The following is a 144,179-nucleotide window of genomic DNA, read 5'->3' as shown; positions in this document are numbered from 1 at the left end:
CAATATATTTGGGAAGAATATTTAAAAAATATATTTCAAATATATTTTTCTTCCACGAGGATAGTACACTTCAACCTTCTCCCCGCTGCCGCTCCCCCCTGCCATATTTGCTGCAAATTTCCAGCTGTCAAAATTACATCATTGAATTGCTTTGTATCTACAGCAGCTGTAAGTCTAGGTTCACACCAGTGCAGCTGCAATTTTTTCAAATTTTCCGTGCAATTGTGTTGCGTTTTTTATATTACTGCATTTTTTTTGGGGGGGGGGGGCAACGAGACTGGATGCTGGTTGTTAAGGAGCCAGCACCCCCGTAGTCCTAACAACCAATGGCTCATTCCTAATATCAGCTAGGGATTAAAAAAAGGATTCGAACAGAAAAATCTGAATCCCTGGCTGACAGTAAGGAGTTACTGGTTGCTAGGATGCTGGCGGGAGCCAGCTCCTTAACAACCTGCAAAACACTGCACAAAACGTGACAAAACTCATGTATATGCATTTTACATACAGTTTTGGTGCGCTTCCATTGAAGTCTATGGGGTCAAAAATCGCACTGCAGCCACACCAAAGTAGCACCGGACCCTTTCCCAAAATCACACTGCACGCTGCATTAACGAGAACAGGCCCCATGGAGAATAGTGTGATTTTCATCATCACTCAATTCTGTGTAACTCATCAAAAATCGCAGGTCCAGTTCACATATCACAAGCGTTCTCACTGGCAATTTTCACGTGATTTCACGTGTGGCAAATACGGCAGCCCACTCAATTCAACGCACGTTTGTCACCCAAGAGAAGCTCCAGCTCCTTATGGGGTGGTAAGCTTTGTGCGATTTTTTTTTTATAAACTCGCATTTTGCAGCGATCGCCACAATTCTGTCATGCCACGATCGTGGCAAAATCGCATCGCATTTGGGGTGCCATAAAAGAACAGCGGCACCAAATACACATTGCGCGTTCTGCTCTGATTTGTAATCGCGGGTAGAATCACAGCAATTCTGCCCGCAATTTCAAATCGCAAGATCTGAAAGGGGCCTAATAGCAGCTTCTGTCGCAAAATGGACCGTCTAACAAGGTGAATTGAAACATTGTTCAGACACAGGATAGAGAGAGATGCAAAGTGATCTTGTTATTTTTGTAATTACACCCCAGTCACACCAAACCCGACTTACAGTGAAGTCGCACGGTCGCAAAGTCGCATGACATGCTGATTTCAGGTGCGATTTGCAAGACATCTGATACAGATATCTATAGAAATCGCACCAAAAGTAGCGCATGCGCTACTGTAGAAATCAGTGCGGCTCCGACCAAGTCAGAAACTGCACCGATATGACCGCTGTAACTGCGGACAATAGGGTGCGACTTGGCATGCAATTTGCAAGTTGCATGGCATGGAAATCGCATGCCAAGTCGCATCCAGTGTGACAGAAGACTTATTCTGTTGCATTTATCTACAGTACAAAGGAGAGAGTTCCATCTACAGATGATGTCAGCTAAAACAATTTAAAAATTTGGACAATTAAAAAAATGAAAACCACAATTAACTCCTCCTTCCTCTTCTCCTCTTATTTTATTATTTTCCCGTATAGTATTTCTTATTATTTATTATATCATATTATTTTCCTGTATAGTATTTCTTATTATTTATTATATCATATTATTTTCCTACATAGTATTTCTTATTATTTATTATATTATTTTCCTACATAGTATTTCTTATTATTTATTATATTATTTTCCTACATAGTATTTCTTATTATTTATTATATCATATTATTTTCCTGTATAGTATTTCTTATTATTTATTATATCATATTATTTTCCTGTATAGTATTTCTTATTATTTATTATATCATATTATTTTCCTGTATAGTATTTCTTATTATTTCTTATATCATATTATTTTCCTGTATAGTATTTCTTATTATTTATTATGTCATATTATTTTCCGGTATAGCATTTCTTATTATTTATTATATCATATTATTTTCCTGTATAGTATTTCTTATTATTTATTATATCATATTATTTTCCTGTATAGTATTTCTTATTATTTATTATATCATATTATTTTCCTGTATAGTATTTCTTATTATTTATTATATCATATTATTTTCCTGTATAGTATTTCTTATTATTTATTATATCATATTATTTTCCTGTATAGTTTTTCGTATTATTTATTATATCATATTATTTTCCTGTATAGTATTTCTTATTATTTATTATATCATATTATTTTCCTGTATAGTTTTTCGTATTATTTATTATATCATATTATTTTCCTGTATAGTATTTCTTATTATTTATTATATCATATTATTTTCCTGTATAGTATTTCTTATTATTTATTATATCATATTATTTTCCTGTATAGTATTTCTTATTATTTATTATATCATATTATTTTCCTACATAGTATTTCTTATTATTTATTATATTATTTTCCTATACAGTATTTCTTATTATTTATTATATCATATTATTTTCCTACATGGTATTTCTTATTATTTATTATATCATATTATTTTCCTGTATAGTATTTCTTATTATTTATTATATCATATTATTTTCCGGTATAGTATTTCTTATTATTTATTATATCATATTATTTTCCTGTATAGTATTTCTTATTATTTATTATATCATATTATTTTCCTGTATAGTATTTCTTATTATTTATTATATCATATTATTTTCCTGTATAGTATTTCTTATTATTTATTATATCATATTAATTTATAGCTATTTTTTTTATTCTCTTTTTCTTTACCATTATTATTTTTGTTGTTTTGTTTTTATTCGTCATGTTTGTTCATTTTTTTTTTGCTGTTGCAGTAACCGCTTCCTGACCACCCTATAGCAGAAATACTGCTACAGGGCGGCATGGGTGCGCAAAATCACAAATATATATAAGTGATTGGCGCTCCCGTGGTTTTCACGCCCCTCCCACATAGCTTCAGATTACCAGTCAGTACACCAGTCATCACATTTAACCCCTTGATTGCCAGGAAGACGCTCATACACAATAAACCTCCATTGCTAGTATAGTGTCTGAACGGGTCAATATCTTTGATCAGATCAGCACTATACCAGCGTTCACATTAGTATAGCGTCCCCAAAAATGCATTGTTAGCGGGGTCAGCCCCGGCACCTGCGTTTAGCCCCTACGCTTACCCCCCCCCTTCTCCCCCAGCAAGTGCAGTGTCAGTGGGTCACTGTCACTTGATACATTACACACAAAACCGCAGTGTTTGCAGAATCAGGCCTGATCTCTGTTAGCACTTGCTGGTAAGTGAGTTGCACTAGATACCTATATATTTAGTGGCCAAAATGTCCAACCAAAGGTACACTAGTGAAGAGGCCTACAGGATTCTGAGCATGTCAGGTGAGAGCGAAGGGGAAGACTCACTGACACAATCCGCCTCAGAATACGAACCTGTAGACAGCAGCGGTACTTTGACAGATAGTTCAGATGATGGAGAAGAGGTCCCTACTAGGGTCAGGTGTACCCGGCCCCATTCCCAGGTTGATGAGATGTTACAATCACATGATGACTCTCATATGCAGCAGAGTACCAGTACTAGTGCTGCGCTAGCTTTTGGTGAACTGGCGAGCACCAGTGGCCTAGTACATCCTGGTCTTTCACATACCAGCGCTGCAGTATCACTTGGTGATGTGGTGAGTCCCATAAGTGCAGTACAAGCTGGTGCGGTGGCGAGCACAAATATTGTCCCACAACCACCAAGAATTCGCACACAGGCCCGTAGAGCCCCTAGTGTCCTTCCGGATGTGCTTGCAAATCCAATTGGCAGCCCACAAATTCTGCAGCACCCATACTTCCCCCATCCACTGCCCAACCCGGAATTCAGGTGGAAACAGCAAATTTAACTACTCCCCTGAGCTGTTTTTCACAGAAGATCTGTATGCATTGATTGTGGATCAAAGCAATTTATATGTGCAACAATTTATCAACCCAAATTCAAACCTTGCCAGACCATTCGTATGGAAACTCATTACGGTTTCCGAATTTACATTTTTCTTTGGCTTAACCCTCAACATGGGCATTACTAAAAGAAATGAATTGCGGTTGTATTGGTCCGCAGACCCGATTCATCATATGCCCGTGTTCTCTGCTGCCATGGCCAGGCATAGATATGAGAGTATAATGTGTTTTATGCATTTCAGCGACAATACACTCTGTCATCCTCGGGGTGACCCTGAATTTGACCGGCTCCACAAAATTCAGCCCCTCGCAAATCACCTTAACCTAAAATTTGCAGATGTCTATACTCCCCAACAAAAAATCTGCGTTGATGAGTCCCTCATTAATTTTTCTGGCTGCCTTGCATTCATACAATTTCTCCCCAGCAAGCGTGCCAGATATGGGGTCAAGATGTAGAAGACCTGTGAGAGGACAGCAGGCTATACTTATAAGTTTTATGAGGGAAAAGTCACGTGGAGCCCCCTGGATGCCCAGACTACATGGGGAGCAGTGGCAAGATAGTTTGGGACTTGGTGTCATCATTTCTCCATATGGGGTACCACTTATATGTGGACAATTTTTATTCAAGCGTGCCACTATTTAGACATTTATTCAATCTTGGAACTGGCGCATGTGGCAGCGTGCGGCCTAATGTGTGCCCACCATTAGAAGTGAGTGGATGCAGGGCGGTATATTCTAATGGTGGGCATACCACACACTTTTTCTGGCAGAGATTTCTTCTCTTTTTTTCATTCAGTCCACAGGTTGCATACAAAAAAAAAAGAACATAGTATCTATACCCAACAAGGACCAGCGACGTACTGGTACATCACTGGATTTGAATGGTTATACCAGGATGATGCCTACAGCTGCAAGCATCATCCTGTTATTTTTTTTCAGCCGGCGATCGGCTTTCATGTAAAAGCAATCCTAGTGGATAATTAGCTGCAGAATTGCTTTAACAAGCAGCGGGATATGATGCCCCCCTCCCCTGCTGCCTTCCACGGCCTTCTCGGGCAGTCCCGTGCCATCAGGGAAACCTGAGAATGCAGCCGGTGTTTCTGCCAGCTGACCATAGAGCTGATTGGAGACCAGAGTGGTGCCAATCATCTCTATAGTCTAAGAAATTGGAAGCTACAAGCATTTCATCACTTCAGTTTCGCAGGATATAAACAGCGCCATTTGTAAATTGGGAAAGCATCTGATCACACCGATCCTGGTGAGATTAGATAATGTAAGGGCAGAGGAGATATCTAGAGTCTGATAGACCCCAGATTTCTCAAAAAAGAATATATGACAATGCCCATTGAAGTTATAGGGGATATTTGCATTCCCTGTTACAGCATTAAAAGTGATAAAAAAAAAAAATGAAAGGGACAATGTAAAAATAATAAAAAAAAATATAAATAACTAAAAAAAAAAAAAAAAAAAGCACTCTTGTCCCCTCCCCCCCCCCCCACGTGCGCACACCTGTGTGCGTGAGCGTTGACCCTGTCCTGCTATGTAAACAGCGGTTGCACCGTACATGTGAGGTTTCGCCACGAGCGTCAGATCAAGAGCAGTAATTCTAACACTAGACCTCCTCTGTAAATCTAAGATGGTAGCTTGCAAAGGCCTTTAAAACATTGCCTATGGATATAAAAAACGTATGCAGTTTGTTGCCATTGCACGGGGCATGCGCAGTTTTAAATCAGGTCATATTTTGTATCTATTTACTCGGCATACCATCATCTTTTATATTTTACCAAATAATTGGCCACTATATTGTGTTTTTGTGCATTAAAAGTAAAAAAAAGTGTATTTTTTTTTCTAAATTTGCTTTTGAAAAATCGCTGCGCGAGTACTATGTGACCTAAAGAATTGTAGCATCCACCATTTTATTCACTAGAGTGTCTGCTTTAAAAAAATCTATAATGTTTGGGGGTTTAAATTAATTTCCTAGCAAAAAATACTGATTTTTTTCATGTGAACAAAAAGTGTCAGAAAAGACTTGGTCTTTAGGTGGTTGGAAGAGTGAGTATAAAATAAAGTGCAGCGCTAAAATAAATGATATCCTATAAGACACAAATGTGTTGTATATAAATGTCATATGTAAAACACCTCTATATGAGTATTAAAATTGAGTCCAAAGTTAAATATCATGTGATGACTGTTATCCCAGTATGAAATCTGGTCCGGTATCCAGGTGAAAAAGAATGGAAAGATTGCCCACTCACCAGAAGCGCAATCCTAATGCGCATATAGAGATCTCAAATGACCGGAGGTCCCGTGCAGGTACTGCCTGGTACTAGGATGTCCCTCAGGAGGTCCCTCTGTATGGTTATGGCTATGCCGGTCTGGATTATGGCTTCCTCCTTTGGCCTGGACGGATCACCTGGAATCCTGGACTGGGGTGTAAAAGCTCAGTATAGGAGGAGGTCACTACCCAGTGTGGAGGGTCCGATCTCCCGCACAGTCCCCGGACACTGACCCCAGGAGCTCACACTCCACAGCGCTCTCCTCTCTGCCTGCTGCTGCAGGGACAAGCTTGAGATCGGACCCTTCACACTGGGAAGTGACCTCCTCCTATACTGAGCTTTTACACCCCAGTCCAGGATTCCAGGTGATCCGTCCAGGCCAAAGGATGGAGTCATAGACCAGACCGGCATACCCATAACCATACAGAGGGACCTCCTGAGGGACATCCTAGTATCAGGCAGTACCTGCAAGGGACCTCCGGTCATTTGAGATCTCTATATGCGCATTAAGATTGCGCTTCTGGTGAGTGGGCAATCTTTCTGTTCTATTCACCTGGATACCGGACCAGATTTCATACTGGGATAACAGTCATCACATGATATTTAACTTTGGACTCAATTTTAATACTCACATAGAGTTGTTTTACATATGACATTTATATACAACACATTTGTGTCTCATAGGATATCATTTATTTTAGCGCTGCACTTTATTTTATACTTACTTGTCATAGAAAGGTTTTGTGGTTCCTTTTGGTGCATATAGCTGCTTCCATGTGCGCTCGCTAGGTCTTGACTATTTTGGTTAGAAGAGTGAGTGATGTGTGCCATAAACTTCTAATGCTGGGCATAAAATGCCCCTACCCCCCAAAAACGACCCCTGTTTGGAAAGTAGACACCCCAAGCAATCTTTTTTCTTTTTTTACACACAATTGTCAATTAAATAATTTATTGCTCACACATGCCATGGGTATATGTGGAATTACTCCCCAAAATACATTCTGCTACTTCTCCCGAGTATGGGGGTACCACATGTGAGAGACGTTTTGGCAATCTAGCCAAGTACAGGACCCCAAAATCCAATAAGCACCTTCAGGCTTTTTAAAGGGATTTATTTCCTCATTACACTTCCTACCTATTATAGTTTCGGAGGCCCTGAAATGCCAGGATAGCACCAAACCCCCCCAAATGACCACTTTTTGGAAAGTAGACACCCCAAGGAATATGATAAGATGCATAGTGAGTATTTTGCAGATCTCATTTGTTGCCACAAGTTTTTGGAAAATTAGGAAAAAAACAAAAACATTTTTTTCTTTTCTTTTTTTATATTTCAAAACCTTGTGAGAAAAAAATGAGATCTGCAAAATACTCACCATGCCTCTTTTTAAATTCCTTCGGGTGTCTACTTTCCAAAAAGGGGTCATATGGGGGGGTTGGTGTTATCCTGGCATTTCAGGGCCTCCGAAACTGTGATAGGTAGTGAGGAAGTGAAAGGAGGAAGTTACGGACCTTCAGGCTTTCAAAGTGGTCATTGGATTTCAGGCTCCTGTATGTGGCTAGGCTCCCAAAAAGTCTCACACATGTGGTATCCTCATACTCAGTAGAAGTAACAGAATGTATTTTGGGGAGTAATTCCACATATACCCATGGCTTGTGTGAGCAATATATCATTTAAATGACAACTATGTGTAAAAAAAAAAAAATGTTTTTGTCATTTTTCAGAAACTTGTGGAAAAAAAATAAATCTTCCATGGACTCAATATGCCTCTCAGCAGATAGCTTAGGGTGTCTATTTTCCGAAAAGGGGTAATTTGGGGGTGTTTGTACTGTCCTGGTATTTTAGCACCTCAAGAAATGATGAGCATTCAGGAAGTAAAAGCTGTGTAAATTCCATTATCTATACCATAGTTTGTAGACGCTATAACTTCACACAAAGCAATCAATACAGAAGCGTCCCTAGGGTTGGTATCACCCGGTGTGGGCCGCACTGCCCGCACCTGCCTCAGGACGCCACTGAATCAATATACACTTATTGGGATTTAGTAACCAAAAACGTAGCAGAATACATTTTGGTAAAATTTTAGTTTTTTTTATATTTTTTATGACCGAAATGAGAAAATATAGTTTTTTTTAAAAAAAAAACACTTATCAAAGTAGAAAAAGTATATTTTTTAGTTATAAAAACAAAAGAATTTTTGCAAGACATTATGACCAAAAGAAAAAAAAAAAAACAATACATATATTATTTTGTTATCTTAAGAAATGACAATTTTTTTCTGAATAAAGTCTCATAGCAAAAACGTAAAAATGATAAAATTAAAAATAGCAGAAAATGGTAACAATTGTAAATCATTCTCTGGTCGATACCTTGTTGTGACACAATTAAATTCTATCACAAGAAGGTAAAAAAATTATTTTTTCAGAGATATGCTACCAAATTCTTCAGGAGGTAGCACCCTTGCGTATTTTTTTTTTCTTTTTTTTTTGTTATTTTAAGAAATGACAATTTTGTTTCAGAATAAAGTCTCATAGTAAAAACGATAAAAATAAAAATAGCAGAAAATGGTAACAACGTAAAAATTCTCTGGCTGATACCTTGTTGTGACACAATTAAATTCTATCGCAAGAAGGTAAAAAAAAATTTTTTTTCAGAGATATGCTACCGAATTCTGCAGGAGGTAGCACCCTTATGTCTTTTTTTTTCCTTTTTTTTTTTTTTGTTATTTTAAGAAATGACATTTTTGTTTCTGAATAAAGTTTCATAGCAAAAAAAAATTTTCTGAATAAAGTCTCATAGCAAAAATGTAAAAATGATAAAAAAAAATAGCAGAAAATGGTAACAATGTAAAAAATTCTCTGGCCGATACCTTGTTGTGACACAATTAAATTCTATCACAAGAAGGTAAAAAATGATTTTTCAGAGACGTGCTAACAAATTCTTCAGGAGGTAGCACCCTTATGTCTTTTTTTTTGTTATTTTGTTATCTCATCCACCAGAATGCGACAAGCAACTGCTTGCCATATTAATGTTTATTAATACAAATCTTCTATAGACTGGAGAGTAGGTGAGGGCGCTCGCTTGTCTCTTCCGCTCTCTCGGCTCTCCTTTCCCACACGGAGGAGAGGATTCTGGGGCGGAGGAGAACGGCGCTGGGAGCGAGCACAGTGTGCTGACGATAACAGGCCCTGACACCTCTAGGACAAATCGCACTCCCCCCCCCATCCGGGCCGGGTCACATGACTGTATATATAATAAGATCCTGCGGTGTGCCACCCCTCCCTGTACACGGGGCCCTGGCAGTAGTGGGGGGGTTACATGTACACATGCTGAAACGATCATGCCATCGGGGGTTGCTCTGACATTCTGGCATCACTGGCAGATCTTAGCTGTAACATATGGGCCCGGGGGGGTTGGCGGGGCCCCCACTCTGCTTATCCCAGAGACTGACCATGTATGCAGAGGTGCAAGCCTATATCCCAGGGACAATTCTGTGTCCCTGGAAATTTGAACCGATGCTAAGAAAAAGTTCCCAAAATAGACTCCACACAGGGGCGGACTGACCATTTGGGAACTCAGACACTGCCCGAGGGCCCCGGGGTCAGTAGGGGGCCCCATGAGATGCCCCTGGTACCGTTTTCATAGGCTTTTTTGGGTGTGGGTGAGGACACAGGGGCTCCATGATCCCCTATTGTCCAGGGGCCCCATGAGTTGTCAGTCCATCCCTGAATCCACATATTATTCAATGTCAAATAAATAAATAATATATGTCAAAAAGTTATGCAAGGAGCTTTATCCTATTATCAATTTCCGGGAACACAGCACAGGGATGGTGGGAACCCCTCATAATGGGCACAGTGGGTGTACAGACCAGGAAACTCAGCACAGGGAGGGTGGGAACCCCTCATAATGGGCACAGCTGGCATACAGACCCGGGAACACAGCACAGGGATGGTGGGAACCCCTCATAATTAGCACAGCGGGTGTACAGACCCAGGAACACAGCACAGGGATGGTGGGAACCCCTCATAATGGGCACTGTGTGTGTACAGACCCGGGAACACAGCACAGGGATGGTGGGAACCCCTCATAATGGGCACAGCGGGTGTACAGACCAGGGAACTCAGCACAGAGATGGTGGGAACCCCTCATAATGGGCACAGCGGGTGTACAGACAAGGGAACTCAGCACAGAGATGGTGGGAACCTCTCATAATAGGCACAGCGAGCATACAGACCAGGGAACACAGCACAGGGATGGTGGGAACCCCTCATAATTAGCACAGCAGGTGTACAGACCCGGGAACACAGCACAGGGATGGTGGGAACCCCTCATAATGGGCACAGCGGGTGTACAGACCAGGGAACTCAGCACAGGGATGGTGGGAACCCCTCATAATGGGCACAGCGGGTGTACAGACCCGGGAACTCAGCACAGGGATGGTGGGAACCTCTCATAATGGGCACAGCGAGTGTACAGACCCGGGAACTCAGCACAGGGATGGTGGGAACCCCTCATGATGGGCACAGCGGGTGTACAGACCCGGGAACTCAGCACAGGGATGGTGGGAACCCCTCATAATAGGCATTGCAGGCGTACAGACCCGGGAACTCAGCAGAGGGATGGTGGGAACCCCTCATAATGGGCACTCCGGGTGTACAGACCCGGGAACACAGCACAGGGACGGTGGGAACCCCTCATAATGGGCAGATAGGGTACAGATATAGCTTACAGAACGTAACGCTGGCCACCTACAGTCACACTGACAACTGATAAATACCCAACACCATAGAAACAATGAAAGTTGCTGCTCCCAGTAGTCCCCGTCACACACACCAACAACAGGGAGCACGTCCGGCTCAAATCCGTCACTTAAAAGTAGGAAAAGGTCCAGACAGGCCGCACTACCAACACCGGCCACTATGTTATATATTATATCTGCCTGGAGGTCATCTATAAAGTGTTACTAAACCCCCAACAGTACAATCAGTCTGTAGATGCAGGAAAGCATGCTTGTTATACTCACTGTGGAACCTAAGGGGTTACTCCTCTGCAATGTGTAAAAATGCTGTTTGATCCTGTCTTCTCTGATCCTCCCCTTCTTCCAGCGTCCCCCTCTTATCTCTTGATAGGACATATTGGGTGGAGTCACTCTGCACATGCACAGTTTGGTGTGTATTGCTAGAGGTTTTTTTTGTTTTTTTTGAGAGGATGTATGTGATCAGCACAGGGCCAATCAGCACGGTCCAGACAGAGGTCAGGGGTTCTGCATCCTCCTAAACCAAAATGAAAACTCCTCCTACAAGCTTTAACCAGTGCTCTGCTGGACACTGATAGAAGTCACAAGACTTCTCTAACTGCTGATGAGAAAAGGTATTTAGCAGTTTATATTTACTAAAATAATTGCATTTCCATGTTGTGTGTGCTGTGGGAGACCAGATATAGTGACTGCAGGGTCCGGGGAGACCGGATATAGTGAATGCAGGGTCTGGGGAGACAAGATATAGTGAATGCAGGGTCCGGGGAGACCAGATATAGTGACTGCAGGGTCTGGGGAGACCAGATATAGTGAATGCAGGGTCCGGGGAGAGCAGATATAGTGAATGCAGGGTCCGGGGAGACCAGATATAGTGAATGCGGGGTCCGGGGAGACCGGATATAGTGAATGCAGGGTCCAGGGAGACCGAATGTAGTGAATGCAGGGTCCGGGGAGAGCAGATATAGTGAATGCAGGGTCCGGGGAGAGCAGATATAGTGAATGTAGGGTCCTGGGAGACCAGATATAGTGAATGCAGGGTCCGGGGAGAGCAGATATAGTGAATGCGGGGTCCGGGGAGACCAGATATAGTGAATGCAGGGTCCGGGTAGAGCAGATATAGTGAATGTAGGGTCCTGGGAGACCAGATATAGTGAATGCAGGGTCCGGGGAGACCAGATATAGTGAATGCAGGGTCCGGGGAGACCAGATATATTGAATGCAGGGTCCGGGGAGACCAGATATAGTGAATGCAGGGTCCGGGGAGACCAGATATAGTGAATGCAGGGTCCGGGGAGAGCGGATATAGTGAATGCAGGGTCCGGGGAGACCGGATATAGTGAATGCAGGGTCCAGGGAGAGCGGATATAGTGAATGCAGGGTCCGGGGAGACCGGATATAGTGAATGCAGGGTCCGGGGAGACCGGATATAGTGAATGCAGGGTCCGGGGAGACCAGATATAATGAATGCAGGGTCCGGGGAGAGCGGATATAGTGAATGCAGGGTCCGGGGAGACCAGATATAGTGAATGCAGGGTCCAGGGAGAGCGGATATAGTGAATGCAGGGTCCGGGGAGACCGGATATAGTGAATGCAGGGTCCGGGGAGAGCGGATATAGTGAATGCAGGGTCCGGGGAGACCGGATATAGTGAATGCAGGGTCCAGGGAGACCGGATATAATGAATGCGGGGTCCGGGGAGACCGGATATAGTGAATGCGGGGTCCAGGGAGAGCGGATATAGTGAATGCAGGCTACTGGGAGACCGGATATAGTGAATGCAGGGTCCAGGGAGACCAGATATAGTGAATGCAGGGTCCGGGGAGAGCGGATATAGTGAATGCAGGGTCTGGGGAGACCAGATCTAGTGAATGCAGGGTCCTGGGAGAGCAGATATGGTGAATGCAGGGTCCTGGGAGAGCGGATATAGTGAATGCAGACAGGGCCATGGATAGGGGGTACCACCAGTCCTCCTGTATTGGGCCCATGCCAGCAGGGGGGCCCAGGCATCTGGTTGAATTGGATGTGGGCAGAGAAAGTGATCGGCACAGTGGAGGTACTTTAACCAATCCCCTGTAGGGCTCTCTCTGCGGCAGCTGAAAGCCGGCATCTTCTCCTCTCCATTCCACTGGCTTTTAGCTGCTGCAAAGAGAGCCATACAGAGGATCGGTTCCAGTCTTGTCCCCCCATCATCTTCCCTGTGTTTCCTCCCTCCTCTCCTTCAGCAGCTACTAGGGACACCTGATGTAAAGGGGGACTCTATTGGGGCACCTGATGTAAAAGGGGACTCTATTGGGGACACCTGATGTAAAGGGGGACTCTACTGGGGACACCTGATGTAAAAGGGGACTCTACTAGGGACACCTGATGTAAAGGGAGACTCTATTGGAGACTATTGGAGACACCTGATGTAAAAGAGGACTCTATTGAGTACACCTGATGTAAAGGGGGACTCTATTGGAGACACCTGATATAAAAGGGGATTCTATTGGGGACACCTGATGTAAAGGGGGACTCTACTGGGAACACCTAATGTAAAAGGGGACCCTACTGGGAACACCTGATGTAAAGGGGGACTCTATTGGAAACACCTGATGTAAAGGGGGACTCTACTGGGGACACCTGACATAAAAGGGGACTCTACTAGGGACACCTGATGTAAAGGGGGACTCTACTGGGGACTCCTGATATAAAGGGGGACTCTACTGCGGACACCTGATGTAAAGGGGACTCTATTGGGGACACCTGATCTAAAGGGGGACTCTATTGGAGACACCAGATGTAAAGAGGGACTCTACTGGGGACACCTGATGTAAAAGGGGACTCTACTAGGGACACCTGAACTAAAAGATGACTCTACTGGGAACACCTGATGTAAAGGGGGACTCTACTGGGGACTCCTGATGTAAATGGGGACTCTATTGGGGACACCTGATGTAAAAGGGGACTCTACTAGGGATACCTAATCTAAAGGGGGACTCTATTGGGGACACCTGATATAAAGGGGGAGTCTATTGGAGACACCTGATGTAAAGGGGGACTCTATTGGGGACACCTGATATAAAGGGGGAGTCTATTGGAGACACCTGATGTAAAAGGGGGACTCTATTGGAGACACCTGATGTAAAGTGGGAGTCTACTGTGGACACCTGATGTAAAGGGGGACTCTATTGAAGACACCTGATGTAAAGGGGGACACTACTAGGGACACCTGAGGTAAAGGAGGACTCTATTTGGGACACCTGATGTAAAGGGGGAGTCTATTGGAGACACCTGATGTAAATGGGGACTTTACTGGGGACACCTGATGTAAAGGGGGACTCTATTGGGGACACCTAATGTAAAGGGGGACACTACTAGGGACACCTGAGGTAAAGGGGGACTCTATTGGGGACACCTGATGTAAAGGGGGAGTCTATTGGAGACACCTGATGTAAATGGGGACTCTACTGGGGACACCTGATGTAAAGGGGGACTCTATTGGGGACACCTGATGTAAAGGGGGACACTACTAGGGACACCTAAAGTAAAGGGGGACTCTATTGGGGACACCTAATGTAAAAGGATCTCTATTGGGCACACCAGATGTAAATTTCAGCCAATAACATTCAGATAAAAAAAAACAATCAAATGTCCCTGGATGCACTGCTGTCTCTGAAGACAACCCTAAACATCTGATCTCAGAGGGAAAATGGAAAATAAATAATCTAATGCCTCACTTGACAACCACTCTTTTTCACAGTGGGGTGGCGTGGTCAGCTATTCACATCAGTTCAATGCTTCATACATAAATGTTTCCACAACAGACCAATCTTACACATACACAATTGCTTTCACTCACCTGTATCTCATACCGCTTGGTATTTTAGAACTTTCATGGCCTTGTGTTTGGCAGTCACGCGCGGTGTGCAGGGGCGGACAACCAGCTGTTCCATTTTCTCCTCGCCTCTTCAACTCCACACGGGGCTTTAACTTTTTGGAAACATTGAAGCCATACAGTTCATCCACGCTGAACCTGCTGGTCCTTGCAATGCTCCCCCGAGGAGGGTGAGAAAACATGGCCGAAACTAGAGGGCCAAGGAAAGGGTTTATCACAGAGGAGAAAGCTTCAACATGTAGACTTTGGAAGTAAAGAGGAAAGGGGGTCAATGTTGGTGAAGGAGGACTGACGTACCAGTGAGGACCTCCAAGGTAAAAAATTATGGAGGACAGAAGAAAACTAGAAAGGCTAAAAACCTGGAATTGCTATGGAGAAGAGTTAGGGGAGGTTGGTGGTAGAAGCGAGAAGAACATGCTTGGGCAAGTCAGCGCTGGGACAAAGGCTGGAAAGTTAGTAGGTTAAAAAAGGTGAAAGTTAATAACACAATTTTTTTATTAAAGGAGATGAAGACATACAAGGTTCATGAAGGATCAAAGCAGATGGAGAGGAGAAATGCAGAGCGGGGGGGGGGGGATTTGGAAGATGGAAAAGAGGTAACAAGACAACTGAATACACATGAGCAGGTGATCAATGTTAGATAGGATCACGTATGATGGGACAGAGTTAGGAGGTCATGAAAAAATTGAGAGAACATGGGAAACCAGGTGAGGGGAGGGAATGGGTTTTAAAGGCAAAAAGAGAGTTTTTGAACAACTAGAATTGCTTAGGAGTTAAGGAGAGGTTAGTGGTTGGGGTGAGAAGAACGTGCTTGGATAGGTCAATGTTGGAACGCTTAATATGTTAAAAAAAAAAAAAAATTAAAAAAAAAGTTTTTGTATAAAAGAGAAGAGATGAAGATATACAAAGTTTTTGAAGAGTCCAAGTAGATGACAAAAAGTGATGGAGAGGAGAAATGCTGGGGGTTTCAATTTTGGGAAGATAGATGAGGTAGACAGGTAATCAAACACACATGAGCAGGTGATCAATGTTAAATATGAACAAGTCTGATGGGAAAGAGTTAAGAGGTCATGAAAAAAAAAGTGAGAGCACAGGTGAGGACATGGGATGCCAAACGTTAAGACGGCTGCAAAGGAAAATATGGAAGATAAAGGTTTTGGAACCATTAAAAGATGTATTATCTAGAGATGGTGAAGGAAAAATCACTAGTATTGTTTACAGGAAAAGCATTAACAGCAAAGATTTTGAATGAGATTTTTGAAGAATCTCTAGGGAGGTGATAATGTTGAATATGGATTTTCAAGTTATGTAAGACATAGGTGTTAAAGAGAGTTCCAAAAAGGGATGAGGAAGCAAAGAAGGAGGTAGAAGAAAGAATAAGAGGGGTTAATATAGTTATAGAAGCATTTAAAGTATGGGTAACATTTATGAAGAGTACAGAGCAGGAAATATGGAGGTGTACAGGAAAGATCAAGGAACAATAATATAAGACAAGAAAAGGTTTAGAAGGTACTGTTTCTGGAGGACCAGAAAAAGGTGTGGGGTCAACCACCATGGAAGGAAACGTTTAATGTCAGGGATTTTAGAAGGTACAGAAAAGGTGATGGATATTGGAATGCAGGAAAAAAAAAGAGTGGATAATATCGTTAAAGAAGAAAATATTTAAGGTATGGTTAATGTTTGTGAAGGATACAGAAGAGGAAAGAGATGGAAGGGCAAAAAGGAAGATCGAGAAATAATCCAACAAACCCAAGACAAGAGCAAAATCAGGTGTGTGGTAAACTACCACAGAAGGAAAGGTTTGATGGCATGAAATTTAGCAGGTATAGAAGAGATGATGGGCAGAGGAAGGTTTATAAAGAAAAAGAAAGAGGGGATAATAAAATAATAATATAAAATATTTAATGTATGGGTATTGTTTGTGAAAGATACAAAAGAGGAAAAAGATGCAGGTGGACAGAGAAGATGAAAGAGCAATACTGTAAGACAAGAAAAGATTTAGAGGGTACTTTTTCTGGAGAACCAGGATCAGGTGTCGGTTACACTACCATGAAAGGAAAGATTTAATGGCATTAATTTGTTAAGATACAGAAAAAGGTGGAGAAAAGAGGAAGATAGTCGAAAAAAGAAGAAGAGGGGATAATATAGTTAAAGAAGAAAATATTTAAGGTTTGTGAGGGGTACAGAAAAGGTAATAAATGGAGGGAGACATGGAAAAGACCAAGGAACAATACAATAGACCCAAGACAAGAAAAGATTTAGAAGGTACTTTTTCTGGAGGACCAGGATCAGGTGTTGGGTACACTACCATGAAAGGAAAGATTTAATGGCATTAATTTGATAAGATACAGAAATAGGTGGAAAACAGAGGAAGATAGTTGAAAAAAGAAGAAGAGGGGATAATATAGTTAAAGAAGAAAATATTTAAGGTTTGTGAGGGGTACAGAAAAGGTAAGAAATGGAGGGAGACATGGAAAAGACCAAGGAACAATAGAATAGACCCAAGACAAGAAAAGATTTAGAAGGTACTGTTTCTGGAGGACCAAAATCAGGTGTGGGGGAAACTACGACAGAAATAAAGGTCTGATGGAATGAATTTTAGAAGGTACAGAAGAGGTGATGGACAGACGAAGGTAGGTAAAGAAAAAGGAAGTCAGGATAAAATAGTTAAAGTAGAAAATATATAAAGTATGGATAGACAAGGCAAGACAAGATTTAGAAGGTACAGAAGAGATGATGGACAGACGACGATAGTTGAAGAAACAGGAAATCAGGATAAAATATATAAAGTATGGGTAGACGAGGCAAAACAAGGTTTAGAAGGTACAGAAGAGATGATGGACAGACGACGATAGTTGAAGAAACAGGAAGTCAGGATAAAATATTTAAAGTATGGGTAGACAAGGCAAGACAAGATTTAGAAGGTACAGAAGAGATGATGGACAGACGAAGGTAGGTAAAGAAACAGGAAATCAGGATAAAATAGTTAAGGTATGGGTAGACAAGGCAAGAAAAGATTTAGAAGGTACAGCTTCTGGAGGACCAGAGTTAGATGTAGAGTACACTACCATGGAAGGAAAGGCTTGATGGCATGAATTTTATGAGATACAGAAGAGGTGATGGATAGAAGAAGGTAGGCAAAAAGACAAAGAGGGGATAATTCTAAAATACATGGAATACCGGCAGAAGGTAAACAAGGAGAACTCCTCAACAACTGTGATCTAAACATGAAAGAAAACATTTCACAATTCTGATTTTGGAGGTTACATAAAATGCTTTTAGAAAATTAGGAACAGGTAAACGAGAAAGACAAAAAGTAACAAGCATGTTCTGATAAGGAAGTACAAAGTTTAATTATACTGGTCTTGGAAGATACAAAAGACGAGAGGGTCAAGTGATGGAGAGGTTGGCAGGGACAACTTTCAGGACAGGTTGGGAAGGAAACAAAAGGTGAAAAGATAAAAGGTAGGTCAGAAATAACTGCCTATCAATAATATATTGATGAAAAAAAAATTGCAGTAGAGGAAGGAACTTGGGGTGGACATGTAAAGCTGAAATAAAAGAAGGTCCCAGCTCTTCTAGTTTGCCTTTCTTTGTCTGATCTCCTTTGTGGCTCCGGCAGCCTCTTTCCTTCTTGTGTCCCTGAGCAGAAAGAGCCTGTGATCCTCTGCACCTCTCCCCTTTACAAATGCCCTCATCCCCCTACGTATCCTAGAGGTAGAGCCTGATAGACACCTGTAGAGATCCTTGGTCTCCTGAGTCACTTGTCCATCTCAGTCACCGTCACTGCTTCACCCCCCACCTTCCTCCCTCCGCTCCCTTGCCCTGGCCTCCAGATTAGCAAAACGATTAGCAGTTCATATCCAGCCAGACAGATGGTATGCAGGCCATCGCGTCTCCTCTTCCCTGCCAGAGCCCTGCAGAGCATCTCCTTGCTCATCCTCTGCCAGGGACATATAGGGCATCATGTCATTGTGTCCTAGCCCTTGGCAGAGACTCTTGAGCTTCCCTCCCTGGCAGAACAGAATGTGTGTGTCTCCCCGTGAAACATCTCCTGGCAAAGGAGCAACCTGTGTCCGGCTACCTAGATCACACGGGCGCAACTGTCACTTTAAATAGCCGAGGAATGTACAATAAAAGGGACGCTCCTAGCTTTTTTGTTTTATTATTTTATTATTATTATACAGGATTTATATAGTGCCAACCAGAGGCGGACTGACAACTCATGGGGCCCCCGGGCAATAGGGGATCATGGGGCCCCTGTGTCCTTGCCCAAACTCAAAAAAGCCTATGAAAAAGGTACCAGGGGCATCTCATGGGGCCCCCTACTGACCCTGGGCCCTTGGGCAGTGCCCGAGTTTCCAAATGGTCAGTCCGCCCCTGGTGTCAACAGTTTGCTCAGCGCTTTACAATATAACGGGAGACAATACAGCAACAATACAGTTCAATAAAAGAGGCATAGGAGGGCCTGATCCTGGGAGCTTACAATCAGTTCAATACAAGAGAGTTAGGAGCAGGGGCAGACTGACAACTGATGGGGCCCCCGGGCAATAGGGGATCATGGGGCCCCTGTGTCCTCACCCACACTCAAACCACAGTCAAAAAAGCCTATGAAATGTACCAGGGGCATCTCATGGGGCCCCCTACTGGGCCTGGGCAGCAGGGGGAAACATATGGTGCACAAGGAAGGTGATGTGGGGTAGTTTCTGGAACCGATCCCCTGTATGGCTCTCTCTGCAGCAGCTGAAAGCCAATGGGAGGGAGAGAAGAAGACGTCAGCTGCTGCAGAAAGAGCCATACAGGGGATCGGTTCCAGTAATCGAACCTCCGCTGCTCTGATCAACCTTCCTGCATACATCTGATTCACCCAGCTGCCTGGGCCCTCCCGCTGGCCTGGGCCCCCTACAGGAGGACTGGTTGTACCCCCTTATCCATGGCCCTGGTAATACATAAGGCTTCTTTCACACTTGCAGCAGTATTTACTGCCTGCCTGAAAAGGGATATATGATGGATTGCTTTTCAGAGGATGTAAAGGAAGGTTTACAGGCATTTTTTCCACAGCCGAACGATGATTTTGCACTGTGGGATACTCTTGCTCATGGAGCTCTTAAATCATGTGTAAACCCAATCACCAAAATCTCAAATAAGTCTCAGGATTTATTTATTACAGGCACTTATATAGCGCCATCAATTTACGCAGCACTTTACATATATATTGTACATTCACATCAGTCCCTAACCCTCAAGGGGCGTACAATCTAAGGTCCCTAACCCTCAAGGGGTGTACAATCTAAGGTCCCTAACCCTCAAGGGGTGTATAATCTAAGGTCCCTAACCCTCAAGGGGTGTACAATCTAAGGTCCCTAACCCTCAAGGGGTGTACAATCTAAGGTCCCTAACCCTCAAGGGGCGTACAATCTAAGGTCCCTAACCCTTAAGGGGCGTAGAATCTACGGTCCCTAACCCTTAAGGGGCGTAGAATCTAAGGTCCCTAACCCTCAAGGGGCGTACAATCTAAGGTCCCTAACCCTCAAGGGGCGTACAATCTAAGGTCCCTAACCCTCAAGGGGAGTACAATCTAAGGTCCCTAACCCTCAAGGGGAGTACAATCTAAGGTCCCTAACCCTCAAGGGGTGTACAATCTAAGGTCCCTACCCCTCAAGGGGGGTACAATCTAAGGTCCCTAACCCTCAAGGGGTGTACAATCTAAGGTCCCTAACCCTCAAGGGGCGTACAATCTAAGGTCCCTAACCCTCAAGGGGGGTACAATCTAAGGTCCCTAACTCACATTCATACACAAAGGACAATCTAGATAGGAGGAGCCAATTCACCTACCAGCATGTCTTTGGAGTGTTGGAGGAAACTGGAGTACCCGGAGGAAACCCACGCATACACACTCCAATCAGGTGGTGTGGATTTGAACCCATGACTCTAGTGCTGCCTGGTGGAAGTGCTAACCATTTAGCCGCTGTGCTGTGGATATACCATCACAATAAAAAAATGACATGTGTTTTTCACAAAATGCATAGTATGTTGTTAGCGCATTTGTAATGCATTGATTGTAATATAAAAACCTTGTATTTTTATACAGAGGCACAAAAGATGCAGCAAGTGGGATTTTTATTTAAGATGCTATGCACTGCCCACAAACACAACACATGAGTGTAAAATGATTCAAATGTTATAAGAGTAACTAATATTCATGTGTGTTCATCACATTGTGATTCTGCGCTGTAGCTCACATGGAAAGCAATGGTGTACCGGCTCTTATTATGTATTTCTAACGCAAGCAAAATCCTCTCTTGTATTAGGAGAGGTATAGACTCCAGAGAGAGAGATTTCATTCCCCCCCCCTCCCCCCGGTACAAATCATTAGTAACACCCAGGGGCGGACTGACAACTCATGGGGCCCCCGGGCAATAGGGGATCATGGGGCCCCTGTGTCCTTGCCCACACTCAAAAAAACCTATGAAAAAGGTACCAGGGGCATCTCATGGGGCCCCTACTGACCCCGGGCCCTCGGGCAGTGCCTGAGTTTCCAAATGCTCAGTCCGCCCCTGGTAAAACCTTATCTGGAATATGCAGTTCAGTTTTGGGCACCAATTCACAAAAAGAACATTGGGGAACTGGAGAAAGTACAGAGAAGGGCAACCAAACTGATATGAGGCATGGAGGAGATCAGCTATGAGGAAAGATTAGAGGAACTGAATTTATTCTCTCTTGAGAAGAGGAGATTAAGGGGGGATATGATCTCCATGTATAATACATAAGGGGGGATATGATCACCATGTATAATACATAAGGGGGGATATGATCTCCATGTATAATACATAAGGGGTATATGATCTCCATGTATAATACATAAGGGGGGATATGATCTCCATGTATAATACATAAGGGGATATGATCTCCATGTATAATACATAAGGGGGGATATGATCACCATGTATAATACATAAGGGGGGGATATGATCACCATGTATAATACATAAGGGGGGATATGATCTCCATGTATAATACATAAGGGGATATGATCTCCATGTATAATACATAAGGGGGGGATATGATCTCCATGTATAATACATAAGGGGGGATATGATCTCTATGTATAATACATAAGGGGGGATATGATCACCATGTATAATACATAAGGGGGATATGATCACCATGTATAATACATAAGGGGGGATATGATCACCATGTATAATACATAAGGGGGGATATGATCTCCATGTATAATACATAAGGGGGGATATGATCTCCATGTATAATACATAAGGGGGGATATGATCTCCATGTATAATACATAAGGGGGGATATGATCTCCATGTATAATACATAAGGGGGGATATGATCTCTATGTATAATACATAAGGGGGGATATGATCACCATGTATAATACATAAGGGGGGATATGATCTCCATGTATAATACATAAGGGGGGATATGATCACCATGTATAATACATAAGGGGGGATATGATCTCCATGTATAATACATAAGAGGGGGGATATGATCTCCATGTATAATACATAAGAGGGGGGATATGATCACCATGTATAATACATAAGGGGGATATGATCTCCATGTATAATACATAAGGGGGGATATGATCACCATGTATAATACATAAGAGGGGGGATATGATCACCATGTATAATACATAAGGGGGGATATGATCTCCATGTATAATACATAAGGGGGGATATGATCACCATGTATAATACATAAGAGGGGGGATATGATCACCATGTATAATACATAAGGGGGGATATGATCTCCATGTATAATACATAAGGGGGGGATATGATCTCCATGTATAATACATAAGGGGGATATGATCTCCATGTATAATACATAAGCGGGGGATATGATCTCCATGTATAATACATACGGGGGGGGGGATATGATCTCCATGTATAATACATAAGGGGGGGATATGATCTCCATGTATAATACATAAGGGGGGGATATGATCTCCATGTATAATACATAAGGGGGGATATGATCTCCATGTATAATACATAAGGGGGGATATGATCTCCATGTATAATACATAAGGGGGGGTATGATCTCCATGTATAATACATAAGGGGGATATGATCTCCATGTATAATACATAAGCGGGGGATATGATCTCCATGTATAATACATAAGGGGGGGATATGATCTCCATGTATAATACATAAGGGGGGGATATGATCTCCATGTATAATACATAAGGGGGGGATATGATCTCCATGTATAATACATAAGGGGGGATATGATCACCATGTATAATACATAAGGGGGGATATGATCTCCATGTATAATACATAAGGGGGGATATGATCACCATGTATAATACATAAGGGGGGATATGATCTCCATGTATAATACATAAGAGGGGGGATATGATCTCCATGTATAATACATAAGAGGGGGGATATGATCACCATGTATAATACATAAGGGGGATATGATCTCCATGTATAATACATAAGGGGGGATATGATCACCATGTATAATACATAAGAGGGGGGATATGATCACCATGTATAATACATAAGGGGGGATATGATCTCCATGTATAATACATAAGGGGGGATATGATCTCCATGTATAATACATAAGGGGGATATGATCTCCATGTATAATACATAAGCGGGGGATATGATCTCCATGTATAATACATAAGGGGGGGGGATATGATCTCCATGTATAATACATAAGGGGGGGATATGATCTCCATGTATAATACATAAGGGGGGATATGATCTCCATGTATAATACATAAGGGGGGATATGATCACCATGTATAATACATAAGGGAGATATGATCTCCATGTATTATACATAAGGGGGGATATGATCTCCATGTATAATACATAAGGGGGATATGATTTCCATGTATAATACATAAGGGGGGATATGATCTCCATGTATAATACATAAGGGGGGATATGATCTCCATGTATAATACATAAGGGGGGATATGATCTCCATGTATATTACATATGTATTAGCCAAATAACGGAACGTCCAATGACACCAAGGGGGATGGCAAAAGTCAAACCAAACAGTAGCAGCAGCAGTCCATCATATTACCAAAACAAAACATAGAGGAAAAACCCCTACCGAGAAGTATCAGGGAGAGAACAAGAAAGAAAAGAAGACTGGAAGAGTCACAGATCCAGGGCCAGCACAGGCAATGACTACAAGAGGCCATAGCTAGGAAGACTGGAAGAGTCACAGATCCAGGGCCAGCACAGGCAATGACTACAAGAGGCCATAGCTAGGAAGACTGGAAGAGTCACAGATCCAGGGCCAGCACAAGCAATGACTACAAGAAGCCATGGCTAGTAGGAGGCAGGGACGGCAGGGAATAATGTATCCAAGGTTCCCAAACCTTAAGGAATCTCGGATGAGAATCTTGAAGAACGCTAGACATCTGTTCATGGATCATCATAGCATTCTTCCGAGGCTTCACCCCCTGGAAGACAACCAAAGGGGTTCTCCAAGCCTGAGCTATAGCACGTCTGACTGAAATGAATAGGTAGGATGACAATTTCTGCTGAGACCTAGACAGACCCAAAATTGGGCAATGCAGGAGGGCCACCCTTGCATCCTTACGGACCGTAATATGAAATATTGTTTGCAGCAAACCAAAAACCCTAGACCAGAAGCCTATCAATTGCGGGCACGACCACCAAATGTGCAAGACGTCCCCATGTAGACCACAGTTCAGTAAACACCTATCTCCACCAATTGGATTAAACTCAGCAGTCCGAGCCGGGACCCAGTAACACCGCAGGAGAAATTTGTAGGCTGTCTGAAGAGTGACAGTATTGAAGGAACATTTCTCCACCATTTTCCAGGCCTTATGCCAATCCTCCCCCGCAATCGAGAAACCTCAAACTTTAGGGCAGGGGTGTCAAACTGGCGGCCCTCCAACTGTTGCCAAACTACAAGTCCCACGAGGCATTGCAAGATTGACAGTTACACGCAAGACTACCAAAGGCAGTGGCATGATGGGACTTGTAGTTTGGCAACAGCTGGAGGGCCGCCAGTTTGACACCCCTGCCCTAAAGTTTGAGGGACATCTGGATTGGTCTTCATTTAGAAAGTTTGGGGAATTCTGGGCATCACAACACAATTTTCCCTTCAAAAAGTATTGTTGACCCCGACGTGATTTGAACACGCAACCTTCTGATCTGGAGTCAGACGCGCTACCGTTGCGCCACGAGGTCTTTGATAGTCAAAGCTTCTAGCTCCACATAGTTGAATGTTAAACTGGCCATGTATTATTATCCTTATGAAAATTATCTTTCGTGCATTAAATGTCTTGGCAAATGCTGTTTGAAAGTTCTTAAAAAAAATATTTTTTAACATTCAGATTTGGAGTGAATGGACTTTCCCGAATGAAAACCAGATTCACTGTTAAAATTAGTATGTTTGAGAAAAAGTTTTCATCGTGTTCTTTCGAAACTTCACAGCACTGTGGTCGAAAATAAACGTTGGTTTCTTAACACTAATGATCGAAAATTGAATGAATGTTCTTGAAAGGAAAATTTGGAACGAACTTCTACTAGTCTATGGCCAACTTTTTTTTTCTCATGTTTCGTAGAATAGGTGTCATCCTGCTAAGGAGATAACTCTGTATAGGGAAATGTATAAACATCCTTCAGTGGTTCGGGAGTCAAAACTTCTCTTAATCTCATGTATGGTGTATAAGTAATGGTCAGTGTGTAATGCCTAGGTTGTAGGTTTGATCCCTGTATGATGAAAACATTTACCTAGATCACAGGTGTCAAACCGGCGGCCCTCCAGCTGTTGCCAAACTACAAGTCCCATGAGGCATTGCAAGATTGACAGTTACAGACATGACTCCCAAAGGCAGAGGCATGATGGGACTTGTAGTTTCACAACAGCTGGAGGGCCGCCAGTTTGACACCCCTGCCCTAAAGTTTGAGGGACATCTGGATTGGTCTTCATTTAGAAAGTTTGGGGAATTCTGGGCATCACAACACAATTTTTCCTTCAGTTTGGCAACAGCTGGAGGGCCACCAGTTTGACATCCCTGACCTAGATCAACCTTTTTTTACATGGGGGAACCCTTGAAATAACTTTGCAGGCTCAGTGAACCCCTGCTAAGAATTACTATATCAAAAGTTTGGAGTACATTACTGTGATAGTCACTTAGAACAATGCCCCTTATATTTGCAGTCATTGGGAAGTTCCACCCTTACAGAAAGCTAAAAAGATCATTGTTCATAATGGGAAGTAGGGGTGTAGTTGGGAGTATTGGGGGTCGCCACTGATCATTGTATTCTGTAATTCTTTAGAATGATATTTCTGCTTTCCATAGGTGGATTCACAGTTCCTTTTGACTGGCGTTTACTCCATATCACTTGCTGGAGGCCCTCTTTTCATCCAGACGGAAGAGTTATGTCCCACATGCATTGCACTGGCCATTTGGGAGGTCATTAATATTGTCAACTGGTAAACGCTGTTAAGCCTTTTATTTTTACTGTCTTTCTCAATTTTATGTATGGTCATATATCCATACTGTGTTCTTGGACCTATTCTAGCTTTATTGTAGGAACCTATGCTTTGTCTCCCTGAAGAAGCAGGCTTTGTCCCGTGAAACGCGATGGAATATATCACCAAAGCATCATTTCATTTCTCAAGGCTGGAGCCATCTACCAATATGTAAACTGATACTTATGATGCTACTCTAACATCTTAGGTATCAGCAACAATATGTATTGTAATTAGGCTACCAATTGTAGTTCTGTTCATTTAATACATCTGAATTTGTATGACCCTCCATTTATGTGTCTGACTGTCATGTTCCACCAATATGGTGGCTTCTTAGCTTAATAAAAGACGTTAAATTCTTTTCTATTTTTGGCTTCCCATTTTTTTTATAATTGATATTGTTTCGTATGGTTTGGTTCCTTTAAAAAAGCTTTAGTTTCTTCTTGTTAGGGTTATATTCATTGCATTGTTGATAGCGGTTACTCATCTGAGAGGCAGAAATTGCTTTATTGCTCAAGAAATCCCTAGCAACCTCTTGAGGAACCCTGGTTGAGAAAGGTTGACCTAGATGGTGCTACTTACACTTAGCTAAAAGGATGGGATTGATGTACTTCTGCATGTTAACCACTTCCCGTCTGGCCCATGTACATAAACGGCTGGAGGGGAGCAGTGCAGGAGCGAATTGCCACCTCCGCAACATCGCCAAAATCCGCACGTTCCTAACTCCAGAAACCACTAAACAGCTCATCCACTCCCTCATCATATCACGACTCGACTACTGCAACTCCCTCCTCACTGGCCTGCCTCGCCGCTGGCTATCCCCGCTTCAGTCCATCCTGAATACGGCTGCCAGACTCATTCACCTTTCCAACCGCTCCGTTTCCTCCACCCCCCTCTGCCAATCCCTCCACTGGCTTCCAATTGCGCAACGGATCAAATTCAAAATCCTAACATTGACGTACAAAGCTGTCCACCATACTGCCCCGAACTACATCACTGACCTAATATCCAAGTACCGCCCAGCACACACACTCCGCTCCTCACAAGACCTCCTTCTCTCTAGTTCCCTGGTCTCCTCCTCCCATGCCCGCCTCCAGGACTTCTCCAGGGTGTCACCCATCCTCTGGAACTCCCTGCCCCAACCCATCAGATTATCACCTACTCTCCTCTCCTTTAGGCGCACCCTGAAAACCCATCTCTTCAGGGAAGCCTACCCCACCCCCTGCTAACTTGCCGACCTCCTCCACTCTTCCTACCACTCCATCCCCCACAGCTATCTCCTCCTGTGCCACCATCCCCTCCCTCCTAGATTGTAAGCTTGAAAGAGCAGGGCCCTCGATCCCCTCATGTTTTGCATTGTATTGGTATTGTTCTGTCACATGTTCTGTCCCCCTTTGTAATGTACAGCGCTGAGCGAACTATTGGCGCTCTATAAATACTGTATTATAATAATAATAATAATAATAATTAATAAACGGCGCCTGCATTTTCAGCCTGTGCGCACTCCCTGGGAGCGCGAAGCACCGTGATCCGGTGCCTGCTGTGTCAGCGGAACACCGATCGCTGTACGGGACCTCTGTGCGAGGTCCTGATCATGGAACTTGACTGGCCTGCACAGAGTCCTGACCTCAACTCCATAGAACACCTTTGGGATGAATTAGAGCGGAGACTGTGAGCCAGGCCTCCTCCCCCGACATCAGTGCCTGACTTCACAAATGTGCTTCTGGAAGAATGGTCCAACCTTCCCATAGACACCCTCCTAAACCTTGTGGACGGCCTTCCAAGAAGAGTTGAAGCTGTTATAGCTGCAAAGGGCGGGGCCAACTCAATATTGAACCCTACGGACTAATACTGGGATGCCATTAAAGTTCATGTGCGTGTAAAGGCAGGCGGCCCAATACTTTTGGTTATATAGTGTATATATATATATATTTAACAGGTTCACTTGCCAGAAAGACTTCATTGGTGCATTGGAAGGTCTTTTTGTGGAACATTAGAGAGTCTTCTTCTACAATAAAGTATGCGGGAGTCTGGAAGTCAGTCAAACTGTTAAGGTGTTCCAAGATAAAAGAAATGTATGTTTCTTGTAAATAATAATGTGCTGCTTCTGCAAATTCTTAACTGAATGGTTTAATACTGTATATAAAATGTTTATTTTCCGAAGAGTCACACATGGCCACTGTTCAGGACCAGAGCCTAAAAGCCTCCGGTTTGGTCCATGGGTCAAATCTTTGGAACATCTGTCATGCCTAAAAGGATCTGCACATGGAGCACCCTCTCCTACTTCCTAATCTTTACACTTAGGCAGGCCATAGACGGGCCGTTTATCGGCCGAATTTTCGGGCGATAAACGAAAAATTGGTCACCACCAATTGCTGCCACCAATGTCCATGAAAAAGGGCCGTTTTTTGCGGATTTTCCAGCATGACCGATAAAACTAAATGAGAAGACCCACAAAAAATGGCTGGCGGGCTGGCCCCACTAACAGCGTGAATATCGGTCGATTTTTCGAAAAATTCGGCCGATAAACGACCCATCTATGGCCTGCATTAATTTGTAACTTTTCTCTCCTAAATAAATTTCCAAATCCTTCAACAGAAGATGTTGATCTTCTTATCAGCAGACATCAGGGGTGTGGTGCCTACCGTGCCTGTAGCCTATACAGATCAGGGACAGACTGTCCTGCACAGGGGCGGACTGACCATTCCGAAACCCAGGCACTGCCCAAGTCTGCCCCTGGTCCTGCATCTGCTTTATGATGGATCTGCTGGAATTTTGACAGCTCTGAACCTGGAAGCACTGACCCCCAGTTCACATCTGTGCGGGTGGTGCCGCTGTGGATTTGCACGAAAATCTGTGCAGCCGCACCACCCGCGTAGAGAAATGCGGACCCGCGGGTGGGTGACATTAGTTCTAATGGCACGCCGCCCGCACTGGGAAACGCAACCGTACTGGGAACTGAGGTTCCTGTGCGGTCTGCGTTTTCCAAAGAAGTGCAGGGACTTCTTCCCTGCATGGCACGGGCATGGGAGTCCATTCAAATGAATGTGAAGCGAGGGTTCAGCTGAGCATTACTTGGTGCACTCTCAGCTAAGGTTCGTGAACAGGAGGAGTTCACCAAATCTCCTGGGCTCATAGAACAGCCAGGTGAGTCTGAAACCGGGAAGGAGGGGGGGTGCACACAGTAAGTATGCATGCGCCATGACTATGTAAGTGGAGAATTACTGCAGCAGTCACCTCTATTAAGCGATTGTTGTAGTATTCCGAGGCCCGTGCTGAGAGGCTGCCCTGCTGCATAGTAACCAGAGGGGTCACTCATTCGGCAGGGGTGCCATTTACATACCATCTTGAATTTTTCTCAATAACTGTAAAGTGCTCCGCGATTGGATGTTGTGGAGAGGTGGGGAGGTGATTTCACAATCTCTGCCTCATCCAATCAGAAAATGCTTTGCATTCATTAAAAAATTGCAAGGCATTCTGTGCCTATACTCAGCTGGTGACCAGCCATGGTTACTATGCAGCATTGGAGCTGCTTGGCATGAACGGCGACTACGATGGTGATTCTCCATGGGTATGGCACAAACATACTTACATTGGTCCAAGCTAACTCATATAACTATGATATAAAATTCATACTGCTACATCTTTGGTAGAAAAAAATAATCTGAATAAGTGTATATTAATTAGTTTTTGCCTATGTGTAATGTGTTGACTGTATGCCGTTTTACTAGAGGATGTGAGTTTTTGTCTCCCTGCAAAGCAGGTAAACAAAAACTGTCACATCCATAACTATCAGCAGAGAGATCTGGTGTTGTTTACCAACGATAGGCGGATCCTGGCCATGAATCATTGGCCAGGACTCACTGATTGACATGTCAGGGAGCCAATGACAGCACAGGTAGGCGGGCATGTGTACGCTCCCCTTACCCAGAAAAGCAAAAAAACACTTATATATACACGTGATTTTGCACAGTTGGCCCACACTGTAGCAGTAAGCATGCATACGGAATTATATTAAAAAAAATAAACTAAAAAATAAATATATATATATATATATACATATATATACAGTTGTGTTCTAAATAATAGCAGTCAGACATCACTAACCGGATCAATCACTGTTTTTGGTAGAAATGATATTTCTACATGGCAAATAATTTCCTAGCAGGTGTAGTAGAGTAATAGAAATCCAACAGACCCAACAGTCATGACATGCATGCTGCTGATTCTGTGTCATTGAATCACTCATTGAAAGGGGCGTGTTCAAAATAATAGCAGTGTGGAGTTCTATTAGTGAGGTCATTCATTCTTTGAAAAACAGGTGGCAATTATTGCCCTTATTTAAGGAAGGAAGGCAGCAAATGTTGTACATGCCGGTTACAGTGCATTTCTCTCTGAAATTCTGAGGAAAATGGGTCGTTCCAGACATTGTTCAGAACAGCGTACCTTGATTAAAAAGTTGATTGGAGAGGGGGAAACATATAAAGAATTGCAGAAAATGATCGGCTGCTCAGCTAAAATAATCACAAATGCTTTAAATTGGCAACCAAAACCTGAAAGACGTGGAAGAAAGTTAAAAACTACCATTGGAATGGATAGAAGAATAGCCAAAATGGCGCGGACTCAGCCAACAATCAGCTCCAGGAAGATGAAAGAAGGTGTGACGTTCCCTGTGAGGACTGTTACAATTAGAAGACGACTATGTGAAGCCAAGCTATCTGCAAGAAGCCCCCGCAAAGTCCCACTGTTGGAGAAAAGACGTGCTGAAGAGGTTACAATTTGCCAAAGAGCACATTGACTGGCCTAAAAGAAATGGTGCAACATTTTGTGGACTGAGAAAGTAAGATTGTTCTTTTTGGGTCTAGTGGCCGGAGACAGTTTGTCAGACGACCCCCAAACACTGAATTCAAGCCACAGTACACTGTGAAGACAGTGAAGCATGGTGGTGCAAGCATCATGGTATGGGGATGTTTCTCATACTACGGTGTTGGGCCTATTTATCGCATACCAGGGATCATGGATCAGTTTGAATACATCAGAATACTTGAAGAGGTCATGCTGCCTTATGCTGAAGAGGAAATGCCCTTGAAATGGGTGTTCCAACAAGACAGCAACCCCAAACACACCAGTAAACGTGCAACATCTTGGTTCCAGACCAACAAGATTGACGTTATGGAGTGGCCAGCCCAATCCCCGGATCTTAATCCAATAGAAAACTTGTGGGGTGACATCAAAAATGCCGTTTCTGAGGCAAAACCAAGAAATAGAGAAGAACTGTGGAATGTCGTCCAATCATCCTGGGCTGGAATACCTGATCACAGGGGCCAGAAGTTGGGTGACTCCATGCAACACAGATGTACAGCAGTTCTCAGAAACAGTGCGACTACAACCAAATATTCATGAAGTCATTCAAAGGAAAGCAAAATCTTCAAACATTTCTCAGTTTATATAGTGAATGTTTGAGTTTGTAAAGAAGAATACAAACACTGCGATTTTTTTTAAGTCTAATATTCACTTTTCTTCCATTTTTTAAAGAGGAACAACACAAATTTGATATATTTTTCATCATGTTTTGATTTGGAATAGAATGTGTCGTGTTCCCAATGCATTTGTGTGGATGGAAATAAAAGCTATTAGAAGGATTTTGAGCTTTATTCACTTTTTTCAACACACTGCTATTATTTTGAACACAACTGTATATATATATATATTCTCTTAGATTGTAAGCTCCCAGGATCAGGACCCTCCTAACCCTCTTGTATTGAACTGTATTGTTGCTGTATTGTCTCCCTTATATTGTAAAGTGCTGAGCAAACTGTTGGCGCTATATAAATCCTGTATAATAATAATATATAAATCCTGTATAATAATAACAATATATAAATCCTGTATAATAATAATATATAAATCCTGTATAATAATAGTATATAAATCCTGTATAATAATAATAATATATAAATCCTGTATAATAATAATATATAAATCCTGTATAATAATAATAATATATAAATCCTGTATAATAATAATAATATATAAATCCTGTATAGTAATAATAATAATACTTGGGAGTTCAGCTTCAAACCAAACAAGCCACAGCATTATTTCCTCCGGGTACTCCAGTTTCCTCCAAAGACATGCTGGTAGGTGATTTTAAATCCTGTCTAGATTGTCCCTAGTATATGTATGTATGAATGTGAGTTAGGGACCTTAGATTGTACACCCCTTGAGGGTTAGGGACCTTAGATTGTACGCTCCTTGAGGGTTAGGGACCTTAGATTGTACACCCCTTGAGGGTTAGGGACCTTAGATTGTACGCTCCTTGAGGGTTAGGGACCTTAGATTGTACGCCCCTTGAGGGTTAGGGACCTTAGATTGTACCCCCCTTGAGGGTTAGGGACCTTAGATTGTACACCCCTTGAGGGTTAGGGACCTTAGATTGTACGCCCCTTGAGGGTTAGGGACCTTAGATTGTACCCATTGAATGAAGGTAATTTTTTAGAGGTTACAAAATAAATTACCGTATCACCCAATAGATGGCTTCCATTCAGTAGCCCAAAAAAGGCATGCAGAAAAAAAGGGTTTGTGAAAAGGAATTCACAGAAAAGCGGCTACATTATGAACAGAATGTGATACTCAGAAAAATTTCCAAAAATTATACTTTATTACATATAAATATTTGACATATGGGCAATCGCCCTGGTTTACCATCACCTCAGTATGAGACAATACACACAGACCTAAAACCATATAAAATGACACCAAGACCGGTCTGGATAGATGTGCAGCAAAGACAATGACCGCTAGAGTCTAAAGTCTTTGTAGCACTAGCACATAGGTTAACACTTCCCAAAGGAGGTGTATACAAAAATTATACCATGGGTATACAATGTCCTATGCTATATATATAGAGACATATGTAATAACCATATAGGTTATATCCCATATAGGGGAATTTCCAAAAATTATACCAAGGGTATATAATGTCATATGCATGCAGTACAGCGAGCACAATATGCGTCAAAAGAGAGGTATAACCATAAGCCTATAGTAGGCAATAGATGGATATCACATACAAAATGCAGTACAACCCTATGCCGGCACATGTGGTTGGGGCCCATTTATCTGTAATAAAAGTGACCTTAGATTGTACCCCCCTTGAGGGTTAGGGACCTTAGATTGTACGCCCCTTGAGGGTTAGGGACCTTAGATTGTACCCCCCTTGAGGGTTAGGGACCTTAGATTGTACGCCCCTTGAGGGTTAGGGACCTTAGATTGTACGCCCCTTGAGGGTTAGGGACCTTAGATTGTACGCCCCTTGAGGGTTAGGGACCTTAGATTGTACACCCCTTGAGGGTTAGGGACTGATGTGAATGTACAATATATATGTAAAGTGCTGCGTAAATTGGAGGCACTATATAAGTACCTGAAATAAAATAAATAAATTAAAAGAAATCCAAATTGCAGTCACTGGGTCCCCCCCACAGCACTCTGTAGCCCATCTCTGGAGATCACAGTGCAGCCAGGGAACAGTCAGCTTGATTGACAGCCAGGCAGCTAGCAAGCTCAAAGAAAGGTTAGCCACGTTTTTGCTATCCTGACCACGTTTTACTGAGCTTCCCTTATAAAATCAGATGGGATAAAAGCTGTTCTTTAGCAGCATGACTTTGTGTACAGAAAATGAGGTTGTTGTATTCTTGTTTCTTTGTGTCTGCAGGCAGATTGGTTTCTATAATTGATCAATATGATTGTGTGCACTCCTACTGGCTCCTGCCTTCTCACAGTGACCCATAGAACTCCTGTGCTGTCAGTCTGAGATCTGATCATTCTGTCACCTTGCCTTGGAAAACATATTTCTCTGCAGATTATTACCTCCCCATGGCTTAGATTATATCTCTCTGTAAAATGAATGGGAGGACACAGAGCACCATCGTGTGGTCACTAAGAATATGTGTTAACTGTTAAAATCCCTGAATAGATTTCTGATCCAAAAAGAATCTGTAATTTGTAAGCCAAAAGGGCAGATTATTCTGTCTGTATCACCCTGCAGGAGGAGGACAGACTCATAGCCCCCTTCTGTCTGTATCACCCTGCAGGAGGAGGACAGACTCATAGCCCCCTTCTGTCTGTATCACCCTGCAGGAGGAGGACAGACTCATAGCCCCCTTCTGTCTGTATCGCCCTGCAGGAGGAGGACAGACTCATAGCCCCCTTCTGTCTGTATCGCCCTGCAGGAGGAGGACAGACTCATAGCCCCCTTCTGTCTGTATCGCCCTGCAGGAGGAGGACAGACTCATAGCCCCCTTCTGCCTGCATCACCCTGCAGGAGGAGGACAGACTCATAGCCCCCTTCTGTCTGTATCGCCCTACAGGAGGAGGACAGACTCATAGCCCCCTTCTGTCTGTATCGCCCTACAGGAGGAGGACAGACTCATAGCCCCCTTCTGTCTGTATCGCCCCGCAGGAGGAGGACAGACTCAAAGCCCCCTTCTGTCTGTATCGCCCCACAGGAGGACAGACCCATAGCCCCCTTCTGTCTGTATCACCCTGCAGGAGGAGGACAGACTCATAGCCCCCTTCTGCCTGTATCGCCCTGCAGGAGGAGGACAGACTCATAGCCCCCTTCTGTCTGTATCACCCTGCAGGAGGAGGACAGACTCATAGCCCCCTTCTGTCTGTATCGCCCCGCAGGAGGAGGACAGACTCAAAGCCCCCTTCTGTCTGTATCGCCCCACAGGAGGACAGACTCATAGCCCCCTTCTGTCTGTGTCACCCTGCAGGAGGAGAACAGACTCAGAGCCCCTTCTGTCTGTATCACCCTGCAGGAGGAGGACAGACTCATAGCTCCCTTCTGTCAGTATCACCCTGCAGGAGGAGAACAGACTCAGAGCCCCCTTCTGTCTGTATCACCCTGCAGGAGGAGGACAGACTCATAGCCCCCTTCTGTCTGTGTCGCCCTGCAGTAGGACAGACTCATAGCCCCCCTTCTGTCTGTATCACCCTGCAGGAGGAGGACAGACTCATAGCCTCCTTCTGTCTGTATCACCCCGCAGGAGGAGGACAGACTCATAGCCCCCTTCTGTCTGTATCCCCCTGCAGGAGGAGCACAGTCATGCTGTATCACATACATCCACACAAGTACACAAACATTTCATTTAAATACATTTATTAATATATGCAAAATTAGATTTCTGTATACTGTACACAGCTCTGCCACCTCCCTTCCATGTAATAATTTTTCTGAATCTATAGAATGACAAGAGGGCAGAACAATATGTGGCACAGTATTTCAGTATGCCGGACCCCCCACACGGCCCCTTGTATGCGTTTCAGACAAGACGTACACAGCAACATCGCCAGCGATATCAATACCACCGATCACACTTCCAATAAGTATTGATAAGCTGTTCTGGGGAATATCATGTTGTCAGCAGGTCACAGAGTACATCACCCTCCCCATGAGAAATCTCTGAATATCTGCAGTTGGGATGACAGAGGCTTCAGGAGTTCCGGGCAGACGCAACAAGAAAAGCAACAAACTCTCTTCACAGTGGATGAATTGTGTTGGAATAATAAATCTGATCTGCAGCAATATTTATTTATTTCAGGTACTTATATAACACCATCAATTTACACAGCGCTTTACATATATATTGTACATTCACATCAGTCCCTCACCCTCAAGGGGCGTACAATCTAAGGTCCCTAACCCTCAAGGGGCGTACAATCTAAGGTCCCTAACCCTCAAGGGGCGTACAATCTAAGGTCCCTAACCCTCAAGGGGCGTACAATCTAAGGTCCCTAACCCTCAAGGGGTGTGCAATCTAAGGTCCCTAACCCTCAAGGGGTGTACAATCTAAGGTCCCTAACCCTCAAGGGGCGTACAATCTAAGGTCCCTAACTCACATTCATACATATAGAAAGAAATGCTACAGTGAGAGCTTCAAACTGTCAGCAGCTGAACATTAAAGGAAAACGCACATAAAATCCCAGTATAAATACAGATATATAAAATGCAGCGCCGGGCCTCCACGTGGCACCGGCGGAGTGATGTCACGACGTCCTGGGCTCCAGCTGATGTGTTTCGTGTGCACGCTCTGTCTACCTCAGAATTGCGTGCGCATGAAACGCGTCAGCTGGAGCCCAGGACGTCGTGACATCACGCCGCCGGTGCCACGTGGAGGCCCGGCGGCCATCTTTGATCTTGGAGGCCTTTCAACCTTTACACCCCCGGTGTGATCCTTATACCAGTTCCAGAGAGGGGGAACGTTTCATACATCTCGGCAAGGACACTTCTGGCCTGTTGGATCTCATCTTCACCACACGAGGGCGCTTTATCCTTACATTTTCCAGTTCCTAATCTACACTCTGACCAGAAAGAGAGGGGAATCTTCAGGATAATTATATCTGCGTATTATCTATACGCTTCTGGTTAGTGCGCATTTCTATCATTTGCAGTGGAGAAACAACGAGCACCAATACAGGACTATATTTCTTGTGTGATCTTCTATTTGTAGTTTACTACTGTCACCCATATTTGCTAATATACAGCGCTGCATTTTTATATATCCACATTCATACATACACATACTAGGGACAATTTAGACAGGAGCCAATTAACCTACCAGCATCTTTGGAGTGTGGGAGGAAACCGGAGTACCCGGAAGAAACCCACACAGGCACAGGGAGAACAGGCAAACTCCAGGCAGGTGGTGCCATGATTGGGATTTGAACCAATGAGCCTAGTCCTCCAGACGGAAGTGCTAACCACTTAGCCACTGTGCTGCCCTTTTAACAATTACCCTTGCAGTGGGGCTGCGCCCACGCTCCTTGTTTTTGGCCAGCGTACTGGAAAAAAGCACTTTTACTTTCCTTAGTTCCCTGTTCTCCAGTGGCAGTCTCTTCTTCCTTTGATGCTCCAAGTTGGGGACAGGCCTTCAGCATCCTCACTTACAATGCAGGCCTGCTGGTCCTACATTGCATGTGATAATGGCAGGGGTTTATTTACCACAAGGCACTTGCCTAGGGTGGCATATTTTAGGGGGGCAGCACCTCCCCCCAAAAGAAGGGATGAAAGAAGGGACATGCACACCATGGGAACTAAGTCGGATCTGAGAAAAGCTGAAGGCTGCTTGATGGTGTATGTAGAGCCTGGCTCTCATTTTCGGGGATGTCCGGAGCTGTGAAGTTGAGTCTCTCTGTCACTGGGGGGGGGGGGGGGGGGGTAGTGGTAGTCTCTTCTTCCCTTTGATGCTCCAAGTTGGGGATGGGCCCTCAGCATCCTCACTTACAATGCTGGTCTGCTGGTCCTACATTGCATGTGATAATGGCAGGGGCGTATTTACAAGGCAAACAAGGCACTTGCCTAGGGTGGCATTTTTTAGGGGGCAGCACCTCCCCCAGAAGAAGGGATGGAAAAAGGGACACCATGGGAACCAAGTGGGATCTGAGAGGCTGAAGGCTGCTTGATGGTGTATGTAGAGCCTGGCTCTCCTTTCCAGGAATGTCTGGAGTTGTGAAGATGAGTGTCTCTCTGTCGCTGGGGGAAGGGAGGAGTGGAAGGCTCTCCTGGGTGGGTGGCAGGGGTGTTGTTGATCAGTCAGACTCTCTCCGCAGAAGGGGGACAGGGGGGTGGTGCTGGTTGGTGTCTGTGGGGGCAGACAATTTTTGTGTGCAACTGTTGGAGCACCAAACACACAAAGCTTCGGGGGACTGGACACACAGCAGGAGCAAAGGATAAGGTAAGTACTGGCACCGTAAGTAAAAATGAACACTTAAAGTGGTTGTAAACCCTTCCATATACCCAGTGACGTGACAGCAGATAAACAGGTACAACTTATGTAGGAGGATTTATTATTCTCTGTGTATCACCTTGCCTTCTCTACAGCCATTCAAAGTGCTATATTTATAAAGCTTGTCTGAGAGTTCAGAAAAAAAGGGCAGGGAGCTGAAATTACACTCTGCAGAGCTCCGTGAGGAGAGCTCTGGGAGATGAATGGAGGGAAGAGACCCCCCCCGCCCCCTCCCTCCCTCCACACAGCACAGAGGAACAGAGCTGAGGCTGTCAATCAGTTGGAGATCCCTCCCCTGTCACCATTCTTCTCTTGGTGTCCAGAAAACTTGTCAAAAGTGACTCATGCTGATAGCAGAGGAAGGAAGCAACAGACAGAAGTGACACTTAGTGCTCTGGACGGAGACAAGTACACATCATAGAGGGATATGCTTTGTTCATATTTCACATCTGAGGTTTACAACCACGTTAACCAGGGTTGCACCAATACGAAGCATTTGCAGGCATACTCATCATTGTGCAAACGCTCCAATACCTGAAACTGGGACCTTTGCGGTGGGACTTGAGCCCATACAAAATGAATGAGCTCAAATCGCACTGAAAAGAATTGTTGAGATTCCTGTCCAAATCACATGCAGTCACCCCCGCCGATCCTGTGTGAACCCAACCTTGTCATAGTGCCCGGGTTCACACAGGAGCGGTGCGGGAAACTGCATGCGATTCAGGCAGGAATTGCAACATATTCCTGCTCAAATTGCGATTTTTTGCACGCATACGCATCCTTGTGCAAATACTCCAATACCTGAATCCAAATCACATGCGGTCTCCCCTGCCGATCCTGTGTGAACCCAACCTTGTCATAGTGATTTCAGCCCGGGTACACACAGGAGTGGTGCGGGAAACCGCGTGAGATTCGGGCAGGAATTGCAATGTATTCCTGCACAAATTGCAATTTTTTGCACACATACTCATCCTTGTGCAAATACTCCAATACCTGAAACTGGGACCTTTGCGGTGTAACTTGAGCCCATACAAAATGAATGCGCTCAAATCGCACTGAAAATTGTTGCGATTCCTTTCCAAATCACATGTGGTCTCCCCCGCCGATCCTGTATGAACCCAGGCTTGTCATAGTGCCCGGGTTCACACAGGAGCGGTGCAGGAAACCGCATGCGATTCGGGTAGGAATTGCAACGTATTCCTGTTCACATTGCATGCGATTCTCTGCAGTGTGATTTCAGTCCATTAATTTTGTATGGGCTAAAATCGCACGGCAAAGGTTCCGGTAATCGGTATCGGCAGGTACTCGATCACAATTATCGGTGCATCCCTAACTGCTGCATGGAGCAGGGGATCTCACTGCATTGTTTTTTCATATACCTGGAGTTGCGCTTCAAAGTAAAGGTGTCACCAAAAACAATAAAAATAACACACAAACTTCCTTGAGTACTTGTCTAAACTGCTCTTAGCTTCAGCAAGCCGCAAAATCTCCGGGCCACCATCTTTGATGCTTCATGATCAGAGGTGTCCCTAGGGTTGGTGTCACCCCTCCAGAGAGGAAGGAGCGGTGCAGTTATTGGGGTGATCCCGGATTCCCAGCACCGTGACAGCTGCCCCCGGTGTAGCAGTAAAATGAGGATCCCGTGAAGATGTGGATCCCCTGAAGCAACTGCGCATGTGCCGGTTTCAGGCCGAAGAAGCCGATTGCCAATCTCCAACTTTAGCACACAGTTAACCCCTTAGACCAGGGGTGGGCAACCTGCGGCACTCCAGCTGTTGCAGGACTTCAAGTTCCATCATGCCCTCTGTAAGTCATAGCTGTAACTGTCAATTTTGCAATGACTCATGGGAAATGTAGTTCCACAACAGCTAGAGAGCCGCAGGTTGCCTAATCCTGGCCTAATGCAGGCCATAGACGGGTCGAAAAGCTGCCGATTTCTCGTCCGAAAAAAAAAATTGGCAGATTTTCGCACCATTTGTGGGTTAATTGGTCGGCCGTTTTTTGGGATTTTGGCACATTTTTTTTATCGGTGACGTTGGAAAAACAATCGGCTGATTTTCCCGGCAATGATGGGTAAATTGGCCAATCTTTTTACCAAAAAAAAAAAATGTGCACATGAGCCAAGAAGAAAAAGAAGAGGGAGAAAAAGAAAAAGAAGAGGGAGAAAAAGAAAAAGAAGAAGAGGGAGAAAAAGAAAAAGAAGAAGAGGGAGAAAAAGAAAAAGAAGAAGAGGGAGAAAAAGAAAAAGAAGAAGAGGGAGAAAAAGAAAAAGAAGAAGAGGGAGAAAAAGAAAAAGAAGAAGAGGGAGAAAAAGAAAAAGAAGAAGAGGGAGAAAAAGAAAAAGAAGAAGAGGGAGAAAAAGAAAAAGAAGAAGAGGGAGAAAAAGAAAAAGAAGAAGAGGGAGAAAAAGAAAAAGAAGAAGAGGGAGAAAAAGAAAAAGAAGAAGAGGGAGAAAAAGAAAAAGAAGAAGAGGGAGAAAAAGAAAAAGAAGAAGAGGGAGAAAAAGAAAAAGAAGAAGAGGGAGAAAAAGAAAAAGAAGAAGAGGGAGAAAAAGAAAAAGAAGAAGAGGGAGAAAAAGAAAAAGAAGAAGAGGGAGAAAAAGAAAAAGAAGAAGAGGGAGAAAAAGAAAAAGAAGAAGAGGGAGAAAAAGAAAAAGAAGAAGAGGGAGAAAAAGAAAAAGAAGAAGAGGGAGAAAAAGAAAAAGAAGAAGAGGGAGAAAAAGAAAAAGAAGAAGAGGGAGAAAAAGAAAAAGAAGAAGAGGGAGAAAAAGAAAAAGAAGAAGAGGGAGAAAAAGAAAAAGAAGAAGAGGGAGAAAAAGAAAAAGAAGAGGAAGAAAAAGAAAAAGAGGAGGAAGAAAAAGAAGAAAAAAAAAAGGAAGAAAAAGAAGGAGGAAAAAAAAGAAAAAGAAGGAGGAAAAAAAAGAAAAAGAGGAAGAAAAAAAAAAGGTAGAAAAGAAGAAGAGGAAGAAAAAGAAAAAGAAGAGGAAGAAAAAGAATTCCAGTCCGCTATTATATTTGACATAAAAAAAGTCTTGCGGTTGCAACAATGTATCTGAATAAAACCATCTGTATCCAAAATGGATACATTGTTGCAACCACAATACTTTGTCATGTCAAATATAATAGTGGTGCCCTTGAATCCCTCTTGTATTGAATCTGTATTGTTGCTGTATTGTCTCCCATCATCTTGTAAAGTGCTGAGCAAACGTTCGGCGCTCTATAAATCCTGTATAATAATAATATCAAATCTAATAGCGGAGCTCTCTGCAGGGACAAAAGTAATTAAATGCCGGCCGTAGACGGAACGAAAATCAGCCGATTTTTTTTTACCGTTGATGGTAACGTCGGCCTATTGAACGCCCGATTTTACGTTTTAAAAAAAAAAAAAACGTCCGGTTTTCGACCCGTCTATGGCCTGCATTAGAGGCTGCAAACCACTGAAGCTGATCCCGCGGATCACTACGGGTTGCAAGATCAGTTAACCCCCATATTGGTTGAACCTATACGGGGTTAACTGATCTTTCAACCCGTAGTGATCCGCGGGATCAGCTGTTTGCAGCCTCTAAGGGGTTAACTGTGGCAGCTCTGTGCTAAACTCAGAGATCAGATAAAACCGCCACATTTCTTCGGGGGATACTCATTGTACCGCTACACCGGGGGCAGCTGTCACTGTGACGGGAATCCGGGATCACCCCAATAACTGGCCAGAACCTTCACAGAGCCCAGAAGCTCTGCTGGCATCCTGCTCCTGCACCCCCTGTGATGGTGTCACCCGGTGCGGCCCGCACCCCCCTAGGGACACCGCTGTTCATACTTTCAATGGCCGGCTCACTACTTCTTGCCTCCTGTGCCTTCCTATTGGTCACTGAGGCTGTTCATACCTGTTACCAGGGAGGCAGGGCAGGCAAGAGGGGGCGCAACCGACTCCAATGTGTAGAAGTGGCCATTTAGGGTGCTCAGGATTTCAGGGGGTCAGTGGTACTTTTGTAGAGTGCTCAAGGTGTTGACAGGCATCTCTAAGTACACATGTGATCAGATCACCCTATTCAGTACATAACATCTATATCCTCCATTGGATGTAATAGCTGGAAGGAGCCTTGTCAAGAACAAACATACGGGTGGTATAATGGGAGGAAAAAAGCAAGGACCATTCAGATCCATTGACAGATAAGGAATGACAGTGCCTAAAAAGCCCAATGTGGCATGCTGGGAGTTATAGTTCTTCACAGTCTGACGTGCTGCAGGTTTTCGGACACATCCACGTGCTGCAGATCAGATCCTATGTGTTGAAGGAAGTGGTCAGGAAGAATGAAACGGGGACCGCCGGTCATCCCTAACCAGCACGAGCAGAGAAGTACGGCAGACTGCGGATGAACATGTCTAGTTTGCTCTTGAAAAGTTCGCTTTGGATGGGCTCGTTGAGGGCACACAGGGCATTTTTCACCACGTATTCCACGTAAATCTGCGACAAAGACAAAGAGAAAGCGACGTCATCATGTCTGATGCAGCTGTATACAAATGATTATTCTTTTTAGCCGGTCAGGTTGTGTGACAAGTAAAGAATATATGTAAAGTATACAAAATGTAAAGAATATTCCCATTATTATTATTATGATGTGTTTCACAACTATCACTGTGGTTGCAGCACGCAAGAGACCTGGACCAATGATCCAACACAGGGGGGTTGATGACAAGTGTCATCATATTCTGCTCCTTCAAAACAACCACACTGCCTTTTTCCAGAGCAGCCAGGATTTTTCTTGTGGTTACCTATGGGTTTCCCTTTGTATCCTGAACAATTCTGCTGTCCGTTGTGGCTGCAATCTCTCTTGGTCTACCTGACCTTGGCTTGGTATCAAGATTCACTATATCTGTTCTCCCCGGACCCTGCATTCACTATATCTGGTCTCCCCGGACCCTGCATTCACTATATCTGGTCTCCCCGGACCCTGCATTCACTATATCCGCTCTCCCCGGACCCCGCATTCACTATATCCGCTCTCCCCGGACCCTGCATTCACTATATCTGCTCTCCCCGGACCCTGCATTCACTATATCCGCTCTCCCCGGACCCTGCATTCACTATATCCGCTCTCCCCGGACCCCGCATTCACTATATCCGCTCTCCCCGGACCCTGCATTCACTATATCTGCTCTCCCCGGACCCTGCATTCACTATATCCGCTCTCCCCGGACCCTGCATTCACTATATCTGATCTCCCCGGACCCTGCATTCACTATATCTGGTCTCCCCGGGCCCTGCATTCACTATATCCGGTCTCCCCGGACCCTGCATTCACTATATCTGGTCTCCCCGGACCCTGCAGTCACTATAACCGCTCTCCCCGGACCCCGCATTCCTTATATTCGGTCTCCACGGACCCTGCATTCACTATATCTGCTCTCCCACAGCACACACAACATGAAAATATAATTATTTTAGTAAATATAAACTACTAAATTCCTTTTCTCATCAGCAGTTAGAGCAGTCTTGTGACTTCTATCAGTGTCCAGCAGAGCACTGATTAAAACTTGTAGGAGGAGTTTTCATTTTGCTTTAGGAGGATGCAGAATCCCTGACCTCTGTCTGAGCAGTGCAGATTGGCCTTGTGCTGATCACATGCACTCTCCCAAAAAAAAAACAAAAAAACCTCACTAGCAATACACACCAAACTGAGCATGTGCAGAGTGACTCCATACGATAAGTCTCATCAGGGGACAAGATGGGGACACTGGAAGAAGGGGAGGATCAGAGAAGACAGGATCAGACAGCCTTTTTACACAATGCAGAGGATTAACCCCTTAGGTTCCACAGTGAGTATAACAAGCATGCTTTCCTGCATCTACAGACTGATTGTACTGTTGTGGGTTTAGTAACACTTTAAACTATGTGTAAATCCTCGCCTTGTAAAACAACCCATTCAGTTTAAAACAGAAGTGAAAGCATTTGTGTATAGATATTAAAGACATTATCAACACCTTTTTTTTTTATAAGTGATCACATCCCCCTGTTCATAGAGAGGTGGGAGAGGAGAAACAGCAGTACACTGATCTTCCCAGTGAATGACTGTGCAGGGTGTGTGTGCCAGGACAAGTCTGATCATTGGAGGAGAGCTGGCTAAGTTCCCATCACAGCTAGAGAACTGACCATGCTGTGCTCATGCCTAGTATGGTCATCTTTTAAAAGGAAAGCAGAGGGAATGGCAAGAACATCACGGATTTCACACAAAGGAAGCAATACAAAGATCAGGATTTCATACAAGTACAGCAGGCACATACCAGGAGTAGGAAATGTTGGCTTTACATATTCTTTAGACATTAGTGTTCAGCCACATGAGGAGTCTGGTGCATCGTACGCACACGGGGGGGGTCTGGCGCATCCTACGCACACGGGGGGGGGGGGGGGGGGCTGGCGCATCGTACGCACACGGGGGGGGGGGGGGGCTGGCGCATCGTACGCACACGGGGGGGGGGGCTGGCGCATCCTACGCACACGGGGGGGGGGCTGGCGCATCCTACGCACACGGGGGGGGGGGGTCTGGCGCATCCTACGCACACAGGGGGGGGGGGGGCTGGCGCATCCTACGCACACAGGGGGGGGGGGCTGGCGCATCCTACGCACACAGGGGGGGGGGGGGGGTCTGGCGCATCCTACGCACACAGGGGGGGGTCTGGCGCATCCTACGCACACAGGGGGGGGGTCTGGCGCATCATACGCACACAAGGAGTCTTTTGCCACAATATGCCCCCCCCAAAAAAACCATGCAAGCGGTGGGATTTGAACCCACGCCTCCAGAGAGACTGGAGCCTAAATCCAGCGCCTTAGACCGCTCGGCCACGCTACCTTGCTGAAAAATCTACAAACACTGTGTCCTTCCCAAAGAAGGAATTGATGTAAGTGCAAATATCTAATATTACTTCTCATCCATTTAGGCAAACGAGAAGTCTTGGGATATCCAATGTACACACACAGGGCGGTCTGGCGCATCGTACGCACACGGGGGCGGTCTGGCGCATCGTACGCACACACGGGGCGGTCTGGCGCATCGTACGCACACACGGGGCGGTCTGGCGCATCGTACGCACACACGGGGCGGTCTGGCGCATCGTACGCACACACGGGGCGGTCTGGCGCATCGTACGCACACACGGGGCGGTCTGGCGCATCGTACGCACACACGGGGCGGTCTGGCGCATCGTACGCACACACTGGGCGGTCTGGCGCATCGTACGCACACACTGGGCGGTCTGGCGCATCGTACGCACACAGGGGCGGTCTGGCGCATCGTACGCACACAGGGGCGGTCTGGCGCATCGTACGCACACAGGGGCGGTCTGGCGCATCGTACGCACACAGGGGCGGTCTGGCGCATCGTACGCACACAGGGGCGGTCTGGCGCATCGTACGCACACACGGGGCGGTCTGGCGCATCGTACGCACACACGGGGCGGTCTGGCGCATCGTACGCACACACGGGGCGGTCTGGCGCATCGTACGCACACACGGGGCGGTCTGGCGCATCGTACGCACACACGGGGCGGTCTGGCGCATCGTACGCACACACGGGGCGGTCTGGCGCATCGTACGCACACACGGGGCGGTCTGGCGCATCGTACGCACACACGGGGCGGTCTGGCGCATCGTACGCACACACGGGGCGGTCTGGCGCATCGTACGCACACAGGGGCGGTCTGGCGCATCGTACGCACACAGGGGCGGTCTGGCGCATCGTACGCACACAGGGGCGGTCTGGCGCATCGTACGCACACAGGGGCGGTCTGGCGCATCGTACGCACACAGGGGCGGTCTGGCGCATCGTACGCACACAGGGGCGGTCTGGCGCATCGTACGCACACAGGGGCGGTCTGGCGCATCGTACGCACACAGGGGCGGTCTGGCGCATCGTACGCACACAGGGGCGGTCTGGCGCATCGTACGCACACAGGGGCGGTCTGGCGCATCGTACGCACACAGGGGCGGTCTGGCGCATCGTACGCACACAGGGGCGGTCTGGCGCATCGTACGCACACAGGGGCGGTCTGGCGCATCGTACGCACACAGGGGCGGTCTGGCGCATCGTACGCACACAGGGGCGGTCTGGCGCATCGTACGCACACAGGGGCGGTCTGGCGCATCGTACGCACACAGGGGCGGTCTGGCGCATCGTTTACACATGGAGGGTTTGGTGCATTTTAAGCACACGGAGGGTCTGGTGCATCGTATGCACACAAGGGGGGTCTGGCGCATTGTATACACATGTGCTCTCTGGGGTACACAAATCTGCCCCACAATGTACCACCTATTCAGTGCTATGGTGTGTAGCCGTATGGAGTTCTGTTTGGCACAGAAATCTTGTGAATGAAGGAACGCTGGTCAGGAAGCTTTGACAGGTCACAATAGCCAGAAGAAACCCCACCAAAGCACAAGGAGAACATGCAGATAGTGCAGTGGTTGGAACCAATGACCCCAGTGCTGCAAAAGTATTTTTTGCCACTGTATGGCCCAAAAAGGAAACTGGCAGCGGTGGGATTCGAACCCACGCCTCCAGAGAGACTGGAGCCTAAATCCAGCGCCTTAGACCGCTCGGCCACGCTACCTTGCTGGAAAAGCTACAAGCACTGTGTCCTTCCCAAAGAAAGAATTTATGCTAAGTGCAAACATCTGATATTACATCTCATCTATTTATACGAAGAAGTCTTGGGGCATCCAAAAGCAGTCCCAACCGAGTGGTGGGCAACAGCAAATATGCCTTCAGACACAATACACAACAAAAAAACAGAAAAAACTGGGAACTGCCTGCTGCTCAACAGCCACCCAAAGGGCCAACACCTGAATCAGACACCAGATGAAGCCTGGACCCCCTTCCTGGTTACCAGATGAAGCCTGGACCCCCTTCCTGGTTATCCTGAAAACTTTTTTGCTTGCTAGTGTCCAATCCTCCAGTAGGAGGCAGTAAAATCCGACAGCAGATGACTGCCGGAGTCCCTCAGTGAACAAGAAAGAAATATTAAAGCAGAGCTCCACCCAAAAGGGGAAGTTCTGCTTTGAGACATCCTCCCCCCCCTCCTCTGCCTAACCTGGCATGCAATTTTGGAGAAGGGGGAGGAGGGTAGGGGGAGAGGGAGGAGGAAGGGAGAAGGGGGAGGAAGGGAGAAGAAGAGGTGGAGGAAGGGAGGCACGGTGGAGGGACTGTGGAGGGAGGGGCGGTGGAGGGAGGGGAGGGGGAGGAAGGGAGGGGGAGGGAGGGGAGGGGCAGGAGAGGACGGGAGGGGCAGGGGAGGACGGGAGGGGCAGGGGAGGACGGGAGGGGCAGGGGAGGGGCAGGGGAGGAGGGGCATGGGAGGGCGGGAGGGGCAGGGGTAGGGGCAGGGGAGGGCGGGAGGGGGAGAAGGTGCGGGGGAGTAAAATCCGACAGCAGATTACTGCTGGAGTCTCTCAGTGAGGAAGAAAGGAATATTTAAGTAGAGCTCCACCCAAAAGGGGAAGTTCTGCTTTAAGACATTCTCCCCCCCCACCCCCCCTCCTCTGCCTAACCTGGCATACAATTTTGGAGGAGAGGAGGGGAAGGGGAGGGAGAGGAGGGTGAGGAGGAGGAGAGGAGGGTGAGGAGGAGGAGAGGAGGGTGAGGAGGAGGAGAGGAGGGTGAGGAGGAGGAGAGGAGGGTGAGGAGGAGAAGAGGAGGGTGAGGAGGAGGAGAGGAGGGTGAGGGGGAGGAGAGGAGGGGGAGGAGAGGGAGGAGAGGAGAGGAGGGGGAGAGGAGAGGAGGGGGAGGAGAGGAGGGGGAGAAGGGGAGGGGGAGGAGAGGAGGGGGAGAAGAGGAGGGGGAGAAGAGGAGGGGGAGAAGAGGAGGGGGAGAAGAGGAGGGGGAGGAGAGGAGGGGGAGGAGAGGAGGGGGAGGGGAGGAGAGGAGGGGGAGGAGAGGAGGGGGAGGAGGGGAGGGGGAGGAGAGGAGGGGAGAAGGGGAGGGGGAGAAGGAGCGGATACATAATTTTGACAGGTACCCGCTCCCACATCCATTTGGATCGCCTAGGCGATCAGTGTGGAACTTTTCCTTCCCCCCTCCCTCACCGCCGTCTTCTGGGACACATGGCAGGTGCGGGACCCATTCACAAAGCGCAGCGCAGTGGGCACCCGGCTTTGAAACTGAAAGCCACACAGCCAGCTGGCCACGGATAGGATGATGGCGCCAGGAATCTGGAGGCTAGTGGAGAACTAGCCCAAGGTGAGGACAGCGCTGGATCCTAGGACAGGTAAGTGGTCATTTACTAAAAATCATCAGCTTCAATATTTGTATTCTTTTCTCTACAGACTGAACCTCGGCTTTACCATTCTAATAGAACATACATGCAGAGACAATACATCCCCATAAACACCCGCTGAGAACACCAAACAGTACATTGTAATGGCAAATAGTAGAAAAGGTGAGCACTGGGCAATAATGGGAAGCAGCTTGCACAATAGGCAGGTAACAATCCCCAAAATTGAATATGTAAACAAGTGCAGCGCTAAAGGTACTAAAATGAAACAAAATGCATCACATAAGAGACGTATCATTATATGCCAAAACGGAACAATAAAGTGCATTGTGTAAGAGGGCAGAAAATGATCCAATAATAGACAATATTAATTTTTATTACCCGTAATATTCTGTTATTCATTTACTACTTTTTATTTGTATTGCATATGATATTGCGCAATACTACGGACATTATCACATTACCTATGTTTTTATGAGGCACTTTATAATTTTTATTTATTGAAGTATTTCCTCTTGATTGTTTTTTTACACTTTTATATGATGCGCTTTGCAGTTCCACATTACTCAGTTTTTAATGCATTAATTGTTCTATTTTATCATGTGATTTAAGGATCATTTTCTGCACTCTTACATGATGCGCTTTATTGTTCCATTTTGGCATATATTAATACATCTTTTATGTGATGCACTTTATTGTTTCATTTTAGTACCTTTAGCGCTGCACTTGTTTATACAGTACATTGTAATGACTTGTGCACTTTACCGGTGTGTATTGCAGACCCTTTTTTGTGGATATTTTTTGGCTGCATACAGTGGGGATCGAAAGTTTGGGCACCCCAGCTAAAAATTTGTATTAATGTGCATAACGAAGCCAAGGAAAGATGGAAAAATCTCCAAAAGGCATCAAATTACAGATTAGTCATTCTTATAATTTGTCAACAAAAGTTAGATTTTATTTCCATCATTTACACTTTCAAAATAACAGAAAACAAAAAAATGGCGTCTGCAAAAGTTTGGGCACCCTGCAGAGTTAATATCTTGTACTGCCCCCTTTGGCAAGTATCACAGCTTGTAAACGCTTTTTGTAGCCAGCCAAGAGTCTTTCAGTTCTTGTTTGAGGTATCTTTGCCCATTCTTCCTTACAAAAGTCTTCCAGTTCTTTGAGATTTCTGGGCTGTCTGTCACGCACGGCTCTTTTAAGGTCTATCCATAGATTTTCAATTATGTTGAGGTCAGGAGATTGTGAAGGCCATGGCAAAACCTTCAGTTTACACCTCTTGATGTAATCCCCCGTGGATTTCGAGGTGTGTTTAGGATCATTATCCATTTGTAGAAGCCATCCTCTCTTTAACTTCAGCTTTTTCACAGATGGCATCATGTTACCATCCAAAATTTGCTGAAATTTTATTGAATCCATTTTTCCTTCTACTCGTGAGATGTTCCCTGTGCCACTGGCTGCAACGCAACCCCAAAGCATGATTGATCCAACCCCATGCTTAACAGTTGGACAGAGGTTCTTTTCATTAAATTCTGTGCCTCTTCTTCTCCAAACGTACCTTTGCTCATTCCGGCCAAAAAGTTCAATTTTAACCTCATCGGTCCACAGAACATGTTTCCAAAATGCATCAGGCTTGTCTATATGTTCATTTGCAAAGTTCAAATGATGATTTTTGTGGTGAGGATGTAGAAGAGGGTTTTCTTCTGATGACTCTTCCATGAAGACCATATTTGTACAAATATCTCTTTATAGTGGAATAGTGTACCACAACTCCAGTGTCTGCCAGATCTTTCTGGAGGGATCGTGCAGTCAAACGTGGGTTTTGAATTGTTTTTCTCACAATCCTGCGAGCTGTTCTGTCTGATATTTTTCTTGGTCTTCCAGATCTTGCTTTAACTTCCACTGTTCCTGATGACTGCCATTTCTTAATTACATTCCGAACAGAGGATATTGACATCTGAAAACACTTTGCTATCTTCTTATAGCCTTCTCCAGCTTTGTGAGCGTCAACTATTTTCAGTTTCAGTTTTCTAGACAACTGCTAAGAAGAACCCATGGTGCTGATTGTTGGGGCAAGGTCAGATGAGTCTGGGCATTTAAAACCTTTGAGATTGACATCACCTGGTCTTCCCAGACGATGATTGAGAACAATCCATGACACTGGCAGGTCTCAGCTTTGCAAAGGGGGCAGTGCATGCTATAAATTCTGCAGGGTGCCCAAACTTTTGCAGACGCCATTTTTTGTTTTCTGTTATTTTGAAAGTGTAAATGATGGAAATAAAATCTAACTTTTGTTGACATATAAGAATGTCTAATCTGTAATTTGATGCCTTTTGGAGATTTTTCCATCTTTCCTTGGCTTCTTTATGCACATTAATACAAATTTTTAGCTGGGGTGCCCAAACTTTCGATCCCCACTGTATAAAAGACAAGAATGTTTAATTATTTGCTGTGTTTCTGCATAACCCCTTCCATACCCATTTGGGTATTCTTTATGCCCCCTCAGTAGTTAAAGTGCTCTCACCGTGCTGTAGATCTGGTGCAGGACATCCCGTGCATTGGCTACACTCAGATCTGTGTTCATCACCATCTTTAGACCGCTCGGCGTCTCGTAGTAGTGCAGCTTGTACTTGCTGGTCTGGAAGGAGAGGAAGCCATCTTTCCTGCAGCCAGGAGTTAAGGAAGATCATGCTTCTGTGTGCCCTTCCTTTTCCGGGATGACTCTGGGATGCTAATTTCCCTAACAAACTCCAGCCCTCCCTTGCACAGATGTACAGACCGCTCTCCTGGATTCAATTTGCCTCCTTCACCATCACCGAGCCTTTCCTTCCCAGCTTGACTATCCCTGACCTGTCATTTTTTTTTTAAATTGGATTTCAGTTCTTTCAATCATGGAGGCTCAGCATCACACATGAGTGTTACCGAGGGTGGTCTACATGTACATACAGCCTGCCTAGGAACGCCCACTCTTCCTGACTGACGTCCACCCATCAAGTCATTTTGATATTTGCTTAACCACTTCCAGTCCGGACGCTTTCCCCCCCTTCCAGTCCGGACGCTTTCCCCCCCTTCCAGTCCGGACGCTTTCCCCCCCTTCCAGTCCGGACGCTTTCCCCCCCTTCCAGTCCGGACGCTTTCACCCCCTTCCAGTCCGGACGCTTTCACCCCCTTCCAGTCCGGACGCTTTCACCCCCTTCCAGTCCGGACGCTTTCCCCCCCTTCCAGTCCGGACGCTTTCCCCCCCTTCCAGTCCGGACGCTTTCCCCCCTTCCAGTCCGGACACTTTCCCCCCCTTCCAGTCCGGACACTTTCCCCCCCTTCCAGTCAGGACACTTTCCCCCCCTTCCAGTCAGGACACTTTCCCCCCCTTCCAGTCAGGACACTTTCCCCCCCTTCCAGTCAGGACACTTTCCCCCCCTTCCAGTCAGGACACTTTCCCCCCCTTCCAGTCAGGACACTTTCCCCCCCTTCCAGTCAGGACACTTTCCCCCCCTTCCAGTCAGGACACTTTCCCCCCCTTCCAGTCAGGACACTTTCCCCCCCTTCCAGTCAGGACACTTTCACCCCCTTCCAGTCAGGACACTTTCACCCCCTTCCAGTCAGGACACTTTTACCCCCTTCCAGTCCGGTCACTTTCCCCCCCTTCCTGTCCAGGCCAATTTTCAGCTTTCAGTGCTATCACACTTTGAATGACAATTGCGCGGTCATGCAACACTGTACCCATATGAACTGTTTAGCTTTTCTTTGAGACAGATAAAACTTTATTTTGGTGGTATTTATTCACCGCTGGGATTTTTATTTTTTTGCTATATAAATGAAAATGTCCAACAATTTTGAAAAAAGTTTTTCTTATAAAATTTTGCAAATAAATAATCTTTCTTCATAAATCTTGGCCAAAATTTATTCAGTTATCTTTTAGTAAAAAATAAAATAACCCAAATTAGTTTAGAACTAAAAATTCTAATTTCAAAAATTTTTTTTTACATTTTTATATTTTTTATGATATTTTTTATAAAATACTGTCACCCTAGCAGTACAGTGTCACCATAGTGTCACTGTACTACTTGTGGGGGGTAATGAAGATTTTTTTTTTTTTTACACTGACTGCTTTTACACCCATAAAGGCTGTAAAAGCAATCATTTCTCCTCCTCTCTGGCTGCATTCTTGCAGCCATTGAGAAATACTGTGAGAGCTGTGATTGGTCACAGCTTGTCACATGGTACAAGGCTGTTGTGTATGGCCTTGTACCATGTGACCTCTGTGATCATTCACAGATTTCACACATAGTAAGCAATGATGTCAGAAGTGACATCTTGCTTACTACTAATCATGCGATCAGTGATTGGCCAATCAGTGATCACATGATCGGGTCCTCACACAGATCGGTGTTCTGTTGTGTCCTCCGGGCACCGGATGTCGGTGCCGCGCGCTCCCTGGGAAATGGGGGGTGCCGTTTATGAACGGCAACCTGCCCCTGCACTGCCCCCTTCTGGCCGTTTATATTCAAGGGCCGGACGGGAAGTGGTTACACTCCAGCCCTCCCTTGCACAGATGTACAGACTGCTCTCCTGGACTCAATTTGCCTCCTTCAGCATCACCTAGCCCTTTTCCTTCCCAGCTTGACTATCCCTGGCCTATCAGTGTTACCGGGGGTGGTCTACATGTACACACAGCCCACCTAGGAACGCCCACTCTTCCAGACTGACATCCACCCATCAAGCCATTTTGATATTTGCATAAAGTGATTGTAAACCTTTACATATACCCAGTGAAGTGAATGGCCTCAGGTGATACACAGAGATGGTAAAATCCTCCTACATAAGTTGTACCTGGTTATCTGCAGCTGTCTGTCCTCTACATCCTTTCAAAGTCCAGAATTTTTACAGCTTGTCTGAGCTTTCAGAAAACAGGGGGAGGAGAGCTGAATTTACACTCTGCAGAGCTCAGTAGAGAACTTTGAGGGCTGATTGGAGGGAAGAAACATACCCCCTTTTCACACAGCTCACATGATTTATAAAGCTTGTCTGAGAGTTCAGAAAAAATGAGCGGGGAGCTGAAAATACACGCTTTGAGGAGAGCACTGGGAGCGGATTGGAGGAAAGACCCCCTTCACACAGCTCACAGGAACAGAGCTGAGGCTGTCAATCTGCTGGAGCTCCCTCCCCATCACCTTTCTCTTGGTGTCAGGAAAACTTGTCAGAGGTGATTCATGCTGACAGCAGAGGAACGAAGCAGCAAACAGAAATGACACTTAGTACTGTGGATTGAGACAAGAACGCACTATAGAGGTATATCCTTTGTTCATTTTTACATGTCTCTGGTTTAAACCACTTTAAAGCAGAAATAAACCCTTTAATGGTTTCCTAAAACAGTTAAATTCAAGGCATGCCAGGAATGATAACCGTCACATTTGCTTTTGCCCTCAACCGAACTGTCAAGTTACCAAGTGGCTGGTGTCATAACTGATCACTTGTGCAACATCATGGCACCTGCAGATCAGACACAAGCTAAGATGGCAGCTTCCTTTGCTGTAAAGCATAAGAGGGATTAGTTATGCTTTACCTCATCCCAAGAGCCAGCCCTCTGCTTGCATCAGGGCTGAGGACTCTTCAGAGGAGTACCAAGGCAGGGTGCTGTAATGTTTTCTGGAAGCCATGTACATTGCCCAGCTGACCCCTCCCACCAGCCATGATCTGCCTGCAATACATAGAGATGCACTGATTTTTTTTTTTTTTAACCGCATGCCACCCAGCCACTGTACATATACGGCGGCAGGGCGGCACTCACAGGCAAAACCACGTTTTAAAACGTATGTTTTGTAAACAAATAGGGGGTGCGCGCTAGGTGCGCTGCCGCCCTATTTGTCCTGTGGATCACCGCCGCAGATGTCAGTTGCCGAGTCACAGCCGCTCATTAGCGGCTATGTCCCGGCGATCGGCGGTAAACGGTGACAGAGAGCACAGCTGCAGTAGCTGTGCTTTCTGTCACTTCCTTGTCAGCTCGAGGATGAGCTGATCGAGAAAGAATAGTTTCACTTTCTCAATCAGCCTTGTCCCGCCCAGTACACACCCCGCCCCCTAGTAAAACACTCCCCCTCACTCCTCTTACCCTTCCCTGCTAAATAAAGTTAACCCCTTCCTCCCCATTGCCATTAGTACAGTGTCAGTTTTTTTTTTTTTGCACTGATCACTGTATTAGTGTTTTTGGGGATGTCAGTGACCCCAAGTCAGTACCCCCCAATGTCAGTATGTCCGCCGCAGTCCCGCCATAAGTCGCTGGTCGCTGCCATAAGTCACTGATCGCCGCCATAATTCGCTGATCGCCGCCATTATTAGTATAAAAAAAACCCTAAAAATCCCAGTATCTTTCCCGCCATTTGTAAACGCTATAACTTTCACGTAAACCAATTAATTTGCACGTATTGGGGTTTTTTTTAGCAAAGACATGTTGCAGAATGCATTTTGGCAGAAATTTATGACTAAATTTGATTTTTGCATTTTTTTTTTACTGGACATGTTTTATAGCAAAAAGTCCAAAATATTGTTTTTTTTCCCTCAAAATTGTCAGCCTTTTTTTTTTTTATAGTGCAAAAAATAAAAACCGCACAGGCGATCAAATATCACTGAAAGAAAGCTCAATTTGTGGGGAAAAAAGGATGTAAATTTCATGCATGTACCGTATTGCATGACCGCGCAATTGTCCGTTAAACTAGCGCAGCGCTGTATAGCAGAAAAATGGCGTAAATTGCAGTATCTATACCATAGTTTGTAGACGCTATAACTTCCACACAAAGCAATCGATAGACAATTATTGGGATTTTTTTTACCAAAACCATGTAGCAGAATACATTTTGGCCTAAATTTATAACCAACTTTGAGTTTACTATATATTATTTATAGCTGAAAGTAAAAAATATTGTTTTTCTTCAAAATTTTTGGCGTTTTTTTGTTTATAGCGTGAAAAATAAAAAGCGCACAGGTGATCAAATTACACCGAAAGAAAGCTTTATTTGTGTGAAAAAAAGACGTAAATTTCGTTTGGGTGCAGCATTGCATGACCGCGCAATTATCAGTTGAATTAGTGCAGCGCCAAGTAGCAAAAAGAGGCCTGGTCATTAAGGGGGGTAAATCCTCTGGAGCTCAAGTGGTTAAGTCCGCGAAAAAGCGAAAAAACAAAAAACCCGTAAGTGTTCACAAAAAACGTGCAAGTGCAAAACACCACACAAAAAAGTGCACTTAGGGGTGTGCTTTGTCCTTCCCCCGAAGGGGTTGGACCTCTACCCTGATCCCCCGAGGCACGAAGCTCCTGACGGGGACAAGGTTCCCATTTGGTCCTCCTGGCCAAAAGGCCTGGTGGACCACCGTTCCTTGTGGCCAGCCGAAGCCAGCCACTCAGTACTTGGTCAGGGGGCTCTCCCGAAGAGAAAACCCCCCAGGGACAGGGGAGGAAGGAACCAAAAGGCCACACATCCTCTCCCTAGACTTCAGGGCAGGCCCGAGGACCCACACCCTCCATCCTGTGAGAAAAACACACACATAAGAGAAAAAAAAGTGACAAAACGTGGGAGTGAAATAAATTAAATAAATAGAAAATAAAAAAGTGGTCGTGCCAAATTGTGCACAGACCAGGCCCTGAGGCCTGTAGCAAAAATTGCCCTGAACTTAGCCATAAGGCCCGGTCCTAAGGGCGCTGTGCAGAAAAAGTGGTAAATCAGTGACCATGTGCCATCTTCACACTGTGGGGTCCCACACCCAGGTGCTACTCAGGGCACCCCTGAGGCGACAACTCAGGGGGCACTGGTTTGCGGACTTTCTGCCTTCCCGGCCCCTGGCCAGACCAAGGTAGATCCGCTCAAATCAGGAGGTACTGGGCCCCTCTGACGTTACAAAGGGGAATTACTCCCAGGCCCCAGCTACTACTCGTGGGCTCCCGGTTTCTGTTCCCCCCGTAATAGCCATCAGGAACCCCATCATACCAGCGGGGGTACTATACAACAGTCATCCCCGCAAACCTAGGATGACCGTGGAGCACCCCTACTGGACACTGATAAGAACAGATACTACACTTGATCTTAGCCAACTGGAGCACTCAGAATCCGGTACAGCTGTGCACTGTAGCCAATCAGCTTCTAACTTACACTTGTTCAATTAAGCTTTGACAGTTAAACCTAGAATCTGATTGGTTCCTATTCAGAGCTGCACCAGATTTTTCAGCTTTAGTAAATAACCCCTATTGGGTCTAAATTAAGGTATGTAATGAAAAGGGAAAGCTTTGGTTTAAAAACGTGATTAGCATGTTGATGAGCGGAGAGAAGGAGGTGGAGCTGGGAAGGCAAAATTTAAGCGGATTAAACTTCAGCTATGAAGAGTGAAAAAGCACACACTGCAAATCTTCTGAACAACTTTAGTTAGACAGATGGTAGAGACCAGGGGCGGACTGACAGCTTATGGGGCCCCCGGGCAATAGGGGATCATGGGGCCCCTGTGTTCTTGCCCAAACTCAAAAAAGCCTATGAAAAAGGTACCAGGGGCATCTCATGGGGCCCCCTACTGACCCCGAGCCCTCGGGCTGTGCCCGAGTTTCCAAATGGTCAGTCCGCCCCTGGTAGAGACACTCCACCCTGCTATTTCCCTCTGATACATTTTGCTCCCTTATGTAGTATTGCTGTAGAGTGATGCTTTTTCTGTTTAAACTTTTTATTTTGCTCTACATAAAATAGAAAAGGGTTGGAGCCGCTGTCTGATTCCCTCTTAGGCTCCATGTACACGGGATGTTTGGAAAACACTTCCGACTGCTAAAAAAACGAAAGGTTAAAAAACGTCTGTTTAGCCACGTTTGCATAACGCGTTTATGAGCGTTTGTGTTTAGAAGCAATTTTTAACCTCTTCCATACCGGGCACTTTTACCCCCTTCCTGCCCAGGCCATTTTTCAGATTTCAGCGCTCTCACACTTTGAATGACAATTGCGCTGTCATACAACATTGTACCCAAACTAAAATTTTATCATTTTCTTCACACAACTAGAGCTTTCTTTCGGTGGTATTTAATCACCGCCAGGGTTTTTATTTTTTGCTAAATTAACAAAAAAAGACTGAAAATTTTGAAAAAACAAACACGTTTTTCTTTGTTTCTGTTATAAAAGTTGCAAATAAATAATTGTTCTTCATAAATTTAGGCCGAGATGTATTCTGCTACATGTCTTTGGTGAAAATAACCCAAATTAGGATGTATTATTTAGTTTGTAGGAAAGTTATAGAGTTCACAAACTATGGTATAGATCTGAATACTGATCAATCCTGAAGTACTGACGGCCAATCTAATTTCTTGAGGTCCAAGAATGTCAGAACAGTACAGATATCCCCCAAATGTCAGGAAGGTACAGATATCCCCCAAATGTCAGGACAGTACAGATATCCCCCAAATGTCAGAACAGTACAGATATCCCCCAAATGTCAGGAAGGTACAGATATCCCCCAAATGTCAGGACAGTACAGATATCCCCCAAATGTCAGGACAGTACAGATATCCCCCAAATGTCAGGACGGTACAGATATCCCCCAAATGTCAGGACGGTACAGATATCCCCCAAATGTCAGAACGGTACAGATATCCCCCAAATGTCAGAACGGTACAGATATCCCCCAAATGTCAGGACGGTACAGATATCCCCCAAATGTCAGGACGGTACAGATATCCCCCAAATGTTAGGACGGTACAGATATCCCCCAAATGTCAGAACAGTACAGATATCCCCCAAATGTCAGGACAGTACAGATATCCCCCAAATGTCAGGACACTACAGATATCCCCCAAATGTCAGGACACTACAGATATCCCCCAAATGTCAGGACACTACAGATATCCCCCAAATGTCAGGACACTACAGATATCCCCCAAATGTCAGGACACTACAGATATCCCCCAAATGTCAGGACACTACAGATATCCCCCCAAATAACCCCTTTTTGCAGAGTAGACAGTCCAAAGTACTTCATAAGAGGCATGGCGAGTTTTTTGAAGTTGTATTTTTTTTGGTCATAAATTTTTTGGAAAATGAAAAAAATTATTTTTCACAATTTTTTTTTTTTTTTTTTTTACATATTGTCAGCAGTGCAGTACAGCATCATCATATAACTGGCATGGCAGTGATCAGGGACACTGACTGGTGACAGCATGAAAAAAAATATATATAATTTTTTTAAATTTTTATTATTTTTAATTTACTTTTTTTAAAGATTTTTTTCATATTTCACTATGACCAAAGTAGTACAATGTTACCATAGTAACATTGTACTACTTTGGGGAAGTGATAAGTATTTTTTTTTTTTTTTTTTTACACAATTTGCTTATAGCAAAGAATTATTTTGCTATAAGCAAGCATTTACCTGAATGACATCGATTTATTTTTTGTGCTTAGCTGTGATTTGGCCATGGCTAATCACATGACACAGCTGGGCTGTGATTGGCCCAGCTTGTGCATGTGATCACTGTGACCATTCACAGCTAGACACACTAGTATACAATGGATGGCATGAATGAAGCCATCCATTTTATGCAACTGTCATGTGACCTGCTGTGATTGATCACAACAGGGCCGGTACTCAGATCTGTCATCCGAGGTGTGCCCGAGGTACACGGCCGGAGACAGATCGCGCCGCTGCGCGGCTCTGCAGGTGCGCAAACTGCGCATGTTCGATATGGCGCCCACCCGGAAAGGTGAGGGTTTTTGCCGGCCGCCATTCGGCCATAGGCCGGGAGGGAAATGGTTAAAGATAAGACCTTCCAGGAGACCTTCCAACATGCCCAGAATGCACTGAAAAACAGTTACAAATTAACTATTTCAGACATTTTGAGAGAAATAGAGAGAGCAGAAGCAGAGAGAGCAGTATGTGTTGAGATTAGCTGTGTTTTTTTTTTTTTTGTGGTGTTTGGATGTTCCGGCTCATTTCTGTGCAGAAATTATTGCAGCCGTGTCTAACATATTTTCTTTCATGTGAAACCTCAAAGTGTGATGTACCGGGTCCATTGGAGTACCGGGAAAATGCTTTGCATGCATTTTTCATGATGAAAAAAGGCTCTGGACAGCATCTGGAAATGGAAGAGTTAAAAAAAATTTCCAACCGCAAACGCTTATATACACGGTTAGCTGCGTTTACAAACATTCGGTGTTTGAAACGCTGATAAAATCTACTCCTGAATGCAAGTTTGGTGCGTTCAAAAAAACGACTTTAACCACTTGCCTACCGGGCACTTATACCCCCTTATTTACCAGGCCAATTTTCAGCTTTCAGCGCTGCCGCACTTTGATTGACAATTGCGCGGTCATGCAACATTGTACCCATATGAAATTTTGATCATTTTTTTTCCTCACAAATAGAGTTTTTGTTTGGTGGTATTTAATCGCCACTGGGCGCTTTACTTTTTGCGCTATAAATAAAAAAAGCCCAAAAAATTTGAAAAAAAAAAAAAAAAGTTTCTTTGTTTCTATTATAAAATTTTTCAAACAGGTAATTTTTCTCCTTCACTGATGTGCGTTGATGAGGCAGCACTGATGGGCACTGATAGGCGGCACTGATGGGCACTGATAGGCAGCACTAAAGGGCACTGATAGGCAGTACTAATGAGGTGTCACGGATAGGCGGCACTAATATGCAGCACTGATAGGTGACACTGATGATGGGTACTGATAGACGGCACTGACTGGCATCACTGCTGGGCACTGACTGGCGGCACTGACTGGCACAACTCCTGGGCACTGACTGGTGGCACTGACTGGCATCACTGGTGGGTGGCACTGGTGGGTGGGCACAGGTGGGTGGCACTGGTGGGCACAGGTGGGTGGCACTTCTGGGCACAGGTGGGTGGCACTGCAGAGTGGCACAGGTGGGTGCACTGCTGGGCACAGGTGGGCGGAGCTAGTGGGCGCACTGCTGGGCACAGGTGGGCGGAGCTAGTGGGTGCACTGCTGGGCACAGGTGGGCGGAGCTTGCGGGTGGCACTGCTGGGCACTGATCATCAGGGCACTGATCATCAGTGCCCTGATGATCGGTGCCGATCCCCGCTCTGACAACTGCCGGTTCTCGGCAGTACTTTCCGCTCGATCTGACAGCGTGAGGAAAGTGCAGCCGAGAACCGGCACTTGCATTTTCCTCTGATCAGCGTGTCATTGGACACCGTTGATCACGTGGTAAAAGGCCGCTGTGATTGGCCTTTTACCACAACACGTGATCAGCTGTGTCCGTAGGACACAGCGATCATGGAGATCGCCGGGTGCGCGCCCCCTGGGGCGCGCAGGAGAGCGCGTTCTGGGAGGACGTCATATGACGTCCACCCAGAACTGGCCGGCCGCAGTGCAGCCATCATTCGGCTATCTGCGGTCGGCAGGTAGTTAAACTCAACTGCCTGTAAACGACGAGGTGTACATGGACATATAGGAAAACATTAGGAAGAGTTCAGGGGCTGCTGAAAAAATAAATGCAGAAAATCTCCTAAACGTGAGTTTATCAGCTGCAGTGTACATGGAGCCTTACTACCTATCAGTGAGGATATGAACATACAAGCTGTGAACAGCCTCTGTTTAGGGAGATGGCCCCATAGAAGTCTATGGAAAAACACTGCACAGGCATGACCATTGCCAAAAAGATGGCAGCCACAGGATGTGAGGATTGCAGCAGGTCTAAGCTGTAAGATAGAAGTATGTAGGCATCTTGGACAGTGGACGGCGAGTTACTTTTGATCAGAGGGAGCGCAGCAAAAAGGATAACTGTACTTTATATGAAAGTAGAGTTATCCTTTAAAAAACGTTTATCCACTGTTACCATACTGTGATGGGAGTCACTTTGAATGGGGGGCCCATGGAACTCAGCTCACTTTGGAGAGGTGGGGAGACACTTGTCTCAGCCCCCCATATCCCTATTATGTGTAAGTCACCCTGTGCCTGTTAGGGATACAGGGTGATCTGTCCTAATATTGGGGTGGGGGGTTGTTGATTGTTTAATGCCATGTGGTTGCATCCCATTACGCGTCTTGCATGGGAGCAAACTTTTAAGGGATGTATGTGTTTATGGGTATTGGCTTGGTGGGGGGGGGTCTCCGGCAGCCGGCCCTCCTGATGGGACTGTCTGTTGGTGTGTCTCTTGTTACTAAATGTAGATTGCCCCGCCCTGTGTCATTATGCAGGGAGGGGGTATTGTCCCCTTGAGTGTATATATCTTGTATCTGTGTTCAAATAAACTAGTCTACCTCTGGTTTACTTCAAGACTGGTGTCGTCTAGTCTTGTACGGTCTGCTGTGGTGTCTGTGGTCGGTGTTCAGACGGGGAAGCGGTATCCTAACGGACGTACCCAAGAGCAGACTGGGTCGGATCCGTTACACATACACATAAAAGTAGACAGCAGTGTGCAATGGCCACAGGAGGTGCACAGTAGACCATATGGAAAATGTTGGACTTTCTAAACATCCAGTCCAGAGCCGTCTACTCAACCGTGTTGTCTCTCCAGCAGATTCATCTACAACAAAGATCTTAGTAAAGGATACATGTCCACCGGGCTCATTTTACTGACGAACGAGCGTATGGAAAACAACATGCCGTACATGAGCTTGAACTCCTATAAGACGAAGAGAAAAGATATTAGAGAGGATTCAGTGCAGAGAAGAGGGGAGGATGGGTCCAGGAGATGAGGAGAATAGAAAGAAAACAGAAAGAGAAGGTAGAGAAAGAAAGAACATACAAAAATAGAAAGTGAAAGACAGAGAAAAGACAAACAACAAGAAAAATAAGAAGGGATAGAGAGTGCAAGAGTAGAGGGAGAGTGGGAGGAGAGACAGGCAATAATACAAAAAGAGCAAACACAGAGGAGAAAAGAAGAGTCATGAAGAGAGAACGTGGGAGCAGAGACAAAGGAAAGAGAGAACAAAGGAGAGAGAAGGAAGAGAAGAGCCAGCAAGATACAAAGAGCAGGAGCAGAAAGAAAAGAGCGGGAGCAGATACAGACAGCCAGCAAGAGGCAACAAGGAGACAGTCAGAGTCATAGGGGTTGGTTTACTAAAACTGGAAGGTGCAAAATCTGGTGCAGCTCTGCATAGAAACCAATCAGATTCCAGGTTTTTTTTGGTCAAACCTTAATTTAAAAAGATGAGGTTAGAAGCAGGTTGGCTACCATGCACAGATGCACCAGATATTGCACTCTCCATTTTTAGTAAATAAACCCCATATAGTGAAAAGAAAGATAGCGAATGAAAGCACAGACTGAGAGGAGAGACAGGGATTACCAGAAGAGGGAGAGGAGACAATAAGTGGGAGGAGGACAGACAGAGATGAGCGGGGGCAGGGACAGAGAGCGCGGGGGCAGGGACAGAGAGCGCGGGGGCAGGGACAGAGAGCAAGATCACATACAGGGAGGTAGTGAAGAAGCAAGAAAGACACATAGCATGAAAGGAAAGAGAGCAAGAGCAGACTGAGAGGGGGTACAGAGATTAATAGAATAGGGAGAAGAGACAGAAAGCAGGAGGACAAAGAGGGGAGACAGAGAGATGGAAAAGAAAATAGACAGTAAGCAAAAGGAGAGACAGACAGTGAGAGGAGAGACTGAGACTAAAACGGATAAACAGAGAAAAAAGAGATGCAGAGGGGAGACAGAGAGCAAGGGCAGAGACAGAGGGCGAAGGTGGAAACAGAGCGAGGGCGGAGAGAGAGTGAGGGCAGAGGCAGAGATGATAGGAGACAGAAGAGACAGTGAGGAAGAAGGGACAGAGAGCAGTGACACTGATCGAGAGAAGAGATGGAGATTGATAGGAGAGAGAGGAGAGACAGAGTGATAAGAGAGGAAGGAGAGACAGAGTGAGAGGAGGGACAAAGTGATAGGAGAGGGAAGAGAAAGAGAGAGTGGGAGAAAGACAGATAAGAGACAGCAAAAGACCATGAGTGAGAAAGTGGGAGCAGAGAGCCGGGACAGAGAGTGAGAGGAGAGGGAGAAGAGACAGTAAAAGGGAGGAGGGAGAGGAGAGACAGAGTGATCAGAGAGAAAAAAGAGAGAGTGAGATCAGAGGTAGAGAGTGAAAGGAGGGACAGAGGGCAAGAGCAGAGATTGAGAGAAGAGATGGACATTGATAGAAGAGGGAGGAGAGACAGAGTGAGATAAGGGATAAAGAGGTAGGAGACGGAGGAGATATAGAATCACAGCATAAGAGACAAAAAAAAACAAAGACCCCTATGACTCCACCTCATCTTTGGATATGCCGGCCTGTTTCCGGCGGTTCCACTCGCTGTAGTGAAGACAGATGCCATTCCGGTCAAACACGTACAAGTTGTGAATAGTCATCTGGCAGGGAAGGGGAGTCAGGAGGGAAAAGTGAAGACACATCAGTTAATAAAAATAAGCAAAGCTAAAACCTCCTAGATTGTAAGCTCGAAAGAGCAGGGCCCTCAAACCCCTTGTGTATTGCTTTGTTACCGTATTGTCTCATGTACTGTCCCCCACTATAATGTACAGCGCTGAGCAAACCACCATATAAACACTGTATAATAAAACAATGTAGTAATACTAAGGCATCATGCTGTATTATACACACTGCTCCATCTCTAGATGAATGACGGTAACTGGAAGCTTCCTCCTATCAGGCAGCCATGCGGAGGGATGACATTAGTTTCAGAGGAACATATAGAAAAGATTTTCTGGCCAATAAGTGCAATGGAACACAGCCTTTGGTGTCTGTGCTTTAATGGGGCTTTTGCTTTTAAATGCTGACTAACAGGTTCACTTTAAATGCTGCCGCAATGCTGTTCTCTGGCTATTGCAAGTATCTGATCAATCAGAAAGGTTGGACACCTGTTTTCCGAAGTGGTTCCTCCTGCTGGCTCTTACCACCTGTAATGACATACAAGATGGAGGAGAAACCACTATGTGCATTGGGGGTAGATTTGAATACCTATGGTGGCTGAGGAGCAGCTATGCTGGAACGTTTCAAATATGTACAGTACCTCTTCTAAAGTAACAAGGGTCTCATTTACCTGCCAGCTGTCACCATGGCTTTCCATGCCTCCTACTGCTGGTCACAATGGTATTCCTAGGTCTCATTTCACCATGGCTTACTAGGTCTCATTTTGTTGGTTAACTATCTGTCCCCATGTCTTTTTTTTGCCAGAAGCTATTGTTTCCCATGTCTCGTCGGTTGCCATGGTTTCTCATGTCTCATCAGTTGCTGTGGTTTCCCATATCTTTTCTCGCCAGTCACCATGGTTTCCCAGGTCTCATCTCATCAGTCACTGTAGCATCCTACATCTCGTCTTGCTGGTCTTTACAGTTTCCTTTGTCCTCTCTCACTGGCCACCTTGGTTTCTCATGTCTTTTTGGTTGCCATGGTTTCCTATGTTTTGTCTCACCAGCCACCATGGCTTCATATGTTTCATCTTATTGGTCACCATGGTTTTCATGTCTTGGCCAGCCAGGGATCATGTTTTAGCATGTCTTATTGGTTGCCATGATTTCCAATTTCTCATCTTGTTGGTGACCAAAGTTTCCCATGAATTTTTGGCTGCCATGATTTTCTATGTTCTGTCTCATAGGTCGCTATGGTTTCCAATGTTTTGTCCCATCAGTCACTATGGTTCCCTATATCTCATCTCACAGGTCATCATGGTTGACAATGTCTTGTCTCGCTGGTCGCAAAAGCTTTCCAATGCATCATCTTGTCAGTCACCATCATTTCCCATGCCTCGTCAGTCATGGTTACCTATATCTCATCTCACTGCTTACCATGGTTTCCCGCGTTTCATCTCATTTCACTGGTCATCACATTTCCCCACAACTTTTCAGGTTGCCATGCCTAGTTGGTCACCATGATTTCCAATGTCATGTTTAGTCAGTCACTATGGATTCCAATGTTATGTCTAGTTGGTCACCATGGTTTTCCATGTCATGTCTAGTTGGCAACTATGGTTTCCCTTGTCACGTCTAGTTGGTCATCATGGGGTTTCCCATGTCATGTTTAGTTGGTCATCATGGTTTCCCAGGTCACGTTTAGTTGGTCACCTTGGTTTCCCAGGTCATATCTAGTTGGCCACCATGGTTTCCCATGTCATATCTAGTTGGCCACCATGGTTTCCCATGTCATGTCTAGTTGGCCACCATGGTTTCCCATGTCATGTCTAGTTGGCCACCACGGTTTCCCATGTCATGTCTAGTTGGCCACCACGGTTTCCCATGCAATGTCTAGTTGGTCACCACGGTTTCCCATGCAATGTCTAGTTGGTCACCACGGTTTCCCATGCAATGTCTAGTTGGTCACCACGGTTTCCCATGCAATGTCTAGTTGGTCACCACGGTTTTCCATGCAACGTCTAGTTGGTCACCACGGTTTTCCATGCAACGTCTAGTTGGTCACCACGGTTTTCTATGCAACGTCTAGTTGGTCACCACGGTTTTCTATGCAACGTCTAGTTGGTCACCACGGTTTTCTATGCAACGTCTAGTTGGTCACCACGGTTTTCTATGTCACATCTAGTTGATCACCATGGTTTTCCCATGTCACATCTAGTTGGTCACCACGGTTTTCTATGTCACATCTAGTTGGTCTCCATGGTTTTCCCGTGTCACATCTAGTTGGTCTCCATGGTTTTCCCGTGTCACATCTAGTTGGTCTCCATGGTTTTCCCATGTCACATCTAGTTGGTCTCCATGGTTTTCCCATGTCACATCTAGTTGGTCTCCATGGTTTTCCCATGTATAGTCTCACTGGTCACTATGGTTTCCCCATGTACCATGTTGTAGGTTACTATGATCTCTCTTGTCTGGCTGGTTGCCATGGTTTCCCATATCTATTGTTCATGGTTTCCCTAGGTATCTGTACAGGGTAAGCTGTCCCAAGCAGATCACAGGGGGGGGAGCTGTCTGCTCAATGCATTTCAATGCTTTCTCTTCTTTCATTGATCCCCAATACACTGGGGGGGGGGGGTACAGAGGGAGCGCAAATACAGCACATGCTACATCAGGTCCTAAATAATGCCATTAATGAGTGGCCCCCAGATACAGTGCAGTGGCCTTCAATGATTCCCACACATCAGACATGACACATGGAGCTGAGATGGAAATAAACACACTTCAGGAAATAACACTGACCATGAATGGGGCACACAGCAACTAACAGGAACATTGATATGTCACCAAACACACTACCAGGCAGCTCACCCTCCACACTCTCAGGTCTTCCGTGGACAAGACGCACTCCCACGTGACTCCCTCCACTTCCTGCAACCTATCAGGGAATCGCCAATAGTAAAGATGGCGCTGGGTATCTAGCCTACACCTTCTGCGTCCTATCAGGGAATAGCCAATAGTAAGGAAGGCGCTGGGGGTGTGACTAGCCTACACTTCCCAAACTATCAGGGAATGGCCAATAACAACGATGGCGCTGGGGATGTAACTAACCTACAGGTCCCGAGACCTATCAGGTAATAGCCAATAGTAAAGATGGCCTGAGTTTGTAGCTAGCCTACACCCCCAGAGAGCTATCAGTGAATAGCCAGCAGTAAAGATGGCGCTGGGTGTATTGCTAGCCTACACTTCCCGAGACCTATCAGGGAATAGCCAGCAGTAAAGATGGCGCTGGGTGTATTGTTAGCCTACACCCCCAGAGAGCTATCAGTGAATAGCCAGCAGTAAAGATGGCGCTGGGTGTATTGCTAGCCTACACTTCCCGAGACCTATCAGGGAATAGCCAGCAGTAAAGATGGCGATGAGTGTCTAGCTTCAACAGAACTGATTAGAATAGATGAAAAAAAAAACTCCGGAAGGCTGGAACACGGATTTTATCCTGTCGTCTTCGCTTTATGGTTTTCTAATACCTAGGTATCCCGGTGGGGGAAGGTGAAGGGAGAGCGCAAAAGGTGTACAAAGATGGCGGCGCGGGTTGCCATGGTAAAGTTGTTAGCGGCGGGCGGCTCGTAAAAATGACGTCGAACGGCGGCCCTACAGGCGGGTTTAAAGAAAAAGACGTTGGAGTGTCAAAACTGAGAGGGAAGAGAGAGCTGGGTGAGTGCTGGAGGGTGTACTAATATTGTATATTATATTTCCACAGAGGAGAGAGCTGGGGGTGTACTAATATCATGACATTATATTTCCACAAAGGAGAGAGCAGGAGGTGTACTGATATCGTGATATATTATATTTCCACAGAGGAGAGAGCTGGGGGGTGTACTGATATCGTGATATATTATATTTCCACAGAGGAGAAAGCTGGGGGGTGTACTAATATCATGATATATTTCCATAGAGGTGAGAGCTGGGGGTGTACTAATATCGTGATATATTCTATTTCCACAGAGGAGAGAGCGGGGGGGGTGTACTAATATTGTGATATATTATATTTCCATAGAGGTGAGAGCTGGGGGGTGTACTAATATCGTGATATATTATATTTCCACAGAGGAGAGAGCTGGGGGGTGTACTGATATCGTGATATATTATATTTCCACAAAGGAGAGAGCTGGGGGGTGTACTAATATCGTGATATATTCTATTTCCACAGAGGAGAGAGCTGGGGGTGTACTGATATCGTGATATATTCTATTTCCACAGAGGAGAGAGCTGGGGGGTGTACTAATATCGTGATATATTCTATTTCCACAGAGGAGAGAGCTGGGGGGTGTACTAATATCGTGATATATTATATTTCCACAGAGGAGAGAGCTGGGGGGTGTACTAATATCGTGATATATTATATTTCCACAGAGGAGAGAGCGGGGGGGTGTACTAATATCGTGATATATTCTATTTCCACAGAGGTGAGAACTGGGGGGTGTACTAATATTGTGATATATTATATTTCCACAGAGGTGAGAGCTGGGGGGTGTACTAATATCGTGATATATTATATTTCCACAGAGGTGAGAGCTGGGGGGTGTACTAATATCGTGATATATTATATTTCCACAGAGGAGAGAGCGGGGGGGTGTACTAATTAATATCATGATAAATGTGTTCTGGTGCCCCCCCCTGTCAAAACACAATCGCCCAGCGAGGAGATTGCTGTACTAACATCAGTTGTTTTACGAGGAACGATCGTCCGATGTTCATATAGTGTGCGCACAACTTTTCACGTCTGATTCACACTATGCAAATGAAAATTTCCGAAGGGACAAACTCCAGATTTTTTCCTGTTCGCCAACAGAACTAACCATTTTTTTAACCCCTCATCCTCCAGAATATTCCTCACCCTTCCCGACCAGGCCATCTTTTGTGATACAGCGCTGCGTTACTTTAACTGACAATTGCGCGGTCATGCAACATGCACCCAAATTAAATTTACATCCTTTTTTTCCCACAAATGAAGCTTTCTTTTGGTGGTATTTGATCACCTCTGTGGTTTTAAGTTTTTGCGCTATAAACCAAAAAAGACTGACAATTTTGAAAAAAAAACCCAATATTTTTTACTTTTTGCTATAAAATATGTCCAGTAAAAAAAAAAATAAAATTTCTTCATAAATTTAGGCCAAAATGTATTCTGCTTCGTGTCTTTGCTAAAAAAAAATAATCCAGATACGTGAAATTAATTGGTTTAAGTGACAGTTATAGCATCTACAAACGGCGGTATAGATACTGGAATTTAATTTTTTTTACTTATAGCGGGACTGCGGCAGACATTCTGACACTGGGGAAGGGGGAGCTGACTTGGTGTCAGAATGTCTGCCGCTGACATCCCCAGTGACACAACTACAGTGATCAGTGTTAAAAAAAAAAAAAAAAGAGCAGCAGTGACCCTACTAATGACACTGGGTATGAAGGGGTTAACAATGAGAGGCGATCAAAGGGTTAACTGTGTGTAGGGAGTGTTTTACTAGGGGGCGGTGCTTTACTGTAATCACACTGCTCTCCAAAGCAGTGTGCTGGAGCTGACAGGGAGGAGAACTGTTAGTAAACAAAACAGTCGTCCTCCCCATCGGAGATGCTCAGTAATCACTGGGCTCCAGCGGGTAATCACCGGCCGGGACCCGGTGATTGACAGCCGCGTCCACGGATGGCACCGCGGGTAGGGCACGTGCGTGGCTCGCATGCTTTCCCTACCCGGAAATGCAAAATCTTGTGTGTGTGTGTGTGTGTGTGTGTATATATATGTATGTATATATATATATATATATATATATATATATATATATATATATACACACAGTTGCAAGAAAAAGTATGTGAACCCCTTGGGATTACGTGGAGTTTTGCATGAATTGGGCATAAAATGTGCTCTGAACGTCATCTAAGTCACAACAATAGAAGAACACAGTCTGCTGAACATAATACTACACAAACATTAGATGTTGCCATGGTTTAATTGCACATAACATGTAAACATTCACAGTGCAGGGAGGAAAAACTATGTGAGGCCCTAGCTTAATGACTTCTCCCAGAGCTAATTGGAGCCAGGAGTGAGCCAACCTTGACTCCAATCAGTGTGATGATATTGGATGTGTTGCTGACAGCTGTCCTGCCCTTAAAAAACACACACCTGTTTTGGGTTTACTGGTTTCAAGAAGCACTGTCTGATGTGAACCATGCCTCGCAGAAAAGAGCTCTCAGAAGACCTACGATCGAGAATTGTTGACTTGCATGAAGCTGGAAAGGGTTACAAAAGTATCTCCAAAAGCCTTGATGTTCATGTGTCCACGGTAAGACAGACTGTCTACAAATGGAGAAAGTTTAGCACTGTTGCTACTCTCCCTAGGCGTGGTCATCCTGTAAAAATGACTGCAAGAGCACAGCGCAGAATGCTGCATGAGGTAAAGAAGAATCCCAGAGTGTCAGCTAAAGACCTACAGAAATCTTTGGCACATGCTAACATTTTTGTTGACACATCTACAATAAGGAAAACATTAAACAAGAATGGAGTACATGGGAGGACACCACGGAGGAAGCCATTGCTGTCCAAAAAGAATATTGCAGCACGTTTGAAGTTTGCAAAAGAGCACCTGGATGTTCCACAGCACTACTGGCAAAATATACTGTGGACAGATGAAACCAAGATTGAGTTGTTTGGGAAGAACACACAACACAAAGTGTGGAGGAAAAAAAGGTGCAGCACACCAACATCAAAACCTCATCCCCACTGTAAAACATGGCGGAGGGAGCATCATGGTTTGGGGCTGCTTTGCTGCCTCAGGGCCTGGACGGATTGTTGTCATTGATGGGAAAATGAATTCCAGAGTTTATCAAGACATTTTGCAGGAAAACGTACAACCATCTGTCCGCCAACTGAAGCTCCGCAGAGGATGGGTGATGCAACAGGACAATGACCCAAAGCATACAAGTAATTCAACAAAACAATGGCTGCAACAGCACAGAATACGCCTTCTGGAGTGGCCCAGTCAGAGTCCTGACCTCAACCCGATTGAAATGCTGTGGCATGACCTTAAGAGAGCGATTCACACCAGACATCCCAAGAATATTGCTACACTGAAACAGTTTTGTGAAGAGGAGTGGTCCAAAATTACTCCAGATCATTGTGCAGGTCTGATCTGCAACTACAGGAAACGTTTGGTTGAGGTTATTGCTGCCAAAGGAGGGTCAACCAGTTATTAAGTCCAAAGGTTCACACTGCACTGTGAATGTTTACATGTTATGTGCAATTAAACCATGGCAACATCTAATGTTTGTGTAGTATTATGTTCAGCAGACTGTGTTCTTCTATTGTTGTGACTTAGATGACGTTCAGAGCAGATTTTATGCCCAATTCATGCAAAACTCCATGTAATCCCAAGGGGTTCACATACTTTTTCTTGCAACTGTATGTGTATATATATATATATGTGTGTGTATATATACAGTTGCAAGAAAAAGTATGTGAACCCCTTGGGATTACGTGGAGTTTTGCATGAATTGGGCATAAAATGTGCTCTGAACGTCATCTAAGTCACAACAATAGAAGAACACAGTCTGCTGAACATAATACTGCACAAACATTAGATGTTGCCATGGTTTAATTGCACATAACATGTAAACATTCACAGTGCAGGGAGGAAAAAGTATGTGAGGCCCTAGCTTAATGACTTCTCCCAGAGCTAATTGGAGCCAGGAGTGAGCCAACCTTGACGCCAATCCGTGTGATGATCTTGGATGTGTTTCTGACAGCTGTCCTGCCTTTAAAAAACACACACCTGTTTTGGGTTTACTGGTTTCAAGAAGCACTGTCTGATGTGAACCATGCCTCGCAGAAAAGAGCTCTCAGAAGACCTACGATCAAGAATTGTTGACTTGCATGAAGCTGGAAAGGGTTACAAAAGTATCTCCAAAAGCCTTGATGTTCATGTGTCCACGGTAAGACAGACTGTCTACAAATGGAGAAAGTTTAGCACTGTTGCTACTCTCCCTAGGCGTGGTCGTCCTGTAAAAATGACTGCAAGAGCACAGCGCAGAATGCTGCATGAGGTAAGAAGAATCCCAGAGTGTCAGCTAAAGACCTACAGAAATCTCTGGCACATGCTAACATTTTTGTTGACACATCTACAATAAGGAAAACATTAAACAAGAATGGAGTACATGGGAGGACACCACGGAGGAAGCCATTGCTGTCCAAAAAGAATATTGCAGCACGTTTGAAGTTTGCAAAAGAGCACCTGGATGTTCCACAGCACTACTGGCAAAATATACTGTGGACAGATGAAACCAAGATTGAGTTGTTTGGGAAGAACACACAACACTATATGTGGAGAAAAAAAGGCACAGCACACGAACATCAAAACCTCATCCCCACTGTAAAACATGGCGGAGGGAGCATCATGGTTTGGGGCTGCTTTGCTGCCTCAGGGCCTGGACGGATTGTTGTCATTGATGGGAAAATGAATTCCAGAGTTTATCAAGACATTTTGCAGGAAAAAGTACGACCATCTGTCCGCCAACTGAAGCTCCGCAGAGGATGGGTGATGCAACAGGACAATGACCCAAAGCATACAAGTAATTCAACAAAACCATGGCTGCAACAGCACAGAATACGCCTTCTGGAGTGGCCCAGTCAGAGTCCTGACCTCAACCCGATTGAAATGCTGTGGCATGACCTTAAGAGAGCGATTCACACCAGACATCCCAAGAATATTGCTACACTGAAATAGTTTTGTCAAGAGGAGTGATCCAAAATGACTCCAGATCGTTGTGCAGGTCTGATCTGCAACTACAGGAAACGTTTGGTTGAGGTTATTGCTGCCAAAGGAGGGTCAGCCAGTTATTAAGTCCAAAGGTTCACATACTTTTTCCTCCCTGTACTGTGAATGTTTACATGTTATGTGCAATTAATCCATGGCAACATCTAATGTTTGTGTAGTATTATGTTCAGCAGACTGTGTTCTTCTATTGTTGTGACTTAGATGACATTCAGAGCACATTTTATGCCCAATTCATGCAAAACTCCACGTAATCCCAAGGGGTTCACATACTTTTTCTTGCAACTGTATATGTGTGTATATATATATGTGTGTGATTTTGCGCACCCGTGCCGCCCTGTAGCAGTTTTTCTGCTATAGGGCGGTTAATGTGTATACAGAAAAATCCGATACGAATGCCTGCGCATGACCAGAAACAATAAACAATAATATACACTACAATGTTTCTACGTGAACCAAAAACAGCCTTTGTTGTTCGAGAATTTTCGCACAATTACTACTGTCCTTGAATTCGACTTTTTGTGAAACATCGAGGAAAAGCAGACAATTGTTCCCCCGATTTTCTTATAGTGCGTACCCAGCTTAAGTACAGCGATCTGTCAGGTGGGTTGAACAAAAAACGTATAGTGTGTACCAGGCTTTAGGTGGCAGCAGGCACAGGCCTGGCCACGAAAATTCTTTTCTATAGCAATAAATAAGTGCAGCGCTAAGAATATATATGGTAAAAAATAATAAAAAGTCCAGATAAATGAACATATGTTGAACTCCAAATGGAGGTTGTAACAATCCACAAGTGACAATTTGTGCAGGTTTCAGTGCAATAGCAGCAATAATACTTCAGTGATGGTGCTTCAAATCAGTGGGGTAAGAATACGCACTCACCAGATGCTTAATGTATATACGCATGAAATCAAACAGTCCCTTTTAAGAATCGGATGTAGCCAAGCCAAGGATAATACTGCCTCTGGATACTGGTGGTGTCTCAGGAGCTCTTGGTTGGTAAAGGATTCGGACAGCCAGAGGCCCCCTTTAGGGATGGGTGGGTGTAGAAGCCTGTGGAACAGAAACTCCCTCCTCTGGATACTGCGGTGGATCAGGTGGGCTCTAAAAATGAATCACTCCACATGGGGAGATATAAGAAGTGCCCATAGTGTAGTAGATTATAAAACCGAATTTTATTAAATACTGAATTTGCTAATTCATAAAATGACAATTAGGAAGTAAATGCAGGTAAATTGGACTAATCGTCCATAAGTAAGATGGCTGCCGAGCCTTCACGTGCCTCCGGCGGCGTGACATCACGGCGTACTGGCCCTTCCTTACGCGTTTCGTGCGCACGCACATCTTCAGAGGGGGAAGCCAGTACTCTATTTTCTATAGCAACATGAGGTGAAATTGAAGGCTTGGTTGGTTGAATTTCGAAATAAATGGTGGCACCATCGGCTTACAAAACCCACTAAAGAAAATCATTTTGGAATTCGACCCGTGTATGGCCTGCATATGTCCTCAGCGCCCTGCGCATAATCGGGCAATTACAGGAGGGCAGTCAGATTACTTCTTATGTTGTCAGCTCTCGGGCAGCTTTTGGGCGGCAAGTTTCACTTGATGCGATTTGCTGCGGGACAATCACAGCAAAACCGCACCACATTTGAGACGCCGTTAAATATAATGGCACCTGAACCTGTGTTTTGCAGGCAATGCGATTCTGCCGCAATCCCAGAATGCCCAGGTGTGAATGAAGCCACCCTGGTTCATACATGGATGAGTTTTCAAACTCATCGATTCGCATTAGAGGTTAGAGATTATGTGTTCCTATTGAGGTGGTTTACAAAGATGCGATCACACGCATTGTGTTTTCAGTGCCATTGTGCAAAGGGTCCTATGCCAGTTTGTAGTGGTGTGTTCCAGACTCACAAGTGATAGTGTGGCATGCGGAGATAAGTGTTGACATAGGATTGCTATTGACAGGAGTTTTTGCATTGAAGCCAACGGGCGGCGACACTCCGTTGAAGCCATCGGGAGGCGACACTCCGTTGAAGCCATCGGGAGGCGACACTCCGTTGAAGCCATCGGGAGGCGACACTCCGTTGAAGCCATCGGGAGGCGACTCTCCGTTGAAGCCATCGGGAGGCGACTCTCCGTTGAAGCCATCGGGAGGCGACTCTCCGTTGAAGCCATCGGGAGGCGACTCTCCGTTGAAGCCATCGGGAGGCGACTCTCCGTTGAAGCCATCGGGAGGCGACTCTCCGTTGAAGCCATCGGGAGGCGACTCTCCGTTGAAGCCATCGGGAGGCGACTCTCCGTTGAAGCCATCGGGAGGCGACTCTCCGTTGAAGCCATCGGGAGGCGACTCTCCGTTGAAGCCATCGGGAGGCGACTCTCCGTTGAAGCCATCGGGAGGCGACTCTCCGTTGAAGCCATCGGGAGGCGACTCTCCGTTGAAGCCATCGGGAGGCGACTCTCCGTTGAAGCCATCGGGAGGCGACTCTCCGTTGAAGCCATCGGGAGGCGACTCTCCGTTGAAGCCATCGGGAGGCGACTCTCCGTTGAAGCCAAGGGGAGGCGACTCTCCGTTGAAGCCAAGGGGAGGCGACTCTCCGTTGAAGCCAAGGGGAGGCGACTCTCCGTTGAAGCCAAGGGGAGGCGACTCTCCGTTGAAGCCAAGGGGAGGCGACTCTCCGTTGAAGCCAAGGGGAGGCGACTCTCCGTTGAAGCCAAGGGGAGGCGACTCTCCGTTGAAGCCAAGGGGAGGCGACTCTCCGTTGAAGCCACCGGGAGGCGACTCTCCGTTGAAGCCACCGGGAGGCGACTCTCCCTTGAAGCCACCGGGAGGCGACTCTCCCTTGAAGCCAACGGGAGGCGACTCTCCCTTGAAGCCACCGGGAGGCGACTCTCCCTTGAAGTCTATGGGAGGCAGTGTGTGAACTCCGGTGTCAGAATGCAATTTCTAATCCCCATGGCAACCTTGCACCTGAGATTGCTGTACTAACATCAGATAGTACAGCGATCTCCTTCGGAGCTCTTCAGTGTTTTTTTTTTTTTTTTTTTGTTCAGCCGCAGGGTTGAACAAAAAAAACAAAACAAAAAAACGTGTGTACCCAGCTTTAAACTGCTGACATTTGCTGGCTAACTCGATAGGTACAAGTTGCAATCTACTGCCTCTTTGAGGTGAACGGGTTCTGTTTTGAACAGAATATTACTGATCTGTAGAGTGGTGGATATTTTTAGTGTTTAAGTAAAAAAACAACTTTGGCAGCGGTGGGATTCGGACCCACCTTTCCCGGCATTTGTCATGTGGTATACTAGAAAGTATAAGAAATTCCCTTTTTACCTTTTTTATATAGTAAAAAAATTAAAACGCCACCAAAAGAAAGCTCAAACCTAAAAAAAAAATAAAAAAATAAAATTAATTTTGGTGCAGTGCTGCATGACAGAGTAATTGTCAGTCAAACATTTACAGCACTGAAAAATGACCTGGATAGGAAAGGGTATAACAGGCTAGTCCTGAAGTTGTAAAGAACGAATTTATTCCACACTGGAAGCTTCATTGTAGCCCATGAAAAAGTAAAATATAAAAGCTTGGCAGCGGTGGGATTCGAACCCACGCCTCCAGAGAGACTGGAGCCTTAATCCAGCGCCTTAGACCGCTCGGCCACGCTACCTTAATGATCATCTCCTGGCTTGTGTTCTGACAGGGGGGACTGCTCTTCCCCAGAACACGCCAGTCAGCACTTGCAGCCATTGGCTTCCAGAACTAATCGGATACCGATCAGGTGCTGGTTTTCCAACAGTCCCGTTCAACAGACGGGTGTACATATGGGCTAAATGTCGGCCAATTCCTATTGAACCGGCCGATATTCGGACAGTGTGTATGGGGCTTAAGTCTCCGTTCAAATCTGTGTAGGTAGGGCTGCCCATACATATCAATGAACTGTCCTACCCACAGAAACCTAGGAGAAAATCCTGGACCATTTTCTTTAAAATTGCTCCACTCACATGGAACCACATGGTGCTGTGGTCCCTTTTCCAGTGACCAGCTACAAAAGGGGGTCCCTTCTCCAGTGACCAGCTACGAAAGGGGGTCCCTTCTCCAGTGACCACCTACGAAAGGGGGTCCCTTCTCCAGTGGCCAGCTACGAAAAGGGGTCCCTTCTCCAGTGGCCAGCTACGAAAAGGGGTCCCTTCTCCAGTGGCCAGCTACGAAAAGGGGTCCCTTCTCCAGTGGCCAGCTACGAAAAGGGGTCCCTTCTCCAGTGGCCAGCTACGAAAAGGGGTCCCTTCTCCAGTGGCCAGCTACGAAAAGGGGTCCCTTCTCCAGTGGCCAGCTACGAAAAGGGGTCCCTTCTCCAGTGGCCAGCTACGAAAAGGGGTCCCTTCTCCAGTGGCCAGCTACGAAAAGGGGTCCCTTCTCCAGTGGCCAGCTACGAAAAGGGGTCCCTTCTCCAGTGACCAGCTACGAAAAGGGGTCCCTTCTCCAGTGGCCAGCTACGAAAAGGGGTCCCTTCGCCAGTGACCAGCTACGAAAAGGGGTCCCTTCGCCAGTGACCAGCTACGAAAAGGGGTCCCTTCGCCAGTGACCAGCTACGAAAAGGGGTCCCTTCGCCAGTGACCAGCTACGAAAAGGGGTCCCTTCGCCAGTGACCAGCTACGAAAAGGGGTCCCTTCGCCAGTGACCAGCTACGAAAAGGGGTCCCTTCGCCAGTGACCAGCTACGAAAAGGGGTCCCTTCGCCAGTGACCAGCTACGAAAAGGGGTCCCTTCGCCAGTGACCAGCTACGAAAAGGGGTCCCTTCGCCAGTGACCAGCTACGAAAAGGGGTCCCTTCGCCAGTGACCAGCTACGAAAAGGGGTCCCTTCGCCAGTGACCAGCTACGAAAAGGGGTCCCTTCGCCAGTGACCAGCTACGAAAAGGGGTCCCTTCGCCAGTGACCAGCTACGAAAAGGGGTCCCTTCGCCAGTGACCAGCTACGAAAAGGGGTCCCTTCGCCAGTGACCAGCTACGAAAAGGGGTCCCTTCGCCAGTGACCAGCTACGAAAAGGGGTCCCTTCGCCAGTGACCAGCTACGAAAAGGGGTCCCTTCGCCAGTGACCAGCTACGAAAGGGGGGTCCCTTCGCCAGTGACCAGCTACGAAAGGGGGGTCCCTTCGCCAGTGACCAGCTACGAAAGGGGGGTCCCTTCGCCAGCGACCAGCTACGAAAGGGGGGTCCCTTCGCCAGCGACCAGCTACGAAAGGGGGGTCCCTTCTCCAGCGATCAGCTTCGAAAGGGGGTCCCTTCTCCAGCGATCAGCTACGAAAGGGGGTCCCTTCTCCAGCGATCAGCTACGAAAGGGGGTCCCTTCTCCAGCGATCAGCTACGAAAGGGGGTCCCTTCTCCAGCGATCAGCTACGAAAGGGGGTCCCTTCTCCAGCGATCAGCTACGAAAGGGGGTCCCTTCTCCAGCGATCAGCTACGAAAGGGGGTCCCTTCTCCAGCGATCAGCTACGAAAGGGGGTCCCTTCTCCAGCGATCAGCTACATAAGGGACCCCTTTTCCAGTGGGAGAACATATTCAGCTATATGTACTGTGAGGGGTTGATTAATTTCAGCAACTAGATGTGTTATGATGATATATCCCTATTAAGAGGTTTAGTCACCAATGGTGGTGTCCCAGTGACAAGCACTAGGTGGTAGCGTGGCCGAGCGGTCTAAAGCGCTGGATTAAGGCTCCCAGTCTCTTCGGGGGCGTGGGTTCAAACGTTTGACTGACAATTACTCCGTCATGCAACACTGTACCCAAATTAACGTTTATCTTTTTTTTTTTTTTATTCGGTTTGAGCTTTTTTTTTTTGGTGGCGTTTTAATAACTCCCAAGTTTTGGGCTAAATATCAGCCAATTCCTATTGAACCGGACGATATTCGGACAATGTGTGCAGGTAGGGCCACCCATACATTTCAATGAACTGTCCTACCCACAGAAACCTAGGAGAAAATCCTGGACCCTTTTCTTTAAAATTGCTCCACTCACATGGAACCACATGGTGCTGCGGTCCCTTCTCCAGTGACCACCTATGAAAAGGGGGTACCTTCTCCGGTGACCACCTACGAAAGGGGGTACCTTCTCCAGTGACCACCTACGAAAGGGGGTACCTTCTCCAGTGACCACCTACGAAAAGGGGGTCCCTTCTCCAGTGACCACCTACGAAAAGGGGGTCCCTTCTCCAGTGACCACCTACGAAAGGGGGTCCCTTCTCCAGTGACCACCTACGAAAGGGGGTCCCTTCTCCAGTGACCAGCTACGAAAAGGGGGTCCCTTCTCCAGTGACCAGCTACGAAAAGGGGGTCCCTTGTCCAATGACCAGTTACATAAGGGGCCCCTTTTCCAGTGGGAGAACATATTCAGCTATATGTACTGTGAGGGGTTGATTAATTTCAGCAACTAGATGTGTTATGATGATATATCCCTATTAAGAGGTCACCAGTGGTGGTGTCCCATTGACAAGCGCTAGGCGGTAGCGTGGCCGAGCGGTCTAAGGCGCTGGATTAAGGCTCCAGTCTCTCTGGAGGCGTGGGTTCGAATCCCACCGCTGCCAGGCATTTTACTTTTTCATGGGCTACAATGTAGCTTCCTGCGTGGAATAAATCCATTCTTTACAACTTCAGGAATAGCCTGTTATACCCTTTCCTATCCAGGTCAGTGCTGTAAACGTTTGACTGACAATTACTCTGTCATTCAACACTACCCAAATTAACTTTTATCTTTTTTTAATTTTTTTTCTTAGGTTTGAGCTTTTTTTTTGGTGGCGTTTTAATAACCCCCGAGTTTTTAATTTTTTTTACTATATAAAGGTAAAAACGCCAAAATCTTTGGGGGGGAGGTCATTTTTCAGTGCTGTAAATGTTTGACTGACAATTACTCTGTCATGCAACACTGCACCAAAATTTATTTTATTTAATTTTTTTTCTTAGGTTTGAGCTTTTTTTTTGGTGGTGTTTTTAATTTTTTTTACTATATAAAAGTAAAAACACCAAAATCTTTGGGGGGGACTTTCTTATACTTGCCGGGAAAGGTGGGTCCGAATCCCACCGCTGCCAAAGTTGTTTTTTTACTTAGACACTAAAAACACCACTCTACGGATCAGTAATATTCTGTTCAAAACAGAACCTGTTCACCTCAAAGAGGCAGTAGATTTCAGCTTGTATCTATCGAGTTAGCCAGCAAATGTTAGCAGGTTAAAGCTGGGTACACACCATTATGTTTTTTTGTCTTGTTTTTTTTGTTCGACCCTGCGGCTGAACACAAAAAAACTGAAGAGCTCCAAAGGAGATCGCTGTACTAACCGATGTTAGGCCGTCCACAAGGTTGAGGAGGGTGTCTATGGGAAGGTTGGACCATTCTTCCAGAAGCACATTTGTGAGGTCAGGCACTGATGTCAGACGAGAAGTCCTGGCATGCAGTCTCCATTCTAATTCATCCCAAAGGTGTTCTATGGGGTTGAGGTCAGGACTCTGTGCAGGCCAGTCAAGTTCCTTCATCCCAAACTCCCTCATCCATGACTTTATGGACCTTGCTGTATGCACTGGTGTGCAGTCATGTTGGAACAGGACGGGGCCATCCCAAAATTCTTCCCACGAAGTTGGGAGCATGAAATTGTCCAAAATGTCTTGGTATTCTGACACCTTGAGAGTTCCCTTCACTGGAACTAGGGGGCCAAGCCCAACCCCTGAAAAACAACCCCACACCATAATCCCCCTCCACCACTTTACACTTGGCACGATGCAGTCAGGCAAGTACCGTTCTCCTGGCAACTGCCAAACCAGACATGTCCATCGGATTGCCAGACAGAGAAGCGTGATTGGTCACTCCAGAGAACACGCCTCCACTGCTCTAGAGTCCAGTGGCGGCATGCTTTACACCACGGCATCCGACTCTTTGCATTGCACTCGGTGATGTAAGGCTTGAATGCAGCTGCTCGGCCATGGAAACCCATTCCATGAAGCTCTCTACGCACTGTTGTTGTGCTAATCTGAAGGCCACACCAAGTTTGGAGGTCTTTAGCTATTGACTCTGCAGACAGTTGGTGACTTCTGCGCACTGTGTGCTTCAGCATGCGCTGACCCCGCCCTGTCATGTGACATGGCCTACCACTTGGTGGCTGAGTTGCTGTCCCCAGTTACTTCCACTTTGTTATAATCCCACTAACAGTTGAGCGTGGAATATTTAGTAGCCAGGAAATGTCACGGATGGACTTATTGCCCAGGTGGCCACCTATCACGGGACCACGCTTGGAGTCACTGAGCTCCTGAGAGCGACCCATTCTTTCACCAATGTTTGTAGAAGCAGTCTGCATGCCTAGGGGCTTGATTGTATACACCTGTGTCCATGGATGTGATTGGAACGCCTGAATCACATGATTTGGAGGGCGGGGCCAATACTTTTGGCAATATAGTGTGTGTGTATATTGTAAGCTCTAATAAGCGGGGCCCTCTGTTTCCTCTTGTACCAAATTGTATTGTAACTGTAATGTCTACCTTCATTTTGTAAAGCGCTGAGCAAACTGTTGGCGCTATATAAATCCTGTATTATAATAATAATAATAATAATAAAATATATATATATATATATACTCTAAAAAAATCGGTGAATGGTGTTGGTAAACAAACAAAACCAAAGATACAAACAAATTACCTTTATTGGCCTTCTTGAAGCAAAGGCCCCTTTCGGAATCGATTGCAGAACCATTACCACACATTTTTGGATTGCTGCTATGTCTGCAAAACGTGCACCTTTCATGATGCTCTTCAGGCAGGGAAACAGAAGTCAGCAGGTACCAGATCAGGGGAGTACGGTGGATGATCGAGAACAGGTACGCCGTGCTGAGCCAGGAATTGAGACGCACGGATCGCAGTGCGCAGGTGCGTTTATTGTGCAGCAACATTTACTGTCCAGTCCTGTGCAACTCTGGTCGAACACGGCAGATGCGTTGTACCAACTATTTCAAAACTTCCTCATAGAATGCGGCGTTCACGGTCCCTTATGGATGATGCCATCGTTGTTGAAGATGTCCAACATTGACCTTGGACTTTTGCAGGCGACTCTTTTTGGTTTGCAGGGAAGGTTGTGTACGCCATTCCATCGATTGCCGCTTGAATTTCGGATTGAACTGGTAACACCAGGTCTCATCCCCTGTGACGATGGTTTGCAGAATAGATGGATCCTGATTTGAACCGGTCATAATCATATTTTCTGTTCACGGCTTCCATCTTGTACAGTTGCACCAACATTTCATATGTGTCTGGTGCCGTTTTCCTCAATTTGTAGCAGAACTTGATGTTCACTCGTTGCTCCATTGCTCTGTGACCTTACTTGTCCCACGGACTATGTTCGACTGCCCGCAGCTGCTTCACCCTGATGGTCACATGTACTCCACGCTAAGATTCTCACCGTGTCTCTGGATAGCCATGTGCATGAACCTGGCCCATGTGGTCGGTGAGATATCGGACCATGCACCAAACTTTTTGGACACTCCTCATCTGTGATTGATATATATATATATATATATATATATATATATATATATATATATAAATATTAATCTCTAAACTAATGAAAGATCTATCTGTCCCAAAAAAGGTGATTCATATTATGTAAGAGTAGACTACAAACCTTAAAAGGTATAATGTACTACACTGAGACGTTGCCAAAAAAAAGACAAAAAAGTGGTTACTAGAAAATGTTTGATGGTTTTGTAACTATTTTACTTAATATTAATATATTTTAGCAAGGTTTATATATGATTTGGCATTTGCAAGAATATATAATTGCAGCCAGCAGGGGGAGCCTTCTATTTGCCAGATTTAGATATGGCCTTTTCTTTGAAACTGTATCTTTAAGGTCAGGTTCCTAGAGTCCCCTTTTCACTGTTGGACATTCAGTCATATGGCAGGCCGGCTTCTGTCGAAGGGGCATGACTGAAAAAGGTCTGCCGATTGGCTCCCAATCAGCGCTCTCAGCCAATGAGGTCTAGCTATGGATCTATATAGACTAGAGGAAACAGGACCACCTTCCTCCTGCTGGTGATCCCTCTAGTGATATAAAGATCTATATAGAGGAATCAGGACCTCCTTCCTCCTGCTGGTGACCCCTCTAGTGATATAAAGATCTATATAGAGGAATCAGGACCTCCTTCCTCCTGCTGGTGACCCCTCTAGTGATAACTAAAGATCTATATAGAGGAATCAGGACCTCCTTCCTCCTGCTGGTGACCCCTCTAGTGATATAAAGATCTATATAGAGGAAACAGGACCACCTTCCTCCTGCTGGTGATCCCTCTAGTGATATAAAGATCTATATAGAGGAATCAGGACCTCCTTCCTCCTGCTGGTGACCCCTCTAGTGATATAAAGATCTATATAGAGGAATCAGGACCTCCTTCCTCCTGCTGGTGACCCCTCTAGTGATATAAAGATCTATATAGAGGAATCAGGACCTCCTTCCTCCTGCTGGTGATATAAAGATCTATATAGAGGAATCAGGACCTCCTTCCTCCTGCTGGTGACCCCTCTAGTGATAACTAAAGATCTATATACAGGAATCAGGACCTCCTTCCTCCTGCTGGTGACCCCTCTAGTGATAACTAAAGATCTATATAGAGGAATCAGGACCTCCTTCCTCCTGCTGGTGACCCCTCTAGTGATATAAAGATCTATATAGAGGAATCAGGACCTCCTTCCTCCTGCTGGTGATCCCTCTAGTGATATAAAGATCTATATAGAGGAATCAGGACCTCCTTCCTCCTGCTGGTGACCCCTCTGGTGATATCTAAAGATCTATATAGAGGAATCAGGACCTCCTTCCTCTTGCTGGTGATCCCTCTAGTGATATAAAGATCTGACCACACTATTTAATAATTTTTCAACCCTCTAAAATAAATCTGTCAAATCATTTTAATCTGTAGTTCTAGCCAACAATGTACCCCAATATTGTTTCTTTAGGTGTAAAACATTTTACATTTAGAAATATTGAACTACAGTTTCCACGGCTTTAACCAATTTTCCAGCAATGCCAAATCATGTTCCATGTTACAAACATCTCCAGGGAAATCAAGCCTAGTGCACACCTGTGTCATCAGAAAAAACGTATACCTTATCCACCAAACCTGGAAGACAAAGGAAATACCCAGGAATCATGGAAGCCAAAAGAAGTACTGGTGCTCCTTGGAGTTAAGGGAAATACTAGATGCCATCGGGTGTTAAAGAAATACCTGGTGCTCCTGGGAGCCAAAGAATATATCTGGGGCTACTGGGAGCCAAATGAAATTGCCGGTGCTACTATGAGCTGGAGAAAGTAGCTGGTGCTCCTGGGCGCCGGCGGAGATAGCCGGTGGTCCTGGGCGCCGGCGGAGATAGCCGGTGGTCCTGGGCGCCGGCGGAGATAGCCGGTGGTCCTGGGCGCCGGCGGAGATAGCCGGTGCTCCTTGGCGGAGATAGCCGGTGCTCCTGGGAGCCAAAGAAAATATCTGGGGCTACTGGGAGCCAAATGAAATTGCCGGTGCTACTATGAGCTGGAGAAAGTAGCCGGTGGTCCTGGGTGCCGGCGGAGATAGCCGGTGGTCCTGGGTGCCGGCGGAGATAGCCGGTGGTCCTGGGTGCCGGCGGAGATAGCCGGTGGTCCTGGGTGCCGGCGGAGATAGCCGGTGGTCCTGGGTGCCGGCGGAGATAGCCGGTGGTCCTGGGTGCCGGCGGAGATAGCCGGTGGTCCTGGGTGCCGGCGGAGATAGCCGGTGGTCCTGGGAGCCAAAGAAAATATCTGGGGCTACTGGGAGCCAAATGAAATTGCCGGTGCTACTATGAGCTGGAGAAAGTAGCTGGTGCTCCTAGGCGCCGGCGGAGATAGCCGGTGCTCCTAGGCGCCGGCGGAGATAGCCGGTGCTCCTAGGCGCCGGCGGAGATAGCCGGTGCTCCTAGGCGCCGGCGGAGATAGCCGGTGCTCCTGGGCGCCGGCGGAGATAGCCGGTGGTCCTTGGTGGAGATAGCCGGTGCTCCTGGGCACCGGCGGAGATAGCCGGTGGTCCTTGATGGAGATAGCCGGTGCTCCTGGGCGCCGGCGGAGATAGCCGGTGCTCCTGGGCGCCGGCGGAGATAGCCGGAGCTCTTGGGCCATTTTAGCACTGTCACGTGGGGAGTTCCCTTCTTTTTAAGTCCCCAGCCCCCCAGTAAGGAATGCTTATCTAAAGGATAAGTACACTTTAAAACAAATGCATTTATCCTTTTTGCCCCTGGTCTGTAAAGCATGGAAGCAATCAAGAGGTAACAAACACTGGAGGCCATGGAGTTCGTTTTGGTCTGGTCAAGGAGGCAAATGGATTAGTGTACTTTGTTTTAATGCTTACTTATCCTTTAAAAAAAAAAAAAAAAAAGGTAGGAGGAAAAATACTTGGTTTACATTACGACTTCCAGAGGGTGATGTCACTGGGCCTGTTTATATATTTTAGGTACTTATATATCGCTGTCAATTTACGTAGCACTTTACATATATATTGTACATTCACATCAGTCCCTGACCCTCAAGGGGCGTACAATCTAAGGTCCCTAACCCTCAAGGGGCGTACAATCTAAGGTCCCTAACCCTCAAGGGGAGTACAATCTAAGGTCCCTAACTCACATTCATACATACACATACTAGGGACAATTTAGACCAGAGCCAATTAACCTATCGGCATGTCTTTGGAGTGTGGGAGGAAATCTGAGCACCCGGAGGAAGCCCACGCAGGCACAGGGAGAACAAGCAAACTCCAGGCAGGTGGTGCCATGGGTGGGATTTGAACCAACGACACGAGTACTAGCCAGGCAGAAGTGCTAACCGTTTAGCTACTGTGCTGTTCCTATCATCCTGAAAACACAAAGATTCCAAATGTCATAAGAATGTACTTCTGAACACTGCTGGAGTGACCTGTCATGATATTTGGGTTCCTCTGTTTTCTCTGGGTCATGGAAGAAAGCCCAGTGATGTCATCCTCCAAAGGGAGCCAAGTCCCATCAGCTGGTAGCGTGGCCGAGCGGTCTAAGGCGCTGGATTTAGGCTCCAGTCTCTCTGGAGGCGTGGGTTCGAATCCCACCGCTGCCATGATGTTTTTATTTTGGTTTGGGCTACAATAAAGACGCTGAAAGTCTTATGATGACTACTGTCATTCCTCCACTGGGTTTGAGGAGCAGAGTTGTCACAAGGTTGCTCTCCTGATTTGGACTACGAGCTTGTATTCCTCTCTACATCTCCATTCCAGGGAAGGTTGGGGAATTTGTAGTTTACAGGAGATAGCTTGAACAGAAAATGTAACCTTGTTTGATAGATCTGTTCAATTCACAAAGTCAAAGCTGTCAAAAAACATGTTTCTAAAGGGCAAAATGTACTTTTTCAGTGTGGTGTGTTGCTGCAACATAAAACACATTCCATGCATGCACAGTGTCGCCTTACCATGCATTGCGGTATGTTTTGGCCATTTGAATGGGCTGCCTTAATGCAACACGCCAGGTCACCAAGGTCTGACGTGGCCACCGAGTGGGTGACACCAAGGAATACTGTGGTGTGATCCCCTCCTATCCCCTGTCTGTTGTTGGACAGTAAAAGAGCAGCAACAGACGGATGAGGTCATCTCTCTGCTCACTCTGAGATCTCCTAGTAGCATTTTCCTTGTTAACACTTCTGCAAGCAGCAAACCTGATTGGTTCTCTGAAGCCCCTTCCAGTCAAAGTATTGCATAATAGGGGACTGCAGCAAGAGCCCACCTCATATCCTGGCTGGAGGACATTCAACACCATCTAGTCCTTTCCTCCCCAGCCTGACTATCCCTGGACCACCCCGTTCATTCATTGGATTTCAGTTATATTCATCATGCAGGCTCAGCATCACATGTGGGCGTTACCCAGGGTGGTCTTCATGCCTAGGAATTCCCAGTCCTCCAGACTAACATCCACCCATCAAGGCATTTATTTATTTATTTATTTCAGGTACTTATATAGCGCCGTCAATTTACACAGCACTTTACATATATATTGTACATTCACATCAGTCCCTAACCCTCAAGGGGTGTACAATCTAAGGTCCCTAACCCTCAAGGGGTATACAATCTAAGGTCCCTAACCCTCAAGGGGTGTACAATCTAAGGTCCCTGACCCTCAAGAGGGTACAATCTAAGGTCCCTAACCCTCAAGGGGTGTACAATCTAAGGTCCCTAACCCTCAAGGGGTGTACAATCTAAGGTCTCTGACCCTCAAGGGGCGTACAGTCTAAGGTCCCTAACCCTCAAGGGGCGTACAATCTAAGGTCCCTGACCCTCAAGGGATGTACAATCTAAGGTCCCTGACCTTCAAGGGATGTACAATCTAAGGTCCCTGACCCTCAAGGGGGGTACAATCTAAGGTCCCTGACCCTCAAGGGGGGTACAATCTAAGGTCCCTGACCCTCAAGGGGGGTACAATCTAAGGTCCCTGACCCTCAAGGGGCGTACAATCTAAGGTCCCTGACCCTCAAGGGGCGTACAATCTAAGGTCCCTGACCCTCAAGGGGCGTACAATCTAAGGTCCCTGACCCTCAAGGGGCGTACAATCTAAGGTCCCTAACTCGCATACATACATACACATACTAGGGACAATTTAGACAGAAGCCAATTAATCTACCAGCGTGTCTTTGGAGTGTGGGAGGAAACCGGAGTACCCGGAGGAAACCCACGCAGGCACAGGGAGAACATGCAAACTCCAGGCAGGAGATGCCGGATTTTTGCATAACTCCTCCCAAGAGCCAGCCCACTACTTGCATGAGTCCTGAGACTCTTAAAAGGAGTACTGAGGCAGGGTACTGTGATGTTTTTTGGAGCTGTGTACAGCATCCTGCCAGCCCCTCCCTCTAGCTATGAACTCCATTGTATAGAGAAGTACAGGGACCCAGTGATGACACGGACATGATGAAAAAGTTTTAATTTAAAAAATGTCATCTGCATGTTAATGATGGGGGGGGGGGTTACTTGGCACTAGACCAGTGGTTCTCAACCTTCCTAACGCCGTGACCCTTTAATACAGTTCCTCATGTTGTGGTGACCCCCAACCATAAAATTATTTACCCAGTAATTATAATTCATGAGTGTCGTTTTACCTCCAATACTGCTGCTTTCTACACAGCAGCTGCTTTCTACACAGTAGCTGCTCTTTACACATCGGAAATATGTGTTTTCTGATGGTCTTAGGAGACCCCTGTGAAAGGGTCGTTTGACCCCCAAAGGGGTCGCGACCCACAGGTTGAGAACCACTGCACTAGATGCATTTAAAAATATAAATGTAGTGACTTTTTAATAAAGACAGAGCTGTGATAATGTATACCTGGAATTAAAGTGGTTGTAAACCTCAGACATGAAGTATGAGCAAAGCATATCCCCCTATAGAATGTGCTTGTCTCAATCCAGAGCACTAAGTGTCTTTTTTTTCTCTCTGATGCCTTGTTTTTCTGCTATTAGCATGAATCACTTCTGACAAGTTTTCCTGACACCAAGAGAAAAAAGGTGACAGGATGGACCTCCAGCACACAGCCTGTGATTGACAGCCTCAGCTTGGTTCCTGTGTGTTGTGTGAAGCGGGGTGTCTCTTCGCTCCAATCAGCTCTCCTCACTGAGCTCTGCAGTGTGTAATTTGACCTCTCCGTCCGTTTTTTTTTTTTTTTTTTTTTTCTGAACTCTCAGACAAGCTATATAAATTCAGCTCTTTGAACGGCTGTAGAAAAGAGATGGCTACAGATAAACCGGTGCAACTTAAGTAGGAGGATTTGTTTCATTTCTGTGTATCACCTGAGGCCAGTCACTTCCCTGGGTATATGTGAGGGTTTACAACCACTTTAATCTCTACCTGTTGGTCATTTGTTCATTGGCTGTAATGGAGTTTTTGCTATGGCGGACATCAAAGTAAACGGAATTCCTTCTCTCCTTTCCAGCTTCGACCCTTTCATTTCATGGCTCTCCCTCACGCCTTCACACTGCGAGACGCTTCTCTTCTCAGCGGCATAGAGCCTCTTCCTCTGTCCTCTCCTCCATCCCCTCACCGTTCCATCGCCAACCCCTCCTCACCTCCACCGGCCTTCTTCTCTCCTTCCACCATACGACGTACAGTGTCATCCAAAGTCACCGCTCAGCTCTACGCCTCCCTCAGACGCAGCCAGGAGCTCGATGAAGAGGACATGGAACCCAACCACTCCAATTCAGCAGAGCAGAAGCCGGTTGGAGGTTCTACCATGACCTCCGAGGTGGACGACCTTGCTGACGAAATGTCCCGAAGGTTACAGGAAGGTGTAGAGGCATCTGGACGAAAGGTAAGACCTCCGGGGATGGGGCAGCGTGAAGGCAATCGGGTTTAAAGTGACCTTGTCAGGGTAGCAAAAAAAAGTTTTCTGCAAGAGGAGGAGTGAACCCCAAATCGCTTAACACAGCAGAGCAGAATACTCACCTCTCTGAGGGCCCATGTCTTAGCGGATCGCTCTTCAGAGGGCACTTCACATGTGAACAAACCCTTAGACCTGGTATATACTATTAAGTTGGTACAATTCTTAAAAAGGTATTATATTCTTGCAGGAAGCATCTTCCTACATCTCCCAGATGGAGTCTCTGAGGTGTCACCTGAAAAACATGCTGACCGTGGGTAGCGCAGAGACCGTGCGTGGTAAGTGGAGAACATGCAGTGTATGTGGCAAGGTATAGGGGAGTAAAGTGCCGGATATATCCATTTATCATGTTTCTCGTCACAGGTGACATTCCTGATAAAGTACTGGAACTACACAGCGATGGTACAAGCACCCTGCTGAGGTATGTCACACTGCGCCTTCTAGTGGACAGAAAGGGTCACTACTCTGGTCCTAGAAAGCACCATATTAGAAGGATTTTATTACATAGAATAAAAATAATTTTAACTCCTTGACGCCGACGTCACACAAATATGCGGCCTCACAGAACTGGTTTTTTTTCCGTGGGGCCGCATATTTGCGTACCTGTCTTTGTGCTGGAAGCGCGCGGCACTGCGCACTCCCACCACAAAGACCGCGGTGTCACTGAGAGCCCCGGGTCCCGTTTTAACGACCGGGACTCAGGACTCCCGATTCCGGGTCACATGATCGCTGTGATAACCTCTGATTGGCTATCACAGTGATCAGTCACTGTGCAGCCCAGCCCCCTTGCTTTTTTCTCTCTCTATGAATGGAGAAGAGAGATACATTGTATCATTATATACATCCTATTATACATTGTATCATTATATACATCCTATTATACATTGTATCATTATATACATCCTATTATACATGGTATCATTATATACATCCCATTATACATTGTATCATTATATACATCCCATTATACATTGTATTATATTATATATATATATATATATATATATATATATAGAATATATATATATATATATATATATATATATATATATATATATATATATATATATATAGAATATATATATATATATATATATATCATACATTGTATCATTATGTACATTCCATTATACATTGTATCATTATATACATTCCATTATACATTGTATCATTATATACATTCCATTATACATTGTATCATATTATATATATATATATATTCTATCATACATTGTATCATTATGTACATTCCATTATACATTGTATCACTATATACATTCCATTATACATTGTATCATTATATACATTCTATTATACATTGTATCATTATATGCATTCCATTATACATTGTATCATTATATACGATCTATTATACATTGTATCTCTAACTCCTGGCATAGAGAGAGAAAAAAAAAATGTTTGTAAAAAAAAAAAAAAGAAGATAAATAAATATTAAAAAATAAAGAAAAATACCTAGATCAAGGTTTGATCTAGTTCAGTGCTAGGGTTAGTGTTTGGGTCAAGGTCAGGATTTAAAAAAAATTGGTGTTAGTGTCAATGTCAGTGTGTTTTTAGGTTAAAAAAAGACAAAAACAAAATGCGCACTATTGTTTCTGGGCGGTACTACGGGTACAAACAACAAATAACATACACATATATGGTATCGCTGCGATCGTCAAGAGCTAGAGAATTTATTTTGGGTTGTTCTTTGGTGGTAGGTTATGGTAGTAACAAGAAACACAGCTAAATAGAAAAAAATATTTTTTTTTTTACTATTTTGGCCCAGTTTTCCTTTGATAATAAAATATGATCATTTACCACCAAATGAAAGCCCAATTTGTCCTGAAAAAAACTTGTGCTTAGGCATTTAGATTTGTTTTACCCTTAGGCGTGAAGGGGTTAAACAGACCTTATCCTTTTTAATTTTTTTTTTTAATACATTCTGTGCCAGGAGAACATCTGTTAGACATTCTTAATATTTCTTAAAGAATTCCAGGTATGAATTCCAGTCAGGGGCGGACTGACCATTCGAACACTCGGGCACTGCCCGGGGTCAGTAGGGGGCCCCATGAAATGCCCCTGGTACTTTTTTTTTTTTTTTTTTATAGGCTTTTTTGAGTGTGGGCAAGGACACAGGGGCCCCATGATCCCCTATTGCCCGGGGGCCCCATGAGTTGTCAGTCCGCTCCTGATTCCAATCTTACATAGTTACATCGGTCCAGCTTTGACCAATGTAACTATGCATATACCATACCTGTGGAACCTTCTAGAAACTGAAAATCAATGTAGTAGACACTGCTACTAGAGTGATCTCTACTAGCATCCGGGTCTTGTACCGAGGGGCTGCATTGTGAGTACAGCAGGTTGGTCTTCTTGGACACTGGCACTATGCAGAAGTCTCTTTGCATTTGCTCAATGATTGCTAATTATTCTCTTATTGGATGAGGTGGAGAGGCAGGACGGTAATGCCAGAGCCCCACAGACCTGTTAATCATGCGACCACTTTCCTCTTTCCCCCCATTAATTAAAGGCTAAGTCCATTTTTTTAGACCACATTTCTTGTTACACTCTTATTTAGGATCTAACATGAAGCATGGTTGCATACCCCATCCCTGTAAACCCAAACTGCCCCACCCCTCACCTTACCTGAATCGCGGGGTGTTTCTTGTGGTTTGAATCCAGCACTGTGTGTGGCTCTGCCTGCACAGCCCCATCATCTATTCACAAGAATCCATCAATGAAAATATTACTAGTTCCATCTGCCACCTTGGCAGTGGAACTCAGCAGGTCAGGCTGGCAGAAGGACAGTGATGTCTCCATATGTCCATTGAATACTTCCTCCAGCCACATAACAGAAAGTCAGTATCTCTCTATGGAAGGTTAAACCATGCAAGGGCCTGTGCATTGCGACAGTGACACAATGATTGCAATTGCAATGATCTGTGGGCCTGAATGACAAAAAATATAGGAAATGCACTTTTTTTTTTTTTTTAGAATATCGAGACATCATATCCTATATAGAATAATGAAGCATAATTTGCAAAAGAGAGGGGTACATTTTGTAAATCTCACTTTTGAGCAAAATATATATATATATCTGCTTGCCGACCAGGTCAGGTATGTGTATGGGATCTGGGATTTTCGGAAAGGCAGCGTGCGCTGGCTGTGCTGTCATTAGCTACAGCACAAGCCGATCAGCGGGTCCCGGCAAATTATTTATGGCCAGGATCAGCTGAGCGCATGTTTACCAACACAGGGCTTTCTACAGACAACAGCGATGTGCCGTTTTTTTTTTTTTCTTTTTTCTTCTCTCTCTGCAAAGCAGGGAGCAAAAACCGGCACGTCACTTAGTAAAAACATTACGTACTAAACACAGAAAACATTGTTAGGTGCACAGTTCTCTTTCTTTCTCTTTCTCTCGCTCTCTTTCTCTCGCTCTTTCTCTCGCTCTCTTTCTCTCGCTCTCTTTCTCTCGCTCTCTTTCTCTCGCTCTCTTTCTCTCGCTCTCTTTCTCTCGCTCTCTTTCTCTCGCTCTCTTTCTCTCGCTCTCTTTCTCTCGCTTTCTTTCTCTCGCTCTCTCTCTCTCTCTCGCGCGCGCGCGCTCTCTCTCTCTCTCTCTCTCTCGCTTTGCCTCCCTCTCTCTCGCTTTGCCTCTCTCTCGTAGTTGAATATTTCATCCAATATTTCATCCATCCTCTATACATAACACTGCTGGAAGCTACAGTATAGTACAACTTTTATGAAGGAGGGGTGGAAAAGGCAAGCATAGTTGGCACTCTTGACAAGTGCCTTTTGACAGATCCAGTGGCTTGTATTAACTTTACCGCTGCTGGGGGAGGCTAGGTCAGTGGACAGAAGATTTCAACTAAGAGAGCAGCCATCAGCACAATGGACGCTTTTATTTCAATGGAAGGACTGTCCCTTGCGCTGATTTAAAAAAAAAAAAAGAAATCTAAGCTTAAAGCGCAGCTCCACCCAAAAGGGGACGTTCCGCTTTAAGGACTGGTCCCCTGCTCCCTGTTAAGGATTGGCACCTGTGGGGAGCAGGTACCCAAAATTGACAGGCACCTGCTCCCACTTCCCACCTCCACTGCAATCGCCTAGGCCAGGAGTAGGCAACCTGTGACTCTCTAGCTGTTGTGGAACTACATTTCCCATGAGGCATTGCAAAGATTACAAAACTGACAGTTACAGCTATGACTTGCAGAGGCATGATGGAACTTGTAGTCCTGCGGCTTTCAGGTTGCTTACCCCTGGCCTAGGCGATCAGAAGCAGAGGTTGTCTTCCTCTTCTGGGACACGTGACAGGCCCCAGAAGACTACGGGACCATTCACAAAGCACAGCGCTAATCGCGCATGCGCAGTGAACACCAGGCTGTGAAGCCGCAAGCTGACACAGCCGCATGCCCACACTGAAGATGCCAGGAACACAGGGCAGCCAGTGAAAAAGGCTGCAGGGGGGGGAGACAGTGAGAGATCGAGGGACAGTTAAGTGTCCATTTTTTAAAAGTCAGCAGCTACAGTTTTTGTAGCTGCTGAATTTAATTTTTTAAAATATTCCCTGGAAAATAACATACAAGCAAGAGACTGCTTGTATGTTACATGAGACTGCTATGTAGTAGCCGTCTGTTAGAGATTGACATCATTCAGCAAGAGTCTGCCAGTTCAGAGGATGTTGTCATGTTAGTATACATTTTCAGATGTAGTGTTTGAAGGGCGCTGTGGCTTAGTTGGTTAAAGCGCCTGTCTAGTAAACAGGAGATCCTGAGTTCGAATCTCAGCAGTGCCTTTTGTTTCTTTTTTCATTTGACCACAAGTCCTGAATAGAATAATAGTGGACACGTGGGTGTGTCAGTTGTATTGACAAGAAACAATATTTGCCCTCAGAATAGTTGTTGGGTTCCTTTTTACGTAAATGGATTTCCAGACAGTAGGCTTTTTAGTCACAGCATTTATTGGGACAAAAAGATTTCAAATCTTTTTCTTTTCTCCACATTGAAGAACAGTGTAAAGAAATGATTGTTGACTTGGATGATCGCCCATTACACAATTTCAGGCTCTCTGAACATGTTGGGTAACGTGCTAAGCATGCAGATCAGGGAGTTCTGATTTCAGTGGATGCTTGCATGGTCCCCAGTAGGGGCTCAAATATTCAAACCAGACCGACAGCTAGCATTTTCAGAAGGAAGTTAACCATGTCAGCCCCATATTTATCTTATGTCAGGTTTTCTTTACGCATGTAGAAACTGAGCTCTGATGCCAAAGTGACCTGTGATATTACTATATTAACACTTGATTTATGGGACTTGTTCTACTGTATACCTTCTCTGCATTGAGGTGTCCAGATCCGCTGAGAGAGACCGTTTAGGAAATACAGCGTACCTGAGGCTGTGTGGAGATACAGGTGTCACAGAGGTGCTCAGGGCACACTGGAAACACAGGATGCTTCAGGGTCACTGCATGAGAAAGGCTGCTCCGGGGTCAAAGGAGTCACTAAGGACACAAGATGGCTGTGGTCACTGGAGACACGGGAGGCCTGGGGTTAATGGAGATTTTGGGGTTACCGGAGATACAGGAGTACTGGTGACACTGGAGCTCTGGGGTCACTGGAGACTCTGAAGTTACCAGAGACATAGAAGTACTGAAGACACTGGAGCTCTGGGGTCACTGGAGACTCTGAAGTTACCAGAGACATAGAAGTACTGAAGACACTGGAGCTCTGGGGTCACTGGTGACACAGGAGTACTGGAGAATCTGTAATGCTGGGGTCACTGGAGACTTTGGGGCTTCCAGAGAGAGGACTACCGGTGGCACAGGCGCCCTGAGGTCACTGGAGACACAGAAGTACTGCAGACTCTGTAATCCTGTGGTCACTGGAGATTCAGGTCACTGGAGACACAGGAGTATTGGTGGCACAGGCGCTCTGAGATCACTGGAGACACAGGAGTACTGTAGGCTCTGTAATGCTGGGGTCACTGGAGACTCAGGTTACTGAAGACACAGGAGTATTGGTGGCACAGGCACTCTGGGGTCACTGGAGACACAGGAGTACTGTAGGCTCTGTAATACTGGGGTCACTGGAGACTCAGGTTACTGAAGACACAGGAGTATTGGTAGCACAGGTGCTCCAAAGTCACTGGAGACACGAGTACTATAGGCTCCGTAATGCTGGGGTCACTGGAGACTCGGGTTACGGAAGATACAAGAGTACTGTTGACATAGGATTACATCGTTCCTGTAATTGCCCCCCGCTGCACCAGTACCCCTCCCCGTCCTGCCCACATCTAAATCCCCCTGCTGTGTGCCCCTGTAGCGCTACAGGTACATGGGGATGTTCAGGATGAAAAACGGGGAAGGGGCCGGAAAATGTGCACACAGGGCCTTTCCTTTAGGGAATGAACACTGGTTGATTGGTACCAATCTGTGTTTACAATTCTTCAGTTTATGAATGAACAGGAGCTTTTGTCCCCTGTTCATTCAACTTCAATGCAGCTGAGCCTGCAGCAAAAGGAACCTATGTCCTGCCCCCCAAGAGAGTCATAAAAAAAAATTGTAAAAGAATAATTTGAAAAAATAAAACATTTTAAAAAATCACTTTTAAAAAATTGTAAAAAATAATTTTAGAAATGAAGGGCTCATTCACGGGGTTCTGGCCCATACAGTGGTTTGTTTGTGTGGCTGGAGCTGTCGGTTACTCTGATGCAGCGGCTGTAAGAACATAGCTGCAGGTCCTAATTTGGGAAGTGTGTGGGTGAGTGGCCCCAAATACACCCTGTCTGTGTTTTGGCCATACATCTGCATCCACACAACTGTCAAATTAGGACCTGTGGCTGTGGTTGTACAGCTGCTGCATCCCCATAGCATAACATAGGCTGCCTGCACACAGCAATGGCCACATTTAAAAAAAAAAAAACAAAAAACTGATTCACACTGGACAGGCCACAGCAACTAAGTATATGAGCCCCAAGACCTCATTTACACACAGAACGTACAGGAGGGGGGCTTGTAATGAGTCCTTGATTTCTAACAGCAGCAGTGAATAATGTAATAAGAATTTATTTTTTTAATTATTGTTGATCCCTCTGGGTGAAAATACATATAGCCGTGTGCTGAACTCCCTCTCTCTCCTCTGTTTCAGTGCCCGGCCTGCCCAGGATCTCTCTCCGCCTTTATCTCTTACTGGTCTGGAGGGTCTTTTCCCTCGTTACTCCACACTGTATAATGCAGCACCCTCTTTCCCCGACCTGCAACTCCGAGATGCTCTGGAGAAGGAGACCGCACGACGCAAGGTATGTCTCTCTATTACAGGTACAGCTGTTTGTTCTCTGCGTTTTCACCTCTCCCTGGTCAGGACCCTCTGTTTCTCTTCTGCAAGGCTGGGAGAACTTTCTTGTAGGATCGCTACTATTGCTTTCTGCGGTGTTTGCTGTGCTGCTATGAGGTCTACAAATATTTGGAATGAATCTGCTCCTCTTGTGTGTCACTGTTTCTTTATGGAAGACTTGCTTAAAGTGGAGCTCCACCCAAAAGGGGAAGTTCCGCTTTAAGGACTGCTCTCCCGCTCCCCATTAAGGATTGGCACCTTTGGGGGGCGGGTACCCAAATTTGACAGGTACCCGCTCCCACTTCCAGTCCGATTGTCTAGGCCAGTGGTGGGCAACCTTTTTTTTCAACTGAGCCAAATCTCGCCAAAACCACGATTGAAATTTTATTTTGAGAGCCACATTTTTAAAACTGAAAATTCATCCCCCATATAGTAATTCATCCCCCATATAGTAATTCACCCCCCATAGTAATTCATCCCCCATAGTAATTCATCCCCCATATAGTAATTCATCCCCCATATAGTAATTCATCCCTCATATAGTAATTCATCCCCCATAGTAATTCATCCCCCATATAGTAATTCATCCCCCATATAGTAATTCATCCCCCATAGTAATTCATCCCCCCTATAGTAATTCATCCCCCCTATAGTAATTCATTCCCCATATTGTGTCAATTCACTTACCTTTGCTCCGTGCGTTCCTCTCGCCATGTTCCCGCGCCGTTCCGGTCTTCAGGGCGGACTGTGAGTGGAGAGGAGTTCGTCACGCTGCCCCGCCTACATCCTGACAGCCAATGTTTGCCACGCTCCGCGGGCCGGATTAAAAGGTCCGCCGGGCTGTAGTTTGCCCATTGCTGGGCTAGCTGCAGAGTCCTGACTTCTGGGGCGGCCGTCCGAGAGGAGGGAGGGGAGCGGGCGCCCGGCACACAGAAGAGCCGCATTAAAGTGTGCAAAGAGCCGCGTGTGGCTCGCGAGCCGCGGCTTGCCGACCACTGGTCTAGGCGACCGGACGCGGAAGGTGTCCTCCCTCCCTGTAGTCTTCTGGGACACCTGACAGGTCCCAGAAGACTACAGGACCATTCATGAAGTGCAGCGCTACTCGCACATGTGCAGTGGGTACCCGGTTGTGAAGCCGCAAGCTGTCACAGCCGGATGCCCACACTGAAGATGCCGGCCTCCTAGAATACAGAACGGCCGGTGAAACAGGCTGCGGGGGACACACCACAGGACCGAGGGACAGGTAAGTGGCTGTTTTTTAAAAGTCAACAGCTACAGTTTTTGTAGGTGAGTGGAACTCCGCTTTAAGCACTTAGTAAGGCTTTTACTGCAGAAGAGACATGCACATCTCTTCTTCATTAAATTGCCCCTACCTGCCTGCTCACTGTCTTTTCCGGCTCTGTAAACTCAGAGCTGGGCTGGTCTTTGAGATGAATAGCTTCTGCGCATGCACAGGAATTACATCATCTCATGCCAGCCAATAAAGAGGCCCAAAGACCAGCACTCCTAAGAAGATGCCAATGCCTTAAAGGGACTGTTGGACAGGGGAGTATTATTGTTTTAGTTCCGCTTTAACTGACATTTGAAGATGGAAGCTCATTACATTGATCTGCAGATAAATGAAACAGAGTAGACACAAAGGTAACATTGTAAAATGCTATATTACCTCTAAAGAATGTTTATAAACAGCGCATGGTTTTACAGAAACTTTATATACACAGCAACTCCCAGCTGTCATTTTAACTGTTGGAAATGGAGGACAAGTCAAGGGGCACAAAGGGCAGAAGGATAGGGTGTGCTACACATGTTCTGTGTACTTCCATGAAGTTCATTAAATGTGTGTGCAACATCCAGTGTCTCCAAGTGTCAAGGTCCTACCTTTCCTCAGACCTTGTGCTGCTCCATGTGCTGGCATCCATCTTAGGTGTCTGCAAAGCATTGTGGGATCCTTTATGCTTTCAGCTCTCTGCGGCTCCTCCCCCAGGAGGTGGCGGCTTATCACATATAAGTCTGCTGTTTGTGGCTGTCCATTGCATTCGTGTCCTGTCTGTTGCACAACAGCAAGCTCCTGTTTAGCTACTCATTGCTTTCCTGGATACCGAATCGGCTTTGGCTAAGACTCCTCCTGGCTTCTGACCCCGGCTCTGGTGACGATTCTTCCTGGCTCCTGACCCTGGCTCTGGCGACGATTCTTCCTGGCTCTGGCGACGATTCTTCCTGGCTCTTGACCCCGGCTTTGGCTACGATTTCCACTGTTGGACTTGCTCCTGATCCCGGCTCTGGCGACGATTCTTCCTGGCTCCTGATCCCGGCTCTGGTGACCGATTCTTCCTGGCTCTTGACCCCGGCTTTGGCTACGATTTCCGCTGTTGGACTTGCATAGACTCTTTTGTACAACAGCAAGCTCCTGTTTAGCTACTCATTACTTTCCTGGATACCGAATTGGCTTTGGCTAAGACTCCTCCTGGCTTCTGACCCCGGCTTTGGCGACGATTCTTCCTGGCTCCTGATCCCGACTCTGGCGACGATTCTTCTTGGCTCCTGATCCCGGCTCTGGCAACGATTCTTCTTGGCTCCTGATCCCGGCTCTGGCAACGATTCTTCTTGGCTCCTGATCCCGGCTCTGGCAACGATTCTTCCTGGCTCCTGATCCCGGCTCTGGCGACGATTCTTCCTGGCTCCTGATCCCGGCTCTGGCGACGATTCTTCCTGGCTCTTGATCCCGACTTTGGCTACGATTTCCGCTGTTGGACTTGCATAGACTCTTGTCTTATTTTTATATTAATAAACCTACCTTTAATTGCACCTCCTTGTGTGTCTGGCTCCTCGCTCCCTGACACCGAGTGAGTTAAGGAGTCTCTGTTGCTTGGTCCTACATGGGCAAGGTGATGGCGTCTCCAAAGGCTCGTTTACACTTGCTTTGGCATTGGACATCCTTTTTTAAAGCACTCTGCCAATCAAAGCACTTCTCACTAAATACAATTGGTAAGCTTGCAGTCCTGTACACACGCTGCGTTTTGCTTTTCTTCAAAACTTTTACCCCATGTTGCTTTCTTTGTGCTTCAAAGTATCTCCAAAACCTCCATAGAAGTCTATCGCAACACTCACTAACAGCACTCGCATCTTTTGAGGGTTTTTTTTCAGAGTTAGCTTTGCTTTGTTTTCAAGGTATTGCATGTATGAGATAACCCAGGATGCACTGGGAAACCAGCAAGTGAACCAGAAAGAAATCATCAGTGGTCACTTCTGATTAATGTATATATATTTTGAGAGTGTATTTTGCAGATGTCACTGTGACGGTCGCGGCGTCAGACCCCCAGCCCTTCTCACTAACACGTGACCGAAGGACTAGCCAATCTAAAACCGCGCTGTCACGTGCATAACAATGCCACGCTCAGCTGCACCCTACACAAAGATTTTCCAGCTAATGGACCACAATCCAAACCTGCAGCCTGAGAGCGATTGTTACTGGGTCAGTTTAATTACGCAATTAACCCTTCACACTGCCACCACCGCCTTTTTGTAGAGAAAAGGAGGAAACTCGCCAATATTAGCAATAACACTATGATGTTTGAATAATCGTCTGTATACACACTGTCACCGCAGGCAGAGGTATATAGAGGTTTTAAAACACACAGTATCGCTCTTCAGAGACAGGGATTCTTAGTTCGCATTAAAGAGCTTTAGAAACAGTTCAACACTTTTCAGATAATAGGATTTATTACTAAAAGGGTGCAATAAAAATATTTACAGAAAAAGATGTTATATATATATATATATATATATATATATATATATATATATATATATATATATATATATATATATATATATACACAGAGAGCAATAACAGAAATTTAGAGAGAATGATTGCCGTCAGCCTTGGTTTAAGCAGCGTTCAAGTGTCAGAGCAAAAGAGTGCCGTTCTCCCAAGTTGGTTCCTGATGTTAAAAAGGGAGAATTCTTCATCTTCTGCTCCAAGCATAACAGCCTTTTTCTAGGAACCCAGCAGGGTGTCTCCTTTAAAGCAGAGAACCAATCGCCTCATTTGGGGAGGGGTGTTTTAGGCGGGGAACTCAAGCTATGACCAAATCCCTCGCAGTTTATATCATGGTCAATAACCTTCCCTAGTTACATATAGCAGCCTAGCCACTAGTAGATTGATATGCAGAATGATATCCTGAATGTCCAGACATCAAACATGCCATATCTTACTATTTCATCTAGAACTATATGGCTTTCTGCTCTCCTGTAGACTTTAACTAGGGGTGTAAGATGTCAGGCGACTCGCATTAAACTGAGCTATCCGAATATATGCTTTGTTTCACTGTAATTATTTCCTATCTTAAGATATGAATTTATATGGAAAAGTGGGTTTTAAATAGGATGTCTTTTTTACTGTTATCTTTGAATGTCTTTCATGTTCAGTGAAGGACTGGTTTATAGCTTTACGATCGCCTCCAAGCAAGAGTCTCACAGACATACTGGGCCCAGGCTAATTGGGGTTTATAACCATGAAGCTATCCCGCTGTGCCTGATGCCTAAGATCTCAGCATACATACAGACCACATTCCTGAGGGAGGGGGATTGGAGGGAGAGAGAATGGTACAAGATGGAGGATCTGTAGCAAGATGGATGACCGTGTCCATCTCTGTACGTACAATTGCTACAGTCACATCTGGAGCAACAGGAAGGTGAACGAGATCCAGACTGAAGCAGAGCAACAAGCAGACCGCACATGTGGTGTGCAACATGGAAACACTATAAAGGTGAACGGGGACCAGAGAGAGAGGACTGAGTGGCAGAGCATCAGCAAAGCAGGCAGACCAGAGCAGGAGAAACTAGCAACGTCACACATGGTGTGCTGCATGAGAGCAATCTAATGGGAGGTGAGGGGGGACCAGAGAGAGAGGAGAATCGGCAAACCAGAGGATCAGTAGAGCTGGGGGATACTACTGAGCGGGGGATCAGCAGACCTGGAGGTTACTACTGAGCAGGGGATCAGCAGAGCTGGGGGTTGCTATCGAATTGGGGATCAGCAGAGCTGAGGGTACTTCTGAGAAGGGCATCTGCTGAAGGAGGGTACTAATAAGCTGGGGATCTGCCTTAACGAGGGTACTAATGAGCTGGGGATCTGCTGAACGATGGTACCAATGAGCTGGGGATCTGCTGAAGAAGGGTTTACTGAGTTGGGGTTCTACTGGGCCTCATTAAAACAAATAGAAAATCAACAACAGCAAACTGAAACATCAGGAGATGTTTGTGCCAATGCAACTCTTTATCTGCTTCTGTCTTTGCTCTCTCTCTCCCTCCCTCAATGTGCCAGTCTTCTTCTGTCTTGACTCTGGATCAACTGTTAAGCCTCTGCGCTGTAATCTCGTTAATGCATCACATGGGTCCAGCTTGAATTAAACCAGTTCGGCTTTTTTATAATTAACCTCCCATTACATATCCCCCCCCCCCCCCCCATCATGTCCACAATGGTTGAGTCTAAGCTGAACTTTAAAATGGCGGGCTTGTCTTCTCTTTCCCCCTGCAGCATCTTGAGCGACACATCCAAAACCTGCAGAACGAGATGCTGGAATTACAGCAAAGACTGTCCGTCTCAATGACCGCTGACCGCAGAAAGGACGCCATGATCCAGCAACTGGACCAGGTGATACTTTCTCCCTAATCACATCAAGCCTTATGTACTAATCAACAGCTCAAGGGAAGTGAATAAAGCATCCGTCATCTCACCTATTTTTTTTTTTTTTTTTTTCTTTTCAAAAGCCGTGACATTTTTCAGCTCAAATTAGCAAAGCTTTAGTCTTAATATGTATTGTGTTATCACATGCCAGCTGAAGTTTGATATCAGGCTTGAAGTGCGCAGGCACAAATTGTTACGGGTATAAGGGACTTTGCTGCATGTTTGTGCTAGTTATATTTGTAATAATACATATATACATTTTATTTTTTAAAACAACAGGAATGGTTAGATTGGTCAGGGTTTTTTGCTTAGTGTGTTTTCTTGTGTCTGTGACCCCCCCCCCCCCCTTTCCCCCACTTCTTATCAAGTTGTCACTAAAGCCAGTTATAGACAATGGGTACAACCAGCTTGCTGGATTTTACATGCGATTAGCAGGAGGGATTCCCTTATCAACACTTACTGCGTTGATGGGGAAATTGAGCGATTTTCTTTCCTGCAGCTTGTGGAGTCAGAGACGGCAATAAAAACCTGTCAGAGGTTCTAACTCTTCCTCGCTGGCTGCAGTTTGGCTTAAACCCCTTCCTGCCTGCAGTTCCTTTATAAGCAATGCCTAGAGTAATGTCATTCTGTGGATTTATCAGTAAGCATCCTCCCTTTGAGAACCAGAAGTCAACACGTTGCATGGCTGATGGCTCTCAAGCCCATCTGTCACTGACAGCTCTTGTCCATACAGACAATCGGGAACCAATCACAGTGGTTCCCAATCATGTGGTCACAGCTTCAGCTAAGGCAGGGGTGGGAAAACTTTTTGACTTGAGGGCCGCAATGGGTTCATATATTGGACCCGGGGGCCGGACCAAGAGTAGATGAATGATGTGTATGTGTCATCCATAGTAAGTATAGTAATATTCCCTCATAGTAAGCATAGTAATTCATCCCCCATATAGTAATTCATCCCCCATATAGTAATTCATCCCCCATATAGTAATTCATCCCCCATATAGTAATTCATCCCCCATATAGTAATTAATCCCCCATATAGTAATTCATCCCCCATATAGTAATTCATCCCCCATATTAATTCATCCCCCATATAGTAATTCATCCCCCCATATTCATCCCTCATATAGTATTTCATTCCCCATAGTACTATTCCCCCCCAAGTAGTAAGCCAAGTCCCCCCTGTGTCAATTCACTTACCTTTGCTCCGCGCATTCCTCTCGCCGTGTTCCCGCGCCGTTCCGGTCTTCAGGGCGGACTGTGAGAGGAGCCTAGCTCCCCTCACGTTAGTCACGCTGCCCCGCCTACACACATCCTGACAGCCAATGTATCACGCTCCGCGGGCCGGATTAAAAGGTCCGCCGGGCCGTATACGGCCCGCGGGCCGTAGTTTGCCCATTGCTGAGCTAAGGCAATAATCGCATACAAATGTGAGGCTTCATTGACAAGGGGATGTAGGTGTACATGGTGCTTATGGGACGTCATTCTAGCCTAGGCAAGAAAGCTGTAAGTGCTGGTCCAAGTGCACAAAAGGTACTTTGAAAAACAAAATTTGGAGTTGGGCTTTAAATTTGACATAGAAGTATATATGCTATAAGTCACAGATCGAAAACATGAAAAGGTACTCATGGGTTTTGATGGCTTCATACATTCCAGACTCTGGCCATGGTGGTGGGCGGTTGGAAGCAGCAGGAGCATCAGCGTGAAGAGGCCATGCGTCGTCTGAAGCAGGAAAAAGAGGAAGCAGAGAGAGCCGGATCCAAAGATCAGAAGGTGAGCCTGAGGTCAGCCATGTTGAGCAGGGCCTACGTTCTGCACACACTCTTCTCTTATAGTCTGCTCCATCTTTCAGGCATTAAGTCGGGTGCAGCAAGAGCTGGCTGAGGTCTTGGAGGCCCTGGAAACAGAGAAACACACAGGAGACGATCGCCAATTAGAACTGCAGAAACAGGTAAGAGATTAACGTTTTTGTGGTGGTCTACATTTGTATTGGGGACATTTTCCCCATCGTTTCATGGCCTGGCAAGCACACAGCTCCCATACATGTGCATTAAGCTGTTCAGCTGGAGTTCAACTTTAAAGCGTAATTGAACCTGAAATGTGAAAAGACTGCTAGCAGATAGATATTTATGGAAAATAGAGACTCTGCATATCTTTTCTGCCATACAATCTTTTCAGCTAGCAGCCATGCATGCACAGCTCGGTATATGTGCTGGGTGCCAGGACAAATGAACTCCCGCGCTCACATGCAGGAGATGAGCCATCCTGGCCCAGCCAATCAAGGCTGCTGAAGACTCCTTATCTTGGAAGAAAATGGGGGGGGGAAAAAAAAAATAACAGAACCAACAATGGAGCAATGCGGGAGAGAGCAGATGACGCAGCACTGGAAGGGGTTGCTGTACAAGGTAAGTGTGTAAATGCAGTGCATTCTTGCAGATTCTCATTCACACTGATGTAAAATACGTTGTGTTCCGATGCATTCAGCATATAGTTTTGCACACATAGAAACGCAGCAAAAAAGGAGCCTATGGGCCCATACATATACAGTTCAACAGCTTAGAAAAAAAACTTAGGACACAAGTACACCTAGGTTTGTATATTCAGCTGTAAACAACATTATGGGAGGAATTTACTAAAATTGATGCACTCAGAATCTGGTGCAGCTGTGCATGGTAGCCAATCAGCTTGTTCAATTAAGCTTTGACAATAAAACCTGGAAGCTGATTGGTTTCTATGCAGAGCTGCTCCAGAGTTTGCACGCTTCAATTGTAAATCTTCTCCTATGTTTACAGTATGTACACATATACAGTTCAACAGCATAGAAAAAAAACGTAGGACACAAGTACACCCAGGTTGGTATATTAAGCTGTAAACAACATTATGGGGGGATTTACTAAAACTGGAGCACTCAGAATCTAGTGCAGCTGTGCATGGGAGCCAATCAGCTTCTAACTTCAGCTTGTTCTATTAAGCTTTTAACATAAAATCTGGAAGCTGATTGGTTTCTATGCAGAGTTGCACCAGATTTTGCACGCTTCAATTGTAGTAAATCTCCCCCTATGTTTCCAGCATGAACACTGTTTACATGGTACAAATGAACAGAGCACAGTAACCGTATTAGCTCCCGCTGCTGCTCATGGCTCATATGTAAATATTAGCAATGTGTAATGTAGGTGCCGATTGCAGACTATTGATTTAACAGTCGAATAAATCGTTCATTCATTCACTGGCCCTGGTGGGGGAGGAGCTAGTGGTTCATTTCTGTAGTGCTAAACACTATCAGGTCCGCACTGACAGCTCAGCCAATCACATTCATCATAAGCATAAATGTCTCCTCCACCAGCCATTAGGAGCGGACTGGACAAAGAACCGCAATACTGTGAAACTATTCTGGCTCCGCCTCTGACATATCACTACAAGTCCGCCGGTGGAAGGAGCTGTTTCTGCCTATGTAGAATTTGATTGGCTGTAACAACAAACCTGATGGGGAACTGACTGCTTGTTTAGTGGCAGGATTTGCATCCTTCGTTGCTAAGATGCAAGAAGCAGAAGACGTCTATGTCCTAGCATTTCGCCGAGCAGCGGGAGTGGCCGATAGAGGCCATTTATGCTGTTAGGCTGTACACATGTAAACATTAATCAATGTGTGCAATATGTATCCTCACTGGCCTGCCTCGCCGCTGGCTATCCCCGCTTCAGTCCATCCTGAATACGGCAGCCAGACTCATTCACCTTTCCAACCGCTCCATCTCCGCCACCCACCTCTGCCAATCCCTCCACTGGCTTCCGATTGCGCAATGGATCAAATTCAAAATCCTAACACTGACGTACAAAGCCGTCCACCATACTGCCCCGAACTACATCACTGACCTAATATCCAAGTACCACCCAACACGCACACTCCGCTCCTCACAAGACCTCCTTCTCTCTAGTGCCCTGGTCTCCTCCTCCCATGCCCGCCTCCAGGACTTCTCCAGGGTGTCACCCATCCTCTGGAACTCCCTGCCCCAACCCATCAGATTATCACCTACTCTCCTCTCCTTTAGGCGCACCCTGAAAACCCACCTCTTCAGGGAAGCCTACCCCACCCCCTGCTAACTTGCCGACCTCCTCCACTCCTCCCACCACTCCATCCCCCACAGCTATCTCCTCCTGTGCCACTATCCCCTCCCCCCTAGATTGTAAGCTCGAAAGAGCAGGGCCCTCGATCCCCTCATGTTTTGCATTGTATTGGTATTGTTCTGTCACATGTTCTGTCCCCCTTTGTAATGTACAGCGCTGAGCGAACTATTGGCGCTTTATAAATACTGTATTATAATAATAATAATGTGTACAGAGCCCTGTAATGTAGAATCTTGCTGGCAACTATTCCTGGCAAGATCCTACATAGAAAATTGCCATATGAATGAGGCCTATGAAGCTCCTGGGGATCAAAAAAGTTTAATTCTGCTTTGAATTGCATTAAAAAAAATAAAAAATAATGTTTTGCAAGAGCACAAAGCATGATCTCACTGAAAACATTAATATATTCCCTTTAATACATACACTGAAGTGTGCATGCTGCTCACACCTGGGTGTAAGATTATCTGTGACATTTACTCCCGCGTAGGTCGATGAGCAAGCTGCCAGAGTCGCCCAGTTGAAGGCTGAATCGGAGGCTGAGAAAGAGGCCCGAACGGAGGATCAGAGGGAGCTGCACTCACTACAATACAGAATGCAGGAACAGCAGAAGACCTGGGAAGAGAGGGAGAGAGAGCTGCAGGAGGAGTGCAGAAGAATGCAGGAGGAGGGAAGTACAGAGCTGGAGAATGAGAAGGTGAGAACCAAAAAGGGCAATTCTACAAGAGGGTGAAATTCACCGCAACAATCCAAAGACAAATTTACTAATATGTGTGATTTTTTGTTTTTGTTTTTGTTTTTTTGGTGTTTTTTTTGTTTTTTCTTACACATTACTTTGTAAACCCCCTACTGAAAAGTGTACAGCTTAACCTCCCTAGCGGTCTGATTATGTCAGTATTTCTGTGCTCAAAGCGGTACTTTTTTTGCATGGAAATATATGTAATTTTTTTATTGTAGGCCTGTAATTCTTAGGAATAACTCGCTGAAATCTGTCTGAACAAGAGTCTAGTAAACATCCCGGGGATGATAAAACTTGAAACACGAAATCCTAAATTATAATTTAATAAATAATCATAAAAAATAATAATATAATAATAATACATTTAATTCAATAATATAATCAAACCAAAAACACTGAAATGTGAAATATAGCGCCAAGTTCGCACATCGCTGAGCTCAGTCGCAGAATTGTTTTCAGTGTCTGATGAGGAATTTCCCCCACGAATCATTATCACTCAATTCTGCAAGTGGTTCTGATTTACTATCGCTGTTCTCTAGCCGGTCTAAAACCGCTTTTGACCTAAAGGGACGCTTTTTGGACGCCATGGACTTTTCTCAGTTTCCAGGCAGAAAGAACAGTAAAAATGCAGGCAGGGCGCCGGACAAAGCACTCGGGACAAAATGTATGTGAAATGGTTTGATACAGGAATGTTATACTATGTGATTTTAGTTTTAGAAAATGTCAGTTTTTAAAATTTTCAAATTTGCCACCGGTTCTGGCCCCCCGTAAGTCCCGTATGTCCCGACGCTCGCAGGGACCGGATGCCGGCATCGGCCGGAGGAGATGGCCAGGGACGCTGCAGGGGGGACATCGCGGGAGAGCAGGACAAGGTAAGTGAAGAAGAGATCCCGGAGCAACGCTGCAGTGTATTCCTGAGTGTAGCTCGGGGTTACCGCTTGTGGTGCTGAAACTTTACCCCGAGCTACACTCGGGAATACTGCCAGGGAGGTTAAGGAAGGCAGGGCTTCGAACACATTTATTATAGTGAGTTGCAAGTCTTCTAATGCATGTTTATGTGTCCACGCAAATGCTCCTTCCTTTATTTATTACAGGTATTTATATAGCGCCCACAATTTATGCAGCTCTTTACATATATATTGTACATTCACATCAGTCCCTAACCCTCAAGGGGCGTACATTCTAAGGTCCCTAACCCTCAAGGGGCGTACAATCTAAGGTCCCTAACCCTCAAGGGGCGTACAATCTAAGGTCCCTAACCCTCAAGGGGCGTACAATCTAAGGTCCCTAACCCTCAAGGGGTGTACAATCTAAGGTCCCTAACCCTCAAGGGGCGTACAACCTAAGGTCCCTAACCCTCAAGGGGCGTACAATCTAAGATCCCTAACCCTCAAGGGGCGTACAATCTAAGGTCCCTAACCCTCAAGGGGCGTACAATCTAAGGCCCCTAACTCACATTCATACATACACATACTAGGGACAATTTAGACAGGAGCCAATTAACCTACCAGCATGTCTTTGGAGTGTGGGAGGAAACCGCAGTACCCGGAGGAAACCCATGCAGGCACATGGAGAACATGCAAACTACCTTTCAGAAACTTTAAAGCTCATCTCCTAATAAGTATCAATTCCCCTTCCCCCACGCCCCTGACTAACCCATCCTATGCATTTTTTTTATTCTTCTTACCTTGATGTACTGGCCTAAGTCTGGGTCATCCAGCAGTGTTTGGGTCCATTTCTGGCTTCTTCTGCGGGGAACTGCTTATCCAAAGCTGCAAATGTGGAAAGGGGACAGTCAGGTTGTGGGAGGAAAGAGCTAGATGATGCTGGATGCCTTCCAGCCAGGAAATGAGGTGAACTTTATCTGACTTTCTGCAGATTATAATGCACATTATGAGAAGCTCAGTGTGCAGTGAAATCAGAGTAAGCCATATTAGTACAGGAGAGCAGCCCATACAACTGTGGAAGACTGTAGGGAAGGCTTGAGTTCAGCTTTAACTACAGGGTTTTTTTCTCAAAGAACTCCAGGGTTTTTTTTCCCATGCAGGGGGGCTCCCTTCTTCTACTACCCGACACCCCCCCCCCCAAAAACACACACACTAAGTAGCGGTTTTGTGCATGAACTGTTCCTGACGTCATCTTGCTCATAGACTGGCTCTGGACGTGTGGATGGCTTGAACCATCACCACTGGACGTGGGGGAGTGATGTTTCCAGAAGATCGATGGATGGATCGGGTAAGTATAACCTTTCTGTGCACCCCCTGGACAAGACAAGCAGTTAACCCATGCAGTACAGGCAAAGCCCCACTGCATAAAATTTTTTTTTTTTCATGGAGTTTGGCATTAAAGTGCACTTGTTGTGAGGGAAAATTGTGGGCTGCTGTCATGGACCTCTCCTTGCAATGCTAGTTGCTCAGATTTCATGCACATGCTTTAGTTTCAGTGGTTTTGGAGTCACTGACGTGGAACGGGTATAGAGGGAAAGAGTACCAACTTTTCTGACATCTCTGACTTATTTATTCAGCATCATTTATGTAGGAAAACGCAGATACAGCAATTGACATTCTCAGAAGCAAGCCAGCAATAGTAGCCCACAATTTTTTTTTTTTTTTTCATGTACATATGAAGCTGAACTCCGGGCAAAAAAATGTTTTAAAGCAGTGGTTCTCAACCTTCCTATAGCCGCGACCCTTTAATACAGTTCCTCATGTTGTGGTGACCCCCAACCATAAAATTATTTTCGTTGCTACTTCATAACTGTAATTTTGCAGTGGGAGGACTAGTGCCACATCATTGGTGTCAGTGGAAGGAATAGTGCCACATCATTGGTGTCAGTGGGAGGAATAGTGCCACATCATTGGTGTCAGTGGAAGGAATAGTGTCCCATCGTTGGTATCAGTGGAAGGAATAGCACCCCATCATTGGTATCAGTGGCAGGAATAGTGCCCCATCATTGGTGTCAGTGGGAGGAATGGTGTCCCATCATTGGTGTCAATGGGAGGAATAGTGCCCCATCATTGGTATCAGTGGAGGAATAGTGCCACATCATTGGTGTCAGTGGGAGGAATAGTGCCCCATCATTGGTATCAGTGAGAGGAATAGTGCCCCATCATTGGTATCCGTGGGAGGAATAGTACCCCATCATTGGTGTCAGTGGGAGGAATAGTGCCCTATCATTGATACTAGTGTGGGGGGGAATTGTGCCCCATCATTGGTGTCAGTGGGGGGGGATAGTGCCCCATCGTTGGTGTCAGTGGGGGGAGGAATAGTGCCCCATCGTTGGTGTCAGTGGAAGGAGGAATAGTTCCCCATCGTTGGTGTCAGTGGGGGGGGAGGAAATAGTGCCCCATCATTGACACCAATGATGGGGCACTATTCCTCCCACTGACACCAATGATACTTACCTTGCTGACTCCTGCTCCAGCCTGGGCTCGCTCCCTCCCTCTCCCATCTACAGCCAGCATACCTGGCTGCAGCAGCACCATCTGCACGCTACAGACGCTTACCTGTTAGCTGTCTTCCTTCTCCGGCCACTCCCTCACTCGATCTTCTTTGCTCTTCGCGCTGCTGCTCGGCTCCTCCTCTCCAAGCTCCACCTCCTCGCTAGTGATTGGCCGCCTGTGTGCCTCTCCTGAGCTACAGTTCTGGCAGCCAATCACTGGCGAGGAGGCGGAGCTGTTGAGTGATCCCGGGGATGTGGCCAGATGACAGGGGAGGCATGTCATCCCGCGCACACATCGCGGTCCAGGGAAATGTGGACGTATCTGCATGTGGGCGGACTGGAGTCTGATTAAGGAGCGGCGTCTCGGTTCCTAAGACCATCGTAAATATGTGTTTTCCGATGGTCTTAGGAGACCCCTGTGAAAGGGTTGTTCGACCCCCAAAGGGTCGTGACCCACAGGTTAAGAACCGCTGTTTTAAAGGGTTAGTTCACCTTTTTACAATATGTAACTAAGTCACTACACCCTCTCCACACCCCCAGTCCCTCCTTCCTTGATTACCCTCAGCTACACAAACGAGTGGTGTAGCAGACCAGGCATCTAAAAATGAAGTACACTGCCCAGAGGCGGCGTAGTATCATGGTGGTGAGCAGGCATTGTTCAGCGCCATCACATGACCACTCTGTTCATTTGAACCAGAAACGAACTCTCCTGCACTCTGAGACCCAGATAGGTGGCGAATAGATGGAACCAGAACTGGAAAAATTCGACCACCAGTGCATATAGGGTTGCGCAGCTCCAAACAAGGCTGGGGAAGCCCGACCAGTACTGCGAAACAAAACAAAAAGCGCACCAACCTTGCGCCTTACCTCAGTAACCAAATTTTATTAAATACAGAATGATACTCACAAACGGCGAAGTAAATCAAGCATGAAAGTCCTCAGAGGAACTTGAAAATTAAACTGACACGTTTCGAAGGGCATCCCTTCTTCATCAGAGCTCTGATGAAGAAGGGATGCCCTTTGAAACGCGTCCGCTGTACTCTGAGTGTCTACCCCTATGATGGGACCCATGCAGGCTGCCTAATTTTCACGTTCCTCTGAGGAATTGCATACTTGATTTACTTTGCTGTTTGTGAGTATCATGTTGTATTTAATAAAATTTGGTTACTGAGGTAATGCGCAAGGTTGGTGCGCTTTTTGTTTTGTTTCGCTTTGCAGTACATGACCACTCTGACCAATGAGAATCGCTCTGTCTGGAAGAAGAAATGTCTGGACTATCACATCAGCTAACGTGAGCCGTGAAAGATAATTATCCAATGAAGTAAGTGCAGCAGGGAGTGTGGGAGGGTGTTGAGTTAGTTCACCTTTTTGTGTTTTGTGAAAAGATGAACCAATCCTTTAAATATAATCCCCAGTAGTCCCAAAGGATATACATTTACCAAATGACTTTTGTAAAGCCAGTTATTGTCCAGTAAAAGTAGCAGTGACATCATCACTGTTCTGTACATAGCCTATGCAGAGCTGTGGGAGGGACCCAGCATACTACCCACTACGTGCTGCCTACAGAAAGCTACAGGAGGGGGCGGAGACAAGACCAGACATCCTGCACAGGGAGAGAGAGCAGCAGTGAGCGGTCTTTATTACAGGAAGGAAATATCTCTCTAGATTACTGCACAGATCTGGAAGGAATACACAAAGCACTCCAAGATCCAAGGAAGAATGACACATGACCAGGGGCGGACTGACAACTCATGGGGCCCCCGGGCAATAGGGGATCATGGGGCCCCTGTGTCCTTGCCCACACTTAAACCACACCCAAAAAAGCCTATGAAAGGTAACAGGGACATCTCATGGGGCCCCCTACTGACCCTGGGCCCTCGGTCAGTGCCCGAGTTCCCCAATGGTCAGTCCGCCCTGCACATGACTCTTGTATATAGACAACTTTTGCTTATTCCGAAGTTCAGTTTTATAACGTTCTCGACCTGTACTCCCCTCTCTACATCATGTCTGTTTCCTGTATCTCTCCAGCTTTTGTGTGATGGGCCTAGGCCAAACCTTTCGGTCTCAAATGATAGCAATTCCTATACTGTTCTGCACAATTATAATGTCTTCGTTTGGACTTGTAAGCATGTAGCTTGCACAGGATGTCAACATCTCAACCTTTAAGTCGTGCTGCGATTTGAGGTTCCACAGCAGTTGAAGAGTCCCCAGGCTGCTCATCTGCTAATCTCTGCCATTTGAATCCCTTTCCCACAGGCTCTAACCCAGCAGGAAAGCCAGAAGTCTCAGCAGTTACAGATGGCTCTGTCCTCCCTGCAGAGTGACGTCCTGCGCTTGGAGAGAGAACTGCAGACTTCGCACAGAGAGAGAGATACTCTGCTGATGGAGCTCAACTTAGAGAAGGTAACAGTCTATCAGGATCATGCTGTGCTGTAAATTTAGTAAAAGAGATGATATGTTGTTTTCTCCATTGTTTTCAACTAGTGCGTTTTAAATATTGTCCAAACCGTCATTTACTTTCTAAAGGCCAGGATTAAAGGGACATTACATTTTAAAAAAAATAATAATAAACATGTTATTCTTACCTGCTCTGAGTAATGGTTTTGCCTAGAGCAGCCCCGATCTCTTTTCAGGTCCCCCGCCAACACTCCAGGCCCCTCCCTCCCACCTGGTGCCCCCATTGCAAGCAGCTTGCTATGGGGGCACCCGAGCAGGCTCGCTCCCGAGCTGCTGCTCTGTCTGTCCATTCACACACAGAGCAAGTCTTGGCCCTGCCCCCGTTCTCTCCTCATTGGCTTACTGGCTGTGATTGACAGTAGTGGGGGCCAGCAGCTGCCGCTGCTGTCTCAGCCAATGAGGAGGGAGAGACCCAGGAGAGCCGACGCTCCCGTGCACATTGCTGGATTGAGATGGGGCTCAGGTAAGTATTTGGGGGGGCTGCTGCACACAGAGGGGTTTTTACCTTCAAGCATAGAATGCATGAAGGTAAACAACTTTGAGCCTTTACAACCACTTTAAAGTAGATGTAACCTAATCACTATGGTATTGGTATTTTGAAAGCTTCAACAAAGCTTGCTGAAAGCTCTGTAAATTCTTTTTCAATGCTTTTAAAATACCATTCAGCTTCAGTTTGTAAATGTTGACCACAGATCCTAATGGGAATGCTGATTGCCACTTTAAACAAGCCGCTAGCAGGCTTCAGCACTTCTTGAACTTTGTTGAAAGCCTGCTAGCTGCTTGCTTAGAGTGATATTCATCATTCATATTGGGATCTAGGATATGTGGTCAACATTTGCAAACTGAAGCACAATGGAACATTTAAAGCCACCCTGAGAAATTCAATGCAGCCTTCGCTTGTGTACATATAGACAGAAAGTGGTTGCAAAGAGGCTGCAGGTGATCAAGAACACTGAGATGTAACAAAGGATTAAATTCCTGTTTCACTTTGACAAAGAATTTGCAGAGCTTTCAGCAAGCTTTGTTGAAGCTTTTATAATGCCATTCAGCTTCAGTTTGTAAATGTTGACCACAGATCCTAATGGGAATACTGATTGCCACTTTAAACAAGCCACTAGCAGGCTTCAGCACTTCTTGAAGTTTGTTGAAAGCCTGCTGAAGCCTGCTAGTAGCTTGCTTAGCGTGACAATCAGCATTCATATTAGGATTTGTGGTCAACATTTGCAAACTGGAGCACAATGGAACATTTAAAACTTTAACATAGCTTGCAAATCTGCAAATGCTTTGTCAAAGCTTGCTGTTCACACTGCTCTTATACAAACGTGTGAAACAGGCCAAAAAAAGATGGAGAAAATAAGTATTTGGCAATTGTTTGATACACAGAGAGGTGGATTTACTAAAGACAAATAGACTGTGCACTTTGCAAGTGCAGTTGAATTCTTTTTCCTTAGTAAATATAAATGCACTAAAGCTTCACTTTGTAAAGAATACCCAATCAGGTGCAAGGAAAATTTAAGAAAAAAAAGCAGTTTTGCTTGCACATTATTGGATGATGGCAGTCCACGGAGCTTTACCACATGTACAAAGCACTTGCAAAGTACACAGTCTATTTGTCTTTAGTAAATTCACTCTAGTATTCCTTTCATATAGGGTTTACATCTACTCTAATGCCATTCCTCTGTGTTCTTGGAGTGGTGATAAACATGTCTTGCGTTGCAGGCACGTAATGAGTCCGAGAAGGTACGATTAGAGAGTGAGCACAAAATGCGATTGGAAGAGGAGATAACAGAGAGACTGACAGCTTTCCATGAAGAGAGCGCTCAGCACTTGTGCAGTGTGAGAGAACAGCACAGGTATGACAAAGGAGATTTCATTTCATTGTAAGATGTACGCATTTAGCTACAACGTACCAACGTACCTGCCAGTGGGCAATAGTCATTTAGCTACAAACATTTATTCAACTTAACTTTTTTTGGACACTCAGGAAACAATTGCTAGATCTTGCTTCTCAGCATGAGACTGAACTGTCCAACCAGCTGTCACAGTTCAAGTCAGAATTACAGGAGCGAGAGAGGCGTCACCGTGAGATCATTTTGGATTATGAGCACAAGTAAGTTGCTGTGTTGCTTTTGCAGTTGAGTACTTCTTCTGTCTGTGTCACCCTGCAGGAGGAGGACAGAATCAGAGCCCCCTTCTGTCTGTATCACCCTGCAGGAGGAGAACAGACTCATAGCCCCTTCTGTCTGTATCACCCTGCAGTTGGGAGCGCAGACTCATAGCCCCCTTCTGTCTGTATCACTCTGCAGGAGGAGGACAGACTCATAGCCCCCTTCTGTCTGTATCACACTGCAGGAGGAGGACAGACTCCTAGCCCCCTTCTGTCTGTATCACCCTGCAGGAGGAGGACAACACGTAGCTCCCTTCTGTCTGTATCACCCTGCAGGAGGACAGACACATAACCCCCTTATGTCTGTATCACCCTACAGGAGGAGGACAGACTCCGAGCCCCCTTCTGTCTGTATCAAACTAGAATGAGGACAGACTCATAGCCCCCTTCTGTCTGTATGTGCCACCCTGCAGGAGGAGGACAGACTCATAGCTCCCTTCTGTCTGTATCACCCTGCAGGAGGAGGACAGACTCATAGCTCCCTTCTGTCTGTATCACCCTTCAGGGGGAGAACAGACCCATGGCTCCCTTCTGTCTGTATCATATTGCAGGAGGAGAACATTCATAGCTCCCTTCTGTCTGTGTCACCATGCAGGAGGAGGAAAATCTCATAATTCCCTTCTGTTTGTATTACCCTGCAGGAGGAGAACAGACTCATAGCCCCCTTCTGTCTGTATCGTCCTGCAGGAGGAGAACATTCATAGCTCCTTTCTGGCTGTGTCACCCTGTAGGAAAAGGACAGACACATAGCTTCTTTCCCTTCTGTCTGTATGTGTCACCCCACAGTTGGGAGGACAAACTCATAGTCCCCTTATGTCTGTATCACCCTGCAGGAGGAGGACAGACTCATAGCCCCCTTCTGTCTGTATCACCCTGCAGGAGGAGGACAGACTCATAGCCCCCCTTCTGTCTGTATCACCCTGCAGGAGGAGGACAGACTCATAGCTCCCTTCTGTCTGTATCACCCTGCAGGAGGACAGACTCATAGCCCCCCTTCTGTCTGTATCACCCTGCAGGAGGAGGACAGACTCATACCCCCTTCTGGCTGTATCACCCTGCAGGAGGAGAACAGACTCATAGCCCTCTTCTGTCTGTATCACCCTGCAGGAGGAGGACAGACTCATAGCTCCCTTCTGTCTGTATCACCCCGCAGGAGGAGGACAGACTCATAGCCCCCTTCTGTCTGTTATGCCGCAAGTTAAGGGGCAGAGCAGTTTGCTTTTAAATTTTTGTTTTTTTTTCTGATTCTCCTGATAAGTGCATCCCTGGTTTCCTAATTTTTTTTTTTCTCTCTGCTTTCTCTCTATAGGTTATCTTGCTCAGAAGAACGCTGTCAGGAACTGTCTCGGTCTCTGCATCGATTAGAAACACAGAGAGCAGAGATGCTAACACAGCTGCAGGATGTCATGAAGAGCCACTGGAGCCAGGCCTTGCAAGTTCTCTCCTCTAAAGTTAGTTCCTTATTGTTTAAAATATATCTGAAAAAAAGGGAGATTTGGTTTATTATTGGAAAACCAATGATAACTGCTTTTCAGTATTCTGAAAAATCTACCTTTTGTCTTTAATTTCTCTTGAAAATTGGTAATTTACTTCTGTGCTTGACCCTCAAAAGTGTATATCTACAGTGTGAGATTACCTTAGGCCAGCAATGGGCAAACTACGGCCCGGCGGACCTTTTAATCCGGCCCGCGGAGCTAGGCTCCCGCGAGGCTCCTCTCACAGTCCGCCCTGAAGACCGGTGTAGCGTGAAAATCTGTCTCCTATGAGGATCTGTCCCCCTCGACGTATCTGCGCATGTGCCGGAGATCGCCGATCGGCTGCTAATGCCTGAAACTGGCACATGCGCAGATACGTCGAGGGGGACAGATCCTCATAGGAGACAGATTTTCATGCTACACCGGAAGGGCGCGGGAACACGGCGAGAGGAACGCGCGGAGCAAAGGTAAGTGAATTGACACAGGGGGGACTTGGGGAATTAATATGGGGAATGAATTACTATAGGGGGGGTGAATTACTATATGGGGGATGAATTACTATATGGGGGATGAATTACTATAGGGGGGGTGAATTACTATATGGGGGATGAATTACTATATGGGGGATGAATTACTATATGGGGGATGAATTACTATGGGGGATGAATTACTATATGGGGGATGAATTACTATGGGGGATGAATTACTATATGAGGGATGAATTACTATATGGGGGATGAATTACTATATGGGGGATGAATTACTATATGGGGGATGAATTACTATATGGGGGATGAATTACTATGGGGGATGAATTACTATATGGGGGATGAATTATTATGGGGGATGAATTACTATATGGGGGATTAATTACTATGCTTACTATGGGGGAATATTACTATACTTACTATGGATGACACATACACATCATTCATCTACTCTTGGTCCGGCCCCCGGGTCCAATATATGAACCCATTGCGGCCCTCAAGTCAAAAAGTTTGCCCACCCCTGCCTTAGGCCCTGCTGCCTCTTACTGCTAGTCTCACCCAAGATTTACAGTTAGGTTTGGTGATGTCAGTACTGTGCTGCTCAATGACTCCTTACTGGAGAGGAAGCTGTACCTAAGACCTGCAGTGCAAGGATCTCTCTGTGCTTCATTTATTCTGTGGATCTGTTTCCTGCACCTCTACAGCTGCTTTTTGAATATTCCCTTACTAGTCATCAGATTACTAGTCATCAGAGGGACAGTTCATGAGAAAACACAGTTCTCTATTAAGATAGCTGCCTCCACACAGAGATACTAAGCTTCTGTCTAATCACAAGCCCTTATATTTGCAATACGCAGTCCATAACACATCCTTTCTTTTCACAGGCTCCCACTATATCCCCATCATCCTTTGTGCCCTTTCAACAGACTGAACCCACTGAACAATGGTCCAGTAAACAGACCAGAGAAGGTGGCTATGGTGAAGAGACCAGTGACAAAACGAGGCAAGGTGTGATAGGAGCCAGTCACCTCACCAGCAGTAACAGTAGGCACCACAAAGAAGGTGGTAGCCACTTAGAGCTCAACAGTACCCAACATTTAGAAGACAGTAATAAGACTAGCCCAAGGTCTACCAGCAGTAGACATTTTAAGGAGAGTGTTACCTCAGACTTGATTAATTTCAGCCAGCTCTTGAATGAGCGAAGCCAAGGTCCTCTTGGTGGGAGTGACGATAAGGAGCCCAGTCCCAGATATATGGGTGATGGATCTCAGTTTTGTAACAAAACCACAATCGACAAATCTAGTGGCCAGCCTCTAATAGGAATTTACCAGCCTAAGGAGAACATTGAACAACCTAACAAAGCCCTGGAAATGGTTGCCACCAATATGAGAAGTCTTCTCAACAGTGGTCATTCTGAGTCAAGAAGCCAGGCCAAACCCCAACACAGTGATAAAGACTTCCAAAACATTGATAAAGATCTGCTCAAGTCAAATGTGGCTGTTGAACTAACTCGAAGACAATTATTTGATGATTATGTTAAAGAACTATCTAGCCAGTTCATGAAGAGTGGAAGGGTGGATCTGAACCAGCGACCGATAAGTGACATAAATATCTCCAGTAGTGGCCAGTTCAGGAATATCAGCGGCCATAGCCAGTCGGTGACCCTTAAGGATGGCAACAGCCAAAGCTGGCTTTATCAAGCCATGTTGGACCACCATCTGCCAACCATGGGCTACACAAACATTAATGAAATTGAAAGAAGCCATGTCAGAGATGTCAGTGGTCATTCTTTTATTAGTGGTCATGGCCAGCCTCCTGTGCTAAAAAACAGTACTAGTAGCCAAAATCATGCCAGTCATGTCCAAGCCAAGGTTGTGGGTGATGGAAGCTATCTGAAGGAGCTCAACAACTTTATGACGCCTATCGCCTATTCACAGACCACATCAACCATTCCCCATTTAAGCCCCATTTATAAAGATCATATCTTTGGTTCAAATCGGGAAATAAGAATCCACCCTGATCATAGAGAACAGTCATCCAGTAGTCTCCAGCCAAGTCACAGGGTGATGGATCCAGAGGAAAGTTTCTACCCTATGCAAATGGAGGAGTTAAGCCAAAGTTTTAGCAGTCATCATGGCTTTTTCCCTCTGGAGCCCCTCCCAGACAGAACAATGTCTAGAACTGGTAAGTCATTTACACGACACAGATATTTACGAGAGTGCCTCTAACCCATTCAATAGAAACCAGTGCGATCACCGACATTTCATATTCATGGGAACACACCTTGTCCAGTCACTAGAGACCAGTGACAGCACTGACGCTTCATATTCATGGGAACACAGCTCATCCAATCTATAGAGACCAGTGACATCACCAACATGTCCTATTCCTGTGAACACAGCCTGTCGAAACACTAGAGACCAGTGACATCACCGACACTCCATATTTATGAGAACACAGTCCGTCCAATTACTAGAGACCAGTGACATCACTGACACTTCATATTCATGAGCACACAGCCCATCCAATCACTAGAGACCAGTGACATCACTGACACTTCATATTCATGAGCACACAGCCCATCCAATCACTAGAGACCAGTGACATCACCGACACTTCATATTCATGAGCACACAGTACTCTTGTCTCCTGCAAACACAGAGCTTTGACAGATGGAAGCCATTTTGAAAGCTTCATAAGATCTATTCTTACCATGGTATCCATGGACGTCCAATCACTAGAGACCAGTGACATCACCGACACTTCATATTCCTGAGAACACAGCCCATCCAATCACTAGAGACCAGTGACCTCACCGACACTCCATATTCCTGAGAACACAGCCCGTCCAATCACTAGAGACCAGTGACATCACCGACACTTCATATTCCTGAGAACACAGCCCGTCCAATCACTAGAGACCAGTGACATCACCGACACTTCATATTCCTGAGAACACAGCCCATCCAATCACTAGAGACCAGTGACATCACTGACACTTTATATTCATGAGAACACAGCCCGTCCAATCACTAGAGATCAGTGACATCACTGACACTTCATATTCATGAGCACACAGCCCGTCCAATCACTAGAGACCAGTGACATCACTGACACTTTATATTCATGAGAACACAGCCTGTCCAATCACTAGAGATCAGTGACATCACTGACACTTCATATTCATGAGCACACAGCCCGTCCAATCACTAGAGATCAGTGACATCACCGACACTTCATATTCATGAGCACACAGCCCGTCCAATCACTAGAGATCAGTGACATCACCGACACTTCGTATTCATGAGCGCACAGCGTGTTGCATTCAGTGTGGATAGAGTTGTGACTGACCTGATGGTTGCACCATATGGAGGGCTGTGCATCGTGGATTCTCCCAAAGCCTTGTTATAGCTAGTCTTGCTTTAATAATCCATTTAAAGTAGGAAAAGTGTAATTTCTCTGACTGCTGCTGTTTTATCTGCTTACTTGTGACCTTCTGTCTTATCACAAACATAGCTGGTAAAATTGCAAGAAAATATCTTTAAAGAGCTTACGCATCTTAAAGAGCTTAAAGTGCTCTTGTCTCCTACAAACGCAGAGCTTTGACAGATGGCAGCCATTTTGAAAGCTTCATAAGATCTATTCTTACCACGGAATCCCGAGGGGCGCGCAGACTAAATCTTTTACGGTTAACACCTATTTTTACTGTTAGAGGAACCCAACCCCTTTCACTGCTCACAGGCTAGCCTCAGTTCTCTGCCAAGGATACAGAATTTTGGCATCTAGTTTTTCTTCCAGATTGGTATTATTTTGTCCGCAGGGTACATATAATGGATTTCTGCAGCTATAACAGCCAGAGAGAACATACATGTGAGGTGATTGTTTGGTTTTTTTCTAGAAGTTGTGCTGTAAGTGACTCTGTCACTATAGAAAAAATGGCAGCTTTTTTAAAGCGGAACTTTAAAAATGAATTAAATAGCCTTTTTAATTTGTGATGCTCAGACACAATTATTTATCAAAGTACACTTCCTCATCCATCCATGTCTCCATGCTATACTTTCTTAAGAAATCACTTTGAAAAACGCCCCCCCCCCCCTAGCATTTCTAGCCATGGCCATCTTGAGAAAGGGCAGATGATTGTCTGAGTATCACAAATTAAAACGCTATTAGATTCATTTTTCATTATCAAAGTACACTCCCCCATCTATCCTTGTCTCCATGCTTTATGTTCTTAAGAAATCACTTTGAAAAACACCCTCCTTAGCATTTCTACTCATGGCCATCTTGAGAAAGGGCAGATGATTAATGTAGCATTTACTTCCCGGGATCCATCTAACCTTAGCTTAGGCATGCAGGCAGGGGGGTGTTCTTAGCTGAGCACCAGGAAGCAACTGAAGCAATATAATACAAAGTAAAACAAATTAAACATAATATACCTTCCTATCTATTTACTAATGCTAGCAGCGTTAGGATTTCAAATAGTTAATGTTGACTGCAGGGGCGGACTGACAACTCATGGGGCCCCCGGGCAACAGGGGATCATGGGGCCCCTGTGTCCTTGCCCAAACTCAAAAAAGCCCATGAAAAAGGTACCAGGGGCATCTCATGGGGCCCCCTACTGACCCCGGGCCCTCGGGCAGTGCCCGAGTTTCCAAATGGTCAGTCCGCCCCTGGTTGACTGAGAGAGTTTAATTCTGCTTTAAAATTTCTAAATACCTATCCACTTTTTAAATTCATTGTCTTTAAAACAGGAGTTTTATTTTGTATTTATTTGTTTTTATTAACCTCTTCACACCGGCCTCCCGGCATCTGGGCCTAGACGGCGAGCGGCCGCACATTTGCATTTTATTAAAAAAGAACATATGTGCTGAGAGCGCGCGCCCTGTGCACATGTTCGGTACTCACAGAAAGGTCCCGATCTCCTCTTTCGATCGGGACCTTTCCCGATCATGTGACCACCGTGACGGCGTGTCACGGTGATCACATGTTCCTAAACCCCACCCTGCCTCCTGACTTCTGAAACCCTTAAAGGGCTGGGAGGTGCTGGCGTGAAGGGGTTAATTTTTAAACCGTTTAACACAGGAGCAGCAAATCACGCCCACGCAGGGGCTATCAATTGCACGTAAAAAAAGTAGAAAAAACAGTGCGCTAACACCAACAGAGCAAAAGGTGCGCCCACGCAGGGGCTATCAATGGCACCTAAATGACAAAAACATTAGTATAACACTGACAGTAACTCAAACTAAAGGCAGCTATAGGAGTTTTATTTTAAAATAAAATCTTACCTATGACATGCAGTTGAAGTGACAAAGATTTCTGAACGTTTATCTCCACAGAGGTGTTATTGGCTATAAACAATATCAGAATTTCCTGTAACAGTGTAGACTCCTAGGCTTTTAGTTACCATTCTGGATGCCATTCAGACATCACTTAACCACTTCAATACCAGCCACTTATACCCAGGGGCGTATTTACCACAAGGCAAACAAGGCATTTGCCTAGGGCAGCATCTTTCAGGGGGGCAGCGCACACACCATGGGATCCAGGTGGGATCCGAGAGAGGCTGCGGGCTGCTTTATGGTGTATGCAGAGCCCGACTCTCATTCCTGGGGATGTCCGGAGCTGTGAAGATGTGTGTCTTTCTCTCTATCACCGGTGAGGGGGGGGGGGGGGGATTGGGGATAGTGGAAGGCTCTCTGTGGGGGGGGCAGGGGTATTGTTGGTCAATGTCAGGCTCTCTCCATGGGAAGGGGAAGGGAGGGGTGGTGGCAGTCAGTGTCCGTGGGGGCAGATGATTTTTGTGTTGCCTAGGGCAGCAAAAACCTAAATACACCACTGCTTATACCCCCTTCCTGCCCAGGCCAATTTTCACCTTTCAGGGCTGTTGCACTTTGAATGACAATTGCGCAGTCATGCAACACTGTACCCATATTAAATTTTTATCTTTTTTTTCACACAAATAGAGCTTTCTTTTGGTGGTATTTAATCACCACTGAGTTTTTTATTTTTTGCTAAATAAAACAAAAAACACCTGAAACTTTTGAAAAATAACGCACTTTTCTTTGTTTTTGTTATAATATTTTGCAAATAAATAACATTTTTTCATAAATTTAGGTTAAAATGTATTCTGCTATTATTATTTTCACCAAATGTTTCTATTATTTTTTTTTTATTTTTTATTAATTTTTTCTTTTTTTACTATTTAATTTTTCAGCACACTGTGACCAAAGCAATACCATGTTACCACAGTAACATTGAACTACTCTGGGCACATTATGATTGCTAATACAGATATATTTCATTGATATTTGCAATTATTGAAACTGATTCATTTAGTCTTTTGTTGTGATTAACTGTGATTGGGCAAAGCTGATCACATGATACAGATGGGCTGTGATTGGTCCTGCCTGTATCATGTGACTGCCTTGACCAATCACAGCTAACATCATAATTGTATACAGTGGATGGCATGAATGGAAGCCATCCATTGTATACAATTGACATGTGATCTGCTGTGATTGGTCACAGCGGTCACATGACACTGGGCCGGTGTAGTGATATGTCATCGGCTGTGTCCTGTGGACACAGCCGATGACAGATCGTGAAGCTGACAGATCATGAAGTTGCGCGGTCCCGTAGTTTGACGCCCAGTTACAACGGTGAGTGTCCCGCCCGGCCGTCAATCTGCTGTAGGCTGGGGGGAAGGTGTTAAAGGATAAATTTACTTTTTGAAAGAAAATAATAAATGCACTTTTTTTGCAGTTAAAATAGTGTGCATATATAATTTTTTTTTTCCAGGAAGCCTGCAGAGCATTGCACCCATGATCAGCAGATCACAGGTGTAATCTCCGGTTTCCTGCAGATACTTATGATAGCTGTCTGCCTGTACCTCATATGTGCAGGCAGTTACTTTAGAGCCTTGGTGGCGAACCTATGGCACGCATGCGCAGCGGGCATGCAGAGCCCTTGCTGCCGGCATGCTAGCCAAGCCGCCCCACTACTGCCCTGCAGCTGAGCGTCGGGTCCTGCTCATGCGCGGTCGCAGCGCCGGCCGATGTCATCACAAGCCACGACTACCTCCCTAGCTGCTCCTTCAGCCAGCGTTGTCAGCCAGCAGTGCATCAGCTACTGAAGCTAGCTGCAACAAACAAGAATGCTGATTTGCTGAACTGGATGTGACTTTTATACATATTTAACTGAGACTGACATTCTTTTAATAATGTGGTGTCTCCTGGCATTTAAATCTGCAGCATTAGGAACATTGCCCCTCTGTGCTGGTGGTCAGTGGAACATTGCCCCTCTGTGCTGGTGGTCAGTGGAACATTGCCCCTCTGTGCTGGTGGTCAGTGGAACATTGCCCCTCTGTGCTGGTGGTCAATGGAACATTGCCCCTCTGTGCTTGTGGTCAGTGGAACATTGCCCCTCTGTGCTGGTGGTCAGTGGAACATTGCCCCTCTGTGCTGGTGGTCAGTGGAACATTGCCCCTCTGTGCTGGTGGTCAGTGGAACATTGCCCCTCTGTGCTGGTGGTCAGTGGAACATTGCCCCTCTGTGCTGGTGGTCAGTGGAACATTGCCCCTCTGTGCTGGTGGTCAGTGGAACATTGCCCCTCTGTGCTGGTGGTCAGTGGAACATTGCCCCTCTGTGCTGGTGGTCAGTGGAAAATTGCCCCACTGTGCTTGTGGTCAATGGAACATTGCCCCTCTGTGCTGGTGGTCAGTGGAACATTGCCCCTCTGTGCTGGTGGTCAGTGGAACATTGCCCCTCTGTGCTGGTGGTCAGTGGAACATTGCCCCTCTGTGCTGGTGGTCAGTGGAACATTGCCCCTCTGTGCTGGTGGTCAGTGGAACATTGCCCCTCTGTGCTGGTGGTCAGTGGAACATTGCCCCTCTGTGCTGGTGGTCAGTGGAACATTGCCCCTCTCTGCTGGTGGTCAGTGGAACATTGCCCCTCTGTGCTGGTGGTCAGTGGAACATTGCCCTTTTGTGCTGGGGTTGAGTGGAACATTGCCACTTTGTGCTGGTGGTCAGTGGAACATTGCTCCTCTGTGCTGGTGGTCAGTGGAACATTGCCCCTCTGTGCTGGTGGTCAGTGGAACATTGCCCCTCTGTGCTTGTGGTCAGTGGAACATTGCCCCTCTCTGCTGGTGGTCAGTGGAACATTGCCCCTCTGTGCTGGTGGTCAGTGGAACATTGCCCCTCTGTGCTGGTGGTCAGTGGAACATTGCCCCTCTGTGCTGGTGGTAAGTGGAACATTGCCCCTCTGTGCTGGTGGTCAGTGGAACATTGCCCCTCTGTGCTGGTGGTTAGTGGAACATTGCCCCTCTGTGCTGGGGATCAGTGGAACATTGCCCCTCTGTGCTGGTGGTCAGTGGAACATTGCCCCTCTGTGCTGGGGATCAGTGGAACATTGCCCTTTTGTGCTGGGGTTGAGTGGAACATTGCCCCTCTGTGCTGGGGATCAGTGGAACATTGCCCCTCTGTGCTGGGGTTGAGTGGAACATTGCCCCTCTGTGCTGGGGATCAGTGGAACATTGCCCCTCTGTGCTGGGGATCAGTGGAACATTGCCCCTCTGTGCTGGGGATCAGTGGAACATTGCCCCTCTGTGCTGGTGGTCAGTGGAACATTGCCCCTCTGTGCTGGGGATCAGTGGAACATTGCCACTTTGTGCTGGTGGTCAGTGGAACATTGCCCCTTTGTGCTGGTGGTCAGTGGAACATTGCCCCTTTTGTGCTGGTGGTCAGTGGAACTTTGCCCCCTTGTGCTGGTGGTCAGTGGAACTTTGCCCCCTTGTGCTGGTGGTCAGTGGAACTTTGCCCTCTTGTGCTGGTGGTCAGCGAATTCAAGAGGATCTCCAGCTGTGAATGTACGATGCTAATATACGAATTGTTTTTTTCTAAACTAAAACCTCACTATTCAGGTTGGCACTTTGTAATAAATAAGTGGGTTTTGGGTCGCAGTTTGGGCACTCGGGCTCCAAAAGGTTCGTCATCATTGCTTTAGAGTTTCAAAAATCAATGAACTACCAGAGCGTTCACCAGCTTCATTGAGAACTACAAGCCTTGAGCCACAATGGTTGCCAGTACTTTGTAGGCTATTCATTCATAGGATATTTGTGAAAGAATGACACGGGCGTGTGGTTGGAGCTGTTTTTAAATTGTGACAGCGGATGCGGGGAGAAGATCCCCCGCCCGCTGTCACAGGGAAGGGAGGATCAGGAATGCAGATGCTGGAACATGTGATATGTTCCACCCAAAAATGAGTGGCGTGTGTTCCAAAGGTGAATTTATCCTTTAACCAGAAGTGTCCCAGAAAGCTGGACTTTCCTCTAGTAAGGCAGAAGCTAGGTGATAAAGTGTATCAAGCTTTTCGTTAGAGCGACACTAAACATTCTCCTTATCCTCCAAAAGTAATCCATCCACATCCACTACTTAATGGCCCTGTAATCTGTTTGTCATAAATATGTTTGTCAATAATTATGTTTCTTACTGTATTGCTCTGCCTTCGTGACAAACCTCTTCTTTTCCCTCTTACTTTATTTTGTTTGGAACACGCAGTGCTCATTTGTTGTGCTCATTTACACTGCTCTATGCACACTATACATCTCATAATACATAGTGCATCTCAGGAGCGAGCAAGAGAGAGTGGCTATGTTCCTACATACAGTGGGACCATGGAGAATGAGCATAGCCACCCTCTAAAATGAAGTCACAGGAATTGGAACATCTCAGGAGTGAGCAAGAGAGGGTGGCTATGTTGCTACAAACAGTGGGACAATGGAGAATGAGCATAGCCACCCTCTAAAATGAAGTCACAGGAATTGGAACATCTCAGGAGTGAGCAAGAGAGGGTGGCTATGTTCCTACATACAGTGGGACCATGGAGAATGAGCATAGCCACCCTCTAAAATGAAGTCACAGGAATTGGAACATCTCAGGAGTGAGCAAGAGAGGGTGGCTATGTTCCTACATACAGTGGGACCATGGAGAATGAGCATAGCCACCCTCTAAAATGAAGTCACAGGAATTGGAACATCTCAGGAGCGAGCAAGAGAGGGTGGCTATGTTCCTACATACCGTAGCATAATGGAGAATGAGCATAGCAACCTTCTAAAATGAAGTCAAGCACTGGAATTGGAACATCTTAGGAACGAGCAAGAGAGGGTGGCTATGTTCCTACATACAGTGGGACCATGGAGAATGAGCATAGCCACCTTCTAAAATGAAGTCACAGGAATTGGAACATCTCAGGAGCAAGCAAGAGAGGATGGCTATGTTCCTACATACAATAGGATCATGGAGAACAAACGTAGCCACCCTCTAAAAGGACGTTGAGTCGCAGGAATTGGAAGTAGTTTGGAGATTTGGAAGGGGCTGACAGCAATAGGAGGGACTTTTTGAGTTAGGAATATACTGGAATAGATGTATAATAGAATGTTTTTGTTTTGCTTTTTTTAAACCTAAGTTTAATGTCACTTTTCCAACTGAATCCAGAGGATCCACATGTATTAAGTGATCAGGAATGGGCTTTATTTGAAACCAAACTTTTAGCCCTTTTCTGTTAGTGTGAGTACATGAACAAGGATGGGGGTGAAGGTTTCTCTAAAAACGAAATGGATCTACTACTAATGGCCAGCAAAGAGTTAACAGAGCTACTTGTGATGACTGGCATATAGTTTTACACAGAAAATCCAGGCTAAGCACTGCGTAGGGATTTGCGAGAAGATGGATACAAGAAGGGTTAAGAGCAGTCAGGCCGAACAGAAGTCACTTGCAGCTAGCAGCTCATCCCCAGCCTAATCTGTTGTGTGAAGGCAGTGGTCAGAATTCTGCATGTTTGATCGTCAAACCTGGCCTTGTGGGCACAAATGTGGAAACCATGGCAATTACTGGTTTCAGATCTCTCCAGTGAAGGGTACTGTTAACGCTACAGTACGCAAAGATATTGTAGAAAATTCTGTACTTCTGGGAACAGTTTGGAGAAGATCCTTTTTTTTTTTTTTCCCAGCATGACTGTGCCCCTGTGTACAAAGCCAGCTCCCTAAAGACATGGTTTGGTGACTTTGGTGTGGAGGAACCTGCCCTCAACCCCACTGAACTCTATTGGAATGAATTGGAACACCAATACTGTAGCTAGCCAGGTCTTCCCATCCAACATCTGTAGCTGACCTCACAAACATTATTTTGGTTGAATAGGCACAAATCCCCACAGACACACTCCGAAATCTTGTGGAAGGCCATCCCAGAAGAGCAGAAGCTGTCATAACCTTCCCAGAAGAGCAGAAGCTGTCATAACCTTCCCAGAAGAGCAGAAGCTGTCATAACCTTCCCAGAAGAGCAGAAGCTGTCATAACCTTCCCAGAAGAGCAGAAGCTGTCATAACCACATAGTGGACCAACTCCATATTAATGTCTATGGTTTTCGAATGGGATGTCCAACAAACTTGTATAGATGTGAAGGTCAGGTGTTCAAAAACATTTGACCATATAGCCCACAACCTTACTGAACACTTTGGGGAGGAATTGGAACACCAATACTTAGCCAGGTCTTCTCATTCAACATCGATACCTGACCTCACAAGAGTTCTTATGGTTGGATGAGCACAAATTCCCACAGAAACACTCCTTGGAAGGTCTTCCCAGATGAGTGAAAGCTGTCATAATCACATAGGAGACCAACTCCATTTTAATATATATGGTTTTAGAATGGGGTGTCTAACGAAGTCATATAGATGGTGATGGTCAAGTGTTCACAAAGTTTTGACAATATAGTGTATCTTAAGAGTCTTAAAAGTGACATCAGTGGAAAAATATTTTCACCAGCTTCTAAACCAGATTCTACTAGCCCTGAATTAGAATGGTTTCCACATTTGTCTTTTAAAGGAGACCTCTACTAAATAAATTGTTATGCAGGCTACTGTTCTTTACCTTTCTATGAACATGCTAATTTTCTGGCATTTCAGATTGTAAACCTCAGACATGAAATATGAACAAAGCATATCTCTCTATAGTGTGTACTTGTCTCAATCCAAAGCGTCATTTCTGCCTGCTGCTTTGTTTTTCTGCTGTCCGCATGAGCCACTTCTGACAAGTTTTCCTGACACCAAGAGAAAAAAGGTGACAGGGGAGGGAGCTCCAGCACACACCCTGTGATTGACAGCCTCAGCTGTGTGCTGTGTGAAAGGGGGTGTCCAATCACTTTTCAGTGCTCTTCTGACTGAGAGCTGCAGAATGTAATTTCAGCTCTGCTCCCCCTTTTTTCTGACATCTCAGAAAAGTGTTATAAATTCTGGACTTTGAACGGTTGCAGATAAACGGGTACATCTTATGTAGGAGGACTTGTTTCATCTCTGTTATCATCTGAGTCCAGTCACTTCATTGGGTATGTGTAAGGGTTTACAACCACTTTCACATTCTCTGATCAATGACGCAGAGAATATTATAGTCCCAGATTCAGTTGCACACTGTATAGTAAGGCCTCATTCACACAGGCTGTAGTCCACAAATGGGCCGTGTGTTTAGGCTGTTTAAGCTGCAGGGTCCTGTATGCAGGTAGTCCGGTCAAGTCTATGGGGATGCAGCGTACACAGATAGAGCTGCTCATCCCAATTTGACTGCTATACAGGTGAGTGGTCCTGAATGCAGATTGTCTCCCACACCCACATGGCTGTCACAGATGCAATTGCTGCATCCCCATAGACTTGAATAAGCTGCCTGCATGCAGTACCTGGTGTCTCAAACCCCATAAGCACACAGCCAATGATGGACTACATGTCTTAGTGCCTGTGTGAACAAGGCCTATATGTCCACAATTCCTTGGCTGTTGTAGTGACAAAAGGATGGCCCAGGCCAGCATGAAGATGTTTGCCCAGGGGGCAGGTCCATGACAACCTGTAGGGGACAGTATTTTAGCCAGAGATAAAATATATATATATATAATTTTTTATTTTTTTGCCTAGATTGTAAGCTCCAAGGAGCAGGGCCCTCGAACCCCTCGTGTATAGCACTGTATTGTTATTGTACTGTCTCCCATTGTAATGTAGAGCTCTGAGCGAACTGTTGGCTCTTTATAAATACTGGATCATGAGCAGTCCCTTTCCTTCTCCATACTCTTCTCTTCCCATCACTCTGGTACAAGTTGATGTCGGTCTCATCTGTCCATAGGATGTTGTTCCAGAACTGTGAAGGCTTTTTTTGATGTCGTTTGGCAAACTCTAATCTGGCCTTCCTGTTTTTGAGGCTCATTAATGGTTTCCATCTTGTGGTGAACCCTCTGTATTCACTCTGGTGAAGTCTTCTCTTGATTGGTGACTTTGACACACATACACCTACCTCCTGGAGAGTGTTCTTGATCTGGCCAACTGCTGTGAAGGGTGTTTTCTTCACCAGGGAAAGAATTCTTCGGTCATCCACCACAGTTGTTTTCCGTGGTCTTCCGGGTCTTTTGGTGTTGCTGAGCTCACCGGTGCGTTCCTTCTTTTTAAGAATGTTCCAAACAGTTGTTTTGGCCACGCCTAATGTTTTTGCTATCTCTCTGATGGGTTTGTTTTGTTTTTTCCGCCTAATGATGGCTTCACTGATACTGACAGCTCTTTGGATCTCATCTTGAGAGTTGACAGCAACAGATTCCAAATGCAAATAGCACACTTGAAATGAACTCTGGACCTTTTATCTGCTCATTGTAATTGGGATAATGAGGGAATAACACACACCTGGCCATGGAACAGCTGAGAAGCCAATTGTCCCATTACTTTTGGTCCCTTAACAAGTGAGAGGCACATATGCAAACTGTTGTAATTCCTACACCGTTCACCTGATTTGGATGTAAATACCCTCAAATTAAAGCTGACAGCCTGCAGTTAAAGCACATCTTGTTCGTTTCATTTCAAATCCATTGTGGTGGTGTATAGAGCCAAAAATGTTAGAATTGTGTCGATGTTCCAATATTTATGGACCTGACTGTGTGAGTATGTGTATGTATGTGTGTGTGTGTGTGTGTGTGTGTGTATATATATATATAATGTATATGTATTATTTATTTATGGAGGAGTTGGGCTTTTAAGGAAAAATATCAGTAAAAAGTCAAATATCTCTCCTAAACGGGTCCATATTAGTTACAAATACAGCTCAGTGGATCTTTACGATCAGATTAATCATTGATAGGGGACAGTGAAAATGTTTCCCTCTCCGAGGATTGGAGTGTTATTATTTATTTACAGGTTATGGTGGGAAGTCCTACTAATGAGCAGAAGCTCAGCAGGAGGAATTAAATGCATCATCAGGGGGTGAGATAAAGGGACTGTTTTGCTCATTCATACTTATATTCTTCTTCTGTCTCTCCCACCCCAAGTGTCCACAACTCTCCCCCACATTTCCCCGGAGCACCCCTTTCAAGAGGAACCTTCTTTAAATGCTGCGGAGTTACCCCCAAACCGGAGAGCGGATGACGACCGAGCTACTCCCAATCCCCTCCTGCAATATTACATCCGCATGGTGAGTTGCCCTGGTGCTGTTTCTTTAAAGGACCACTATAGCAAAAATACGATTTATTTTTTTCAATTTGGGCATTGAAAACTGAATAAATAAACATTTGATAAATAAATAACTTTACAGTGCAATGTACCTAAATCATATTTTCATGTACTTTTAAGCAGCACAAATGATGGTATAAAATGTATACTCTTTATCTACAGGAACAATAATACTGTATCTGTTCAATACAAACAAAACTATACCTGTTGAAATGTCTGCTGATAACTTCCCGTGCACTATACTTGTGTTTCATTTCTATCAGTTACATTGTTCCCTCAGAGGACTACAGAACCTTTCCCCTCTAAGATATGGAGAATAGGAGGGTGAAAGTTTACCATAGCCCCAGCCTAAGGTGACAACGCTGCTTCTCGAAAGATGCAGTGAGTGAGTGTTGTCAGCCTAGGACAGGAAGTGTTTTATTGTAAGTAAAAATAAAGAGGGGGGAAAAAAAGCCAGAAAAAAAGAAAATGCAGTTCTCACATGTAAGAGCTGGTAAGCTGCAATATATTAGTGTTTTGTTCTTGAGTTTAGATACTGATTGTGGTGCATATTTGGCTCGCAGTTGTAGTGCATTCGTTCCAATGTAAATTGCCCTTAAGCAGGACTAAAAAAACAAAACAAAAAACAGGCTTTCATGAGGTGGCAGGATCACCCCTGAATGCCTAGTGGCTGGTTGGCCATACTCTGAAACGTGTTCTACCATTGATCACTTTTCATAGCATGGACTAGTGTGAACGCTGTGCGCTGGGTGTAATCCCCATCTAGTATTTCTGTGTTTTGGGGATCACTATAATAAAGAGCAGACTCATGATCTCTATAACATCATTTCTACCTGCTGGAGTTTGCATTGTTATGTAATATTTGCTCTCCTCTCCTGCAGCTGTTAGACCGCACTCCGGGGGATCCCCTTAATGAGTTGGAGAAGGAAGCATCCCATGTGAACCCAGGTATGAAAGCTGGACGTGTGTGCTCATTATGATGGTGGTGGGGTCAGAGGAGGGAGGAAGTGTCCAGGACTCAGAACAGCTTAGATGTACAGAGATCATAGGAGAAGGAAACACTATTGTATGATGGTGGTAGTTACGGTACATTACCTGTTACGGTGGTTGTAAACCTCAGACATGAAGTATGAACAAAGCATAGAACTCTAAAGGGTGTACATGTCTCAATGCAAAGCACTGGGTGTAATTTCTGTTTACTGCCTTGTTCCTCTGCTATCAGCAAGGGGGGATATGATCACCATGTATAATACATAAGGGGGGATATGATCTCCATGTATAATACATAAGGGGGGATATGATCTCCATGTATAATACATAAGGGGGGATATGATCACCATGTATAATACATAAGGGGGATATGATCTCCATGTATAATATATAAGGGGGGATATGATCTCCATGTATAATACATAAGGGGGGTATGATCTCCATGTATAATACATAAGGGGGGATATGATCTTCATGTATAATACATAAGGGGGGATATGATCTCCATGTATAATATATAAGGGGGATATGATCACCATGTGTATATGAGATCATATCCCCCCTTATGTATTATACATGGAGATCATGTCCCCCTTATGTATTATACATGGATATCATATCCCCCCTTATGTGTTTTACATGGAGATCATGTCCCCCTTATGTATTATACATGGTGATCATATCCCCCTTATGTATTATACATGGTGATCATACCCCCCTTATGTATTATACATGGAGATCATATCCCCCCTTATGTATTATACATGGAGATCATATCCCCCCTTATGTATTATACATGGAGATCATATCCCCCCTTATGTATTATACATGGAGATCATATCCCCCCTTATGTATTATACATGGTGATCATATCCCCCCTTATGTATTATACATGGTGATCATATCCCCCCTTATGTATTATACACGGTGATCATATCCCCCCTTATGTATTATACATGGAGATCATATCTCCCCTTATGTATTATACATGGAGATCATATCCCCCCTTATGTATTATACATGGAGATCATATCCCCCCTTATGTATTACACATGGAGATCATATCCCCCTTATGTATTATACATGGTGATCATATCCCCCCTTATGTATTATACATGGTGATCATATCCCCCCCTTATGTATTATACATGGAGATCATATCCCCCCCTTATGTATTATACATGGAGATCATATCCCCCCCTTATGTATTATACATGGAGATCATATCCCCCCTTATGTATTACACATGGAGATCATATCCTCCCTTATGTATTATACATGGAGATCATATCCCCCTTATGTATTATACATGGAGATCATATCCCCCCTTATGTATTATACATGGTGATCATATCCCCCCTTATGTATTATACATGGTGATCATATCCCCCCTTATGTATTATACATGGTGATCATATCCCCCCTTATGAATTATACATGGAGATCATATCCCCCTTATGTATTATACATGGAGATCATATCCCCCTTATGTATTATACATGGAGATCATATCCCCCCTTATGTATTATACATGGAGATCATATCCCCCCTTATTCTCTTCTTCTCAAGAGAGATTTTATTGATTTCTGTATTTAGATGTGACTGAGCTACGCCGTTCTCTGAAAGAAAACCAACCATCTCAAAGGTAATGTCGTCCCCAGATCATTCTGCTCCTTTCTTTGCCGTATCCACATATCTCTCACTGTAACCTCCTCTATATTTTATGTATATGTGGAAATCTCCCATCACTCACATTGAATCTACCTGTGCAGGTCAGAGGAGAAGGAACCCATTGTCCCCAAATCTCGGACGACTGTTAGGAAACCAGCAGAGAGCAAAGCAGTTAAGAAGGAGGTAAGTAGTTTCTTTTTTTTTTTTTTTTTTCACCAACCCCTCACACTGATCTCTGTACAGCTGTCTAAATTCCCCTTTTCTCTTCCAGATATTGTCTAATTCACGCCGCCAGAATGCTACAAAACCACTGAAAAGGGTGTCTGCCCGTGGAGAACGTGCGGGGATCTGGAAATAGGAAATCTACAGACCACACAGACTATAAAATCTCCTTCAAACAATCCATATTTCTATGAAATTTCTATTACTATGGAATGGAAATAGATAGCATGGGCAAAGGTGAACCCATTGTTTTCTACAGATCCCATTCCTGCCTCTGCATTAGAAAACTGCCCTGCATGCTACATTTTCCAACATTGCCCAGCGGAAGTCTGTTGCATGATCCTCCAACATTTGTGTCACGGCTCTGCAGGTAGTCCTTGAAGAGTGTGCCTAGTACACTCTCTGTGCTCACAGACATTGCAGTCAACATCTTGCTTAAAGCGGCGTTCCACTCGACCTATCAAAAAAATAATACAAAAACTGTAGCTGCTGACTTTTAAAAAAACAGCCACTTACCTGTCCCTCGGTCCCGCGGTGTGTGTCCCGCAGCTCGTTTCACCGGCCGTCTTGTATTCCAGGAGGCCGGCATCTTCAGTGTGGGCACCCGGCTGTGACAGCTTGCGGCTTCATAGCCGGGTACCCACTGCACATGCGCGAGTAGCACTGCTCTTCATGAATGGTCCTGTAGTCTTCTGGGACCTGTCACATGTCCCAAAAGACTAAAGGGAGGGAGGGAGGACACTTTACGCTTCCGATCGCCTAGGCCAGGGGTAGGCAACCTGTGGCTCTCCACCTGTTGCAGGACTACAAGTTCCATCATGCCTCTGCAAGTCATAGATGTAACTGTCAGTTTTGTAATGTTGCAATGTCTCATGGGAAATGTAGTTCCACAACAGCTAGAGAGCCACAGGTTGCCTACCCCTGGCCTAGGCGATCGGAACGAAAGTGGGAGCGGGTATCTGTAAAATTCGAGTACCCGCTCCCCAAAGGTGCCAATCCTCAATGGGGAGCAATCCTTAAAGCAGAACTTCCCCTTTTGGAGTGGGCTCCGCTTTAAAGTCAGCCATAGATGAATCAAATGAATGAGGAAAGAACAAACAGAGGGCGCACGGGCCTAGTGCATTACCATAAAAAATGTTTAATAAAAAAAAAGTAGGCATTGTACTCACAAATGACAATAAAGTCAAGGCAGATCATAAAGAACAGCTGGGTCAACACCGCGCTGAGTGACAGTCCGCAATAGGGAGTGTAGACATCCAATAGGCTGACGCGTTTCGAGGACTTGCCTCTTCCTCAGAGCTAGATGAATAAAATCTTGGCCAGTTCAGCAAGAAACAGCAGGGAATTTGATCCATCTATGGGCAGGCTGGTTGTACTGAATATCCATCTATCAACTTCGGTACAACCAGCCTGTTTGAATTTATGTATGCAATTACTGCCAGCGGTTATAGCTGCTAGCAGTGATCATTGTGTTCTGTCGTCAGAGAATGCTTCCCTCCTGCAGAACACAATAGCTCTGCGGTAGGTATTCCCTCATCAACACCAACTGTGTTAATAGGGAGATTGAGCAATTTTCTTTCCTACCACCTGTGGAGGAAGGAAAGAAAATTGTAGTCTTCATGGCACCCTTGGGTCCTAGAATTGGCCTTATTCAGGTTAGAAATGTAGTTACATATTCATTCAGGACAAAGCGACATTGCCTTCTGATAGCTCATTACCCCAGCAAAGGATTTTTACCACTTTGTGCTTTTTTTGCCATCTCTCTACAGAGGGCAGCGCTAACAGCGTAACATGAACATAAGAAGTTATAAACAAACAACCCATTAATAATGGATAAGGAGGAGTGAAAATCCACACATAATTATCAAATATTTAGTCCATGCAAAGTCCTCATAGGTTTGCTGGTGCTTGGAAAGAAAGGCATAGACAGAAGAATCCTCCACTGTCCACCCAATTACACAGCCTCTTACCAAAGGATTGGACCAGTCTAAGGATTGGTGAAATAGCACAGTGATGGCAAGCAGACTCCCAAATGTAAATCCTCAATCGGTCCTCTTTGTGTGCGGTACGTCTCCTGATTCCAATTTCTTTTACACCAAATCCCTCTCAGGGCAGATTAATAGGTCGTGGGTTTTTCATAGATTCTGTTCGGCCAGCGATGTTCTTCCACTTTATCTCCTCCTACAAAACTTGTTTTTGCTTAAGCATGAGAAGCTATTGCACACAGTAGACTCTCTTGCTAGGATATCAACAACTTATGTGTAGGTGGCCTTTGAAGTCCCTTAGGGGTTTATACATAATCTGTGATTTTGCCCACTTGCTGATTTCCAGGCCTGATGTTTTCTCAATGAAATTTCTCTGCTGCAGGAGTCTGGTGTTGAAGTGGAAGATGTTCCTCCTCCCCAGGTTATAGTGTTTGGGCCTGGTGGTTGGCTGCTTACACCTTGAGCACTGACACATGGGGGAGATCACATGCTCCCCCATACACAAAAGCTACGTTCTATTAGATCGTTGGAGTGAGGGCTCCAATGGATCTTGGAGGTGGATTCATCATGATTGGATCTGAATATCCAAATTCGATTTGAATATACCTTGTTGGGAAGGGTGGCGCTGAGTTATCAGAAGGAACCATCATCATGGGGAAAAATGACAGAGGGACAGATTTACTAAAACGCTAGCACTTGGATTATGGTGCAGCTGTGAATGGTAGCCAATCAGCTTCTAACTTCAGTTTGTTCAAGTAAGCTTTGACAATAAAACCTGGAATCTGATTGGTTTCTGTGCAGAGCTGTACCAGATTTTGCATTCTCCAGTTTTAGTAAATCAACCTCAGTGTGTCTTTAAAGTGGATGTTCAATCAAATACTTACTATATTTAAATCTACTCCTACCCCCATTCAAAGCCTGTTCTATGTACCCTGTGAAAGCAAAGAGGTCTGTGCTTACCTATTCTGAGGGTACTCCAGTCTGGTCACATGATCAGGTACCAGCAATGGCTTCAGTGTAGAGGACGGACAGCTGACAATGGATACCCCATAGCAATCTTATGGGTGATGTCATAGCCAAGGCTCTACAGCCGTTGTTGGTGATCTCTCCTCTTCTCTGAAGCCGATGCTGGGACCTGACCATGTGACCAGACCAGAGTGCCCTTAGAATAGGTAAGTGTACAGACCGTTCCTCTACAGCGTAGATAGAGTAGGCTTAGAATGGGGATGGTCTGTATACTTACCTATTCTGAGGGCACTCCAGTCTGGTCACATGATCAGGTACCAGCGAAGGCTTCAGTGTAGAGGACGGACAGCTGACAATGGATACCCCATAGCAATCTTATGGGTGATGTCATAGCCAAGGCTCTGCAGCCGTTGTTGGTGATCTCTCCTCTTCTCTGAAGCCGATGCTGAGACCTGACCATGTGACCGGACAAGAGCGCCCTCAGAATAGGTAAGTGTACAGATCATTCCTCTACAGGGCAGATAGAAAAGGCTTCGAATGGGGATGGGAGTAGATTTAGGTATAGTTAGTGTTTGACTGAACTTCCGCTTTAACCCCTTCACGCCGGCGCCTCCCGGCCCTTTAAGAGTTTCAGGGGGCGGGGTTTAGGGGTCATGTGACCACCGTGACGCGTCGTCACGGCGGTTACATGATCGGGAAAGGTCCCGATCGAAAGAGGAGACCGGGACCTTTCCGTGAGTACCGGACACGTGTGCTGGGAGCGTGCAGGGCGCGCGCTCTCGGCACATATGCCCTTTTCTAATAGAACGCAAATGTGCGGCTGCTCGACGTCTAGGCCCAGACGTCAGGAGGCCGCACATTTGTGTTCGGCCGGCGTGAAGAGGTTAACTTCCCAAGCATTGTTGACAGCACTCCTCAATATTAGATTTTAGCTTCTGTACATTATTCCAGGGTGGCTGCAGGTATGTTTGGGACAAGGTAAAGGAAGACAAGACCTTTTTTTAATTTTTTTTTTTTTTTTTTAACTATAGAAACCAAATATATGCAGGTAATATGATATTTATTATTTACAACCTTTTTTTTTTAAACATTTTAGGTGAGTAGGATAAAGAGCATAGCTGTGTCCAGGTGTACAGAGATTAAAGCAAGCACCTAGAGGGCCAGCTTGTAATCGCAGCCACCTGACATCCTGAGATCTGGGGTGCTCAGTTATGTAAATACTAAGGCTGGCCATACATTATACCATTTTCTTGAGATTTTTGCTTTAGATTTACCAAAAACCATATAATAGGAGGTCAAACCCAAACAACACTTTCAATTTTATCCAATTAGGTAGGCCCTTGCACTACACAGTTGAAGGTAAATCTAAAATTTGAGCAGAAATTGTATAGAAAACTTCTTATTAAAGTCAAGCTCCTACCTACCTACACACTCTCGTTCTCTCTCTCTCTCCTTCCTCTCTCTCGTTCTCTCTCTCCTTCCTCTCTCTCCTTCCTCTCTCTCGTTCTCTCTCTCCCTCGTTCTCTCTCTCCCTCGTTCTCTCTCTCCCTCGTTCTCTCTCTCGTTCTCTCTCGTTCTCTCTCTCGCTCTCTCTCTCTCTCTCGTTCTCTCTCTCTCTCGTTCTCTCTCTCGTTCTCTCTCTCTCTCGTTCTCTCTCTCTCTCGTTCTCTCTCTCGTTCTCTCTCTCTCTCGTTCTCTCTCTCGTTCTCTCTCTCTCTCTCTCGTTCTCTCTCTCTCTCGTTCTCTCTCTCTCTCGTTCTCTCTCTCGTTCTCTCCCTCTCTCTCTCTCTCGTTCTCTCTCTTTCTCTCTCTCTTTTTCTCTCTCTCTTTTTTTCTCTCTCTTTTTCTCTCTCTCTCTTTTTCTCTCTCTCTTTTTCTCTCTCTCTCTCTCTCTCGTTCTCTCTCTCTCTCGTTCTCTCTCTCTCGTTCTCTCTCTCTCTCGTTCTCTCTCTCTCTCGTTCTCTCTCTCTCTCTCTCGTTCTCTCTCTCGTTCTCGTTCTCTCTCTCTCTCGTTCTCTCTCTCTCTCTCTCTCTCGTTCTCTCGCTCTCTCTCTCTCTCGTTCTCGCTCTCGTTCTCTCTCTCTCTCGTTCTCTCTCTCTCTCCTTCCTCTCTCTCGTTCTCGCTCTCCCTCGTTCTCTCTCTCCCTCGTTCTCTCTCTCGTTCTCTCTCTCGTTCTCTCTCTCGTTCTCTCTCTCGTTCTCTCTCTCTCGTTCTCTCTCTCTCTCGTTCTCTCTCTCTCTCTCGTTCTCTCTCTCTCTCTCGTTCTCGTTCTCTCTCTCTCTCTCGTTCTCTCTCTCTCTCTCGTTCTCTCTCTCTCTCTCGTTCTCTCTCTCTCTCTCGTTCTCTCTCTCTCTCTCTCGTTCTCTCTCTCTCTCTCTCGTTCTCTCTCTCTCTCTCGTTCTCTCTCTCATTCTCTCTCTCTCGTTCTCTCTCTTTCTCTCTCTCTCTTTCTCTCTCTCTCGTTCTCTCTCTCTCTTTCTCTCTCTCTCTCTCGTTCTCTCTCTCTCTCGTTCTCTCTCTCTCTCGTTCTCTCTCTCTCTCGTTCTCTCTCTCTCTCGTTCTCTCTCTCTCTCGTTCTCGCTCTCTCTCTCGTTCTCGCTCTCTCTCTCGTTCTCGCTCTCTCTCTCGCTCTCTCTCTCTCTCTCGTTCTCTCTCTCTCTCTATCTCTCGTTCTCTCTCTCTCTCTCGTTCTCGTTCTCTCTCTCTCTCTCTCGTTCTCGTTCTCTCTCTCTCTCTATCTCTCGTTCTCTCTCTATCTCTCGTTCTCTCTCTCTCTCTCTCTCGTTCTCTCTCTCTCTCTCTCTCGTTCTCTCTCTCTCTCTCGTTCTCGTTCTCTCTCTCTCGTTCTCTCTCTCTCTCTCTCGTTCTCTCTCTCTCTCTCAGCTGGGCCCAAGCTCAGGAACTGAAGCTGATATTGCTAGGTCCCGCTGTGTGTCTCTTGAGCATAGCTCCGTAGACACACAGGTCGGGAGCATGCATGCACGCAGCGTGTGTCCCCATAGCAAATGGTTTGCTATGGGGACACACAAAGGAGAGGAGGAGCCAGGATCACCGTTGGGGACCTCAGAAGAGAAGGATCGGGGCCACTCTGTGCAATACCACTGCACAGAGCAGGTGAGTATAACATGTTTATTAATTTATTTTTTTCAATTCTGCCTTTAAATGTGATGGGCGAATCTCATTAGTTGTTGAAATCTATTGTGTTGTATGAGGAAACTGATGAGCAAATCTTGTTTCATCTTGATATCTCCAAATTATGGCGTATGCCCACCCATCATTTTCAGACAGGATTCACCCATCAGCATGTAATAGAGAAGGTTCCGATAAAAACAATAGTCACCCATCAGCAACCTTCAACCTAATGTAGAGATTCCAATTACTGACAAGATTCACTTAGCAGCCATGTACAACAGCTTTTCTCAACCTTTTGTACCACAAAGGAACCCCTAAAATAATTTTCTGGGCTTGGTGAACCATTAATAAAATCAATTCATTGAGGAACATTGGGGAAAAATGACCCTTACGTTGGTAGCCAGTAGAAATAATGGAAACTTTACAGTTGTGATCAGAATACTACTCTTTAAACTGCTAAAATATAATTGATGTCATTCTGCTGGCTTTCCAAGTGTCATTGATCTTAGGAGCTCTGCAAGCACTATCAGATAGGAGGTCAATCAAACACAGCTCAAGGAACCCCTATCAACCTCTGGAGAAACCCTAGGGTTCCATGAAACCCTGCTTGAGAATGGCTGGAGTACAACATATTATGTATGAGGTTTGCTGATTGCAGAGCTATAGCCCTGACCTAGGAGGGGGTTTTGCATCTCTGCTTAGTGATCACTGCTTACATACATAGATCAAGGGTTCTTCTCTATAGCATGCTGGCAGGGGACAGGCTTTTCTACTCAGGCTGTAGCTGCTTTAGATAGAAAACCATCTATAAGACTTTGAACATATTTGGTTTTGATGCACTTGGAACAGTGTACAAAACTTTATAGACCCCCTGACACAATGGAAGCTATTACTTTGCTCATTTAAGGCAAAATGACAGGTTCTCTTGGTAGCACAACCCCCTACCCCCACTTTCATCTACTGACGCATGATACCCTATGCTTCCTTGTTCTTCTGTCAAAGCCCTGAGTCTAATCCCATGTGTCAGTGTTTACGCAGGGTTAATGATTTTGACTCCTCCCCCACATGACATTATTTGGGCCTGGTGATTGGCCGTTCAAGTGCTGAGTACTGCATCCTGAGATGAGGGTGAGGAATTCACATACCCAGAAGTACAAGGTAGTACTGTGCCACACTTCCTCCTGGATGGGGGCGTTGCTTACATGAAGACCTCCTCTGTTGTCTGCTGTATCTCATATGTGCTGGTACCTACCAGTGGGAATAATGTGCCATCTCCAGGGAGCATGCTCTTATACCACCAGCAATTCAGCGTTGTAATGCATTCAGGCTTTACATTGTTCATTGGCTCTAGAAATGTCAGGACAAGAAATATTTTAGAAAAGTTCTAAAAGCAATGATTTCTTTACACAAAAAAAAATCCTGTAGTTCAAGGGTTAAATCCTGTGCTGCTTTTTTATTACTCTGATATCTTGTATATACGGTTTGAATTATAGAATGTATCATTGTGGTGCCTTAACGCGGGTATAGAATGGGTGTGGACTGTGCCGCTGTCATCTCTCTATGCTAACTATGCCATCTGCCTTTTTTTTTAAACTACCAATAAATTTTTAACGGTTTTCTAGAATATGTCATTATCTTTTCTAATATTTTTCTATTGTGTTGTAAATGATGTGTGCAGTGTATATTTATTTATAAAATATTTTATATGAAGTGTTTTATTCATTAAAATGTTTGTGTTTAATGCTTTGCATTATTTATAAAAAAAAATAAATGATAATTTGAGTTTTTTGTTTTTATTGAAAAGACATTTTGATTTAAAGCTGAACTCCAGCCTTCCTCAGTCCTGCAGCAGTTGTACAGGCTTCTCTTCCGCACTGAAATTACTGTCTCCTAAATCACCTTTTTATTTCAATTTTATACATCCACAGTTTACATATCAGGGGAAAAGAAAAATAATGTACAGAAACAATACAGTGGAACTCTGGAAATTGCATTTACAAATAGCAATAAATCTATTGCAGAACAGATCAGCTGCAAAATGAAAGGGTTTCAATAAGCATCCTTTGCCCCAAAGTACATTAACCTCTTGTTGACGGCGCTATAGCCACAAGATGGTTACTGTGGCAGGCGCAGCACTTTGTAGTGCCTTGTGCGCTGTGGCATTAGAAAAAGTATGCAATTGCTGATTCTTTTGTTTGACTAGATTGACTTTACTCTGTAATTCCTCCAATGTCGCTCTATGGATGCAGTAGGTTTAAAGAGCACACCAAATACTTAAGTTAACTTCTTTAACCTCCCTGGCGGTATGATTATTTCAGATTTTTGGTGCTGAAAGCGGTACCATTTTTTTGCATGGAAATATGTATTTTTTTTATTGTAGGCTGTAATTTTTAGGAAAAACTCACTGAAATCTGTCCGAACAAGAGTCTAGTAAACATCCCGGGTATGATAAAATTTGAAACACAAAATCATAAATTATAATTTAATAAATAATCATAAAAATAATATAAAAATAATAAAAAATTTAATTCAATAATATAATCAAACCAAAAACACTGAAATGTGAAATAGAGCGCCAAGTTCGCACATCGCTGAGCTCAGTCGCAAAATCGTTTTCAGTTTCTGATGACGAATTTCCCCCACGAATCATTATCACTCAATTCTGTAAGTGGTTCTGATTTACTATCGCTGTTCTCTAGCTGATCTAAACCGCTTTTGACCTAAAGGGACACTTTTTGGACGCCATGGACATTTCTCAGTTTCCAGGCAGAAAGAACAGACAAAATGCAGGCAGGGCGCAGGACAAAGCACTCGGGACAATATGTATGTGAAATAGGTTGAAACAGCAATGTTTTACTGTGTAAAATGAAAAAAAAAAAAATGCCATTTTTTAAAATTTTTAAATTTCGCGGCGGCGGCGCCCGTACGTCCCGACGTCACAGGGACAGGACACAGAAGCCGGATGCCAGCATCGGCCGGAGGAGATGGCCGGGGACGCTGCAGGGGACACATCGTGGGAGCGCAGGGTAAGGTAAGTGAAGAACACATGCCGGAGCAGCGCCGCATGGTATTCCCGAGTGTAGCTCGGGGTTACCGCTTTTGGTACTGAAATGTTACCCCGAGCTACACTCGGGAATACCGCCAGGGAGGTTAATAACTTCAATCTTCTTCATATAACGGCTTACAATGGCTTATTTCATTTATCTTATAGTAGCTTATTTCTTTCATATTACAGTGGTTTAATTCAGTGGATTATATCGATTACGATTACTCTACATTGACTTGTTTTGTATATTTCGATAACTTATTTCGTTCTGTATATTTCGATAGATTCGGTGGAACTATTTGGCCTTCTCTGCTTCCATAAAGCTTCTCTGACTGGAACTTGTCTGTTTCCTCTTCTGTCTGATGAGCAAGTGACCCTAGAAAATTCTAGCAGGGAGTTTTACACAGGCACAAATGTGAAACTGGCTGGGATTGGTTAAGGCTCTGTACAGTGTGAGGCTGTCTGTGATTGGCTCACCTTATACTAACTCTTAAAGGCATATTATCCTTTTCTGCTTCTGCTAACACAATGAAAATATAAATGTCATATAACAATCAAAGACATAAATCACAGCAATGATTCTGCTTTTGGCTTTAACATATGCACATATACACTGTACTGAGGTTATTGGCAGGTTTGGTATACACATATATGTGAACCATATTAGTAACCTAGGCCTGGTCTTAGCTGGCCAGCTACAGTTACAGCGTGGTCATTCAGTTCTGGCAGGGCGTCTATGGACGTCTAGGATGCTCATTGGGCGCGTTCTGTGACCTCTGTGTCCCT

The 144,179-nt window shown here is 45.3% G+C and overlaps 2 protein-coding genes and 7 non-coding genes across 10 annotated transcripts; 4 read left to right on the top strand and 5 right to left on the bottom strand.

The window, feature by feature from the left end:
• Window positions 1-25,005: 25,005 nt before the first annotated feature.
• TRNAW-CCA (transfer RNA tryptophan (anticodon CCA)) lies at window positions 25,006-25,077 on the bottom strand. Its single transcript has one exon. It is a non-coding gene; the product is annotated as a tRNA-Trp (tRNA).
• A 17,142-nt stretch (window positions 25,078-42,219) lies between these two features.
• Window positions 42,220-66,667, bottom strand: TRAPPC1 (trafficking protein particle complex subunit 1). 2 transcript variants are annotated; one of them, XM_089661602.1, is made up of 5 exons: window positions 66,600-66,667; window positions 63,636-63,734; window positions 61,951-62,021; window positions 50,938-51,076; window positions 42,220-42,618 (listed from the first exon to the last, which is right to left on the bottom strand). In XM_089661602.1, exons 2-5 carry the CDS (start codon window positions 63,732-63,734, stop codon window positions 42,490-42,492), a joined length of 438 nt encoding a protein of 145 aa, XP_089517728.1. In that variant the 5' UTR covers window positions 66,600-66,667; the 3' UTR covers window positions 42,220-42,489. The 2 variants fall into 2 exon arrangements, with proteins under 2 accessions (XP_089517728.1, XP_089517727.1); XM_089661601.1 differs by having other exon boundaries at window positions 66,531-66,634.
• On the bottom strand, window positions 44,920-45,005 carry TRNAL-UAG (transfer RNA leucine (anticodon UAG)). The gene has a single exon. It is a non-coding gene; the product is annotated as a tRNA-Leu (tRNA).
• TRNAL-UAG (transfer RNA leucine (anticodon UAG)) lies at window positions 46,673-46,754 on the bottom strand. Its single transcript has one exon. It is a non-coding gene; the product is annotated as a tRNA-Leu (tRNA).
• A 545-nt stretch (window positions 66,668-67,212) lies between the features above and the next one.
• CNTROB (centrobin, centriole duplication and spindle assembly protein) lies at window positions 67,213-137,677 on the top strand. Its single transcript, XM_089661577.1, has 19 exons — window positions 67,213-67,442; window positions 88,509-88,883; window positions 89,143-89,230; window positions 89,316-89,373; window positions 96,091-96,241; window positions 101,816-101,932; window positions 103,622-103,738; window positions 103,818-103,916; window positions 106,575-106,781; window positions 112,522-112,668; window positions 114,442-114,575; window positions 114,707-114,832; window positions 116,199-116,340; window positions 117,737-119,036; window positions 131,200-131,342; window positions 132,262-132,328; window positions 133,967-134,015; window positions 134,143-134,224; window positions 134,313-137,677. The coding sequence occupies exons 2-19, from the start codon at window positions 88,527-88,529 to the stop codon at window positions 134,397-134,399; spliced, it is 3,471 nt and encodes a 1,156-aa protein (XP_089517703.1). The 5' UTR covers window positions 67,213-67,442; window positions 88,509-88,526; the 3' UTR covers window positions 134,400-137,677.
• On the bottom strand, window positions 76,134-76,215 carry TRNAL-AAG (transfer RNA leucine (anticodon AAG)). Its single transcript has one exon. It is a non-coding gene; the product is annotated as a tRNA-Leu (tRNA).
• Window positions 79,044-79,125, top strand: TRNAL-AAG (transfer RNA leucine (anticodon AAG)). Its single transcript has one exon. It is a non-coding gene; the product is annotated as a tRNA-Leu (tRNA).
• Window positions 85,577-85,658, top strand: TRNAL-UAG (transfer RNA leucine (anticodon UAG)). The gene has a single exon. It is a non-coding gene; the product is annotated as a tRNA-Leu (tRNA).
• On the top strand, window positions 93,668-93,741 carry TRNAT-AGU (transfer RNA threonine (anticodon AGU)). The gene has a single exon. It is a non-coding gene; the product is annotated as a tRNA-Thr (tRNA).
• Window positions 137,678-144,179: the final 6,502 nt, after the last annotated feature.

Source organism: Staurois parvus, unplaced genomic scaffold (assembly GCF_062004578.1).
Source record: "Staurois parvus isolate SC_StPar_1 unplaced genomic scaffold, SC_StPar_1.0 ptg001352l, whole genome shotgun sequence".
NCBI classification, from domain to species: Eukaryota; Metazoa; Chordata; class Amphibia; order Anura; family Ranidae; genus Staurois; species Staurois parvus.
Note: the sequence above shows the minus strand (reverse complement) of the source record. Positions and strands in the feature narration are given on the sequence as shown.

What these genes read in the sequence shown, in the direction of transcription:
- CNTROB (XM_089661577.1), top strand. Translation starts at nt 88,527, where the DNA reads ATGGCTCTCCCTCACGCCTTCACACTGCGAGACGCTTCTCTTCTCAGC. An exon ending in TAGAGGCATCTGGACGAAAG is followed by an intron (nt 88,884 to 89,142) that starts GTAAGACCTCCG and finishes ATATTCTTGCAG; the next exon opens with GAAGCATCTTCCTACATCTC. An exon ending in TAGCGCAGAGACCGTGCGTG is followed by an intron (nt 89,231 to 89,315) that starts GTAAGTGGAGAA and finishes TTCTCGTCACAG; the next exon opens with GTGACATTCCTGATAAAGTA.
- TRAPPC1 (XM_089661601.1), bottom strand. An exon ending in AAAATGAGCCCGGTGGACAT is followed by an intron (nt 51,077 to 61,950) that starts GTATCCTTTACT and finishes TCCTGGCTGCAG; the next exon opens with GAAAGATGGCTTCCTCTCCT. An exon ending in TGCACCAGATCTACAGCACG is followed by an intron (nt 42,619 to 50,937) that starts GTGAGAGCACTT and finishes TCTTTGTCGCAG; the next exon opens with ATTTACGTGGAATACGTGGT.